A 121,738-nucleotide genomic window follows, 5' to 3' on the forward strand; every position below is an offset into this window, starting at 1 on the left:
GCTCTACGATATATGGTATATAGGGGTTTTTGGGGGCAAAAAATCGATCTAGCTAGGTGTTATCTCTGAGAAAACGCGCGTTTTCGAGTTTTTATATGTTTTCCGAGCAAAGCTCGGTCGCTCAGATAAGTATTATCTTTTATTTGACGTATCTTAAAGTTCCAATATGGCTGTAATCTCAGTTTGTTGTGGTTTGTTTAATATTTTAGTACCTATACTAGGCTACTAGGTAAACGGTTCTAACAGACGAAACTCGGGGAGGTTGGCTTGTTAAATTACCCGACAGAGCGACGCAAAGAAGGGTAATGTGTAGATTATTTCGGTCTTCATCATCAGAATAGTTTGATGATACACACAATGCATCGTAATTGAATTTACAGGTAGGTATGCTACATATAAAAAATAAGACAGACAAGGACAGGTTAACGTAAAAAGAAATAATCGGCCAAGAGCATGTCGGGCCATGCTCAGTGTAGGGTTTCATAGTTACTATTCTGACAATATAGGCCTAACGGGGGCTATTAGTAAATATCATGTACTTATATTACCTACAACTATTACAAGCATCGCTTTGTACAAGAAGATTTATTTCAATAACTAAAAAAGTACAGGACCGATCATGTTTGCTATAGTTTTCGTTGAAAGTATTTATGAAGATTTTGTTTCACGATTATTTTTCATATTTTGGACCCATGGTTCAAAAGTTAGAGGGGAGGTCCGCATTTTTCTTTTCTTTCGGAGCGATAAGTTTTTATTTTACCGTTCTGTCGCAATATATGATTTTTGTATCCATGCCAAATTGCAGCTTTCAAGCACTAACGGTCACGGAGCAAAGCCTCGGACAGACAGACAGACAGACGGACATGGCGAAACTATTAAGGGTTTCTAGATGACTACGAAACCCTAAGAAAACATGTAATTAAAAAAATCCGTGAGACCAAGACGTTATCAAATATGGCTCTCTGGCACAGTCACTTTGTCAGTAGAAAAAGGCGGCAAATTTAAAAAATGTAGGCACGAAGGGTTGATCACCATAGAAAATTGGAATTCCGCGCCTTTTTTCTACAGACAACTTGGTTGAGATTTTGTCAGTATATATCAGTATTTATTGAGAAATAAATGAATCTAAATCTATATTAAAACTGATCACTCACGGTTTTTATTTTATTCGCAACTACAGCTCTCCGCGTTTGCAGTTTTCAGTCTGCGTCGGTCAGCTAACGTGTGTGGCTCCAGTTAAAGCTACTCGTTATGGAGCGAAACATGTTGACTAAAACGTGAGTGACGCGTTTCAACAATTTATTAATACAGTGAAACCTGGATAAGTGAGACTTCAAGGGACGAGCAGATTTGTCTCACTTAAAGAGGTATTCCACTTACCCAGGTTCTCAGTTAGCCAGGTACAAATAAATTTCTGTCTCATTTACAGAGGGTCCCATTAATAGAGGTGAGAATAGAGGATATATTTCAGTTATAGAGGTGGTTAATAAGGTATTTTGTAATTATCTTTAAAAATAAATAAGGTAAAATAATCCTTGCCCCTAAATATTTTTTAAGTCTGTTAAAAATATTTATTTGAATTTATTTTGAATGATTCTCCAAAGGATAGATTTTTTTCAATTAAATTTGATACGGACTTCATTGCGTCTTAGAAATTTATTAAATGAATACATATATTTTGTTTATTCGTGTTACTTATCAAGATTTCAGCTTTCGTTTCGATAGTTTTAACTACATAAAGTAACTAAATGAAACTTGAAGTCGTTTAGACACAATTAAGCAAATGCGGAATTTGTGGATAGACTTAAGAGTTAGTAAGAATACGGAAATTGATCAATAAAGTCCAAGTTAGAGAGGTCATAGATTGACGTTATCTCAGATACAGAGGTCAATTCCTATAAAATTCTAAAAAAACAATTAGGAAAATGTAATCTTATAAATATAGTCTCAGTAAAAGAGGTAAAATACACTCTCAGTCTCAATTATAGAGGTAAATGTGACTATAAAATCACAACAACTAATCCCAGTTATAGAGGTTCGTTTTATCTCACTAACAGAGGTAAATCAGCGCTAAAGTGCCGGGACCGCACCATGAGTCCCAGCTATAGAGGTTTCTCACTTATCCAGGTCCCACTTAACCAGGTTTCACTGTATAACTATGTAACAATAACAATTGTCTTACCGATAACACCGTTGTTGCCACCCACCGACGGCCTGCCGAACGCGGGATCAATTCCTACGGAGAATTATTATTACGCTGCACAAACTTCTTCAATGATAATTTTAACTTGTAGTACGCGCTTTATCATGTAGCCTGTTCCATGAATGTTACAGAGAGGCAAAGCCAAAATTAAAAATATGTATCTGATTTATGAACGTAACTCCTACGTTGAACGGTTCCCGCGCTGTCAGCTGTCAAATGTCATTGTGTTTATTCATGTTAGCCTAGACCATTAGGGCTTAATAAAATATAACTTTTTTACAGAAAATAATAGTAAATATATATTAAATATGTGAAAAAATAAAATATTAGTGTACGACAGTCCGACCAATTACAAAATTGGAAGAAAATACAAGAAGATTGAAGAAGAAAATGCTACTTTCGCGACCAAGGTCAAAGGCGGCGTCGTTTCGTGGATAGCATGACTATCCACCCGGACATGTTGCATACCAAAATAAGAATCTAGCAGGCCATGGACGTAGGTACCTACTTTTTATTTTAGGTCTGCATCATCATCTCCATCTCCGCCAGCGGCGTAGAGAAAAAAGCGATTTTCGCGTGGCGTTTAAAAGCAATCTGTGCCCTCCTCGCTCGCCAGCGACCGAATGTTAATTCATATCTAAAATTCCGAAAGCGAAATAAACGCAAAGTAAGAAATACAGTGGACCAATATCAAGTGCTTATTTGTTCATGATTTTCGACGTTTGTGCTACCTCTATTCTAGCTAGGTGTATATCTGTCCGCTAACTGCACATGGTGACTGAGCTGTGCACTGCATTCTGGAGCACTATTCTAGGTGCATCTGTCTGCTAACTGCACACGGTGGTTGTGCTGTGCACTGTGCAATCTGGAGCACTATTCTAGGTGCATCTGTCTGCTAACCGCACACGGTGGTTGTGCTGTGCACTGTGCATTCTGGAGCACTATTCTAGGTGCATCTGTCTGCTAACTGTACACGGTGGTTGTGCTGTGCACTGTGCATTCTGGGCCACTATTATAGGTGTGTCTGTCTGCTAACTGCACATGGTGACTGAGCTGTGCACTGCATTCTGGAGCACTATTCTAGGTGCATCTGTTTGCAAAATGGCTATACTAAGCTTTTTGGAGTACTAACCTAGGTATCTCTGATGATATTTGGACTTGGCAATCTTTCACATACTAATACTAGGTGCATTCAATGCCAGTATATTTGGGACATTGTGGTGTTGTCACTTATTCCTTACTAACAGCACTGAGATATGGCTCATATCCTACCTGCCAATGGCCACTGCCACTGTGACTTAAGGCCACAAGTCTTGCTAGAACTGGGTTTTGTGGCCCCATGAGTTAATCAATGTGCACGGAGGCACCAGAAATTTGGATATGGAAAAATCCTAATAGGACAACCTCGTTGTTTGTTTTCAGATGTATAATTAAGAACATTACAAAACCAGTATGACCCAAACAAGATTATGCAAAAATAATCTGCGCTGTAAAATTTTATTGGTGCTTTGAAGATGAGCCCAGCGACTTGAACTGCGGCTGTTGAGATGCTTGTCGGTGAGGAACAAGGCTAAGTATTTGTTTGCTAACTGTGATGATTTAGCTCTCAATCAATTTTGTGCTGCAACCGGCTGTCGCTTTTAAGTGACTTGACTTTCTTTTGTGTGATTATTATCACTGAGAATCTTCGCTAAAGCAGCGGTCCTGTAAATACTAAAGCACAATAAATGGCATTAGAGATTACTTTACAACATGCTGTCGACAAGTGATATTATAAGAAAATCTAGCAGATAAACTAATGGCTTACGGCCTGGTACTTCAACTTCAAGGGCTCAATTATCAATCATATTTTCCAATGTATGTTTTGCTGTTACTTGTATTTGTTTCATATGATAAAGTATTCATTTAACATTACAACATACAAAAACCCTGGTCAAAAGCAGCGATAAGGAGGCGGAGCAACATTTTCCTCTCTGCAGTCAGTGGTCGCACTCAAGTGACATTACAACAGCCTGTGTTCATTTAGAACAAATTCTCAAAAGCTGTGGTTTATTTAAATACACTTCTTTAATTGCAGTGACATCATATTTACAAGGATTTTGTCATACAAAATTAAATTTTTTGTCTGTGCCAACAGATATTCCGAAATATGATCAACTCTGTGAAATTGATAGTCAAATACTAGAAAACTATATACTGTGTGTATATGCCTATGATGTTCTTATAAAATAATGTACACCTTATACAGTTTAATATTAACTTTAATATTTTTCTCTACCAAATCCTAAGAGAAATAAATACAGATACCTATATATTTAAGATGTAAATATATTGCAACTAAGCAGTTTAAGTCAACAGGGAATTGGAACTGTTATGAAACTAATTAAGTAATGACATAAGTCCTTTTATTAGACAATTAGACTAGGTGTCGATATGTGTTAGACCTTTCATGAAGTGTCTAAGATCTAGAGGTCACATAATGAGCAATTGTTTAGATTATATATCTATTGTTGAAGCTCATTATTAAAAATGTTTTTTATACTATGTAGGTGCATACATATACAAGATACACTTAATTAGTCTTGATACCATTACCTATATGGAGCTATAATCAAATGAAACTAGATCCTTAGTACTTACCTCAGAAAGCTGGGTAATACTAGAATTATTTCTTTAGCCAATAAGGACAAATACAAACTCAAACAACAGATAAAGTCCTTATTAGTTTTAATGAACTTTGCTCATATAAATGGGTTGTTGTACCTATAGCTACAAGTTTGGCTAATGAATATGGTTATGTGTGTATTTAAAGAGCTGAATAGATAAATGTACCTATACTGAATTTCGTATATTTTAAAGAAATACAATGCCAATATATCACCTAATGTGACATAATTTGGTGGCTAATTAAAATAAAGGGTTATAAATATATATTTTTTGCAGATATTTAAGTACTTACAGTAATACTTACACCCGTGTGGAAATTATTAAATGAGCCTAATAGAATGCATTAGGTACATTAATTTTGTTCAGGTTATTATGGTGGTCTTGTTTATATTTAAAGACCCTCTTTTCCGGTTTACCACACTGAGATACATCTGAGAGAAGACAACACAGCTATCGCAATTATTTATAAACCGGTAAATTGAAATACAGTATTTTTATGTCTAGGAACGTTAGCAGTGGTGTGAAAAGAGACATTACAATATTCTACTTAAATGCTATATGTGCTTTAAGTGTCATAAGCTGATTGAGAGAAAATAATGTAAGATCTCAGATTTAACGAAAATTAAATTTGGAATTTCTTACAACATTTTGGAAATCCATATACCTACCGAGTTATTGGTTATTATACAAACATCCTGGTGAAGTAACCCAGATGTTTTTTCTACATAAGTAGATGCTTTTGCAAAAAATATTTTATCTATGTTTTCCTTCCAACTGAAACGAAATCTAAGGTATTAAAATTTAGGGAAAGTAGAAGGCATCAAGGCTCGGTCATTGTAACTACTCAGTTTACAAAATATTTATATGCATATGTACATATAATTGTATGGATTTGCGCCCCAGCTCTCATTTATAAAACATATTTTATTAACTGGTTTCAAGTTTCAACAGCGTATTATCCTGGTTACCCCAGTGTTATCCAGGAAGTGCCACCAGCCATCACTGAGGGAGAAGAGGAAGAGGAAAAAGGAGTACAGTACGGTGTAATCCCTTGCGCCCAACACCGTCAAGCACACACACACTTTAAATTATGGTGTATGTTATGTAAAAATTAATTACATTAATTATTTTATGGGATCTGTTTCAGAAGTGCTTGCCGTTTTAATAGCATTACTTATGTAATGAGGGAGCTAGGTATAGATGTGTAAATAATTGTAAATCTGCTCTTGTGCTTTTATTGGGGAATAGGCTCTCCTCAAATGATAGCATTGAACACTTTATGAAGAACGTTTTTTCGATTACACCAAACTCAACCATAAAGTGTGTCCTAGTACCCTTAATCGGTCTTAAATTATTTATTAACAATGTCACCAACTAATGAAAATCATTCATTACAGGATTAAGAAAAAGTAAAAAATTACTTTAACACTTTTATTAGCTGTTGTGATTGTACACAACGTGCAAACCCTGTCCTTGATAAAATATCAAACTTTACTGTTATTCTGATTGATAAATTTCAGCAACCCTTGCTATCCATAGCATTAATTTTTCAGGGAAAACACTAATTTTAAATTGAATCAGGTGTAAAACATTGATTACCTGTATATAAATAACGAACAATAATATTCGTGATGGTAGTTATTAACTTGTTAGTGATTATTTATTGCCCTCAAAATCATGAAAAAATCACTTCCCAAACGATTTGTAGAGGGATTACTTAAGTCAACTCTTAAAGATTTGTATTGATATATTTTTATTTTCACCACCTATTTAACCTGTTATGTGTTGTGTCAACCGTAAATCGTTTAGGAGTTATTGGTGGAAGAAAAACATCAAGGTGGAGTGATTCTTGTAATGATTTTTCTCAATTTCATAATCATGGTTCCATCCAATAATTTTGGTAAATCCTTACTATGTTATATGAGAAAATAAGTGTTACTTAAAGGTGTAACCAGCAACACACTGCCAAGAGTTGCTTATAGTTGTTGTATTCGCCAATAATTGCATCTCATGCTATCCTTTGATTTCTTTGATATTCCTATAATAATTAGGTTTTATGTGGTATTTGGTGGTATAAATGAAAATACTTAAGTACCTATTAATAAATAATAATATAAAAAATAATAATTCAGCCTTTATACGTCCCACTGCTGGGCACAGGCCTCCTCTCATTCGCGAGAGGGCTCGGGCTATAATCCCCACGCTAGCCCAATGCGGATTGGGGACTTCACATACACCTTTGAATTTCTTCGCAGATGTGTGCTATTAATAAATAAGGATCAAATTATTTTTGTTTCAACTATCTATAGGTACTATACGATAGACAGTTTGATGAAATGATATCACTAGATCTCTAAATAATGTTGTAAACTAAATATACCTACATATATTCTGAAATCAGTTAATGATAACTAAAAAGGTACCTAATTTAAAATGAAATAATAAATCATTGTTAATCATTAATCAATGATTTCATTGTTCCCATACAAAGCCAAATCAAACTTTGAATACTTATCTCTAAACATCTACAAGTTAAAATTATCATTGAAGAAGTTTGTGCAGCGTAATAATAATTGGAAATTAAACGAACTTACCTGTAAGTGAAGTTCATTTCAATTATATTAGCTGCACAAACTTCGAAATGATAACCCATCCCACCCAGTACCCACGTTGTCCTGAGACAACCAGGGATTCGTGTACCTACCTATAATCCCTGTCAAAGTTATGGTAATATTGGCTTTGCTGAATTGGGGGCCAAGTTATTCCATCAATTGGCATATTCACTGCCAGCGTGAGCTACAAGCATAGCGGATACCATATGTTTTTTCCGCTTTGTAGCGATAAGTACCTAAGAATAGAGAACCCTAGCGGGCTACTGGCAGTGAAAGTGTTATGTCTTGGCTTGTTACTCTAAACTAAATGACATTTGACAGCTGACAGCGCGGGAACCGTTCAACGTAGGAGTTACGTTCATAAATCAGATACATATTTTTAATTTTGGCTTTGCCTCTCTGTAACATTCATGGAACAGGCTACATGATAAAGCGCGTACTACAAGTTAAAATTATCATTTCGAAGTTTGTGCAGCTAATATAATTGAAATGAACTTCACTTACAGGTAAGTTCGTTTAATTTCCAAAAATACTATAAAGTGCCCATTGCAAATTAATTTAGTGTGCACGTTTTAATTTTCACAACACTAACTCGTAAAGAAAATTGACGAGAAAGTTGCATTTTTTATAGATTATTTTAATATCTCCAATAGTGGCAAAGTAATTTGATGAAAATTTTGAGTTGTTTCGTGAGGCTGGATTGGCTGGTGGAGTTGACTTTTTAACCGACTTCCAAATCTAAAAGGAGGAGGTTATCAATTCGGTTGTATGTTTTTTTTAATTTATTTATTTTTTTTTATGTTTGTTACTCCATAACCGACTTCCAAATCTAAAAGGAGGAGGTTATCAATTCGGTTGTATGTTTTTTTTTTATTTTTATTTTTTTTTTATTTTTTTTATTTTGTTACTCCATATCTCCGTCATTACTGGACCGATTTTGAAATTTTTTTTTTGATTGTATGTATACAGATTGGTCCCGTTTTTGTCAAAACCCAGTTCTGATGATGGGATCCATGAGTAATCGAGGGAACTCCTCAAATCTTAAAGGCATACATATAGTGATTTTTGTGTTTTTATCAACAAATCAAGCATATACATTTAAAAAAGTGACATTTGATGAAGTGGAACTGCTGATGATGATCAGAACGGAACTCTTCAACGACGCATAGTACACGTTTGACGATTTGTCCTCTTCGTTATGTTTGTTAAGCAAGTTAAGTTTTTAAGCCACATTTTTGTCAAGCTCGAGTTCTGATGATGGGATCCATGAGGAATCGAGGGAACTCCTCAAATCTTAAAGGCATGCATATAGAGATTTTTGTATTTTCATCAAAAAATTAAGCATTTTCATTAAAAACTGTCGCATTTGATGCAGTGGAACTGCTGATGATGATCATAACGGAACTCTTCAACGACGCATAGCTCGCATTTGGCGATTTGTCCTTTTCGTTATGTTTGTTAAGCAAGTTAGGTTTTTAGGCACATTTATGTCAATCTCAAGTCCTGAACATGGGATCCATGAGGAATCGAGGGAACTCCTCAAATCTTAAAGGCATACGTATAGAATTTTATATATTTTCATCAGAAAATCAAGCATTTACATTACAAACTGTGGCATTTGATGAAGCGGAACTGCTGATGATGATCAGAACAGAACTCTTCAACGACGCATAGTACACGTTTTGTGATTCTGAATTTCGATTTTGACTTGGACTGGGCCCCGGACTCCGGACTCGGACCCGTACTCGGACTCGGACCCGGATCCGGACACGGACCCGGACCTTGATCCGGAAAACCACTATGATACCTAAACTAAACAAACCACTATGATTACCATAAAATGTATACATATTACCAAATAAAGTATAAGCGCCGTTAAGTGGGTCCAGGCTAGTAGTTAGAGAAGTCGGTTTTTTTCTATTAAAGATTATTAAGTGATGATTTTGAATGGATGTGCAGCATTGTTCCATTAAAGTGATCTGTTTACTGAATTTTAGCTGAAAGTATTAATTAGAGTTAATAACAGTTACATGAACATCAATTATTCAATATCAATTCCTTTAATTCGAGCAGGTAAGCTGCTGCAACGAAATTGCTACAATGAGTCAAAATAATAGGTGAATTTTAGGATTAAATATTATTAAGTACAAGTTACAAATCGGATGTACATTGAATGCACCCGGACAGATGGGCCAAAACAGCGAACGAATGGGCATACCACAGATCACCCGAGGCAGAGGCAGACCATGAGGAGTGGCGAAAGACAGGGGAGGCCTTTGCCCAGCAGTGGGACACAATATAGGCTATAAAAAAAAGTTACAAAAACACATATGAAAATTAAAACTCACCAGCACCACCTCGTTGAGCATAAGCCATGGCTACGACTACCAGAAGAAGAATCTGAAATGCACGGAAACATCGGAAAATTAAAAAACAATGAAAAGAAACCGATGAACCGATTTTGATAAAACATATGTAAGAAATACGGCTAGAAAGCGTGATTCAAATAAAAAATAACCGTATCCAAATCAGTTCACCCGTTTAAGAGCTACGGTGCCACATACACACACATACATGGAACAAATGATTCATGTTAAATTAGTTATCTTAGATAATAAAATTAAATCAACATCAATCTCATAAATATGATCCCAGTCTGGCAAAAATATTCAGAGAAGTGTAAAATACAGTTGAGTCCTTAGATCACGAGTAGGTATGTAAAGTCTATTTTTTTATTCCGTAGACTGAAATGACATTTCATAGTATGAGATGACACATGATGTTCATACTATGAAATGTCATTTCAGTCTACGGAATAAAAAAATAGACTTTAGGTAATTTGGCGGCACGGAAAAATCCGATTATTAGCTGCAAGCGTATTGTTTGGGTGCCACTTGAATCAGATGACGTCATCTCTGAAGTAACTTATACAGGTTATTTTAATTGTGGCTGAAAGTATTCTGCCTGGATTTTTTAGATCGCTCATTAGGTAGGTACAATATAATATAATAGTATACTTGAAATAGCGAAAGGAAAATATTGTCTTAGTATCAAAGATATAGTTATTTGTACAACAAGTGATCAAAGTTTGATATTTCTTCGAGTGCTTATTTTGAGTCCCGTGCAAGCGAAAGATTCTATAATAGATTCACGAGCGTAGCGAGTGAATCTAATTTAGAATCTTGAGCGTAGTAAGGGACTCAAAAGCGCACGAGATGTAAATAACTTTGATCTCGTGTAGTACACAACATTTTTCACCTCAGCGCAGTGAGAACATACCTATTAGACAACTTGAAAAATTTAATCCTTCTTCATCACTTAATACCTGCACTCATGTTTTCTTAAGATATACAAACAATTAAGTTTAATTACCGCAATGGAACACAAAAACAAAACGTAATAATAAATTCCAGTAAAATAATATAGAAATAACAAACTTTAACTGACACTTCAATCGCCAACTTTGACAACAAAAAAAATCTTTGTAAGATACGGTCCGAATTGCGGATACGTACTATTTGTCAACTATGGTAGAAATTCTTAAAAGTAAGATAATTAATTTTGCGTGATGATCTGTGTATTTTTTGAGTTCGTTATTTTAATTGTACAATAAAATACCTAAAATATAGTATTTTATCAGTTTTTATGAAATCTTAAACTTTATTTTTATTTATTAATTATTAAGAATTCATACTCGTACGTGGTTTGGAACGATTAGATGCGGTCTGAAGTTTTTCGGGGGTCTATTATAAACCGTGAATATACTGTTGAATGTCGTTTTAACTTTTTTTTGTCTGTTTCTTTTTGCTAACAGTGTGAAAGGGACAGAGATAATAGAACCCAAGTATTTCGAACTTTTATTAGACCCCGCATGTTGAAATGACATTTGACTATAAAGGTCACTTGAATGTCATTTTGTCTCACTCAGTGAGCAAAATCGCATTTTGCTCACTGTTTTTAAGAATCAAAGTACCCTTGTTCGAGCTGCTGAGGTGAAAATATAATTGTTAGTGTCTCGGACATATACATACCTACATACATATCATAATTTACAATTGTTTGGTTGAGTTAATTGTAATGCCTGCATAAGATGGAACATTTAATTATTCTATATGAAAAATTAAAATTTACGAAATGACAAAAACGAACTATGGAGGAGTAAGACAAAAAATTGTCCGTATTTTTGACTCCTCATGAAAAACCCTTTCAATTTTACCCAACCCACCTTACTCAAATGAAGTCGTGAGCATAATTATTTTTATTAATATTTAGGAAACTCACCGCAACAGCCTTCATGATGATTTCTTCACAATGTTGAAATAGTACAGTGGCACTACAACTAGCAGTACCTCTTTATATACCCACGGGTACCACCGAGCAGATCTAATATTGACAGCCCAAACATAATGTGTTTGCGAGCGTTTTTCCTGTTTGAATTCGTGTAATTCGCATGTTGATTAGATTATTTTTAAAGCAAATATCATCGAAATCGTTAGAGCCGTTTAGAACATATTTTGAGAAACGAGGAAAATATTACGAACTGGCATGATCATATATATCTATGGTTTTTTCCGTCATCCCATCGTCACCCTGATAAGTCAATGATGTGACAGACGTACACCAAAAAACAACAGAACATTAGTAATTAAAGTAAATATGCTCGGCAAAAGGCAAATACAACAGCTATCCGCCTTCGGTCCTAGTATCGCGACGTTCGGAGTAGCTTGGGCCACATTTGTCGTATACGTGACCGACTGGAAAGTACTCGTAACATTAATTCCATTCTACAATAGTAAATTCTCTTCCAAGGAGTAGCCGCTGCCGCTGTCACCGCTATTATACAACTTTAGACTAAAGCAGGTGCTATTTCATGTTTAAAAAATCACTGCGCACGCGTTTGCCTCGGGAGGACAAAGAAATCTTGAAAGAGAATGGAATAATGAGGTATATTTATCAGGTGTGGCCGGATTTGTTATAATGTCCTCGCACAGCCGGCGCGTGCAGCTGCCCTCCCGGCCCTCCCGAACTCTTTTGTCCATTGTAAATAAAAACTATATCATTGTAAATTTCATGGCTCGTTGTTAATTCTTTGGAGGTAATAAAATAATGTAAAATTAAACCGGATTTTTATTTTTGGACGATTTGCATTGATTTAATATACTTAGTAATGGAAAGGTTCATGTGGCACGTGAATGTAACATGGGGAGAAAACTTGCGTAATCTCTTTGGTAATATGTACCTATTTCGTTTTCGAGTAATAAAGTTCATAAAACCTAGATTAATCTTATTCCTTAGATAGTCCTTTAATGATAGGAACGCTTACAAGAATACTCGATAATTTTATCTATAGCACTAAAAACGCTTACAAAGTGTTTACGTAGTTACGGTACGGTGTATGCTGTCAAAGAAACCCTAATCTATCTTCTATCTATCTATCTATATATATAAATGCAAGTGTCCTGACTGACTGACTGACTGACTGACTGACTGACTGACTGACTGACTGACTGACTGACTGACTGACTGATTCATCAACGCAGAGCCGAAACTACAAAAGCTAGAAAGTTGAAATTTGCACACTAGGTTGAATTTATAAAGTGTACAAGAGATAAGAAGCGATTTTGAAAAATTCAACCCCTAAGGGGGTTAAAAAGGGGATGAAAGGTTGTATGGGGTGCAAGTTTTATTTTAAGCTAGGAATTTGAAACGTTGTAAAAATGTACTATATTAAAAAACAAGAAAACTAATTTCTGCGTTTTCGAAAATTCATCCCCCAAGGTGGTGAAAAAGGGGTTGAAAGTTTGTATGGAGATCAAATATTTTTGTGAATGTTGGACTTGAAACTTTGTATATGGGGATATTATTATAAGACAGGAAAAGTAATTTCAGCGTTTTTGAAAATTCATCCCCTAATAGGGTTAAAAAGGGGTTGAAAGTTTGAATCCATTACAAATGCTTTGAAACTTCTTAGAAAGGCATGATAGCCAATGACAAAAAAAAGTAATTGCGACGTTTTAGGTAATTCAACGCTTAAGGGGGTAAAAAGGGGATGAAACTTTGTCCTGGGGTGCAAATTTTATTTTAAGCTAGGACCTTGAAACTTCGTAAAAAGGTATTAAATTAAAAAAAAAGAAAACTGATTTCAGCGTTTTTGAAAATTAATCCCCCAAGGTGGTGAAAAAGGGGTTGAAAGTTTCTATGGAGATCAAATATTTTTGTGAGTGTGGGACTTGAAACTTTGTATATGGGGATATTATTATATGACAGGAAAAGTAATTTCAGCGTTTTTGAAAATTCATCCCCTAACAGGGTTAAATAGGGGTTGAAAGTTTGAATCCACTATAAATGCTTTGAAACTTCTTAGAAAGGCATAATAGCCGATTACAAAAAAAAGTAATTGCAACGTTTTTGGAAATTCAACCCCTAAGGGGGTTAAAAAGGGGATGAAATTTCGTCATGGGGCGCAAATTTTATTTTTATCTAGGAACTTGAAACTTTGCAAAAAGGTATTAAATTAAAATACAAGAAAACTAATTTCAGCGTTTTTGAAAATTCATCCCCTAAGGTGGTGAAGAAGGGGTTGAAAGTTTGTATGGCTATTAATTATTTTTTTCGAGCGCGGGACTTGAATCTTTGTAATTGGGGATATTATTAGAAGACAGGAAAAGTAATTTCAGCGTTTCGTAAAATTCATCCCCTAACAGGGTTAAAAAAGGGTTGAAAGTTCGTATAGGGTTCAAATTTTATTTTAAGCTAGGAACTTGAAACTTCGTAAAATGATATATTCTTAAAATACAAGAAAACTAATTTCAGCGTTTTTGGAAATTCATCCCATATAGTGGTGAAAAAGGGGTTGAAAGTTTGTATGGATATCAAACATTTTTTCGAGCGCGGGACTTGAATCTTTGTATTTGGGGATATTATTAGAAGACAGGAAAAGTAATTTCAGCATTTTGAAAAATTCATCCCCTAACAGGGTTAAAAAGGGGTTGAAAGTTCATATATAGTGCAAATTTTATTTTAAGCTAGGAACTTGAAACTTTGCAAAAAGATATTAAATTAAAATATAAGAAAACTGATTTCAGCGTTTTTGAAAATTCATCCCCTAAGGTGGTGAAAAAGGGGTTGAAAGTTTGTATGGATTTCAAACATTTTTACGAGAGCGGGACTTGAGTCTTTGGATTTGGGGATATTATTAGAAGACAGGAAAAGTCATTTCAGTGTTTTGTAAAATTCATCCCCTAACAGGGTTAAAAAGGGGTTGAAAGATTGTATGGAGATCAAACATTTTTGTGAGTTCGGGGCTTGAATTTTTGTACCGAGGCATTAATAATACAAGAAAACTTAAATCAGCGTTTTTGAAAATTCATCCCCTAAGGTGGTGAAAAAGGGGTTTAAGTTTTGTATGGATATCAAACATTTTTTCGAGCGCGGGACTTGAATCTTTGTATTTGGGGATATTATTAGAAGACAGGAAAAGGAATTTCAGTGTTTTGTAAAATTCATCCCCTAACAGGGTTAACAAGGGGTTGAAAGTTCGTATAGGATTCAAATTTTATTTTAAGCTAGGAACTTGAAACTTTGTAAAATGATATGAAATTAAAATACAAGAAAACTAATTTCAGCGTGTTTGAAAATTCATCCTCTAAGGTGGTGAAAAAGGGGTTGAAAGTTTGTATGGATATGAAACATTTTTTCGAGCGCGGGATTTGAATCAGTGGATTTGAGGATATTATTAGAAGACAGGAAAAGTAATTTTAGCGTTTTGAAAAATTCATCCCCTAACAGGGTTAAAAAGGGGTTGAAAGTTTGTATGGGGTTCAAATTTTATTTTAAGCTAGGAACTTGAGACTTCGTAAAAAGGTATTTTATTATAAGAGAAGAATACTTATTTCAGCGTTTTTGAAAATTCATCCCTCGAAAAGGGTAAAAAGTTTGTATGGAGATCAAACATTTTTGTGAGTGCGGGGCTTGAATCTTTGTAAAATGGCATATTATTAAAACACGAGAAAAGTAAATTCAGCGTTTTTAAAATTCATCTCTTAAAGGACTTAAAGGGTCGAAAGGGGGTTTAAAGTTTGTAAAGGGTTCAAATTTTATTTAAAGCTACAAACTTGAAACTTCTTAAAAAGGTATTTCATCAAAAGAGAAGAAAATTTATTTCAGAGTTTTTGATAGTTCATCCCCATGGTGGTGAAAAAGGGGTTGAAGATTTGTATGGAGTTCAAATGGAGTTGAAATGAAATGAAATGAAACGAAATGAAATTTTATTTAAAGCTAGGAAGTTCAAACTTCGTAAATAGGTAGTTAAGTAGTATGTTTTATTAAATAGAGGACATGAAAATCTTCTAGGGGGTTGAGAGGGAGTATACCGAGAACAATTTTATTCAGTTAGGGGCTTGAAACTTCGTAGGTTGTGAAAGACAAGTATCATGCGTTGTATAATATTAATAATTAACAAATGATTAACCGTCCTACTGCGATATTTTGCTGTATAATATAAAATAATGTTCTAAGCTAATGTAGAATATACACGATGATTTTTAATCGGTGATCAGGAGTTTAAAATTATTAATATCTAGCCCAAATTAAACTTATTAGGCTAGGTCTCACGCAATTATCTCATTGTTTAATTAACTAAAAGTTAAAACATAATTAAAACTAATAATCACTAAATACATGGTTATCCTACATGAAGTAACTACGATACGTCAAGTGCCATTGATATGGCGGGAAATTTGACGGATCTATGACTTTGTTTATGCATATAACAATGACAATGACAAGTTATTACTCATAAATTATCAATTGCCATTAACTTTGTAAAGAGGCTACAACTCATAGATACCGATTACTAGAGGGACAAAGATTTTAGGATAAAATTTATCTCAAAATTAAAATAATGATTAAAAAAAACAAGTTTATTTCCATGTAATTACGACTTCAACGTGATCTACATCAATTACTGAGTTACAAGAAAATGTTCCTGATCACCGATTAAAAATCATCGTGTATAACCAATGTACAAATCCACGCGTACGAAGTCGCGGGCAACAGCTAGTCTTTCTATATATATATATAAATGCAAGTGTCCTGACTGACTGACTGACTGACTGACTGATTCATCAACGCAGAGCCGAAACTACAAAAGATAGAAAGTTGAAATTTGCACACCAGGTTACAGTTGTAAAGTGTACAAGAGATAAGAAGCGATTTTGAGAAATTCAACCCCTAAGGGGGTTAAAAAGGGGATGGGAGGTTGTATGGGGTGCAAGTTTTATTTTATGCTCGGAATTTGAAACTTTGTAAAAAGGTAGAATATTAAAAAACAAGTAAACTAATTTCAGCGTTTGCGAAAATTCATCCCCTAAGGTGGTGAAAAGGGGGTGGAAAATTTGTATGGAAAACAATTTTTTTTTGAGTGCGGTACTTGAAACATTGTATATGGAGATATTATTAGAATACACGAAAAGTAATTTCAGCGTTTTTAAATTTTCATCCCCTAACAGGGTTAAAAAGGGGTTGAAAGTTTGAATCCGTTACAAATACTTTGAAACTTCTTAGAAAGACATAATAGCCGATTACAAAAAAAAGTAATTGCGACGCTTTAGGAAATTCAACCCCTAAGGGGGTTAAAAAGGGGATTAAAGTTTGTCTTGGGGTGCAAATTTTATTTTAAACTAAGAACTTGAAACTTTGCAAAAAGGTATTAAATTAAAATACAAGAAAACTAATTTCAGCGTTTTTGGAAATTCATCCCCTAAGGTGGTGAAAAAGGGGTTGAAAGTATGTATGGATATCAAACATTTTTTTGAGCGCGGGACTTTAATCTTTGTATATGGGGATATTATTAAAAGACAATAAAAGTAATTTCAGCGTTTTGTAAAGTTCATCCCCTAACAGGGTTAAAAAGGGGTTGAAAGTTTGTATGGGGTTAAAATTTTATTTTAAGCTAGGAACTTGAAACTTTGTAAACAGATATATTATTAAAATACAAGAAAACTAATTTCAGGGTTTTTGAAAATTCATACGCTAAGGTGGCGAAACAGGGGTTGAAAGTTTGTATGAATATTAAAAAAAAATCGAGCGCGGGACTTGCATCTGTGTATTTGGGGACATTATTAGAAGACAGGAAAAGTAATTTCAGCGTTTTGTAAAATTCATCCCCTAACAGGGTTAAAAAGGGGTTGAATGTTTGATTCCATTACAAATGCTTTGAAACTTCTTAGAAAGGCATAATAGCCGATTACAAAAAAAAGTAATTGGATCGTTTTTGGAAATTCAACTATTAAGGGGGTTAAAAAGGCGATGAAAGTTCGTCTTGGGGTGCAAATTTTATTTTAAGCTAGGAACTTGAAACTTTGCAAAAAGGTATTAAATTAAAATACAAGAAAACTAATTTCAACGTTTTTGAAAATTCATCCCCTAAGGTGGAGAAAAAGGGGTTGAAAGTTTGTATGGACATCAAACATTTTTACGAGCGCGGGACTTGAATCTTTGTATTTCGGGATATTATTAGAAGATAGGAAAAATAATTTCAGCGTTTTGTAAAATTCATCTCCTAACAGGGTTAAAAAGGGGTTGAAAGTTTGTATGAGGTTAAAATTTTATTTTAAGCTAGGAACTTGAAACTTCGTAAAAAGGTATTATTTTAAAATGGCAAAAAACTAATTTCAGCGTATTTGAAAATTCATATCTCAAGGTGGTGAAAAAGGGGTTGAAATTTTGTATGGAGATCAAACATTTTAGTGAGTGCGGGGCTTGAGTCTTTGTACAGAGGCATACTATTAGAATATAAGAAAAATAATTTCAGCGTTTTTAAAAATTCATCCTTTAAAAGGGTTAAAAAGGGGTTGAAAATGTGTATGGGGTTCAAATTTTATTTTAAGCTAGGAACTCGAGACTTAATAAGAAGGTATTTCTATTAAAAGAGAAGAAAACTGATTTCAGCGTTTTTGAAAATTCATCCCTCAAGGTGGTGAAAAAGGGTTAAAAGTTTGTATGGAGATCAAACATTTTTGTGAGTGCGGGGCTTGAATCTTTGTAAAATGGCATATTATTAAAATACGAGAAAAGTAATTTCAGCGTTTTTAAAAACTCATCTCTTAAAGGGTCGAAAGGGGGTTGAAAGTTTGTATAGGGTTCAAATTTTATTTAAAGCTACTAACTTGAAACTTCGTAAAAAGGTATTTTATCAAAAGAGAAGAAAACTAATTTCAGAGTTTGATAATTCATCCCCCGAGGTAGTGAAAAAAGGGTTAAAAATTTGTATGGAGGCCAAATTTTTTTTTGAGTGCGGGACTTGAATCGTTGTAGGTATATTATTAGAATACAAGAAAAATAATTTCAGCGTTTTTAAAAATGTACCCCCTAAAATGGTTAAAAAGGGGTTGAAAGTTTGTATAGGGTTCAAATTTTATTTAAAGCTAGGAATTTCAAACTTCGTAAATAGGTAGTTAGGTAGTTGGTTTTAATTAAATAGAGGACATGAAAATCTTCTAAGGGGGTTGAGAGGGATTAAATCGAGAACAATTTTATTCAGTTAGGGGCTTGAAACTTCGTAGGTTGTGAAAGACAAGTCTCATGCGTTGTATAATATTAATAATTAACGAATGATTAACCGTCCTAATGCAATATTTTGCTGCATAATGTTCTAAGCTAATGTAGAATATATAACCACCAATATACAAATCCACGCGTACGAAGTCGCGGGCAACAGCTAGTAATTATATACCTACGTAGTACTTACTTTGAAGTAAGTATTATACGAGTATTATTTGCTAACTTGTATTAATAACGTTGGCGGGTGCATAATGTTTTTGGCGATGAATCGCGATCTTAAAAGTTTACTCCATCCGTAAGTTACATATTTAGGGTAGGTAGTGGATTCCCAAAACTGTTAGTTATTTATGGTGGTAATGGTAAATAAAATATATTCCAAGAAAAGAAAGTTAATTCCTCTATTGATTGTAGATCAAAATTCGGAAAATAGCATAGTGTAGGACGCCTGTACCTAGTATTTAATACGAGCCATTTCGATGACCGTCATTTCTTAGGCCATACCTAATTTTTATCTTAAGCATTTTAAAGAATAATAAGTCAGTTACGTACTTACATATAACATTTTTGCTTAAGTTTTAGGGGTTGCAAAGAACTTGTACACGTCGCAGCAAGGGTGCTCTAGGGCGTATTCCTGTTTTGAACTGCGACTATGAGTTTTACTGAACAAACTTCTTTATCCTATGGCGGTGGCGAACAAGAATATGGATCATCTGATGGTAAACGATTACCTACCGTAGCCTATGGACGTCTGGGAATCACGAGTCACATGCATAAGATTCGTTAAGTAAATTAGGTACTTAGCGTCTGCCCGAGTAAAAGTCATGGGGCCGTATCTTCCATACTTTGTCCCTATTTCAGTTCTAAAGGGGGCACTTCCCTTCTCCCTATAAAGTTTACTTTTTTTAAAACCAAATAGATGATCATCCTTACACTTGTCTGAAAAACCTTTCTAAAAATAGGTAATATTTTTTTTTGTTATTGTAATGTCAAAACTAAGTATTTACCTTTTTTTAAATTTATTTACACATCATAAAAACATAATACAAAGAACTTAGAACTAAGATGCGCCACAGAAACTTATGAAAGTTTATGCGTGCAAATGCATCACTACGCTCAAACTGCATGTTGAATGTTTGTACACCTATGCTTTTTTTGTATATGGTACTTATATACTAGATACAATAAGGAACAAATAAGGTAGTAAGTAAACAGTTATCAGGTAACACCTGTCATCACACATTCCCATCCGTTATGTAATATTTCTTGAACGCGTTTTTACATTTGTAGGTAACTATAAAATTATACGGTTGGCTACCCTAAAAACACATTAATTTAACCGATTTGCAAGAGCGAAGTGAATGAAGTTTTGTACTTACGGAGCATTAAAAAAATCTCGTTTTAATACTCGTGGGCCCACACCGGAGCGCCCCTAGGGCAGACCCTTGCATGCCGACACAACACAACAAACCCCACGAGGGCCACAACTCAGTCCGGCTTACACTCGCTTGTAAGTCGCACGCCGACCGCGCTCCGATTTTCGAGCGACTTTCTCCTAAACGTGCAGTGTGAAATCAGTGATGGATTTGTCCTGTGAAGAGAACATGCAGGTGTCTGCTGGAAGCACGGGTCGGGACATGTGCGTCGCAGGTCCCGACCGAGCGCTGGACCGGGACCCCAGGCTCCTGGGGAACCTGCTGGCGCTGGAGAGGTTCCACGCGCTCCACACGGACTATTTCCAGCATGTACAGATCGACATTCAGCCCTTCATGAGGAAGGTTGTCACCACTTGGATGCTCGAGGTGAGCTGCTGCTGGGTTTTTGATTTATGGCGGTATCTTTAAAAAATTATACCTAGCTATTGGCTTACGCTTATCTGTATATATATATGGCATCTAGGTTCCTAGGTTAAAAAAATGTTAAAGATACCTAATTATTTTATTTACATTTAAGTCAGCAGAATACCTACTTTACGAAAAAAGGAAGCAAAATATAGTTGTTTGTATTTATTTTAAATTTATTCGTTCCTATGATCTAATAACTTAAAATAAGTATCTCTTAATTGAATGTATAAATATAGGAACCTGGAACTGCGATTTATTGTTTAGAGTACGCATAACACTGGTATAAACAATTGAACATCATAAACCTTTATTTTAACGACAGCTTATCAGAAAGACAAAGTTCATTGACCTGTATTTTTAAATTACGCCATATGCTAAAGAGTATGTTGTATTGTTGTTTTTGTTCCTTAAGGAAGTAATTGGGTGGGTGTTAACACTTCGTTATAATAACCTGCGATAAATTAAGTGCACTTTAGTGAAATAACTATTAGTACGTACTGAATTATTTACAACTACCCTTCTTTATTTTATTGTGAAGTAGGTATATTACGCAATAGGTAGATAAAGTTATACCTACATAATATTCCTACTTGGTATTAAATAAAAATTATGTATTTAAAGAAGAAAAATCTATAAGAATTCGAATTATTACTCTCATTGCATAAAATCATATCTTCCTACATACTAATTTATGACTTGGCTAAATGTCTGTGTAGGTACTATTACATTGCAAATTAGATAAAAGTTGGTGTTCACATTTAAACGATGTTTAACCAGGTTACTTAAAAGGCTACTCGCTTTGTAAGTTAATTTATCCCTGATCCATATTTATGCAGAAGTTTACGTAACGTATGGAGTTAAGGCGCTAGACGCTGTTTTTGGCCGAAAACTCTAACATTCTAGAGTCTATATCTTCTTAACGGTTCAACAAAAAAATATGAAAAAAATATATATGATTTTACGTTTTATGTACAACATTTCTAATGTTTGACTTGTTCCCTATGACTTATAGTTTTTCCAAAAAAGGAACATTACGACAGGCCGTTTTGTGACTAACTTTGCCTATTTCTAGTAAACGGTTTATTCGATTAAAGTTATTTTTAGACTAGAATAATTGTTTTAACAGATACTACAAATGCAACGTAGAATAATGTTAATAAATTTTTTTTTTTTAAGAAATCGAATATTTTTCAACATTTTGTGCGTATGTAGCTCGAAAAAGGTGTGGCCGGCAGTCGTGTGCTAGCTTTGAGACGAGGAGGCTGTGTCGCTCGTCGCTCCGTGCCTTCCTTGTATTCTGCATGTTTGTTCTGAGCCGAGGTGCTATAAAATTGGAGTTATTGTGGCCAAAGATTAAATAACTGCAGAATGTTGATTTGGTTGTGACGCGCTTTAGCGCGCGCAACACGGTGTTTCGCAGTCTATTATTACGAACGTAATGACAATATTTCCACTTATGTTTGAGAAAGCTTCATTTGAAATATATAAAAAATGTTTTCGAACATGCGCTGACATATTGCCATTAAAATTTAACGTTTTTAATAAAGTTCAATTTCTAAAAAAAATTGATCAACATTGGCAATTTATGTTGTAGGTATATACTATATAGTTTGATTCAGAAACCATTACATTTTAAGGATTGTTACCTTGGAGGATATAATCAAACGGAGACGCCATGTCTGTAATTTTCTGTACAAAACAGTCTGCCGATTTTTGCGGGGGAGGGGAACGTCAAATGTATGAGTAACGTAAAAATAGCCATGTCAGATAAACGTCAGTCCATACATTGTGTATGACCGTTGGCCGCCTATTTTCGACAGAGGGGAAAGCCTGTCAATGGCTACTCCGTTTAGTTGTATCCTCCAAGATTGTTACCCATTAAAATGATGTTAGTTTATTAAGTAAATCTGGGGGCACGGCAGTGCCCCTGCCAAGTCGAGCAAAAAAAGAGGCACGGCCGTACTATCCTTTTCTCGAAGCGATTCAGGCCATTTTCGACGTCCTGTAATTTTGTGCTGGCTGAAGCTAAAACCCTGAATTTTCAGTAATATATAGGGCTAAACATGCTTAAGATATATTCTCAAAAACATTCAATTTGAACTAGTAGTTATTAAAGTTATTATTAAAGTTAGTTCCTTATTTTCGACACTGACACACTCACTCACTCACTCACTCACCTACGATCATCATAATTCTAAGGTACTTCTAGTATATCCACAAGCTTTAAATTTTAAACATAAGTAGTTTTCAGCTTATCAAGCCATAGAAAATCTAATAATATTGCAATATCAGTCACGTTTTAAAGATCTAAGAACTGCATAAGTAAGTTTGTAATCCCATATAAATATTTGCTATTACAAAGTTACTGTTGCAGTTCCTACAAATAGTAGGTAGTAAAGTAAAGGTACACTACGATGTACGATGTGAGTATGAATGAAGACGTGTTTCTTTATGATATGTGTATACATAGTATGAGTACCCGAAAAGAAGAACTGCCTACAAAAAGAGATGAGATCCCATCAAAAACATTACATGTAAAAAGATGCAAGTTTCGCAACGCTTCTACTACAAAAGAGTTTTGAGATGTAATGTGAAACCAAGTCGGTTATTTTAATCAGTGCCAGGGGGTGTTAAAACTGTATCAAATATATATATTTAATTTGTAATACATATAATGACTTGGCAATCGCGCATAATGCTTTACTCGTACCGTACTCGTAAAATGTTGGCTGACGGCGTATTGCATAAAGTATCATTCTATGGAACTAACTATGTCAACAAAAGTCACTAGTAAATTCATTCATCAAGTTTGATTACTTACATAGTTAGCAAGTTCCATCGAATGACACTCTACCAATTCAATACGACGGTTATGTCAATTACACAAACGTGCAGCATGGTGCGTAATAGGATGGGTAAGTAATATATAATAATAATATAATTTTATACGGCGTTTTAAACAGGACGCGAGTCGTATTAACCGTGAAATGTAATTTACGACCTCCACTAAATGCATTATCTACTCATACTCAAACAACAAAATATCTGCAAACAAAAGGTATACGAGTATAGCGCCAACTGCACGCCTCTGGGCTGTATCTTATTCTTTGAACCTCGTGACGGTGCAGCGATACAAAATTCACGTACGATCGCAGCGAGCGGGGTAAGCGGGTGGTGCGGGTACAGAGCGCTTAGCTCCGCCCAGACGCTCAAGGACATTGGGCCTTCCAATCGTCTTAATAACAAGCCATAGAGCTTATTCTGCTTATTGCACTTTTGGTTAGCCGTTCGAAAATAACTTTTAACGCTTTGACTTAAGGTTTACGGCTTTGATTTGCGGAGTACAGTATGCATTGAGCCCTTACTAATGCCTACCAACGGAAACTTTTTTATTAGCTTTTTTGAGCTTAACTCTTCAATGAGCACGGCATCTTTATAACCGTCGGTAAGCTCAGGTAAAAAGTGTAAAAACTTTGCTATCCTTTGATATTATGCAAGAAAAAATACTATTCAAACATAAAAAATGGAATCGTCTTTCATCCCTCTTTTAACCTTTACATTGTTACGCGAAACACAGCACCCGTAATGAATGATTCGCGGTTGACATGGTCGAGTTTGGCGCACTTCGTGTTTGTTTGTGAACATGTTTTCGCAGCCTGTTCTTTATACGCTTCACATTCTGTGCATCTACTTCATCTCGGGGACATTTAAGTACCTACCTATACTTACGAACAATTAGAACTAGCCAAAAAAAGAATTTCTTACGAAAGGCTGCAAGGCTAATAGCCCGGGAAGTAGTGTCATAAGGTGCAAATTTTGGTATCGGATGAATTCACTTAGCACAGCTGTAACATATGTAAAACTAAGGTAATTGAGCCCGGTAGCCATCCGCCACCCCCTGGCAGGTAGGAAGGGGGGGGGGGGGCAGTCACAGTAATTTGTAATGGATTCAAACTTTCAACTCCTTTTACACCCTGTTAACTAGTCCCTCTCTATTTTAAATACAACGCAAAAGGACAGCTCCTTAGTCCCTCTAAAGATTGAGAAGTTTATCATCTTATTTCGCCGCCAGGTTTGCGAAGAGCAACAATGTGAAGAGCAAGTGTTCCCGCTGGCAGTGAGCTACATGGACCGATTCCTGGCGCAGCGCGCCATCTCGCGGCAGCAGCTACAGCTGCTGGCCGCCACCGCAATGCTGCTCGCCTCCAAGTTCCGCCAGTGCCACCCGCTCTCGGTGGACCTGCTCTGTGCTTACACTGACAACTCAGTTCAACCTCACGAAGTTCGGGTAAGTGTGAAAATAGTCTTCTTTTAAATATCCATCCACTGTCACTCCAATGCAAGATTTCAGCGATCCTGTTCGCTTGACGTATCCAGCATCAGCGATTTCGTCCAATCCAGATTTCGTTTTCTTTCCGTGGCTGTGATAATTGTAAACATCCTGCTCCGGAAACGAGTTACAACATACGAAAGCGGCAAGCGTGCTCCTCTAAATAATCACGTATAGCCTTCTTTAATTAAGCAACGTTATGATAGCATCTAATAAAGGCGCGTGATTCAGTGGTTCGTCACTCGCGAAAGGTCAAGTGGTTCTGACGCCGAACGCTCCACATCCTGCGGCGACCGCAACCTGCGCTTGCCCATTGTTTCGGCTCCACTGTGAACGAACTCGATTAACCAAGTCAAATGTCACCCCAAAGGTATGGCCCTTATATTACCCGTTTCCTTAAGTAACCCGTGTGGTTAGTTTCCGGTAATTACTTCTTCCGCGGCCGACACTTTCTTGAGGGAGGGAACTAAATATCATTGTGTCGCGGTCATTGTAAGTCGCAGCCTGTGACGGACTTGAGCACTGACTGGTTACTTACGGGCTTCCGACGGAAATGTGGGCTACACGATCTGATATCAAGATAAGGCTTATTATGTTCCCCATTACGATAAATTTAGGTAATGATATCTAGCACAGACACGTTCTAATGACTTAAGAATGTCATGTTACTTCAATGCTCTATCATTCCCATTGTTGAAGTTAACAATTAAACACGTTGCTGCAATATTGGAGAAAGTAACTACATTTGTATAGTGCACATGATTGTATTGTGCATAGCCAGACATACAGAATATTCCCACAGTTTTACAAAATATCATAATGCGTAATATCCAGGTCGAGGCAGGTGTGACTCGATCAATTAGAGCGGTCGCTGTGCGTTGACTTTGTCACTAGATTCACACGCATGCGGCAACGTAATTCAGTCTGGTGTCAAAATAGTTATTTGTACAACAAGTGATCAAAGTTTGATATTTCTTCGAGTGCTTATTTTGAGTCCCGTGCAAGCGAAAGATTCTATAATAGATTCACGAGCGTAGCGAGTGAATCTAATTTAGAATCTTGAGCGTAGTAAGGGACTCAAAAGCGCACGAGATGTAAATAACTTTGATCTCGTGTAGTACACAACATTTTTCACCTCAGCGCAGTGAGAACATACCTATTAGACAACTTGAAAAATTTAATCCTTCTTCATCACTTAATACCTGCACTCATGTTTTCTTAAGATATACAAACAATTAAGTTTAATTACCGCAATGGAACACAAAAACAAAACGTAATAATAAATTCCAGTAAAATAATATAGAAATAACAAACTTTAACTGACACTTCAATCGCCAACTTTGACAACAAAAAAAATCTTTGTAAGATACGGTCCGAATTGCGGATACGTACTATTTGTCAACTATGGTAGAAATTCTTAAAAGTAAGATAATTAATTTTGCGTGATGATCTGTGTATTTTTTGAGTTCGTTATTTTAATTGTACAATAAAATACCTAAAATATAGTATTTTATCAGTTTTTATGAAATCTTAAACTTTATTTTTATTTATTAATTATTAAGAATTCATACTCGTACGTGGTTTGGAACGATTAGATGCGGTCTGAAGTTTTTCGGGGGTCTATTATAAACCGTGAATATACTGTTGAATGTCGTTTTAACTTTTTTTTGTCTGTTTCTTTTTGCTAACAGTGTGAAAGGGACAGAGATAATAGAACCCAAGTATTTCGAACTTTTATTAGACCCCGCATGTTGAAATGACATTTGACTATAAAGGTCACTTGAATGTCATTTTGTCTCACTCAGTGAGCAAAATCGCATTTTGCTCACTGTTTTTAAGAATCAAAGTACCCTTGTTCGAGCTGCTGAGGTGAAAAATGTATTTTCTACGTTCATGACTCGAAACATCCTTGGTTATTGAATACTAAACAGTAGACCAATTACGTATTCCGCATAACGGTTGTGGGAAAGAAGATATCACTTGATGTTTAGAAAGATAAAACTAAAAACCTATGTGGTCCCATAATTAACCACGAATTAAAATACCATATAACAGAGCGTGAGAAACGCATCGCATACTTCAAGGTGCCGTATGGCATCGTGGGACATACTTCCTTGCAATTAATTCGTGCGATGTCAACGATAAACCCATCGTACGCATACGCAATGAGGTCATATGGCGTAGGGGTCAATTTCACATTCCCATGCCTTACGAATTACGCAGCTCCTGCAGGCAACACATGCCTCTTCTTCATTTAAAGTCATAATTATTATATATTTTATCGTGCGACCATGTTTATCTCTTCTTTAATAAGTATAATGTTGTTTTGTTTTTGTTTACGTATAATTAGTCAAAATCATGCCTTTGACCTTTGCTGACATGTATTTCAATAACCGATAAGCTTTTAAATTATTATGGATGAATGAACCTTGTTAAGATAATGGAACATTTTAATTATATTACACGGATACTCTATTTCAGCGCTTTGTGAAGTTTAGTGGCTTCACATTGTCTTTGTTATTCTAATAGTCCACAGCTCCCCTTTTATAAACAATCCTTTCTTATCATATTTCTATTTTCACATGTGATGCGATTCGCTACTTTTTGCGGTTTCCGCCTGATTCACCGAGTATGACGGTTACGATTCAATTGCAAAGAATACGCATGTCCCTTCTTGAGTCCTCCTTAAATAAGTGGATGGTAATTGCATTGGGTGAAATTAAAAAGCGTAGTTTGTTGTAAGGGACGAGGTTCACATGGGGTTGCTCCCTTGGAAGATACAATGGCCGTGTGTTACGTACCCGCGAAGACCTAAATATTAATAGTGATGGTTTGTTGCAGCAATGGGAAATGTTGCTGCTGCAGCGGCTGAACTGGCAGCTGTCCATCGCGACCGCGTTTGACTTCATCGAGCCGTTCCTGGCGCGGGTGCCGTGGGGCCGCGCCAACCCTTTAGTGCGCACACATGCCCTAACACTCACATCCGTGTGCTATACTGGTAAGTTTCTGAAATTCGACAATACCTTTCACACCGTGACTGTTTCGGAGTCGAGAAATGACAGCGTCTTGGTTTAACAAGGTGTCGGTACGTGTATACATGTTATCCACTACCTATAGGTAGACATGATAGTATCATGTAGGTATCATGTGTGGGTTTTTTTGCGAGTTCATAAATTCGCTAACATATACGTACTGTGTAACATGCGGGCCCTGACTTCCTGTTTTACAATTAATGTACCTACCAATTAATCGGTAAACGCGAGTGCGAATCGGTTTTCTAGTTCATTTAGTGAATTCCGCTCCGCTGAAAGTACAAAAATTGCTTTTCGTTTAATTAGAAATCGTCCCTTTGTTTGTATCTGCCATAGTAATGCGTGCACATGTTGTGTAGAGTGGAGGCACGCAGGGACGCGTGTATCGGAACGCGCACATGCTCGGCTGTGATATCGCACACCTTGCGCCTGCGCCCCTCAGCCACTGACCCTCTCCTATTGTCAAATTATACATAAAAACTTTAATGGTACAGTTTTAGGGACGAAAGGAATATAATTAATTCTAATGTGGGATGACCGCTTAAACTATCCACGTGCTCGTGCAGGTGTAAGATGAAGCTTGTTTTCAAGATCTAAATTAATTTTCTATTAATGTACAAAATGCTTAAATATGAAGTAATAATTAGTTTATGCCTATCTATCGAGACGGTTCTTTCTTTCTTCAGGTTGTGACCACAAAAGTGTAGGTAAGATGCACGTAAGTGTATAACGATCTCAATGTCAAGATTTTAGTAAGTAGATTTGTTAATAAGGTTACCAATATAATATTTAAGGAATTTGTATTAAACCTAGGGTAAAATACATAAATATTGGAAACAAAGTCTTATATGAGGGACTCGCTAACTCAATCTACCTACAAATAACAAATGTATACTTTTGATAGACTTTATAACTAAGGTTTCAGTTATGGAATGCACTACGTCTCATGTATCATGTTTCCCAGTTGTATGATGCAGATTACGTCGGTTACACTAGGGCTTACGTGGTTATGTTATTATGGACCCTTGCTCGACGCTAACCGGTCATGCTATGTAATTGCCATTTGCCACTGACCAACAGTGACCCTACTCCAACCCCGAAGGGTTGAGCTTGCACGATCACTGAGCACGTCGTAAAAAATAAAATATTTATCATGCATGTTAATACTGCTAGTAGGTACTTGACATTTTAATTGTAGATAGCCGGCTGTAAACTGCGAACCGTAGCTTTACGGCATTTACTAGTTTTAGAAACACGTGCCATACTATCGCAAAAAGAATAGGTACTAGTTTGTTGTTGTCCATATTGTGGAGGCTAGCAGTGTTTCAGCTAAGTTAAGAGTCGCTCTTGTATATTATACTTGACATTTTGCATACCTATGAGGCCCTCAGGAAACATTAAAATCTAGGCAGGTTACACTTATCATTTTACTTTAGAAAAAGAAAAACCGTAAAAGAGGTTTTTTTAACCGACTTCCAAATCTAAAAGGAGGAGGTTATCAATTCGGTTGTATGTTTTTTTTTTTTTTATGTTTGTTACTCCATATCTCCGTCATTACTGGACCGATTTTGAAAATTATTTTTTTGATTGTATGTATATGCATACAGATTGGTCCCGTTTTTGTCAAAACCCAGTTCTGATGATGGGATCCATGAGGAATCGAGGGAACTCCTCAAATCTTAAAGGCACACATATAGTGATTTTTGTATTTTTATCAACAAATCAAGCATATATGTACATTCAAAAAAGTGACATTTGATGAAGTGGAACTGCTGATGATGATCAGAACGGAACTCTTCAACGATGCATACCACACGTCTGACGATTTGTCCTCTTCGTTATGTTTGTTAAGCAAGTTAAGTTTTTAAGCTACATTTTTGTCAAGCTCGAGTGCTGATGATGGGATCCATGAGGAATCGAGGGAACTCCTCAAATCTTAAAGGCATGCGTATAGAGATTTTTGTATTTTCATCAACAAATCAAGCATATACATAAAAAAAAGTGACATTTGATGAAGTGGAACTGCTGATGATGATCAGAACAGAACTCTTCAACGACGCATAGTTCACGTTTGGCGATTTGTCCTCTTCGTTATGTTTGTTAAGCAAGTTAAGTTTTTAAGCCACAATTTTGTCAAGCTTGAGTTCTGATGATGGGATCCACGAGGAATCGAGGGAACTCCTCCAATCTTAAAGGCATGCGTATAGAGATTTTTGTATTTTCATCAGAAAATCGAGCATTTTCATTAAAAACTGTCGCATTTGATGAAGTGGAACTGCTGATGATGATCATAACGGAACTCTTCAACGACGCATAGCTCGCATTTGGCGATTTGTCCTTTTCGTTATGTTTGTTAAGCAAGTTAGGTTTTTAGGCACATTTATGTCAATCTCAAGTCCTGAACATGGTATCCATGAGGAATCGAGGGAACTTCTCAAATCTTAAAGGCATCCGTATAGAATTTTATATATTTTCATCAGAAAATCAAGCATTTACATTAAAAACTGTGGCATTTGATGAAGTGGAACTGCTGATGATGATCAGAACAGAACTCCTCAACGACGCATAGTACACGTTTTGTGATTTTCAATTTCGATTTTGACTTGGATTGGGCCCCGGACTCCGGACTCGGGCCCGTACTCGGACTCGGACCCAGACCCGGACCTTGACCCGGAAAACCACTATGATACCTAAACTAAATCAACCACTATGATTACCATAAAATGTATACATATTACCAAATAAAGTATAAGCACCGTTAAGTGGGTTAGGCTAGTAGTTAGAGAAGTCGGTTTTTTTCTATTAAAGATTATTTTGTAATGGGTTGATTTAGAATCTCATGCTCCCTTAGAAGTTATTTTTAATCTTATACAAAGTTTTCTTCGGAGCACTAAAAACGAAACAGATATTTGTTTACTTTTTTATTCGTTACTAAAACTTCTCCAAATTCTAGAGAAATAGATTGTATCGGTACCTAATTGGTAATACAAAGTGAAAGTTGGAAGATATTTCGATAATTAACTACTCAAAGTTGTGTCGATGTTGAACACTGCTGCGTCCGATTAGGCCCGTATGGTCCATCGGAGTCTGATAACAGTTATTTATAGCTGACAGTTGCTTGATTACCCATGGTCCATAATATATATCTATCACATGTGTCGGAATTAAAGTTCCAGTAATGTTAATGGCTATTGAAAATAGGTACTGTGGGTCTAGCCAAGATGACAATCGTTGATCGACACTTTTTTAAAGAGCGAGTACCTACCTAAACCAAACAACACTTTGAAGGGAATTTAATTTGGGTAGTAGCTATAAAGTCTACTTCCAGTTCTCATACAAAAAATATTTAAGTATTTCAAGTAGGTAGTACATTTATAATCCATACTTTTTAGGCCCTGGCGTATTGAAACAATTGGCCTAGGTTTGTTTTGTGACAATCTCAAAAAGTTTCATGGAAATATATTGGATGGTTTAAGAGTTGATCTACATTTAAATGCACTTTTGTACTACATATTTAAATGATTACCTAAATACTTACTACGGAGCTTTGTCAAGGGTGACCGAGCGTTGGTGTCACATGTCACTGCGACCGACGGAAGTGTCACGTAATTGTTGGTGGTGGAACCTCACAGTAAGTACACACGAGGTGTGAAAGGGTAATAGCACGACTTGACCCCAAACTTCCTCTTTTTAATAACTGTGCTACGGCCCGTTATTAAAAGATATTGAGCGAGATCAGCCCCTTTTTCTTAAGCTATTATGCAAATATTCAATGTAATTGATCGCCAGATCGCCACTCGCGCCGTGACTGCCTCGACTTTATGATAAAATAAAAAAATCTTAAGATGACGGGTAGCTGCCAGGTAGCCGCCAATTAATATCGGTTAACTTATATAGAAATCGTGCCCAAATCCAGTTTAGGATGATAACATGATAGGTTAGGTTGAGTATGCAGCGCATACGATGTTCTAACCGTGTCACGGCCGCCGCTTGGGTGCTCGCGGGGCCTGCCTTGGGCAGCGCGACAGCTGACGCGACAATCGAAGACGTCCCGCGGGTATTGTGCTCTTACCTCTCCCCGACAAAAGCTCCGCGACAAAAGATCGTCTCGGCGCGCACCTGGCGTCCCGACCCTACTCAAACACTTAACACAACATCAACCCTAAGTCAAATTCTTAAGGCCTATATTCGACTAGCTAAGATAATAACTCGGTTTTAAGTTCGACGCTCGAGCGGCTCGAGTCGTCCTCACAAATCTCAACGTGTCTCTTCATAAATTCGGAACCTACAATCTCGCGTTTCCGTTTTGTTTCGGAGGTGGATGCGGATGTTCTCGTTTTTATTTTTTACATCACTTCTTATCTTTTTACCATGAACTGGTTTCTTCTTTAATCAATAACTCAATTGAAAAAAGCGTACAATGAATGATTTCAAGGTTGTTAATAACGACATTTAAATGTCAGTTGATTTTGTTATTAAGCACCTATGTACAGTTGCGATAAGTTTAAGTTACTTGCCTATTCACAAGCTGCCACTCCTAATTTATTATTCAAGCAAAAAACTACATTACGCATACGCACTACATATAACTAAAGAACTTGTTTTGCAAAATAAGACATAAAATCTAAACGGCGAACATAAAAATGATAACAACCAGTTCCGCACAATTAGACATTGACTATTTGCAACCCTTGCGATTTCGTAACGCATCTATTTGTGTTGGATTCGAGACGGGTTTGATAAACGGAACTTAACGGTCCTCGATGTCTGTTACTGTTGGGGTTATTAAGTGTAGGTACAATTAGAAGTGCAAGGGGCCAGGCCTGGTAAGACGCGGGGGTGTCTTGTGGCCCCTTGGCGTGTGCTTGGCCAGCAGATGTTGGTGCCAACTGACAGGCAACCTGTCGCGCAACGGATCGCGCCGGTCCGCTGCCCATGCTTGTTGAGATCTACTCTGATATGCACCGCGCAATCGTTGTCGACTGCGTAATGCGTTACCAAAACCCAAAACACTGTTTATGGACTTTAACTGTCATGGCTCAAAAACGTTCGGGAAAACCTGCGTCTTTTCTGTGGACATTAAAAAAGTTAGCGATTTGGATACATTTTTCGAAGACTTTCATCATACAAATTTAAAGAAGAGAAGGTTTTATTAACATGTATAGCGCGCCGTAGACCCGAAATTCAGTAAAATGCTGCAAATGGTGTTAAAGGTATGAAAATCGGTACGATTGATTTTTAGGACATTTGAAACAATTTGACCCGAAGCTCCAACAAATAAAAAGAAAACGAGCGGAGTTATGAGGTCATCTTTTTTTTGTATGGAATTTAAAAAAATATATATTTAGAAACCTATCATGTGTGGTATCAAACGAAAGGGCTTTCTAGGGCGATTTTAAAAATATATCACATCATTACATTACAGTCTTTTTTTATTTAATTATAATAAAAACAATTTTCAAAACATACCAAGTTTGGGCTTCTCCAGATACAATAAGGTTCAATATTTTTTTGTAAAATATATCTTAAATTATACCTAATATCTTCATATTTAATCTTAATAAAGCAATTTTGAAAATATTTATATATATTTTTTTTTTTTCAATTTTACAAAGTGTGATCTATAAATCTCTCAATTAAATATTTCAAAAGGAATCATAAAATTAATATATAACGGTTTTTTCAGAAAGCCGCTTATATCTTGGAATCTATAAGTCGTAGTAAAAATTGTCTATATAAGAAATAACTGAAAAAACTCGCCTTTAACGCCAACTTTAACTGATCAGAACTTAAAGCTTAGATATTACCAAAGGAACATGTAAACCAAGTTTCAATAGGGTTTTTAATATTTATTATTATTTTTTAGAGTTTAAATACTCTTATGTTACCCGAAATGACATTATACTCGTTTTGAGTAATTCGGCAGGGGTGTTATTACACTTTGTAAAATTGAAAACTTAAAAAAAAAACTAAATGTAAATATTTTCAAAATTGCTTTATTATGATTAGCAGGCCTCGGAGTTTTTTTAGCACGGTAAGACTAAGGAGAGCTATGGAGTCTTTGTTAACATTAAAATTAAGTTCATACTCATACTCATCCTCATTAATTAAGTACAAGTAAATTATGTACAGCTCTAGACCTAATAAATATCAGCGATCATCACAATAACGAAATACGTAACTATATATTCATGACATAATGTGACATCTGATTTACTCATACACATATTTAGGTAAATAGGTTTAATCATAAGTGGCCTATCACTTAAAAAAGTACTTAAGACATGCAACCTATGATTATAAACATTGGTAATACGTATTCGACATATTAAAACGATATTCCATAGATATTAAAACTGTTTGTTATTCATTAAGGTTGATATAGAGCTACAATATTTTAGAATAGTTATGCGTTACTCTTCCTTACGTCTACAAAACAGTTCGTTCACACATAATGGGCAGTATAAACGTCGTAAGTCGCATTCATGGGCATCATTTTCAAGACACCAATATCAATATCTTAACAGTAATTATAGTATGTAGGTACGTTAAGTACTTAAATAAAATATTGGAGCGATGACACTGCAATATGGGTAATATAATAATATTAACATACACATATACATATTATATTATTGGGCATCATTTTCAAGACACCAATATCCTTATCTTAACAGTAATTATAGTATGTAGGTACGTTAAGTACTTAAATAAAATATTGGAGCGATGACACTGCAATATGGGTAATATAATAATATTAACATACACATATACATATTATTACTTTTTTATAATATAACATTTAATTAAATATATGTAAACAGAATTAATTACATATAAGTAGTCTAAGTATTTATAAAACGATTCGGACGAACTTAATTAATGAGGATGAGTATGAGTATGAATTTAATTTTAATGTTAACAAAGACTCCATAGCTCTCCTTAGTCTTACCGTGCTAAAAAAACTCCGAGGCCTGATGATTAGATATGAAAATATTAGGTATAATTTGAGGTATATTTTACAAAAAAAAATTAACGGTATTGTATCTGGAGAAGGAACTTGGTATGTTTTGAAAATTATTTTTATTATAATTAAATAAAAATACTGAAATGTAATGATGTGATGAGCGTTTCTTATATTTTTTGCCATTTTTATATATTGTGACCTTTTTTGCCACTTTTGTGTTATTTCTAGTCAGGATCGCGAGCCCTTTTCATCCTTATAGGAGAAAAAAAGTGTCTTAAAATTTCCATACGTTTTTCAAACTTCCCTTTTTGTTACCGCCATACAAAGAATATGGGGAAATGGTAAGACAATAGGAAAAAAACTCTGGGACATTTTGTTATCCCATTAGGATCGAAAGAGCTCGTGATTCTAAGCAGAAATAACACAATACTTAGTGGCAAAAAAGGTCACAATATATAAAAAAGCGGCCAAGTGCGAGTCGGACTCGCCCATGAAGGGTTCCGTATTTAGGCGATTTATGACGTATAAAAAAAAAACTACTTACTAGATCTCGTTCAAACCAATTTTCGGTGGAAGTTTACATGGTAATGTACATCATATATTTTTTTTAGTTTTATCATTCTCTTATTAGAAGTTACAGGGGGGGACACACATTTTACCACTTTGGAAGTGTCTCTCGCGCAAACTATTCAGTTTAGAAAAAAATGATATTAGAAACCTCAATATCATTTTTGAAGACCTATCCATAGATACCCCACACGTATGAGTTTCAGTTCGAAGTATGGGGAACCCCAAAAATTTATTGTTTTTTTACTATTTTTGTGTGAAAATATTAATGCGGTTTACAGAATACATCTACTCACCAAGTTTCAACAGTATAGTTCTTATAGTTTCGGAGAAAAGTGGCTGTGACATACGGACGGACAGACAGACGGACAGACGGACAGACGGACAGACGGACAGACGGACAGACAGACAGACAGACAGACATGACGAATCTATAAGGGTTCCGTTTTTTGCCATTTGGCTACGGAACCCTAAAAATGGCAAGAAATAAAAGAAACGCTCTGATATATTTTAGAATTGGCTCAGGAAGCCCTTTCGTTTAATACCACACACGATAGGTCTCTGAACAAAAAATATATTTTCCATACAAAAAAAAGATGACGTCGTCATAATTTCTCTCGTTTTTTTTTATTTCTTGGTGCTTCGGGTCAAATGGTTTCAAATGACAAAGATCAATCGTACCGATTTTCATACCTTTAACATTATTTGCAGCGTTTTCTGGCGAAGCGCTAGCGCTATACGGAAGGTCCGTTTATTTTATGATGTCTATAGGAAAGATAGTACGTGTGTAAAAAGTTTTTGACCCTCATGTTACGTTTTTTTTTTAGCCAAAAGGCAACCTCAAATATGTACTCGTATGAACTCGCTTTAGTATCAATGACCTCTAGCTAGTTCGAACCTTTAATAAACCTACATAAATATACCTAGACTTAGGTCTAGGGCGCTTTTTCTGATTAAAATTAAAAGCAGACAGCGCTCGCGTGTGGCGATATGTTTTTTCAGGAGTAGATAGCGTGAAGAAAAGTGTCTAAGGGCATGGTCGAGCTAAGTACAGACGGGTGTAGGTGGGCAGTGACCCTACGAGCGCAGTTAGTAGAGGCAGAGCGGAAGGGTCGCGCCAGGTGGCGACACATCTGCCGTCTTGCCTGCGCGGGTAACTACGAACAGCGACTTACTACTTTAAATATCTTCAAACTTGTTTCTGCTTCAATACTGCTACCGTTAGGTCACCAAGCCGACTACGAGGGAACTTCAATAAAAACTTGTCTTGTAGATAAATTTATTTTTGTAATACGCACAGTAACTAAATCATATATTGTTTAGAACTTTGACATGCCTACCCTAATGCTACTTTTCATAATATTCAATAGAATATTTATTTAGGATCGTTATTGATTAGTCGTAGACTCGATCGTAATTTTCTTGGGTACAAATAATGGGGTCGCTCCTTCGATCGTGGCGAAATTGCAGCTGTGCCCTTAACTAGACGACTTAAGATGTAAATTACCATTATTCGATGCTATTGTCCCGCGGCGCACACAAAACGATGCAGACGGGGACCTAGTGCACAAATCTGGCAGCTGTTCAAGTTCGACTCCTTCCTTATTCTTCTAAACAACAATAGATTGCTCGGCATTGTGCAAAATGTAACACCGATTTTTTCTGCCGTCCTTTCCAGTCGACCGGGAATAACGCTTTCTTTAAACGTCAAACTTCGTCGAGGGAATAGCGCTTTGCAAAACGTTGTGCTTTGGTTGTAGAACTTGTAGATTGTAGAATATTTTCGGGTCGATCGGCGGTCAGTGGGTGTTTGTTTTTATTAAGATATCGTTGTATGCTAAGTTGCTCGCGGCGCAGGTAGATGCAAGGCCGCTGAGATGCAAGGTGTCCGTGCGAACCACCTGTTCCTATAATTGCCTCAACAGATGCGCGCCGATTCCGGTTAAGTACCTATATGAAAATGTATCTCGCTCGCAGCTTAAAAAACAGGAGACCATTTGTATCAGTTTAAACAAATACTCCATCTCGATGAAATAATAATAATTTCTATATTTCTAATTTCTTTATTGAAATATCACAGTTTTGATTTGTATGACTTAACTACCTATAGTGTAGGCTGTGGGTAATTTCGACCAATAAAATTTAATTAGCATTCCAGTTAAATATTATCGAACCGAGAAAAAATAGTCTAGACTTTATATTAACCTTTTTATTGGATAAAGTGGATTTACTAGTTCAGGTAGGTAAATCGATCGTTCGGTATCTTGAATTCACGAATTCACGAACGACTGACAAAACATATACACATTTACTGTATACTGTATAGATTTGTATAGTGTAGCTTCCTGTTTTATCGTCTGTCGTCATCGGTTTGCTGACACTATTTAGAAGGTAGGGCAGGGTAGTAAACAGAAACCATTTATTGATGTAAGTCTTTCTTTTCCTACAGAAACCGAGTTTCTCCTGGTGCCGCCCTCCCTGATCGCGGTGGCGTGCATCACGGCGGCAGCGCGTGGTCTTCGCGTGCGTGGGTCCGTCAGTGAGCTGTGCGCGCTCACGCACACGTCCGCCGCCGCCGCCGAGCTGGTGGCGCGCCACGTGGAGCGCGTGCTGGCGCGCGAGACCCAGCCGCAGGATCCCCGCCCGCGCCCTGCGCCGCTCGTCAAACAGCCCACCGACACCACCCAGCTGCCCAACACCCCCACAGATGTCCAGGACGTACATTTCTGACCTCCTGCCGCCAACTAGCGGGCTTAATCACAAAATCGGTCTCAGTTTCGCGGTTTACGAAACATTATTTCTGATCCCTTTACTAGTTCTAATACGAAGGTATATTTGAGGGTGCTGACAGTCAGCCTCGAGAGCTTCCAACGAATATCTAGATGTTGCTTATAGAGAAGTCGAGTTATGATCCAGAAGAGTTCTGGGAAGAGTGGAGACCAGGTTGTGAATCGCATAAACATCGCATAGCAGCAACTACCAAACTTAGCTTGCGTCGTGTCTATATCGGTTTTAAGCCGATAGACATGCATTATCTCGGAGTTTTAAGGAACTTGAGCAAGAGAATAGGTGTTTTAACGTTTTTGCTCAAATCGCAGTGATATTGCACAAATGTTTGAATCTCTAAAGTGGATAGAAGCGAGCTGTGCTCATTGTTCCGTCGAAGACACTTTGTGTTGCATTTGGGTGCAGGTAAACGAGGAATCGAATGAACGTTCTTGTGGCTGTTAAAAACGTGAAATGAACACCTGAGGAAATAATATTAGACAATTCTCCATTGATCTCAAGTTATTTATGCGAAATATTACTTTAAAGAAGATGTACCTTATTTATTAATTGTATACATGCTAATACAAAATCTGGATACCTAAATCAGTGTTTGAACGTACAACTGTTCCACATTCCTTCATAGAATTTGATACTTATACTGGTACGTGTTATAAGACTGAATCTAAAATTATTGTTTTTTTTTTTACATGTTTTACAATAAAATACTCATTGATTTTGTGCTTAATGTTAGTTTGCGCACATGCATTTAGGTTGTATGACCCTGGTTTAAATGATTCCTGTCATAAGAAATGATGCGATCATCGGCGAACACATCAAGCCTCAACGAGTTGTATTATGATTAGAAATAATTAAGAATAACGTAGTTTTGTACTGCTTGTATGTGTCGTCGAAAGAATATTCATACTTGTTTGATTATTGTTTTGTGTGTCATTGTTTAAGTTATAAGATCTCACTTCGTATTAAGTTCGGTATACAATATGCCTGTACAAAGGTGTGAGTATTTTAATTTTTACTAATTTCGAATGAAAATTCTTGAAAGTATGTAATATCTATTTATTTAGGTCGATGTTAAGTTTTAGTAAATTCTAGTCACATGTTTTACACATTCCTGTTTTCGACCAAACTTGATGTTTAAGGTTTATTCTAAATGTAGAAGTTTAAGTAAGTTTTAGGGTAGATTATTGCCACTTTGGATTTGAATTGTACAAAAAGGTTCATAGTTATGTAATCAAGTTGTAAAAAGTTTTTGTGATAATGTACCTAATTACGAGAGAAAAATGATCGTGTATTAAGATTATGGTTATGAAGTGAAGAATGGTACTCGTAGGTCGTAGGCGCGCCTGAGCATGGCGGCGGCGTTACGCGATGTTAATTAAACTAATTAGAATAAATTAAAGGCCGAGCTTTCAAGTTTCTCTCTTAATTCTATAACAACGCCACGTACATTTCACATAAGTAAATACACAAGCACCTCCATGCGGAGCCTAATATACCGTAGGACAACTCCGTATCATGTTGTACAATTTATACGTAAATCGGAGCTAAGATATTGGATTTGTTGATCAGGATATTTTAGTACATAGTATACACTACTTACTTGTACCTTATAGATTATTTATTTGTGTCCACCTGTATTACTTTGTTAATTTCTAATTAAATAGTTGAAATATACAACTAGAAAGGTCTTTATTAGTTTTATTACAACCTTGAACAGTCGGCTTCTTATAGATTTATGACGGCCAAAGTGGGCAAATATACATAGGTACATTATATACCTATAGTTGGGGAGCCGACAATGCTAAATGTTTACTTAGGTACTCGAGCGTCGTACAGACCTATTGGAATCGAAATATTAGATAAGAAGAAAAAAAAGTTATATAAAGTTTATTTTTCTAGCGAGCCGGAAAGTGTCAACAATTTTTTTTAAATTTCGGGCGGTTAGTGGAGGGTTAAAAAATCGTTAAGCAGTTTGTGGGTTTGGTCGTTTTTGTCCACGTTAATGCTATATTTTTTCTATAACTTAATATAACACTTATTTGTAGGCATTTTCTTAATCTGACGAACACAAGTTTGACGCATAATTTGGACATTAGTCCAAATTAACGCTATGACCAAATCCACAATCTACTTAACAATTTGTTGAACCCCCCACCAACCCCCGCCAACCAAGGGCTCAACATAGATGGCTAAAAGGGGTAAAGGTAGACTACACGGGGTAGCAAGATATCACTCATATCTTAATCTGACGCGCTCGAGTAAACACAAAAATCCCCTCTTGGGCTCCTCTACTACTACATACTTTTGTTACTTAGGCCGCAACTATCTATTTGATGTCGACTGACGTATATGTAGAGCTGTATAGAATGGAGCTAAACTATATTAACAAGTACTTATACTAGCAAAAAGCAGAGCTTTGTAAGGGCTCGCGGAGTTTTTCTACCTAAACGTACCGGACCGCGACTTTGATCCAGTCCGAGGCTTGTTCCATGTTCGATCGAGTGGGTACGTAATAAGTCAGTTAAGGACGCAGCTATAAGTGAGAGCAAGAAAGAAATATACCTACTAATTAGACCCCAGGATTGGAGGATTGGAATTGGTCAACGAGCCAATGTCCTTGAATTTATTTATGCGTCCACACCAGTTTTACGCTCAATTGTGTGCAATTGAGCGTAAAACTATCCCGTCTGGACACCTACTGGCGGTAATCATGCTGCTCCGCACATAAACTTACGTATAATTTGCTCTCTTAAGTGCTCATCAAGACGAGTGAGATGACCAAAACAGCGTGTGCCTATGTTGCACCAAACCTGAGTTCTACTAGGTACAGCCAGGGTTCAGAATCCGCTCTATCTGGGGTACTGCTCTCCCAAGTGCTCATCAAGACGTGTTAAATGACTAAAACAGCGTGTGCCTATGTTGCACCAAACCTGAGTTCCGCTAGGTACAGCCAGGGTTCAGCATCAACTCTATCGTACTGCTCTCCCAAGTGCTCATCAAGACGTGTCGAATTACTAAAACAGCGTGTGCCTATGTTGCACGAAACCTAAGTTTCAATAGGTACTGCCAGGGTTCAGCATCAGCTCTATCTTGGGTACTGCTCTCCCAAGTGCTCATTCTGACGAGTCGGATGACCAAAACAGCGTGTATCTATGTTGCACCAAACCTGAGTTCTACTAGGTACAGCCAGGGTTTAGCATCAGCTCATCAGCTCTATCTTGGGTAGTGCTCTCCCAAATTCCCATCAAGACGTGTCGAATGACTGAAACAGCGTGTGGCTATGTTGCACCGAACCTGAGTTCTACTAGGTACAGCCAGGGTTCAGCATCAGCTCTATCTTGGGTACTACTCTCCTAAGTGCTCATCAAGCCGAGTCGGATGACCAAAACAGCGTGTGCATATGTTGTATTAAACCCGAGCTCCACTAGGTACTGCCAGGGTTCAGCATCAGCTATCTTGGGTCAGTACCCAGCACCAAGTGATCATCATTTATTTTTTATTTTTTTTTATTTTTTTTATTTCAAAACAAGTTATACAGCATAACAGTATAAATACCAAACCACTGCTAACTTACACAGAATATTATAAGAAGAAGAAAACAGTATACAATTAATCACAAATTACACAATATTAACACACGATAATGTACCATTTTAAACTGTAGAAGGCACGGATTTAGAGTTAATAAACTGGATCGTGTACATTGACCAAAAAGTGTGTCCACATGAGAAGTCAAACTAGAGCCCTGCATCTCGTTCTAATTAGGGTGACCATAAGACATCTGTATGTGGGATATTAGGATAACATAACATGGAATATATCAGTAGGGTGTGTCATTTTGTAAATAAAGTGAAATTTTAAGTAGTCAGGGTTTTTTTTCATTTGTAGTCGGCCTCTTTCGCACTCACTCATGGTATGTTCATAAAGGTAGGCTTCCCTTTTGTCCACTTCAGCTTTTTGAAGTGAAAACTTCTTTAGCGGCACTGGGCACTTTTTGAGGTGAGGAAAAAATGATAAACTCGAGACAGCGTAAGGCGATCACGTGACCGGAAGCCCCGTAAGGTGGCCACTCATAATTTAAATTGCATTTAAATCAATAAAGAAAAACTCAATGTTATTTGACATTTATGTTGCGGACTCCTTTTCAAGACTTTTTACCTATGTTCAAATAATTTGACGTTGTCACGGCAGTATGTAAATAAACATGTCAATGAAAAAGTGTGATCTTATTTGAGAATGATAATAATATATAATAAATAAATAGAATACCTCCGCTAAACGTATGTATCGTTTTACCGGGCGTCGGTAACATAGTGAGGTGAGTTTTCATTTCTATCGGCACTCCCGGAGTGCAACCGTTGTTGCTTGTTTTAAGTGTAAGCGTCATTGAAGATCTGTTTAGCAAATATGACATTTTTTTAAAGTTGGTGCCTTTTTTCTATTGACGGAAATGTATCCTATCTATAAAGAATCGATTGCATATATTATATTAATTATATAAACAATTTGACACACCTTTTCCGTAACAAAATATTATGTATAAATGAGAGTCTGTAATATTTAAGGAGTTATGCACTTTGGTTTTAAATTTTGGCAATGTATTCTATAACAAATCTTAAATTAAACATGCCGAAATAAAGACATAATACCTATTAAGTTAAACTTACTTTTACATTACCTACGTTAATAATAAGAATTCTGTGAGACCGATTCACAACGTGCCGACATCATAGTCACCCTAATGAGTTTGACAATGTTGTCTTGTATTTTTATAGTAAAATGTAATCATTGTGGCTTTCTTGTGAAACAATATTCCACAATTAGCAATTATTTCACTCCAACAACCTTTAACACAACATTTCTTCACAATTTTTAAGAAATTTCGCATTCACGTGTTTTGAAGAAATGTTATCAAGTTGGGGATACCAATTAATATTTAAAGTTACTACAAATTCTACCATACTAAAATTTAGGTTTTTTTTGCTGTGTATGCGCTTGGTTTAATCAGTTAATAATATTGGCATCATAATTATTTACAAATTACTTAAAAGATATCAGAACTGTAATCTGAATAAAGCACTAAAATTGTATAAGAAGGTAATTAAATTCAGTAGTTTATTGATATAATTTCTACCACTATGGTATCTTTTTAACATTGGCAACATGTGCGAGTGAGACACAGGGCTCGGGTTTTTCTATCTCAAGTGGACCGTTTTCTCTAGTCTGGTACGAACAACTTTCTGTCTCGGTGATAAGGTTCAAATTAGTATGGCAAAAAAAGTGACAACTCGCTCCAGTTTAAAAAATATAACTTCATGGTAGAAGGACGTGCATCCATCTTCTCACAAAACCTCAAACATTCATCACGCACAACCACCTGTCTGCCTGCAAACAAATCACACTGAGAGGCTGATGCAAGGAGCGCATTCAAAAGGAGCAAAGAACGAACCAGAGGGGAATTCCTACGTGCTACAGTACGCGAAGATGGGACTGCCAGGAGACAACGGTCACGAGGTCTGAACTCGATTCTGGTCCGTGAGGGAACGTACAGACGTACTAGTTGCCCCGCCAGCTCAATGCAGTCCGACTCTCCGCGCAGGATACCGCAAGCAGTAGTGAGAAGTCCAAAATTACGTCTTACCTCCAGAGAGTTGAAACCCAGTATTCCTAGCAAAAATTTGGTTGGGTATAGGAACGGATAGTACCCATACATTTTTTTATAGAGGAACCGTAAGAATACCTTTTGCACTCTCTCCAGAAGCAAGACATAAGATGCCTCATAAGGATTCCAAACAACGGAGGCGGACTCGAGTTTGCTTCTTACTAGGGCACTGTACAGGAGCTTTATAGTACCAGTGTCATGAAAATCCCTAGAATTCCTGACTACAAACCCTAACCTCTTGTAGCAGTCACGCGCCAATGACAACATGTGGTCATGAAAGTTGAGGTGGGAGTCAAGGATAACGCCTAGATCCCGAACGGAATTAGCCCGGGATATAGTCTCCGAATCCAGGATGTACTCGTAGAAAAGTGGATTGCGAGCTCTACTAAATGTCATGACCGCACACTTTGTTGTATTAAAAGTCAACCTATTTTTGATACTCCACCGGTGAACTCTGTCTACGTCTTCTTGGAGAGATAAACAGTCTGATATGTCCTGGATACCGTAAATAATTTTGAGGTCATCGGCGTACAGCAAGCATCCAGCAGATCTAACAACAGATGGTAAGTCATCGATCATGATTCCAAACAGCAATGGCCCCAGAATGGAACTGACGAGTCGGATGTCCAGCCCAGGATGTGTCTATGTTGCACCAAACCTGAGTTCCGCTAGGTACAGCCAGGGTTCAGCATCAGCTCTATCGTACTGCTCTCCCAAGTGCTCATCAAGACGTGTCGAATTACTAAAACAGCGTATGCCTATGTTGCACCAAACCTGAGTTCCACTAGGTACTTGCTGCCAGGGTTCTGGATCATTTTGTTGAACTGCACGCCGACGTTGCAATTAGCGTGCAGTCGGCGTGCAGTTTCCATACAAGTTGCAGTCGGGTTGTAGGCCGATACAGACGGCCTAAAATATGCTTATCTTTATTTATAATTTTGGCAGTTCCAAGCAATAGTAACACTAAAACTTTCTCGAACTGAAAATATACCCGATTTAAGTTTGCTTTGCTAACATAACATGACTGATCTGAGGGCCAACCGCGAACCACGTTCGATGTATTGCCTCTCTGTCGCACTTGTAAATTACTACGTAAGTGTGACATGGAGACAACACGTCGAACATGGTTCCCGGTAGGCCCTCAGTTCATCGGCGTCACAGAACAGAACATACGAGTAAATTGACCTCCGCTGTGAATATACAGCAAGATTGAATGTTCCAGTATTCAGAGAAACTTAATTGCTAAATTTGTAATTTGACGAATAAACTAATTTATACACAAACAGAACAGATAGAATCAGAACAAGACAGATTAGACATATTATCACGTGTAAGAAGGAAAGACAGAGAGTCGACAAATATATCATGTTGATTGCTAAATTGGGAATCAAACCGAGCGAAGCGAGATGGGTCAGAATCCCAAATGTTAACCCTTTTTTGTATTCATCGTTGTTAGCACATAGTACATTAGCACGAATTTTAATTCATAATTTTTCTAACAGATGTCGCTAGTAGTAATACAAAGTGTTATTCCTTTATTTTATTTTTTTAGGTTTATAAAATGATATTTTTATGTTTGATAACACATCTAGACATGAATTTAAATTACTATGTTAAATTTCAAACCTATAAGTGCGATAGTTTTTCCGTAAAGTGTACCACAAGAATGCATAGTTTGTCGAATAGTGATAGGGCTCGCTTCGCTCGCCCTAATAATAATCAATAATATATCAAAGCCGGTTCTGAGCCTTTATTCTTATTACAATACACTTCTTATCCTTATTCAAAATGGTTATTTTCTTAATAAGTATTTTTTATTACATTATTAAAATGATATTAACTACGTTACTATACGTTATTAAAATGATATTAAACTTGGTCAACCCGATCTTGACAGTAGAAAAAGGCGGCAAATTTGAAATATGTAGGCGCGAAGGGATATCGTCCCATAGAAAATTTGAATTTCGCGCCTTTTTTTACTGACAAGATTTGGTTGACCAGCTTTAACTACGTTATTAGGTACGTTATTAAAATTATGTTGACTACATATTATCCTACTAATAAAACCGTGTTCCGGTGAATTTGAAAATATCTAAAACGCACATTATGGCCATAATTATGCAAGCTGCTTGTAGCGCCACATTATCAGGTCCAAATAGAATGTTGTCAGGATTTAAATGACATTGTTGAACTGTAGAGCGATGACAGTAGATGATATTATAACAGAAAAACAAGCGGGTACAAGAGTCATATTGAAACTGAGGGCACCGAAACTCTTAACGTATAATGGTCGAGTTGAAACCACTTTCAACAGTTGTTTTAGTTTCTTTTCATCCGTGTTATCTGAAAAATATAGAAAATTAATATTGCATACTGATACTACAATCAAGGCAATATTTTAAGTGATTTGGGTTTAATTTAAATTTAGTTAGTATTCAATTGTTTCAATCGCTTTAATCTTATACCTTTATTGTTAAACGAGCAATTCTTGTAATGATAATAAGACAAGGCGGAAATGTTGGAACTATTTCAGGTTAGCAGACGTTCTTTAGGTTCGGGTCATTCCGCTTTATTCTTTCTCTTTAATCGTACTCGAGTCGTAGTTCGAGTAACACTAAATTAATTAACCCATTTAATTTTTTACAATCAGAAACGTCTGCGACCGATGCTATTAAGCTTATAATAAATTTAAAAGTGGAAAAATTACTGTCTTCGGTGAGACTTGTACTCGTGATCCAGAGGCCGTGAGTTCAAGTTTCACCCAAGACAGTAATTTTTCCACTTTTAAATTTATTCTAAGCTTAATTAACCCATATTTACAGATCTGCAAAAGTTGCACAAAATTTTCAAAAAGTTGAAAAACTTTCAAGCAAATTTAAGGAAAATTTTACAAGAAAGGAGGAACACTTTCATTAGGAAAATAGAAAATTTCGATTCCCAACAAAAAATATGAGAAGAATCCGATTTTTTTTTGTGAAATTTCGCAAAGTATTACTTACCTGTACGAAAGTACATTTGTACAAGTAGTCGTTGCAAGCCGCGGGTCAACTTGTTGGCGTTATTTTGTAGGTTTTGCGCCGCCCTAGTACTCATAATCACAAATGTCACGGAATATAAAGTCATTACATAAACAATTGTAACACCGACCCAATCCGAACTTGTGGTGATACCCTGAAAAAGGTCATATAAAAGTAAAATGTATTTCCCGAAATGAAATAAGTACTTAGAATTCAATTCAATAGGGAATTGTATTTACTGAAATGTTTTACCGCCAGAATCAGAATGCAGCAGCACTAGCATAAACCATAGAGTAACTTATACCTACATACTACCATCCTATATTTTATACTACTCTTTGCATACTACTAGGTAAACAGTTTTTGAGATTATGTTATCATACACAATCTACCGTTATTTTCGTTATTTTTAATCTAATGATACAGTCTGGCTAGCCAAAAATTGTTGACAGATTTTCCTTGTTGTATCACCAATTGTCTGATTAAAAAAAAAGTTAAAAGTCAGTTGTCAATTTATGTCATTCATTCAAATTGTTTGCGGTTTATACAAACCCCGTAAAATAATATTAATAATGTCTATACCGAGTGAGGTCCGCAAACTATTATTTAAGCTTGTAAATTATTACGACAATGTGCGTAGTCAACGTGTAGCGTTGTATAACGAAAAACTGCATTGTTTACGAGTTGTACACAAATGTAAACAAATTAGGAGGTTGGTGCTCTTTAAATATTTTGATACTTAGCATTTAGCATATTTCGTATAGAACTTATGTACTTTTTTTTTGGCGATAGATTAATATTACGATTTTATCGAGCTAGGTCTTATTTACACTACATTTCATTTTTCGCCTTGTTACAATGGTATATGGTGAGAAAGTGTAAACATATGTGTTTATCGTTGATTGTACTTTACATCGTGGTAGAAATGATGTGAGCTGACTTTGAGTGCACGTTAACGTATATTTATCTTATTTACTTAGGTACCTTACGTGTTCACAGAAATTCAAAAAATATTTTCTAGTATCAAAACTATAATTCCTATTACACAAAGTATGACCAGCCCAAGATTTTTGTGTAAGCCCAAAAAATTTGTGTAATATTTCAGTAGCCAGACTCTAGTACCTAGTAGTTATTAGTTAGTAAATCACTTTGTTGTACAAAAATAGGTTCACATGAAAGTCTACACAAAAATATATTTAGGTACAAAGGCGACCTTATCCCTATAAGGAATCTCTTCCAACTAACCTTAGAGTTAATGAGTGGAAAATTCGAATTAGACATACTACGGACGTACAATAATATCTACTTATTTGTAAATAAAATAAAATAAAAACTAGTATACATAAAGATAATACACCAAATAAAAAAATATTATCATTGGAAAACCAAAGCTTCTTCAGATTAACTTTGAGTGATGCTATACAGGCCGGAACTGTTTGAGCGACAGGGGCAACTCGCTCCAACAACTTCACATGACTCAATGTGTGTGGGTATTTTTTAAGGTTTGTCCCTATTCACCCCAGCGCCCAGCCATCCCTATTGTCCCCGATTGACGGTAAGAAATTAAAAATAAAATGTGGAAAAATTATTTTAATATTAGGCACACATTTAATTTTATTACCTTATTGACTCCTATGACAACCATTTTGTAGAATATCTCAACGTAATGCGTAACGAATAAGAATATACTCAGATCTATCTGTAAAATAAAAAAATAAAACTTAGATATATTATATCATACATTATTATGAATTGTAATCTTAATGCCCAAATTAAATTAATAAGTACCTGCATGCCGTAAATTTTATTAAAAGTATGACAACATTTTTTAATTTTTAAATAGTCTAGCCGCCATTCTTCGAATATGTTTGTCAAATTGTTAATTCCGTTTACGTTCACAGTTGTATTTTTCACAGAACGTTCCATGCACTGTAGTAGTTCAGACAAAGTGTAGAGTGTGATGTAGAAAATTACGCACTCGAGGTTAAACCGAAGATTGATAAGACTATTATTTATTACTACTAAAGGAACTGAACTGTACACGTTACCTTTAAAATAAAACAACGACATAACGAATCCGCAAACTAATAGCAAATACCCGTACCACATATACGTGCACCGCTTTAAAATCTTGTTCAAACGATCGATATATAAGATACCAACTTTGAATTTTATGTGGAAAATACTTATAATGTCGACGAACGTCAGATACTGTTTAGAGTAGTGCAAAGACAACAACATGGACCAAATCATTAGTATATTCGACAAAATAGACTGTATAATAATGCCTGTGCTCTTTATTTGATGTAAAGAATACAATACTAAAGCGATTTCTACCAATATTCGAATTAAAATAAACACTTTTACACGAACACTTAAAATGACAAAATGTCTGCTAAAACCGAGAAAGCTTTCAAATTTTAACAATATTCTCAACCATTTTAATTCGTTATTCATGTTTAACTAATTCCGCGCTAGACTAAGGGCACTATTCTTTCTCCGCTGTGCCCACGCAATGGTCATCAATGTACGTAGGTACATAACCGTATTTTTTGTCAATTAATTATACTTTAACGAAATTGAAAGATATCTTTGATTGACTCGATAACAATAGCCGCCATTTCCGTAAATTAAGTAATTGGTCCCTACTAATGTACATTGACAAGATGACTAAGTACCTACGTAAAGTAATTTTGTCAATGTACATTAGGTGTACGTATCTTTGCCTGGGCTCCCTATTTTCGCCTACTTTGACAAAAGTTGCCATTAACAAAATGTTTCTAATGTAAGCCTTACATAAAACTACTAAATACAAAGTATTTTTTACGGGTGTCAACATTCTTCGAACAATCTGCGGCTAACTTCACACAGTTTACGTTCAGTGAGGTTTTTTCGCGACGCCGACCACACGTTTTTTTAAGCCAGTGTTTGAACTTCGGTTTTTAACAGTGATACAGACCAGGTAATGTTAAACTCTTTACATGATTATATACTATAACTATTTCTTTTTCATATGAAACTATTATTTAATGGCTAGCTTACGTTTAGAAGTCACAATTGGATAAAACATTGGTGAAGGTACTTTGCGTCCATCTTGTTGCCAAATTTCGCCTACCCCTAGGGTTGTCAAATTTGTTTTACCACATTAATAGGGTATTTGACTGTAAGTATTTCAAATAAGTAAATTATTTTACACCATGCATGAAATAAAGCATCATAAGGTTAATAGAGAAACGTAGACAGCAGTTATTTTTTAGACACAATTTATATTTTAAAACCGGTATAAAACTATAAACAATAGGTAACTTGATTGTGACGTCACATGCTAATGTTACATAATAAACCCCATAGTAGCAAAATCGTTTTGACAGTTCGAAAAAAGAAACTGATTTGACTAGTAGTCAAATACCCTATTGGTGGTGGATGGCATTACTTGTTTCCAAATTTAAATATTTTTGTACAGTCAGCAACAGAAGTTGCTCAGCGAGCCAGGTTTAAATATTAAATATTTTTGTTAAAAATTATAATTTTTTTACTTATAAACCATTACTCCCCTTTATTTGGCATGTTGGTTAATTTTTGGCAGCCCTAGCTTCGTTATAGAAAATGTATGAAACCAACTTCAGACTGTTACCAAACTTCGCCTAATACACCGTTTTTTTAAAATATGGCTAGTCTGGTGTAATTAAGGTTCATAGTATAGTAGCACATTCCAAATAGATACGACTTAACATGTGTTAGTCACAGAAAAGTGTATTATTAGCGGTAAAGCATGCCGTAGGCGAAGATTGGGAAAAATACCCATACATCGCCTATTGCCTTTGAGGCCATTTTTTACCAACTTAACCAATGAAATTCAAAGTTTCAATTGTGAATATTGATAGTTAGGAACACTAAAAAACGTTTTTTCGCCTTAACGGATTAAAATGCTTTCAAATTTGAGAGATTTTTTAGGAAAAGTGTCAAAACCCAGGTGAAGTTAGGAAACTCTACGGTATTAGAACAAATTAAATTATTTTCAGAAAATATTTTAATTTGTTTTTATATCATGTACCTGCCGAGATAGCAGAGGACGCTGGTTCGATTCCAGCCTGGGGCACTGGAGGCCTTGGTCACTTTTTCTTAGTATATGACATTTATTTAAAGTGTACATTAGGTATTTCAATTAGGTACTTAACAGGCCTTTTAGTGCCAAGGGACAGGGACCGGACGTTTGGTTGCAATTATTGACGTTTCCCATTTATCCAGGTCCCAAATAACCAGATTTCACTGTAAATGGGTATTTAAAAGTAAATAGATTTTAACATAAAAAGTTTACAAACATAGTTACATTAGCAACATTAAATTCTTAGCGCCATCTATTAGAAATATGTGTAAGCTCTTGGGACCCCGTCGAGAGTGTGAGCTTACGCTGGCGGGAGCGCGACCAAAGAGTAAAGTTGAGCGCGACTTCGTTACTCAGGCGATGTACCGGACTTTAAACGTTAACGTTTTCACGATAGATGGCGTTCGTAGCTGAAATCCGAAGATAAACAAAAAGCCAGAATAGCGAAAATTTTTGTATCGCGGCACAGAATAAATAATAGTACTAGGTACAGAAGACTCACTCTCTAACAAAACGCGTCTGTTACAATCAGCACAGATATGGCCGCTAGGTGGCGACAGCGCCACGCGCGGCTTATGGCTTTCCCCAAAATTGGGGTGGAACCATAGAGAAATATAGTAAGACAAGAGTGCTCACTCCATACATCGATTCAGACTATTAATTTCAGTGTCTAAATCTAGCATCGAGTAGCGGAACTATCAGTACTACTACTTGACAATAAATGTAGCACCGACCGGAAAGTCTTATCTCAACAGCATAAGACTTTCCGGTCGGTGCTACATCTATTGTCAAGTAGCAGTACTGATAGTTCCGCTACTCGATGCTAGATGCTAATAGTCTTTTTGGTACTAAAACTGATGTATGGAGTGAGCACTCTATGTATTTTTTTCTCTATGGTGGAACGGATGTACTTTTAGCTACTTGTAGCAAAGCGACGAAATCGCGGAGTGAGCCACGCCTGATCGCGGATAGTTTTAAAGATTCCGTAGCCAAAAACCCTTATAGTTTGAAGTCCGTCTATCCGTCCGCCTGTATATATGTCATGTCCATATAGCCATTTTACTCAAAAACATTTATAGGTTAATTAAATGAGAAATAATAGTGGAATTTTGTAGATATGTACCTACATACATTTTCTCCTTATTTATTGCTCTCGTCTTCCTTTATGTGTATCCAAAATTCTCATATTGCTATTTGTCCATATTCGCATTTTCTCAAAGGTTAACTGGAAGAGATTCCTTTTAGGGATAAGTTCGCCTTTGTACATAAAAAAAACGAGAGGAGTAATGACGTCATCTTTTTTTTGTATAGAAAAAAATTGTTTAGAAACCTATCGTGTGTGGTATTAAACGAAAGGGCTTTCTGAGCCGATTCCAAAAATATATCACATCATTACATTTCAGTCATTTTTTTTAAATTATGATAAAAATAATTTTCCAAACATACTAAGTTTAAACTTCTCCAGATACAAAACCGTTCAATATTTTTTTGTAAAATATACCTCAAATTATACCTAATATCCTCATATCTAACCCTAATAAAGCAATTAGATTAGACTTCTTGTACCTTAATATCCGTCGAAAAATGCCGTCCTGCCAAGTGTTTTTTTAGGTTCAGGAAAAGATGATACTCAGAAGGGGCCAAGTCAAGCGAATTGGGTGGATGCGGCAACAATTCAAACCCACAGTTATGTATTTGTGCGTAAGATTTCGCTGCTGTATAGACAGGAGCTAGGTCTTGGTGGAACAACACTTTTTTGGATATCATACCAGGTATTTTTATTTTAATTTCTTCGTGCAGACGTTGTAACAGGGTGCAATAGTAATCAGCATTTATGGTTTTACCCTTTTCAAGATAATCAATAGACCCTGTACGCTAGGAATATAGAGTTAACCCCTTACTCATGTCATAAATAAAAAGTATTTGTTTAAAAATGAACTTTAATAGTTGCCATATAGGGCTGCGCATGCGGTGAAGGGTTAAGTAGATACCTAATAAGTTTAAGTTACCTATCAACTACCTAGCTTGCATAAACATAAAGGAGCCTCGTCTGCCAAGAAGAATATATGTACTTAAGTAATTAGTTGTAAGCAAGATTTCTGAATAAAACGTTTTATTTATTTTTTATTTTTATTAATTACACCTCAGCCGTTATAGGAATTCCTAACCGTTATAGGAATATGGAATATTACGCGAAACTCTGCGTAGGGGGCGCCACTCCCACAATAAGGCACAATCTTCGAGCGATAAAGATGCAGTTAGCCGAGTTTCGATTTCGCGTTTCCCGGTAGGCCCATTGTAAACAAACCGCCTTGATGTATCAATGTCATATTTGATTGTCTGTAAAAACTTGTCAAAAAACAGTTTAAGGTACAGTACAGGGTGCTTCCTGTAACAGGAGCAATAAATTAAACTAAAGGCTGTACTCCTCAAACTGACCAACATTTGTTCAGCAACTTTTAAAAATTATGAATCCTTTAGACTTCCTCTTTTTTATACAAAATAAATATTGCCTTCAATGTACGCTGACATCAGTGTGTTTGACGTTGCTTGTCACGCTTTAAACATAACAAAATTTGCAATACATTGCGTCTTAGAATAAACTTTAAAGTGTAATAAAAATCAAAACATGAGTTATTTTCAAAAGTTGCTGAACAAATGTTGGTCAGTTTGAGTAGTACAGCATACAGTTTAATTTATTGCTCCTGTTACAGGAGGCACCCTGTATATAAGTTACTCTATGGTTTAGGCACTAGTGCTGCACTCTGGCGCCAAAATATTGCAGTAATACTCCATATTCCTAACGTTTTTGCTTCTCGCGATCGTTTAAAACACTCTGCTCGCAATTCCCTATTTCCTGGCTTTTGCAATAATGTAGCTATACTGGTCTTGACTCTTCACTCGGTATCGAGGCATACCTACTTATATTTAATTTTTGAATTTGTCCGGGCATGTCTGATACGCCAACACAGTGAACACACCGAGAGGCGAGCAAACAACGCCGAGTGGTGGCCGATGGGTTCGAATTCGTGCAAAGTTGCATACAACCACTGGCGTAAGTTCCATGTCTATTCTCAATTCGCCTGAAAATCTACTGTAACACACACTATTAAAACAAAGTTTTGTACGGAACACTAAAAAAGCAGCCGTCTGTTGGCGCCAGTCCGGTAAAATTTAATTTGAAAACGCCAATCATAACTTAAATAAGGTATGAAAATAGTCACGTGGATTTTCGTATCATCTGTCATCCCGATATTTTTTTTCTTTTCGTTTGGCGTTTGTCGATGTACGATTGTCATCTTATGTCTTAGCAAGGCCTCCGCCTAGCCAACTGACAATCGTTTAAGATAACGCTAATCGTAACTGGAGTTATGTCTTATCCATGATATAAATGATATTTACGAATTGTCAATTAACCGTGTGGATGGTGGTAGGTATACATTTTTTTCTCGGTTTCAACTTCATGTCAAATACGTCCAATCACCTACGTCCTTCTGGCGTGGCAGTAGAATCTAGCTCCAGTGGCTCGGGGCGCCGGGGGCAAACACGCCGTCTCCTGGGAGCCGCTCATTAGTTGTCCAAACAGCCGGCGGCCGCTTTGACAAGCGACGCGGACCGGACGATCTTCCCCTTCGAACTTTGGGAAGGAGCTGCTGGCAAATAGCGCGGTTTGCTTGCCTTATTTACTCGGAGTCACTACTCGTCGTCGCACTACATAGGACACATAGGTGTGTCTATAAGGTGCATAAATTCAGGTACATGGGTCGAAAACGTTCCGGAAAACGAGCATATTTCCTGTCGACAGTATAAAAGTTAATGATTTGGATACATTTTATAAGGATTTCATCATACAGCTTTTAAGAAGTAGAAGGCTTGAACATGCCTATAAAGGTCCAGCAAGATAATTAGGCTTTAAAGCCAATTTATTTTATGATGTCCACAGATGATGATGGATGGATGAAGTCATAATAAAAAGTATTTGACCCATAATTGTCACCCGTATACCTTGTATAATATTATTAGGTATATATATATTTATATATTTCAGGGATATCGGAAACGGTTCTAACGATTTAGATTAAATTTGCTACATGGGGTTTTCGGTTGCGCAAAATAGATCTAGCTAGATCTTATCTCTGGGAAAACGCGAATTTCTGAGTTTTTAAATGGTTTTCGAGCAAAGCTCAGTCTCCAAGATAATTGTTTTTAGTTTGTGCTAATAGTTATCTATTAATTGTAGACGACTTGTAAATTTAAAGTAAAATATGTGCTTCATGACAGCTGACATACCAGGATCTCTAAAAGAGTGTCGTAACTCTGTGGTCGTAGCTATGCATAATTATTAGACCGCAGCGCGCAGTTTGATTGTTTGTTCTAGGTTCTAGAGCTGTATAAAAGTATAGTAAAGTGTATGTAAGAAAGTGTTTTTTTTTAGTTGAACAAAAAACAATGTTATATAGGTATTGATAGGTACTTTCAAGTCTTGTATTTTATAATCATTTCAATGTAAATAAAATTGTTTAAATTTATTAACATTTAATTATGAACAATGCCTCAGGCCAATTTAGGTTTAGATTTATGATCTTTTGTTACTTATGTTTTAATTTTAAAAAATCATTATGATGGATAGCTAATTTCCTATTAAAATAATCTCTGTGTTAGATAGGTAATGTTGAACGCGAACTGTAGAGAATGTATCTCGGTGTGTCTGTTCGAGTGCTGTAGTTTTTGGCGCGTTGTTTTATCCTACACTATTGTAGCTAACTGTACATGTAGTTTCTAATTTATCCGCTATCATACAATCGTTATAAGTTTTTTACTTTCTCTAAAAACGACGTGTTGAAATTACATGCAACTTGGCATGTCATTAAACTGCGTAACATTATGTTTGGTTGATTTTTGTTGCTAGGTAAAAATTTTAATACAAAGAAAATATAGGTCTATTTCCCTCATGCGGTCGCTAAGTTCTTGCGATTTTGACTATTACATTTCATAATAATCAACTACTGACTTCAACGTAACCAATCATGATTGCTGTAAGAATCATAACATCACCCACTAATGGCTCGTCAGCTCGCAATCATGGCGATGGCTGCGAACTCATCAATCACGGACCCAGGTGTAGCTCCCTCCCCCCCACTCCACCCCCACTCCCCCGCTATCTGATACTTCTCTGGACAACATGTAAACTCGAAAAGGCACACTACAAGTTGAGGAGTCAATTTTTAAGGGACTATCGGTTTTGATGATGGATTGCATCGATGACTGTACCGGTAGGGTAGATGTATATTGTAATGCATCGCCATATGTACATATCTTTATTATAAGTTCTTGTTTAGGTACTTTAGTGGTTGTTCCTGGTTCAATATGATCTGTAACTACAAATATAACAAGTTAAACCGGACCAAGTTTTGCTGTTCATGAGTTTTGCTGATAACTTGTATAAGTACCTATATTACTCGTACCTATCTATTAACTGATTCCTTATGTAGGTATTTTTAGTATTCATATATCATGTTTTTCGTGTCGTTATTTAGTTTTGATGTTGATTGATTTGGCTAGTCTGGGTAATAAATAAGTTCAAATATAATAAATATTATGGGTACAAGTATACGTATATACCTACTAAAGTGGTAAACAAAGATGCCTATGTTATGTGGGACCTCAAACTGATCAAAATTTGTTTAGCTACTTTTAAAAATAACTTGTGTTTTGATTTTTAGTACCTACACTTTAAAGTTTATTCTAATATGCAATGTATTGCAAATTTTGAGGCGTGACCAGTGTCAATTACAAATTACAATGATGTAGGCGTACACTGGAGATTGGAGATAATATTTAATTTGTATGAAAATAAGAAAGTCTAAAGACTTCATCATTTTTTTTTAAGTTATTGAACAAAAGTGTCACCGTTTGAGGAGTACAATCTATGTTTTAATTATTGGCTCTTGTTAAGGGCCTACTCGGTATGGTATATCCACTCAAGCCAAGCAACTCAATCAAAGCACTTAAAAAGTTAAAACAATTTCTCAAGCCTCTGCGAAACCTTCTTGAAGTAAATAAGTTCGTCTCCAACCGCGTTCGTTAATTAAAAACAGAGCGTCGTTGCAGCGGCATGTGGCCGAGGGGGAGAGGGGGGAGAAGGGCGCAAATCGAATTACCGCGACTGGGGCACGCACGCCATAACCGACGCATTATCAAATTAGATCGCGGGGCACAACTATGCACTTGTTTGTTTTTTTAAACGGTAATTGTTTTGTTGGGATCAAGGTCAAGGATTATATCTTATTGCTTATAAACAATTACACAGCATAGCATCATAACTAGTGAAACTTTGCCTTTAGGATTACTTTAATATTCGTAATAGCTGTAGTTAAAACTCAAAGTCAAACGACGCGATCGTGCGAAAATAATATGGATCTTATTTTCGCACGATCGCGTCGTTTCGGTGACACGATTATTTTTATTTCTAAACACGTTTGCTTTGTTTGGGATCAAGCTCAAATATTAAATTTTTAGGGCTTTGTTTTTTATTAGAAATTGACAAGGAACAACATTCTAACTTTAAAAATCTTCTAAGTACCTAGTAAAAGTTCATATGAATATACCTACTTACAGGATGAATTTTATCGTTTTATGGGGAAGTGAGGGCAATTACCAGCGCAAACGATTTAAGTACATCTTAGCTAGGCACCCAGATCCCGTCAGCTACGCCAAAATGCTCTTAGAAGACCCCTAACTTTTTTTAGACATTTACAGATTTTGTGAAAAAAATACAGTCGGCGACAAAATCCTCAATTATTACAAAACATTTTTGGACGCCAGTCGATCTCATTTCCATCCAAGATCAAAAGCTTTTTACGTTACCTAGGTTAGGGGGTACCCTAGTAGGTATACTAGAAAAGCAATAAATAAAAATTCACTGTTTCATATAACTAGTATGAAAGAAAGTTGATTTTTTTACGCCAGTCATTCCTATTACCAAAATCTGTAAATGTTCATAAACGGTAATTAAAAAGTTCTGGATGGTCCTTCCTAAGACCATTTTGTTGGCGTAGCAGCACGGGATCTAATAGCTGCCCTTAGTGCTCCATTTAAAAAATCCACATGTATAGGTCGGTGGGCCCGATTCGGATTTTGTAATAGACATCTAGTAGACATCGCCAAGATACGATAACGATATGTTTAAGATCTAACCTGTCAAATTTGACATTTTCGCGATTCTGGAGATACTCTTGAACGATTTCCACAAGATATTACTTAGAGATCTAATTCACATCTAATAGATATCTAACACGATCTATCGTAAAAGTGACATTGGTTGCCCGAATTGCACTGCAAAAGAGAACTAGTTGAAATCTAAACTATAACGTATCTAGAATGGATCTAGTACGTGTCGTCTCTTGTGAATATCTTGAAGTTCGAATACGGCAGGTAGTCGGTAGGTACATCAATTGTTTGGTACGATCGAATTATGTCCTAAATTAATTTCATAGCAGTTTTTCGTGTAGCAAACACTCTTCGTAGCACTTTGCGTAGCATAAACGTTTAGGTATATGTAAATCAGAGTCGCTAATTAGAGTTATACAAAATAACAAGTAACTAAATATTAAATTGTAATGGCAATAAGCTTCTTTGCCCATTAGGTTTGGCGGTTTAGGAACACGTACAATATCGAGTGTTGCTCTGCCGGCATTCTTGTCCTCAATCCATAGCACGTCTGATCTCGCAGGTAAAATCCTTAAAACAACAAACTGCGAGATCGCGTGCTTGGATGAGGCCAAGAATGCCTGGCTAGCTAAACTGCCAGATGTTCCACCTAGACCCGAGATGCAAAGGGCCTGGGACAACTTAGCTTGCACCGCCGTTATGAAATCCCTAGTTGACACTTCGTCGGGAAGGGACCGCGCAAAGCTCTTAGCTGTGTCCAGACCAGAGTCTGGACAATGGCTACACGCCTACCCATCACCCAATACCGGCACTTTCATCGAGCCAAACACTTTAAGAATTGCTATTGGACTCCGGGTCGGAGCCGATGTATGTGTAGACCACAGCTGCGCCTCTTGTGGGGCCCCTGTTGATCGCCTTGGCCACCACGGACTCGCCTGCTTCTGGGGCGGCGCCGGCCGCCTATCCCGTCATGCCGCCCTCAACGACATCCTGAGGAGAGCGCTCGTCAGCGCCGAAGTCCCTGCGGCTCTGGAGCCCCAGATCGCAAGGGATGACGGCAAGCGCCCCGACGGGATGTCGTTGATCCCCTGGCGGATGGGCCGCGCGCTGGTGTGGGACGCCACCTGCGCAGATACGCTGGCGGCGTCCTACATTTCAGCCACCAGCAAACAGGCCGGGGCGGCGGCTGACGCCCGAGAACGCTTCAAGGCGAATAAATATAGTTGTCTCGGCTCACACTACGAATTTGTAGCCTTTGGCGTCGAGACACTAGGTCCGTGGGGAAGGGGGGCTCGGGGGCTCCACAAGGCGCTCAGCAAACGCCTAAGACAGGCCACAGGTGACCCTCGCGCAGGCGGCTTTCTCGCGCAAAGATTGGCCATAGCAATCCAGCGCGGGAACGCTGCCTGCGTGATGGGCACCTTACCAAAGGCGCAAAATTTTGATAGGTATTTTTAATTTTTTAGCTTTAGTATTAATTGTACTTAATTCTAGTTTTATATTCATTTTATAATACTTAGGATATTATTAGAATGTTTTCAGTCTAACTAGGAAACTATTTTATTAATTTTAGTACTTATAATTGTAATTTTGTATAGGTAAGTAACTCTAATTTGCGACTCCGATCACATAATAATATACACGTTTATGCTACGCGAAGGGCTACGAAGAGTTTTTATGTTAATGTCTTTACAACGGCTTTATATCAAAATCTAATAAGGCAAGATGACTAGACTTAGTGCCAAGGAAAAGAACATGAAGACGACACATCAAGACCATGTCACCACGACATTAAAATAATCTGGCAGTCGTCTTCTACACACCCGACTTTTATTCTTCGATGGGTAATATTAATATAAGAAAGTGAAATTGGCCAAAAGCTTAGATCTCGGTTTGTACTCAGTACCTATTTTTGGATCTAGACAAGCCAGTGATACGAGTAGGTTTCCGTCCTACCTAACTATAAAAGCACTACGAAAAAACCAGCTGAAAACAACAACATAACAATATTGAATGCAGGAAGAAAGTCACAATTTCGGAGAAAGTGAAAAACTACGTGGCAGTTGTTGTTATTTGATTGCAGGTTGCTAAGTGATCACATATTTTACGCGGGACTTTTTGTTTTTCATCTGAGAGTCGTACAAACAAATTGACCAATAGTACACTTTATTATGTAGGTGTAAGGTTTAGTCGAGTGTGTTACCTACTGTAAGTTTAGTACGCAGTTTAAGTCACAGTGAGAATAGGCACAGACCGTTCAACATTTACTAGTAGGACTCTCCTTGCATCTAGACCTCATTTTTTCGTTTGTGACAACGTTTATAAAACGGAAAGCCCTAGGCTTTATAAAAGTTATCACAAACGAAAAAAGGATGGTTTTGCTTATTATAATATTCAATGTGAAAGTAATGTGATTAAATATAGATAAATGAAAATATGAATAAAAATTGACTCAATTAAACTGATGATATATATTTTTTTTATATTCAGGCATTGTTTTCTGGATAAAGTAGACACATAAGTGAAATGGAGTAAAACTAGAAAAAATATAGGCAATTTTATTTCATAATGTAATAACGATACCAATCATGAGGATTTGTGGTTTACGTTTCATTGTTGGTGCCACGACCATTATAGGGGTGTTTTGTTTACCATACGCAAGGTCAAGTGTGTGTATACCAAAGTGTTAAACAGTTCACTTTCGGATCAAGTGGCCGGTTTAAAAGAAAAATGCTATTTGGCTTTAAACCGAGTTTGACTACGTTCACTTTTTGCCTGATTAAATCATAACATTATTTTAGGTGTGACTCACAATGATCCGTAAAAAGTACAAGATAATTAAAATAAATAATAAATATTGTCATGGAGCGCGCTTCGTCCCTCGAGAGTCATAGCATGCGTCCTAGCCCCATGAGCCTCGACTGCATGCTCCCACCTACAAATGTACTTGAAATTTGAGCCTTAATACGTTGAAATGTGGTTTAAATTAGTATGAACTGTTCAATGATTTGGTTTTAAGTCACATTACAATGTGAGCGTTCGCGTTTTCTCACGTGAGTCCCTTCTATCTCTCCCTAGACGTCCTGCTGTTTTAATGTCCTCAAACTTGGTTAACGGCCGAAAATAAAATGTGTTCTGAAATTGAAAATGTTGTCTGCTTAGTAAACTTTTTTTTCGTGTATTTGGTTCCATACAACTTATTTCTAAGGTAAAATCCGCTCAGGCGATTTTTTAATTCAAAGTATATATACCTACTTATGGCGTTACTAATAAACGCCTTGACAGGCAGTCTAACAAACCCACAGAACAAGTCACCTCTTTAATAATGTTCTGTGAACAAACCCTTATTAATTGTTTGTCCTTATCAGTGATTTTGACCCCGTGTTTGTTAGAAAGAAACAGAATTTAACGGAGGCTTATACGATGTTGCTAATTTTTATATATAGATGGTCAAGCAAATCTTGTCAGTAGAAAAAGGCGCGAAATTCAAATTTTCTATGGGGCGATATCCCTTCGCGCCTACATTTTTCAAATTTGCCGCCTTTTTCCACTGACAAGATCTGCTTGACCATCAGATCTATAAGTATTTATAAACTTCACAAATTTATCTACACACACACACACACACATATTTTTTTGCTTGACTATATCAAACGCAATAGTACCTATTAGGTACTTAGGTACCTATATATGTATATAATAATATTAATAGAGTCTGTGCGGAAAGAGAAGAGTCGTGGAACTCTAAGTAGTTACAGTCGAGTTTACAAATATCTTTACAACCTATTATTGCTATTAAAGTTCCAAAATATATAATACACGCTTCTGTTTACACACTATAATTTTGTCACAATATAATTTTGGAACGTTTGCTTGTAAATTGGACCTTTGTGAACTCGACCGTACTTATCATATACATTTTGAAAATTCATGAAGTGCCCGAACGCTGCTGCGACTGCACGACGCAACAGCAGCAGTCGCCGCCGCTATCGCCGCTGCAGTAATGTCGCACCAGTAACGCCGCAGCGGTAGTGCAGCTGCAGTTGGAAATGGACTGTCACCTTAAGTCAAGTTAGACCACAGTGTCGGGGAGTTCTGACTTGGGCAGCGTCTCGAGAGGGGGGTAATGAAATGCAACCTTGTTTACATTGTACTTTTAGCGCACAGAGGTAGGGGAGGGATGCCTAAAGCGGATAGATGCTGTTTTATTGCGAAATAAAGTAGGTATGTGTCAACGCGCAATATGCGCCTGAAATAAACGATTTTTTTTAATGAAATTTTGTACTTGACAAGCGATAAAAAAATCGACCGTGCTAACGCCGCAGAGTTATGATTAAATTAACTACCGAGATGCAAAATAAATTGAAGAATTTGTTAAAACTACGAAAGGAATGTGAATTCAAAAAGTACCTAGTCCTAGTAGGTACTATCATAATGTTTGATTAAACTATATTGAGACAAATAATTTTAAATACCTAAATAATTATTAGGTAGGTACAAATAACATAATATTTTTGTATTTTATTAAAGTGCGATAACTACGAGTATTCTGTCGAATAGAATGAAATACGTTCGTACAATGAAAGAAAAACTTAAACTTTCAGGCCTTCTCCCCGCATACCCGTATACCCGTTTTGTTTTATGCCTCCATCCCCAAAGTATACCTAATTTTAGCAGGTAGCTATTACAAACGTGAAAGTTTTTATGTTCGCATGTTTGTTCCACCATCACGCAGAAACGAATTAGGTACTTGCTACTATAAAATTGGCATTTTGGAAATTTTATCCAGAATTCATTTCCTAAGGGGGTAGGTTTCAGAGGGGTGGGCAGTTTACCGACCTTCACCTACGCGGCCGAAGTCGCGGGCAGAGGCCAGTTTACAATAAAACCCATAACACTTTTAAAGTGTTTAAGTATCTTAGTAAACCATTAAAAAAAACTTATTAAATAAATTATGATTAGTATGTCATCAAAACACAATGCTATTCTTAAAAATTTTTTTGCAAAAAAGGTTTACAACTAAACCACCAAGTTTTCCATGTTTATAGAAGCGCTTCCCCGATACAAAAATTGGTCTGCACACATGTTCGGGAAAACAATTAAAAACCTTCGGGCGCGACAAGGACGCAGCATCACAACTTTTGTTTGATATTTTTCATTTTTACCTCTATCAGAATAGGCTGACTGCCATAAAGCAAGTTTAAAGTTTACAGAAACTTACGAAGAAGCCCAGCAAATTTAAATACCTAAAACCATTCATTAAGTACCTGGATCGTTAATTACAACTTTTTTATTTTCCTCAATGACAAAGGAACAGTCGGCGAAAAGAAAAGTAGACAAGTGTCGTGACACGCACCCCTCGAGGAGCGAAGAGCGGGGGTGTGCGGCCAGCCTATGGCGGCGCGGAACGGAGCCTTCGCCGGCGCCCATTGGCTCGCCCGCAGGGGGTGCGCGCCCCGCCCCGTCCTCGAAGCTCGCCCTTATTGAATTAGGCTTATCATTCGATTTCGAGTGGGGCGAGAGCGCGGTCCTGCGCTGGCAAAAACTAACGTTGCGATCCGATACCATCTGTAATCGGCATAATTCGATATACTCGCAACTCATCCAATTATGTGGTTGTGAGCCTTCGCGCTTTCTGACAGAAGACGCACGCGCCCCGCGCGGCGCGGCGCTCTGCCGCCGGTCTTTGGTCCATGTGAAGATCAGATCAGAGTGAGCATGGAGTACGGGTACTTGAGCGGTGCTGGTGGCGGGTTCGAAGGCGGCTGCCTGGGCTCGGGCGGCGGTGAGCTGTCGTGGGGCGAGTTGGCTTCGTGCGGGCAGATGTCGCAGGCCGCGTACCGGTACCAGGGCATGCGCTACCAGCCGCCGCCGCCGCAGTGCGCGCGCCCGCAGGATCAGGCCATGAGGAACCACCACATTTTCCCGCCGACTATGAACTTGCAACGTAAGTTTTTGAACACGTTATTGGTTGATTATGGGTTACTTGTCGACGCGTGTTTTTCAAACATGAAAATCAATAAAATTATATAGGTATTAACGGAATGAAACAAGTTTGTTTTTGAAATTAGGTAGCTACCAACCTACCTGCCCTATTTTTTATTGTTCAATTATTTTAAGAGTTAGGGTTAGCTTTTAAAAATTTGAATGGGAGTTTGTTTTTTGCTCCTAACCCTTATAATAATTATAAAATCCAAAAAATCTAATAAAAAAACCATAGCTGTAGTTAATATATATATGTAGGTATATAGGTAGGTAATTTCAACATCGAAAGAGGAAAATGGGGACTATGTTTGTATGGAGAAGCTGCCATCCGCTATTATGTTTTATTATTCTTTTTAAGATGCAGTATTTTTGAATCATCGCGGTACATTTTTAGCTCTCAATAGGGTGCGGGTGGCCAAAAATGTAATTATTTAGCAATTTTGACGCCTTTCACTTTAACTTCCCTTTAACTTCATCGATTCAAAAATTGATTTCGCTTTCACTTTTCGCTCGATAGAAAAAAAACCGGCTATTATCAGTACAACTTGTCAGTAGAAAAAGGCGCGATATTAAAATTTACCTAATTTCCTTGCCGCATACATTTTTTAATTTTGCCCCTTTTATCTACTAACGGAAATGGCTCGACAGATTATATAATTATGTAGATATTACAGGATTGCTGGCAATTCGAAAATTGTACTTATGTCATGCGTTAGTAAACAAATTTAAAAGGCTTTAAATCATGAATCTACTATAAAATACTATGTATCAGATAATAAATATCAATTATCCCCACCACTCATGAGTGGTGGGGATAACTGACCGAACGGGATAGTCTTATGTATCTTTCAGTAGGAGTAGCAGCGAAAGCGCTATTATTGTTTGTCCTTGTCACAGTCTCACATTTTTTTATTCCCTACCATAAATTAGTATGGATTATGGTGGGCAACAAATAAATTCGACCAATCACAGTGTCACAGTGCTTATGTTTTGTCCCTCACGGAGGCACGTGTAGACCACTTCTATAGGATCCTACCTTCTATGCTTTAAATAGATGTTATTTTTTTTCATGTCTTTAATAGGGTGGCAAATGTGGCAATGGAATTTAATGAAATCATAAGGTGCGTTATGAATAAAAAAATACAGGTTCTTTTTATTAAACTATAACGTACCTAACTGTTTTCAATTTTAATAAATAAAAATATTTTCTTAACGCGTACCTACCTGTAGGTATTTCTAAATGTAAACCACTAGTAAGGTAAACGTACTAGTGCTCGACATGCTAATGCCCAATAGATGACACCCTGCTGTCACCTCTATTGACAATGACTTAAGTTTCAAGATGACATGTAATGGGACCGCGTCGAGCACCGGTACGTTTACCTTACCTAGGTACTTTTACCGACGGCCGCGATTACAATTAAAGGATGACCCACGTTAGGCCCAAGATACACTTGTAAGTTTTACTTAAGAGCCCATCCACGTGCACACTAGCGCCACTGCTAAATAATCGTGATTATTTAAATTTAACGAAAGATATTTAAAAAAGCGGCCAAGTGCGAGTCGGACTCGCCCATGAAGGGTTCCGTATTTAGGCGATTTATGACGTATAAAAAAAAACTACTTACTAGATCTCGTTCAAACCAATTTTCGGTGGAAGTTTACATGGTAATGTACATCATATATTTTTTTTAGTTTTATCATTCTCTTATTTTAGAAGTTACAGGGGGGGGGGGGGACACACATTTTACCACTTTGGAAGTGTCTCTCGCGCAAACTATTCAGTTTAGAAAAAAATGATATTAGAAACCTCAATATCATTTTTGAAGACCTATCCATAGATACTCCACACGTATGGGTTTATGAAAAAAAATTTTTTGAGTTTCAGTTTGAAGTATGGGGAACCCCAAAAATTTATTGTTTTTTTTCTATTTTTGTGTGAAAATCTTAATGCGGTTCACAGAATACATCTACTTACCAAGTTTCAACAGTATAGTTCTTATAGTTTCGGAGAAAAGTGGCTGTGACATACGGACGGACAGACAGACGGACAGACAGACAGACAGACAGACAGACAGACAGACAGACCGACGACGAATCTATAAGGGTTCCGTTTTTTTTCCATTTGGCTACGGAACCTTAAAAAGGAGGCTGCTACGTACTGTATTGTGCATTTAAGTACCTTTTGAATGTATCAAACTAATTTTTATGTTATTGGATTCGTCAATCTATGCGTCCAAAGTTAAAACGGTCGTTTTTGTTTGAGTTCATAGATCGACGAATCCAGCAACATAAAAACTAGTTTGATGCAATCAAAACTTAATCAAAAGGTACTTAAATACACAATACAGTACGTAGCGGCCTCGTTTTTAAAATATCTTTCGTTAAATTTAAATAATCACGATTATTTAGCAGTGGCGGTAGTGTTTACGTTGATGGGCTCTTAAGTAAGTAGGGACACAGCTATACTACAGAATGAGAGATGAATATCATTATCTCATTCTAACAAATAGCTTTGTCCCTAAGCGTTTTTTTTGTACAATACACGGAAAAAAGATGCTTGGGTACAATGTGTCAAGTGTAAAATGATGCTATGGATGAGGGTGTACTGTTCGCTAACTAGCGAGTTCCATAGTTTTTTTAATACTTAAGGGACAAAATCGGGTAGGTATATAGGATTTGGTATAGCCGGTTTTGGACAACGCGGAAACCGGATAAAATAGAGATTTATAAGTTGATTATTTTGCCACGACTGATAAAGTAAATTGTGATTTCACTAATTAGTTAAAAATACCTTCTTTGTCACTAATTAAATATGTAATTAATTAAGTCAATCAAACATAGTACAATTCGTAGATTTTAATAAAACTAAGGTATTTTTTTTAACTTTTCACTTAACTTCACGGTTGTACCCCACTTTCGAGTACATAAATAATTATGCTTAGGTAGTATAGTAGGTACCTATATTTCTGCTCAAAAGTCTTTTGAGTTTACCTATAGTTACATGAGATATTTAAAAAGTACGGAACACTCGGTGCGCGAGTTAAACGAATTCGTACTTGTTTTGTTTGAAAGTAGAAGGTTCCAGGTCAGTTCTATTTTTATAAAAACCTAGTGGGACTGAATGAGGAATTGAGGGTAATCCTCTTGATGTCAGATTCATACCCTAAAAAAATATAGGTACCCGAAGAGCAAAACTGACAGCATTATATCTCTGAAATGGACAGCTTTTCTCTTTCTTATCGAACCGCATCAGGAGGCCTAGCCAAGATGACGATCGCTATCGCTTCGCCATCGAATCGCTTTGTGTCTCTCTATAACTCTTCCATATTAGTGCAACAGTGACAGTTGCGTTTCGATCGCTACGGAGCGTAAGCGATTGGCACGATGGCTACGCGGCCAGGGTTGACATTCGGTGCACTGTCGAACCGAATGTCAACCCTGATGATCTTCGACACATGTGTTGACGATTTTAAGATTTAAATTGGCACCGACTTCAAACATGTCAGTAGCTAGCGCATATAAAAGGGATACTAGTATGTATACTTTATCCTTTTTCAAGTCGGTATTTCTTTTTATTGCAAGCTTTTACCAACTTATTAACTTTTCATTGTATACATCATGTAACTATGTAGTATGTTTGTATACTGGTCAAATCTTGAAAGTTAAATTTGACCCACTTCCCGCTTTCCGCTTCATAGCTGAAAATTTGCATACACACGTATACTGTACACACACGTAACTGGTGACAATGCAATATTATGGTACCATGGAGCTGATCTGATAATGGAGACAGGAGGTGGCCATAGGAACTCTGTGATAAAACAACGCAACCCAATTTTGTGTTTGGGGTTTTTAGAATTGTCTCGATGAATATTAATTGTGTATGGAAAGAAAAGTACAGTCAGCGATAATGTATCAAAAATGAAATTTTTGCCAAAAGCTTATTTTCAGTTTTTGTTTAGCAAACATACTGATATTTAATATTTTGGTATAAAAAACAACATATTTAAACTTAAAGATAATATATTATTTAAACTGAAGAACCTATCTTATATTTTTATTTAAAATGTAAGTCTGGTGCAAAATCAGAATGCATCTTAAAAAATCCCCAGTTCGTTTAAAGTAAAATTTCATTAGGTACTTTTCTGTTAGGAATACAAATAGTTCTTGTAGTAACGAAACGGCCAAGCCACATATTTTGACTAAGGTGTAGGGCTTGTGGAGTGAGTGTAGAGTTAGACGCTTGGCTTGGCTAGGCTTGGCTTACATGAGATCTGATAACTATTTGACAGTGCCGAGCCATATGGTCTCGTCTTGGCAACATTTTACATGAAAATGTTTTTGGTGGGAATTTATACTTAAGAAAAACCAACATTCTTTTCCGACGAGGCCGCGTGCAAAAACTAATTGCGTTATGTTTTCCATGTTATAAAATTGTCAACATAAATAAATTAACAGGTAATTGTAAATTAATAAATAAATAAACTAACTTAACTAAATAAAACTAAATTAAAACTAAAAACGAATACTAAATAAAATTAAAATAAATCTAAAAAATTGGACCCCTTTGGCATGGTGCCGAAGACGCTGGCAGCATTTCCCCGCTGTATAGCGAGGCTAATACGCTGCGCGAGAAAGCTGCCAGCTCTTCGGTCACCAGTGAGGTCGATCAGTCTTTTATAAAATGTTATAAAATAGTTCCATCGATTTCAATTTGATCGCCTTGTCAGATATTTCAGGAATTCAAGATTTCAAGTTGCATCTAAAATAAAAACTTTCAGTCGAACTGAGAAAATTTACCTATTCTACGTAGATGTTATACTTATATTTCACAAGCTTGGTGTCACATCTCCTATAGTAAATGACAAAAAATATAAACGCCATATATATTGGTGACTTACGAGTCTGTGCGGAAAGAGAAGAATCGTGAAATGTATGGGATCCAATACATTCTACGACTATTCTCTTTCCGCACAGACTCTATCTTTAAATTATTCAAATTCCAAGTTTCAGAAGTTACTCGACCATGACGGTATTGCTATCATGGTCGAGTAATTTGGGAAACTTTCTGTACTGATCAAAAGTCCTAAAAACTCAAGGGTAAATACGTCGAAGAGTTTTGGTAGGCAACTCTTCTTTTAAAAATTGATACGTGCCACTAAGTGATCGGGGATCGTTCGGTGAAAGTATACGATGTACCTAGAAGAAATCGTCTTAATTTGGTGAAGTTGCGACGGTCACGACACAAAGAGTGGTGCTGGGCGGGGCGGGCGGCCGCGGGGGTGCGCGGCGCGCCGGGGGGAGCATTCTCGCCGCGTGAGCGATTGCGCCCCTAATTGGCAGCGGCGTCCGCGAGAATCTTGAGGGGAGGACAGCAAAGCTCGAGCGAGCCTTCTCTACCGTCTTGTATGACCCTGCCTCCGCTTCCGCGAACTCGAGCGCTGCCTCACCCCCGCCGGCGCCCTGAAGCACGATAACTCACAGCGGGCGCGCACGTAATCTCGAGTAAGCTCGGATTATGCCCGTTAATCATGCGGAAATTAATTACAAGTTTGCGTATTAATTGTAGTACAATTACAAGAATTACGGTTAAGATTAAGATGATTCTTGTTTGGATGTTGCGGCTATTGTTATAGAATTGTATTTTTAAAATTAAACAATCACTTAATGTTACGTAGGTAAGTACTTATTACATTGTCTCCCTTTTCCAACAAAGCGAGCTACGTATGTAGATGTTTACATAATAAACAGGGAGAACGTTTCGGAATCGGTAAGAATAACCCGATATTGTCATTTCTATTCTCATGTCGCCTTTGTATGCAAGTGGACGGGTTAATTCGATTTGGTGCGAACACCGAGGGCAATATTTTATCGCATCATGTGATCTATTCTGTCCCAGTATAGTATAGTAGAGTGGGCCATAAAAAAGGCAATATCTCACAGTTGAGCTGCGCCGGGAGCCGCGATCGTAACTTCTACAATGTTACTGCGGTACAGTCGCGACGAAAGAACACACTTTTATTTTAGAAAAGGAATTGTTTTCCTTTACCACAGATCATATAATACTAGTACAGATACCCAATCCCATACTAAAAACGCGCACCGTCCTAAGTAGCAAATACTTGTAGGCAATTTTTTAGTTCACAGTAACAAACTAGATGGCGCACGGAGCCCCTCGGAGCTAATAAAACTCTTACGACAAACATGCGTTGAAATGGCGTCAAAACACCTCTCGCGCGACATCTGTTGTAGCTTTCACGGACTAAACCTACACATCACATTCATTTTTAAGGTCAATCATTACTAGATGGCGTCTCAGCCATCGGCGGCAAAATTGAAATTTATTTACATATCATAATTTACGATTATGAAATCAATTTGACTTTTTAATTTTTTTGTTAATTTTTTTGTATTGTAAATAGAAGTTTGAATGGGTACCTACTTTAGTATAGGCGAAGGCGTCAAAGTTTCGTTACAAATCACAGGTCGTATTCTTATCGCTTACCTTGCTTCGGCAAATCAGCACGACAAGCGTTCGGGTAAACCAGCATAACTGTGACTTTGAGATACACAATAATAATGCATAATCAAAGAGGACTCTTATGCTGGTTTGAAGGTATCTAGTAGGTACCTATGCTTCACATTAGGGCAGAAAGAACACGGCATTGCGGTATGGTCTGTTTTAATAAAATAATTCTTGGAGCTAAGCGTTGCATTGCCGCGTGCCGTCCACATGGCCTTGAGAGGCCCAAAGCCCAAGGTCGCGCCGACGAAACAATCTATTTTTAACGTCCGTTAAATAAAATCGAAAGTAATAACTTGAAAAAATATGCGCATATTAAAATCTAAATATATATGTGACGTTATCTATGAAAATGGATCTTATTGTCGATGGCGCTTACGCCATTATTGACGATGTTCAGATATAAATAAAAGGCCACGCGACGCCGTGCGGCGTAAGCGCCATCGACAATAAGGTCCCTTTTCATAGATAATGCCCCATATTAGTACCTAGAGATATAGATATAATACTACGCGGTATTTTCTTAGATTTATTATGAAATAAAAAACCGGCCAAGTGCGAGTCGGACTCGCGCACGGAGGGTTCCGCACCATAAACAAATATCGAGTCGAGCCAAAACAAGCAAAAAAACGGTCACCCATCCAAGTACTGACCCCGCCCGACGTTGCTTAACTTCGGTCAAAAATCACGTTTGTTGTATGGGAGCCCCACTTAAATCTTTATTTTATTCTATTTTTAGTATTTGTTGTTATAGCGGCAACAGAAATACATCATCTGTGAAAATTTCAACTGTCTAGCTATCACGGTTCGTGAGATATAGCCTGGTGACAGACAGACGGACGGACGGACGGACAGCGGAGTCTTAGTAATAGGGTCCCGTTTTTACCCTTTGGGTACGGAACCCTAAAAAGACCATGTATATAGGAAAGGAAGGAGTAGGTATTTTGTAAGGATCACAGATCATATGTGACGTTATCCATGAAAAGGGACCTTATTGTCGATGGCGCCTACATCGTTATCAACGATGCTCCGGTATAAATACAATGCCGCGCCACGCCGTGCGTCGTAAGCGCCATCGACAATAAGGTCCCTTTTCATAGATAATGCCCCATAAAATACTAGTACTTACATAGTACATGCAGATACCCAATCCGCCAATCCCATACTAAAAAAGCGCACCGTCCTAAGTAGCATATGTGACGTTATCTATGAAAAGGGACCTTATTGTCGATGGCGCTTACGCCGTTATTAACGATGCTCTGATATAAATACAATGCTGCGCGACGCTGTGCGGCGTAATCGCCATCGACAATAAGGTCCCTTTTCATAGATAATGCCCCATATATGTACGTTGCTTTGCGTGTTTTACATTCTATTTCGTAATATTGCAATAAAAAATGTGTGTAACGTTTTTTTTGCCATGCTTTTAAATTAATAAATAAACTAATTGTATTTCCGATTTATTCATTTTTTTATTTAACTACTAAAAGTTTTGTAGCTTATTCGCTACGGCTATCATGAGTTGGCATTTGACGTTTAGGTACGCTAGCGACTGCATGAAGTCGATCGCAGTCTATCTCGCTCGCACTCGCATTGATGTATTGGTGCGATCGAGTTCACGCAGTCGGTGGCGTAAAAGTCAAATGTCAATTAATGGTAGCCGTACTTGTCCTATCATGTACAGTCAGCAGCAATAGTTGCTAAGCGGGCGAGGTGTTCAAAATAATCTTGACGCGACTTTATTGTTAAGTGAATAAGAGCGCGTCAAGGTAATTATGAACGCCTCGCCCGCTTAGCAACTTCTGCTGCTGACTGTACCTAAGAAAATATATATACAAAACGGATTAGTTATTAAAAATGTTACTCGAGCGCGCCAGCTATTGATAGTGTCAGTCGCGCACCAAGTCTCAGAAATAAAAAAGAGGAGGGAAAATAATAAGGGTATGCCGGTTTCCATGGTCAGGGTGTTTAACCCGTAAGTAGCAGGTCCACAACGTTACAAAAAAAGTTACCTTGAATTACCTACTCGATCGATTTTTTTATATTGAAAATAAAGTGTTATTTATTTATATAATGAGACAGATATTTGTTCTTGAGTTATGGATATTTTCTGTGTATTTAAGTATTAATTGTATATTACACATTTGTATCGTTAGTCAATTTGTGTAAGAATGTCCCTATAATATTTATTTATTTATTAAACATTTATTTCATGTTAAAAATTTACATTCTCGTACAAACGGCAGTAACACGATTTATTTTGTAGTATTTTAAAATACAAAAAGGAAATATTTGCACTAAAAACAAATATTTACAGCCGGGCTAGCCCATGATAGGCACGACAGTATCTCGCGGCGAGATATATTGCCCGTCCCTCTTTTATTAACATGGTTAGAACTGTTAGAAGTTTCAAACCGTGCATGCTGTCCCTGTCGCTCCTATTAGAAAGAAGAAGAGGACGGCACGAATGACTGTGGCGTTCAGCGTTCACGCCTATGTACCTAGTTGTATGGTAGTTTTCGTAAGCACACAGACGCACCTTACAATTAGTACTTAATCCGAGTGTGCGTGTGCACGTCGCTGTGCGGCCTTGAGACGCTGGAGCGATTGAGGACATAAGTACTCGTATTAAATTAAAAATAAATACAAACCTATAGATATAACACACCGTATTGTCAATTCAAGTTTGCAAACGCGCACTGTGTTCAGTTTAGAAGCGAAACATCGACTTTTGACCAGTCATGGCGGTCATGACCTTGCATTGGAAATACGAACACCTAGGTAGCATTTTTTTCAAGGATAACTCACATGTCACACCGTGGCCAGTCCATGACCAAATCATGACCACCCCCATACTTCCCGTCGTAGTCATGAGTGCAGTCATTGTCGGAGTTTGTCCGTCAACAAAAATTCGACTAGGCAGGCCCCGCGACCCGCGAACACCGAATATTGCAAATTTTGGGCTCTTTTACTCACATTAAGTTGTAATTCGAGTGACAGAGATAGTTGCATGAGTCATACCAAGCATATTTTATTAGTGTTATTTTAAACATCAAACTTCTATTAGATTATGTAATTAAAAGAACACTTGCATAGTCTGTGTTATCAAAATCGCTGTCAATTTAGTTTGTTCTACCTCATGAAGTTTACAAACTTCGATTTTCGCGGTTTAAGCCGATCATCGTTTACAACAAGGAAATTAATAAACTGTAGACCTCGCGAGCATAGCTTAAAACTGAATAAAAAATATATGGGTACGCCGTTTAGAATTATTTAGAAAAACTAAATTAACAAAAAGTTTATAAAAGATTGGAAAAATGAAACGAATACGTTTAACCCGTGCTTTGCACAAATAATAATACATAATACAATAATATAAGTGTAAAAATTTACAAAAAGTTAGCAGCGCACTTTACTGGGGTTCGAACTTGGAACCTCCATGCATCAAAGCAACTGTTTGCAAACTGCGCCATGATAGCACTTAGCCAATTTGACGAAATTTGGCTACTTATATTCGAGTAAAAACCTACATACATATCTAAATACCGCCTATACAACATTTCTACATTTTTGCCAAGCACTGTAAATATATCTGAAAAAGAAAAGAAATGCTCTTATAATATTGATACGACTACATATTTGTTTCCGCAATTTTGAAATAATCACATTAAAAAAAAAACTATTTTATCCTAGAATCTGGTCACAAAATTTGATGAGAATCGGTTGAGAATTAAACCGAGGAGAACGTTCTCCTCAAACGAAATTTGGCGCGAGTTAAAACGGAGACCTTCGCAAACGCGTCGGTCAATAAAGGAGTAAAATGTGCGTTTGACTTGGACATCAAGCGAAATAAAAACTTGCATTGTGTTTAAAAACAAAGCATTCATTTCTTTTGAAAAACATCGGCTTACGAGTTTTTTTAATTTATATTTTAACGTCAGGCCTACTTTTAAAAAAATAGGTACTCATTTAGAGTAGGCCTGTTTATTGACCGATCTATTTTTTTTACATTATGTACTAAATTTCGTAATTCATAACTCAAATGTAATTATTCTAAATCAAACTCCACATATTAGAACCGTGGTGGCTCCATCTAGTGAGAATATTCAATATTACTTCGACAGCTCCACATAACTGTCCTGCGCTGTTGTTCATAACGTAGTCAGTCGCGATATAATTGTGATTTCAAATTTCGAAAATGAATGCATTGAATTCGTGTTGTTATTAATGTTTGTATTTCATTTATAATGTTTTTAATTTATGACACTTTAAATGTCTCTTAATACATCTTAATCTGTAAGATAAAAATTTCGTTATCGCCGATTGTGACATATAGCGCCATCTATGATATCGATTTAAAAAGAATTATACGGCCTTCGGAATGGGAGGGCATGCCTTTACAGAACATTGTACTCGTATATCGTGCGAGTAATGCTCGATGTGGCTTTTCCCGTCCGCGGCACATAAACTATTCCTCGATACGCTGACTTTTCAGTTTTCACAATACTACGATTTTATTCTGGAAAGGTATAGAATCAATGGATAATTTGATAGATGGGTAGTATAAATATGTAGATACCAGGTAACATAAATAAATTTCTTGTTATATAGGTGCCTACGTAAAGTTATAGTTAAGTATATGTAATTTATAAGAAAGTAAACGGGCGTACCGTTTTTTACTTAAATGTATGTACTGACTGACTTCTTTAATTAGGTAACTAACGTACTTGCTCATACTTACTTACTTACATGTTGCTTTGCCATTTGTTACTCATTGGTACATTTATCTACATCCTTGGTCATAGGAAGGCGAAAGTCTATTTGCACATATAAAAAGGATATAAACTCATGTCATGTGACAAAGCGCATTTTAGTTAAACTAATATGGTCTTACAGTGAATAAGATAAATTTAAAATTAATTGGACGCAGATCGATTTACACCTATTCTTTCTTATAAAGCACCGATGTATGACTATATAGGTACGTATATTTAATTTCACGAAAGATACTACCTACACAAAAAGTTATTAGACGTACCTACTTATTTGTTGTACATACCTTTCTGCAGAAGATAGAGTATTACCTACGTACGCTATGCTCTGTGGACGATGTCAAAACCAGATCATAATGAGAACAGTATGAGATCAATCATTAAAGTTCAAAATGTTAGGTAATTTTACAAATAAGTACCTAAACTGTATTTTCCAGTCTCAGCAACCGACAGATCTGCTACGATAAAAACGTTTTACAAGTAATGCAAGTAACGTCAGAGCCTATAAAAGCTTACAGCAATGAACAAGGGCAATATGTTTTATATTGCAAATAAACATATGGGTAAATTTACGTAATGGCTGCCGTAAAAACGTTTCCCGCGAGCGGGTCGTTGGCGAGTGGGTAATCGTAAAAATTATAGCCGCTGTTATTGTAATTCGGAACACTCGCACCAGCCCAACGCAGGTAACCATACTGCGTCGATGAACAATTTGAGCGTCCGTAAATAATAAAACCTAAAATGCAACGGTTAACTCCATGTAAGGTCAATGTGACTGATTCCGTCATAGGGACTATTCCGTCTACTAGCGTTTTTCTCGAACTGCGAACAAAGTTGATAATTTCAGCAACAAAGCAGCGATTGCTTTTAGTTTCAGGTTTCAGCAATCAAAAGCAGATGGTTTTTTTTCCTACGATTGAAAAGCAAAGAAATATATGCTCGTGGACGGAATAGTCCCTATGACGGAATTAGCCACATTGACCTTACTATTGCAATTACGGTGACATGTTACATACTGTATCCGAAAATTATAAAATATGCTTCAGTTTCGCAGCGCTAAGTCGTAGCATGACATGATTTTGTGTCGAAATATATTATGACGTGTATATTTTATGCATACATTATCTTATTAGTTGCATTTACCTTTTGTGGAACGTGGAAATGCGGCTTGTATTATGAAACTTACACTGGAAGCGGCAAGTCAAAGGGCATTTGTTTTCACCGATTATTAATATTTCTGAAAAAAAAAACTCACAAAATAAATTTTCCTTCACGCTTATATGTATCGGTACCGGTTAAGGAAACCTTGTGATCCCTACTCAATCTAGTTCCGCTTAAAAACCACTGACGGCCTCGCAATATTCAGCAAACTTGAGTCGGAGTCAACAACCAGGCGTGATATATGAAGGCGACGATGCGGCAATAAGGTTTCTCAGTGCCTTCATTAATCTACGTGTAGGTAACCCTTTCCGCGGAGCGGGGCACTATCGGAAACTTCCAGAAACCACACACATTCTCTACAAATATATTGCAAATTTAAGCCCTATTTTGGACCCACTAAGATTGCTTTTTCCTCATCGCGAATACTTGAGATAGGAAGTTGCGATAGTTGTAGTAATATGCCGCGATGACGCGCCGACGTTGTGCATTATGGATGCTCGCGAAGTTCGTGACGCGAGAAAAATGAACCACGGCCCGGCTAGATGGATGGCGATACAATTTACTGCGTGGATTTTTACGCATGAAGGCGCGATGCTTAAGGTTATGTTTCCTTGCTTACCTACTAGCGGAAATCATACATCCAATTTAAAAAAATACGCGCGGGTCGTACATTTTGAACTGTCGAAACTTAGCCTTTATAAATGTTGTACGAATTAGAGCTCAAATAATATTAGTAGCAACCTATCACTCCGGTGTTGCGTGTAACCGTCAGGCGATTTGTTTGCAAGTCCTATATCATTAAAAAAACATGCTGGCGCCTTGGACTCATGATGATGATACTTATTAACACATGCACTTCCAGCGACAGGCGGAAATGTTTTTTTTTTAATTAAAAACAAATGAAGCCGCGCGGAAATAAGAAAAAATAATTAAAATTCAATTTATAATAATTTAGATACGTTTATTTAAAAATGTAGATATTATTGAATAGCTAACCTTACAGGGTATTCCAGCCTGTGTCCATACCAAAGTCATGTTTACAAAAGTTTTTCTTTACCCTTACCTCTAATTTCATGTACCTACAACGAAGCAGGTATTCCAGGCTTCCCTCGTATACGGGCCCGATTCTGATTTTGAAATAGACATCTATTAGATATCTTTTAGACATCACCAAGATACGATAACGATATGTTTAAGATCTAACCTGTCAAATTTGACATTTGCGCGATTCTGGAGATACTCTTGAACGATTTCCACAAGATATGACTTAGAGATCCAATTCACATCTAATAGATATCTAACTCTATCTAACGTAAAAGTGACATTAGTTGCCCGAATTGCGCTGCAAAAGAGAACTAGTTGAAATCTAAACTATAACGTATCTAGAATGGATCTAGTACGTGTCGTCTCTTGTGAATATCTCGAAGTTCGAATACGGCAGTACAGCAGCCCAGATAAGTCCTTAGCGCCCTTCAAGTCTCGCCGTCTGGTAATTAACGAAGGGGGTGGGGGCGGGAGGGGTGGTCTCGGATCATATCACCTGTGAATTAATTGGTAACTGACGATTAATTACGAACACGTGCGACTAACGTGTTGGTAAACACGGATTTGATGAAAGGCGGCAGCCAAAGGGTTTGCGTGTCGATTGATTGAAAATTTGGATTTATACAGGGTGCTTCCTGTAACAGGAGCAATAAATTAAACTGTAGGCTGTACTCCTCAAACTGACCAACATTTGTTCAGCAACTTTTGAAAATAACTCATGTATTGATTTTTATTACACTTTAAAGTTTATTCTAAGACGCAATGTACTGCAAATTTTGTTATGTTTAAAGCGTGACAAGCAACGTCAAAGACACTGATGTCAGCGTACATTGAAGGCAATATTTATTTTGTATGAAAAAAAGGAAGTCTAAAGGATTTATGATTTTTAAAAGTTGCTGAACAATTGTTGGTCAGTTTGAGGAGTACAGCCTTTAGTTTAATTTATTGCTCCTGTTACAGGAAGCACCCTGTATAGGTATACCTATAATTTGTAAATGTTGCGTGTTGTAATCAACGTGATGTAATTTTTTGCCGTATTGCTGATATTTTCATGCGTTTTGTAAAAATTATTCTCTCATCTAATTTTGGCAGTTAAGCGGAAAGTGGACGATGACTTATTTAACACGAACTTGACTTTCTTATTAACTTTTCGATATTGCTATTATAAAAGTTACATACCAGCTATTTAAAAACCAACGTCGTTTTGCGTTTAGGGTGTAAGTAACGTAAATGTTAGTTAATGGAAATTGACCAACAGGATGATTTTTTAAATGATATCTCTGGATACTATCACACGGCCTGCCTGATAGTAAGGGTACACTCCTTACAGCTGCAACTCCAGAGGTGTCACATGCGCGATTCCGACCCTTTATAAATCTGTAGTCTTTTCCTCTTTTCACTAATGACAATAATATATTTTTTGCTATTATAAGCAAAGGACATACAAATATTGGGTATTTTTTTTGTGCTGCACCTTTTATTTCACTTGTTGGTGCATTGAACACCAAATTTAATTTAATTTAATTTAATTTTATAAAGAAAATATATCCATCAATAAATTTCGGAAGTTGTAGGTGCATACATAGCTTTCTTCAATTAATTAACCCAAAAAACACGATAACTATACACATAATTACACATAAATGTATTCGGGTAATAATAAGAAACGAATATATCATATTTCAATAACATACCTACCATATTTCAATAAAATAATAACAGACGTATGGTGCTTATTTTAAAACCTTAAGGAACTCAATATTAAACCACAACTTGACGCTCTTCAAACCTGTCTCAAAAGTTAGAAGGGTCCCTCCTTGTAGGTACCAGGTATATTTATATATATAGATATAGAGTATACCTACATAGATAGAGAATCTTGCTATAAATATATATCCCCGTATTAGAACTTCAAGATATTCACAAGATACGACACGTACTAGATCCATTCTAGATAAGTTATAGTTTAGATTTCAACTAGTTCTCTTTGCAGCCCAATTCGGGCAACCAATGTCACTTTTACGTTAGATAGTGTTAGATATCTATTAGATGTGAATTGGATCTCTAAGTCATATCTTGTGGAAATCGTTCAAGAGTATCTCCAGAATCGCGCAAATGTCAAATTTGACAGGTTAGATCTTAAACATATCGTTATCGTATCTTGGTGATGTCTAAAAGATATCTAATAGATGTCTATTTCAAAATCAGAATCGGGCCCGTATACGAGGGAAGCCTGGAATACCTGCTTCGTTGTAGGTACATGAAATTAGAGGTAAGGGTAAAGAAAAGCTTTTGTAAACATGACTTTGGTATGGACACAGGCTGGAATACCCTGTAAGGTTAGCTATTCAATAATATCTACATTTTTAAATAAACGTATCTAAATTATTATAAATTGAATTTTAATTATTTTTTCTTATTTCCGCGCGGCTTCATTTCTTTTTAATTAAAAAACATATCGTTATCGTATCTTAGTGATGACTAAAAGATATCTTATAGATGTCTATTTCAAAATCCGAATCGGGCCCAGAGAATCTTGCTATAAATATATAGAGTGCGGTAGGAAAACTCGTAGCGCGGGTTGTCGCGTGGGAGCGTATCGATCGTAGCCTTCGCTTCTACGGCGTAGCGCGGAGCTACGCGGCATGCTACGATTTTTGCGAATTGTTTCATTGTTGCAACAAGTACATTTATAAAAAAAACTATTGACTTTAATTTTTTGTCACTGTGCTATAGATTATTTATCAGCCCGGACATGCATTTGTTAATACTTCTTTCAAATTATTAGAAACTATAAAGGTGGAAATCTAATTATAAATTAAGCTCTGATAAAAAAATATTCAATTGAAATCCTAACCTAACGGGTTAAAATGCCGAACCCACTAAATTCATGTAAGTAAAAATTAGGTACCTTCATTCAATATCAGAACGTTCGTGTTACCTAACGTAAATAGTATACAAAAAATATTATTTAACTATATTTAGTGTACAAATAACATGCCGTGCACTTATAAAATCCGAGTATCTTGCGTAGATAACCGTTACGTTCAAATTCCATCGACGTAGTCTGAAAAGATTCTAAACATATATTTATATGTAAATGTCTTCAGAACTTTAAATAAAGGCACTTCCTCTCGAAACTTGAGTCCCCTTGTAAACGTCAAATATTAATTAGCACAACAGGATCTTGTATTGCGTACATTCAGCGAAAAGGACGTGCGGGAAGCCGCAGACCGCTGGCTCACAACGACAATTACCTCAAATGAACCGGGATTAATCGAGCCTCGCTTCTTGGCCGAGCTGCGGTCTCATTTGCATTATTAATAGAACCTCCGGGGGCGGGAGTGGGGGGGATGTGTCACTCCCCCCCCCGCAACCTAATGAAGAGCATCTCGCCAAGATGTTTCCGTTCATAAGATGTTTAATTTGAGTTTGCGGATCGTGGGTCAGAACGCCCGCTTATTGTTATGGCGTGCGCGTTTTAAAATTTTACGTTTTGTGTTTTTGTGTTTCTGTTTATATTTGGTGTATTTCGAAGGATTTTTAGGATACCTACCTTTGTAGAACATGGAGCTAGGGACAAACTATTTACACTTGTAAGGTGCGTATGTGTATTATAGGCTTAAAACTTCCCAGAAAATGGATGTGAGTCTTTCAAAATCTGGCTGTTTTATTTGAACATTCCCCTAAATATTTAACTAAAATTAAAAACATGACTACTCCGTTAGCATAAACATGTTAACGTGAGCCTAAACTCAACATGTTTATGTTTCTCTATCGAAAAGTTCCTTTCGCTACCTTCAGACTGATCAGCTCATATTATTTAATTGTCATCGGAAATAAGGTACGGTTGGTACTTAAATGTGATGTATATTATTCGTTTCATCCTATATATGAATTATTTATAGTCATGCAACGGATACAATGTAGTTCAATATATTATTACATTCAATATACTATTTCGTATTTATCACTTGCGTCTAACTTCTATGAATTTATGACGTATAAATAACACTTGCACTTGCATGTGCTATCAAAATCGTTGCAGACTTACCTCTTTATTTTTTATACCATTGTGCAAAATACCTGATCAAAGAAACAAATAAAATAAACGACATAAGAGTTAGTAGAACATAATGAAACGAGCGGTAGGTGTTTACCCGCGCTCGAGCGCCGCGAGGGGTACTGGAGGGGAGCCGAAAATGGCCGCTTCCCTCGTACCTGTCTTTAATTGTTTTATATTCCGAGCGGAATTTATATCGTCGCTAATAAAAATCTTCTGGCCTTTTTGTGGAACTGAATGTGCAATAATGATTATAAAGTACAACGTATGAAATCGTGTGTAAGAAAACAATAGGTACCTACCTATACTGGTTGATGAAAAAAAAAACAGATCCTAGTAAGTAGTAAACCTGTAGTAGCAAATCCAAATTCAAAATTGTAGTATAACCATACCACATGCAAAATTTCCTTTGTTTCTTCGAAATGAGAAAAAAATAGATACTTTTTTCTCGTATAAGATTTGGAAGAGTTTATACAACGGTATATAAAGACGTTTTCACTTCTCATGCTCAAAAAGTGCACCTTTATGTCGTGCGTAGACGACATAAAATCGCATTTTATGCTCTAGAGCATAAAAGTAAAATTTTCTTCTAAGACTAAGGTAATCGGTCTCAATAGCCAAACAGTTAAAACATATTGCACAATTTTACTGAGCAATAAAATTGTGTAGATGACAAAACTTGTTATATTATTTTATTTTTGCTACAATTTATTAGAAATCCGTATTTTCTGTCATTAAATTTAGTAAATTTCATAAAATAGGAGTCGATTATCAAAATGCTCCGAAATGTTTGACTTGGCAGAAAACCAAGCGTCTGAAACTCTGATCAGATGTTGAAAATTAAAAAAAAAAAATTAAAAAGTTAGTTGGCGGGAATTGATTATGTATTCTGTTCTTTCGCTTTACGACAATTTCGTGGTGTAAATTGCCGTGAAAATGTGTTTTATTTTCCTCGCAATCGAAGTGAAAAGCAGAGTGTACAACAAGGGCATAAATGTCCATTTTTACCCTCGTCTACTAAAAAGTTGCCTCGGGTAAAAATGGGTCACTTTATGCCCTTGTTGTACAATCTACTTTTAACATTTACAGATTAAAATGTTTTATTTTTGCAAAGTACACAAAAAAAAGTTTGCACTTCTTTCTTATGTTAGCGCCATAAGATTCAGGTGCAAACTTAACTCAATCGAGTGTTGTGGCTACCCCCCTTTTAGGGGTTAAATTTTTATAGCCTGGCCGGGGATTTTCTCAAAGGATTAGTAAAGTTTGCATCAAAATCCGTTCAGCCGTTTTCACGTGATGCGCGTTCAAATAAACAGACAAACAGACAAAAATTCTAATAAAAACGGTTGGAACGTGTTCTGTTATCGATTCTAAATATCCCCAGCCAACTTTTTTTCGAATATCTTCCATGTACATGGACTTTCGACCCCCTTCAGCTTTATTATATGTATAGATAAACATTTTTTCTCTATCAACGACTGTCATCTTGGCTACGGCTCACCGTTCATTTAAATCTTTAGTTTCAACATAGTTTTGATTTAAAAACCCATACTAGAAATTACGTCTGCTATACCCATACAAATAGCAGACGCTACTGGAGATCGTAGAGCTGGCAGCTTCCTCGCACAAAGATTAAGTATTGCGATTCAGCGAGAAAATGCTGATGCTGCCAGCATTTACTGCACCATGCTGCAGGGGTATATTTAGTTTTTAGTTATTTATTTTAAGATTAGTTTTACTTATTTTTAAACTTCGTTTTTAAGTTTTATAGGTTAATGTTTTTGTATGTTTACTGAAAATAAATTACTATCTCATATAAAAAAAAAACATATTTACTTCATACGTTGCGCTTGTTCCAGCGGGTTTACCATACAAAGTATACGGCGGGCACGAAGGCTCCCTAACGGAGAAGAGGAAACAGCGGCGGATCAGGACGACCTTCACGTCCGCGCAGCTCAAGGAGCTCGAGCGCGCGTTCCAGGAGACGCACTACCCCGACATCTACACGCGGGAGGAGATCGCCATGAAGATAGACCTCACGGAGGCCAGGGTCCAGGTTAGTGCACACTTATACCTGTTTTCATACTTACATGTAAAGTCTCATCCAATAGAACTTGCTAACTATGTAAACAAACCGCCATACTAAAATTGACACTGAATGTCAATTTACTAGTAACTTTTGTTTACATAGTTAGCAAGTTCTATTGACTGACACTTTAATGCTTGCTAATGATTAAATTCAACAGATAAAAACGGTTATATGACAGTACCCAGTTATTTTAATTAAAACAGGCTTGATGCAATTTTGCAGACGCGGCGAAAATGGCGTTAAGTTTTATTGCAACTATTGATTAAATTAATTTTGTATTGAGCAAAAACGTCTGCGAACGATGCTATTAAGCTTCGATATAAATTAATAGTGGAAAAATGCACTGTCTTGGGTGGGACTTGAACCCACGACCACTGGATCACTAGTATAGTGCTCTGCCATCTGAGCTACCAACACCGTACCCAATTCAGCGAATATTTCCACCATATATGAGCCCTAGGGAGGCTCATAGCGACATCTACCGTAAGAGTCCTACACTTCTTAAACGGCTACCAGAGTTCCAAATCATATTGGAAATTCACCAGTAACGATGCGCTATCCCATACTAAATTAATTTTGTATTAAGCAGAAACTTCTGCGAATGATGCTATTAAGCTTCGAAATAAATTAAAAGTGGAAAAATTCACTATTGATTATTTATTTATTTTTTTCGCATTAAATTCCAACACGTCTGATCTGATGAATGTAACTTTTACTATTTTCCAACTCTTTTTTTTGGTACACTACACCAAGGGGGTTGATGTGATTAGGTATATTGAAGTTCAAAAGTGATCATGCATTGAAATTAGTTAAGGTAGTATTTGTGGCAAGATTTAACGATTAGTAACGATCAAACGTGTGGTTAGACACTTTATTAGCGATAATTGACGGCTGAACGCATAATAACACCATACATATACTTAACTTTACGGGGCGTACATTACCGATAGCAAAAAAACATTGCCGATATTATTGGGGTCTTCAAAGAGACATGCAGAGCACCGGCCTATTTTTGTGGCTAAAGATTTGCATAAGCCTGTTAAATAAATAATTGAATTCAGCAATTTTTATTCATCATTCCATCCATTATTGTATTTCTATTTATTAAACCTAAGTATACGCTGTGCTAAATAGCAAATATTTTTATCTCTACTCTCTACTCTTAAGCAGCATAACGAGATAAAACTACGACGATAAGAACGATTCCCATTGGGCAGTGTCAATTCGAAAAAAAAAACCGTAGCTTTCCCGCGGCGTCCGTCACATTTTCACAGTCCAATTAGTGTCCAGTAATTCGGCGGCGGCTGACGCTGACGGCGTGCCTTCGCAAAAAACGCGGTACAAACTCTAGCTAATTTCATAATAAGCGCTCATTTTTATGTGAGCGCGGGCGACGTGTGCTCCCTCTGAATGTTTAATGGAATCTGGAATCGGTGAGCGCGGCGTCGCCATGGTTATCTGATCACGTATAAAATGTACAGCCTCTGTTGCACGACAGTCATTTCGTATTCTGGGGGATGACGCTTGAGACGAAGCCGCCTCTTATTGTGCGGAACGTGTCGCCTTTTTATTTAATTATTTTTTATATGTCACCAATCTTTGCTATTCGCAGCTTACGATGCTGCTGCAAATTGTGCAATTAAAACAATCTTACATTAAGTTATAAATTGTCACTATATTTGTATTATACCTATACATATTTATAGTTAGCTAGCGTTAAACAGAATCATGTAATAAACCGTGCAATAGTAGTAAACATCTGATTTCAGAGGCAACGCAATGAATAAAATGCTTCATTACGTAGGTTTAATGCATAGCTAATCAGCGAATATCAAAGTAGGTAAGTATATATTACAAATTCGTATATGTCACATTAATTCTTCTTTGTCTCCCTCTGTTGTATACACATAAATCGTGCCTTTAAGTGTAATGAGAAAACAATTGTACATAAGCGGGTGGCACCCTCGCGCTCATTACGTTAAAAAGTGTATCGGAACGCGGGGCGTCATAAATATCGCGAGCGGTCGCGTAACTCAGCGTATCCCCGCGTAACCCCGCGTACCCCGATAATTAAAACTCGCTGGAAAATGCGAATACACTTCACATATAACAATGAAAATGCGAATATACTTTACGTGCAGCAATTAAAATTGTAAACGTAGCCCACGAACGCTTAAAACATTATTTACGTTAACTGTCGGCGGAAAGTTTTCGTAATGGCTAATTGTGTGCAATGCTAATGTGTTCCTGGTTAATGAGAAGTTGGGATGAAGCAGAGTACATACCTATGGAACGAAATTATATATTTAGGTACATGCTTACCATACAATTTAGTACACAAATTGGTTTTTATAAGAAGGTATTTTGGGCATCAATAGTTTGTTGAAAGTCTAAATCAATTTTTTTAAAGAATAAAACGATGAATTTAAATGTTTGAGCGGGAAGAGTTAACAAAAAATGTAAATTTCAAAAATAAATTGTAAACGGAACGGCGTAACCTAATTCAACACGCGAATCCTGCTCAAATTCATCAGGGGTGGAGCGCAAACAGCGGTCGCCGCGCAGGCGTTGAGCAAACGCACAATTTGTCCAAAACCGTCCGAATAAAACAAAAACCAGCCACCTGTTCCGCAGGAGCAAAAGGAATTGCTTGAAAAATGACCAGCTGTTTTTTAATATACGGCGTTTTTTCCATGCCCACGTTGTCATAGGGACAGGGCAATTTAATCCATCAAGCGGTGCACGCCACGGTCCGAGCCGATAAATTCTGTATTATCATGGGCTATTTTGGTTTTATTGTTATCCCCGCATGGCAAAAGAGATTAGAACGAGAAAATGCGACTATATGTTATAGTAGAGTAGCGGTGAATTCTGCGATTCGGGCAGGTTTATTTGATGTTTTAATAAATATTTGATATGGTTTGGAATTAAATTGACTCTTTATAATAATAGGCCTATAAAAATGTAATTCCTAATCACGTTTTGTTACGTAAAACTTCGTAGTTTATATACAATAACTTGTGCAAATTTTTTCCATAATGTCAATATACAGCGAGGAAAAGTCGTCTTGCTCCTCACGTCATTGAACATCAATCGTCGTCAAAAGTGTTTTATTTTGTGATAGAACCTAGAACGCAAGAGTCTGTGGTCATCTGACAAGTGACAGCGGGCAGCCGCCGTGAGAATGCAATAAGGATTGACGCTGCGGCGTCAGGGGCCGCAAAATGTCAATCCAGCGATCTCGATCTTAGGCCCGCCGCTGGGAATACCCCGTCTGCCCGGCTCGTGATGTAACCGCCTGAATCTTCCAGCACGTGTTATGATCGTTGCTAATTCATGAGGGCCTGCGGACTTGGCAGTATTCAGACTTATCTAGTACAATGGCTGCTGAAGATTAAATAAAATGAAATGGTTCTACAAAGCGCTGTTGAGGAGACTAGGTACTTAAATCATTTACAAGACGCGTAACTAACTGAAGGTAAATTACATACTACTTACATACTCGTATGAGTCACTGACTAAAGTTTTTAGTGACAGATATTATTTTAACATTTAGCTATGTATCCGCCTGCGTCGTCATACATCTATGTTATCGGATCGATATGATTTCTGATATTTCGGTACAGTTAGATACATCTTCATAGAGTTAAAATAAATACCTACCTCATTTTCAAAAGTATTTATAATGCAAATGTCCATGTTTGCTTGAAATCGTATACCTCAGTTGTTTGGTACATGTATGGTCTGTGGGCGGCGACCATCACTACTACACCCGCTAAGTGATTACCTAATCCACTCGCAGCTAAACGCCAGCAATCAACGCGATTAACTAAGGGTTAACTAAGCCTTTCCATTACCACCCCAATAGTTTCATTTCGACCTTGTTTAGGTTAGGACAGCCGAGATAATGGGGTAGTGTACAACCGCAAGTAGATAATGACATTTAATTTAAGTCACGAGAAAAAGATTTAACGATGACGTGCTCTGCCAGGATGTTCAGAATAAATTATTGTCTAAATGTATTTCTTTGTGTGTGATCTTATGTGTGGGTAAAATTATATTGTTAAAATCATAAACTTAAATGAATGTCTTATACGAACAAGAAAACACACCGTTCCATCTGTCAAAAAGTCGACTTCATTACAAGAAGTTCAATTTACAATAGTAGGTACCTAAGTATTTCAGCCTGTATTAAAGAAAAAAGCAACATCCACTTATCATATTCGTTTACTGTTTGACGTCAACGTTATCTTATTATTATTTCCCTTTCAAATTAAGCAATAACAATATTATGGATGCTCCATGTAGCACTGCAACTCAAACACCACAATAGACCTTTTATTCCGTACAGTTAGGAACAAACATTTGTGGCAAGTGCGTCTAATCAGACGAGAGTCGTGAGCGCGTGCGGGCCGCGTGGCGGCGCGTGCCCGGCACCTGCTGCGCCCGAGTCAGGGGTACTGCCATACTCGCATTTTGAACCCTATTATTTTGAACCGTACGGTGCAAAATAGAAACAATGACCGAGAGCCATGTAAAGTGAACACTCATAATTACACGCTATCACGCTTCTTCGACTAGATGAATCGGATACTTTTGGCAATTTGTGCACTTCAGAATATGACTGAGCTGCGCTCTTCCAACAAAGAGTTTAGCTTCTGAAATGTTGCGTAAGTACTCGTACATTTCATGCTATAATTTTGAAGCCGCTGAAAAGTCTTACATACCTACACGTCCAGAAATGATCCAAGGACAAACAAAGCAACAAATACAAATTAAACGCTACGAGTTTGCTTTGAAAAGCCCTGTTTTAATAAGTAACAATGGCACCAAGAAACGAATTATTTTACTTTATGTAGAAGATAATTTTATCCGACTCGTTCCTATTTAATCGACAAATTACTACTTACTCAAATTTAATGTTAAACGCACTATCCAATTAGTTGTATCTATAATCTAGTAAATCTTTGGAAGACGGCAATACACAATCAGTCACCGTAAGTTCTTTCAGCTGATATTGCGTTCACCATCACCAGATAATGAAGTGCACTATGGTTACTAAGATTTTTATTCCAAAAATATAGAAGTTGATATTTCCATGGGATTATCAGTAACGAAAAGCGTGACATGTCATTGGTGTCGGCGTGGGAAGCCTGTCGTTTCAGGGGCTTCAATTTGTCACAGATGAGACGTGCGATCAGATAAGACACAAGCGTGACATTTTTATTGTAATAGGAATTAAAACTAGGCCAAAATTACACCCAAATATTAAGTAACTGTATCCAGGGTAAAACGACGAGAGTCATTTTTAGGGTTCGTACCCAAAGGCCGTAATCGGAACGCTATAAAAACATTGTTTTTTGCTGACTTCAAACTTTTCGTAAATTGTTAATTTGTTAATCTAAAGGAATGGTAAGTAACTGTAGTTCAACTACATAACCAAAGAGGAAAATTATGGTAAATTTGTTAACAATTTGAAAAAATATTTAATTGAGCAATGTTTTTATTCCATACAAGATTATTTTGACTTATATAAATTTAAAAAATAATTGTATTACTTATTATTGTAAAGATTTTTTTTGCAATACCCTAACAGGGTCTCATGTTGCGCCATAATTTAGTAAGTTTTCACCTGTATTTATTTGTACCAACATGAACGCAATAAAGATATTATGATTATGGATTATGATTATTACCAGTATTGCGCTTATAATACACGAATGTCATCGTTGTCCTGAACAACTCTCGACATGTCTCCGACACCGTGGGAGCGCGCGCACGGGTCGCTGCGCCGGCGCACCGTGTCATCCCGCGGGACGCTGTCACAGATCCAGCGATAATTCGGCGCGAATCGATTCGCACGAGAGGAGATGTTCTCACGTTGATATTACGCATGTATTCTATGATGTAGAAATCAATGTAGTACAATTTCAAGTATTTGTGCTAATAATTTTTTCGACACAACGTTGCTATGGTTGCTTTCTCCTGGGACACTCTTCAAAACCTGGTTTTATGGCATTTAAATTAATCAAATATTATAAATTTTTGGTAGTTATAAGCCCTTTCTATAATGGGTTATTTTACAAAGAATGTTAGTAGAACGTCTGAAGAAGAACATTGCTACTAGTATTAGTAGTCCCCTGTCTGATGGGAAAAATTACCCGTCCCTCCCTCGTTATGACCGACACTAAACGCACCTTGGTCGTAAATCCAATACGTATGAAAATTTTATGATAATAAGTTTGAACAGTTGATCATTGTTGAAATGTTTTTACTTTGAAAAACCATTAATTGATGAGGTTGCATAGATCTATTGTAATAACCTTTGTAACGAATTGGTTTCGTACAATTTTCAAATAATACGTTTTTATTCTTTGACTTTTTAAATATACTTAGGCCTTGTTTAGTTTTACGAGTTATTTAAGTATAGTTAATTTTAATGTAATTTATTAATTGAAATAAAATATGTACCTTAGACCAAAAACTATAGCTTAACAAGAAATTAATACATACATTGCAGACAACAAATACTTACGATATCATCTTTGCCGATTTCACATTATTTTTCATAATAACCAATTCTTCTTCTTTAGATATTCACGATAAAGAAGTGCAAATCGTAGCAAGCACTTAAAGTGATTAAAAAATGGCGCGAGGATTCGTAGAGGGGCTACGCGTGTGTAGACGTCTACGAAGATTGCCGCCCCGCCTTTTGTTTTTCTGTAACTTTTCACATATTTAACAACAGGTACTTATTACCTACTGAATAGATATATGTATCTAAGATTGCTCACCATTTACGTTGATATGATATTTGAAGATTTGATTGATTAGGTCCTAATCTTTTTTTTTTGACGGAACCCGGCATCTCAATCTTTTTTTTTTGACGGAACCCTTTTGGAAAGCGAAATACTTGATGGAACCCTACAATACGGTGGCGGCATAGTAAAATTTTTCGAGGCGACTAAAGCATAGTGTTCTAAATTCTTGCGGAACCCTGGGGTTCCGCGGAACACACTTAGAGTATGGCTGGTCATTAGGATATTTGAAGAGTCTAGTTATAAAGATCATTTGAAGAGTCTAGTATATTCTAAAACATATGGAGATATCAGACTTTTACATTTCAAATGCCATAGTCTTAAGATTAGTATTCTTCGTTTATGTATATTGTCCCGTTTTGTTCTACAATGATGATATGTTTTTGTTGTTATTTTATTTCAATTGGACAACGTTACTATTTTATTTATTACTAGCTGTGCCCGCGGCTCCGCCCGCGTGGAATTCGGTCTGTGTCAGTAAGCTAATTCATCCCTAATTTCTCTTTCCCCTGGAGGCGGAACTTGAAGTAAAGTTGACAGATGGATACGATTAGGAGACTGAAGTCCAGATAAAATATTTTACAATTAATAGGTAGGTACTTACCACTAAACAAAACTACACTTCAAAACCAATAGTTTTTTTTCGCCCTTATTCCAATATTAGACGTGATTTAAACGACACAGAGTTATAGTAGGTGTATAACGGACAATACAGTACTACTTTTGTATTTTTACGTTCTTGACTGTACCTATCCAAATCATGTCCATGGCAAATATCATCCAATTCTGTCCTCCAGTCAAATCATTCTGAGCATGAAAAATTAAGAATTATACACATAGAAATCCATACTTCCTAACAAACTTTCGAATTTAGGTCTAATATTATATTAGTTAGAAGTAAGATTAGAGGAAAGGAGAATATTATAGATATCAAAAACTTGAGGCCGAGTATTTACACTTTATTTACAGTTGTTTATGTATGCATAACTAAATATCTACATATATGTATGTACCGGGGATTACTTTTAAGAGTGTAAAAAAATGTTTAATTATAAATTGGCCTAAGTTGTAGTCGCTTGGTAGGGTGCCCAGAATGCCACCTTTATCAAAGTAGGCTTAACTTTAAAAGTTAAAAACGCGAGCGTAGTGAGCGCGAATTTTTTTTTGATAAAAAAAAAATTGAGAGATGAGAGAAATGTTGTCAGGGACACAGCCGCAATGGTTTACGTGAAACGTTGGTGTGGATATCTAACGCGAAAGCCGAAGGCCGAGCTCCATGTAGGGCCGAAGGCCCGAAGTTTCCAGGCTGTCAGTGCTTAAGCACAGAACAATAGTATCAGTGTCTAAATGCGAAGGCCGAAGGCCGAACTCCGCGTAGGGCCAAAGGCCCGAAGCGTCCAGGATGTCAGTGCTTAAGTCGTAGTAGTAGTCGCTCGGTAGGGTGCCCAGAATGCCACCTTTATCAAATTAGACTTAACCTTTAAAATCGTATTAAAAACGCGAGCGTAGCGAGCGCGAATTTTTTTTGATAGAAAAAAAATTAGAGATGCTATGTCAGGGACATAGCCGCAGTGGTTTACGTGAAATTTTGGTGTGGATATCTAATGCGAAAGCTGAAGGCCGAGCTTCATGTAGGGTCGAAGGCCCGAAGCGTCCAGAATGTCAATGCTTAAGTCGTAGTAGTAGTCGCTCGGTAGGGTGCCCAGAATGCCACCTTTATCAAAGTGGGCTTAACCCTTAAAATCGTATTAAAAACGCGAGCGTAGCGAGCGCGAATTTTTTTTTTATACAAAAAAAAATTAGAGAGGCTATGTCATGGACATAGCCGCAGTGGTTTACGTGAAATTTTGGTGTGGATATCTAATGCGAAAGCCGAAGGCCGAGCTCCATGTAGGGCCGAAGGCCCGAAGCGTCCAGGATGTCAGTGCTTAATCACAGAACAATGGTATCAGTGTCTAAATGCGAAAGCCGAAGGCCGAGCTCCGCTTAGGGCCGAAGGCCCGAAGCGTCCGTCGTAGTAGTAGTCGCTCGGTAGGGTGCCCAGAATGCCACCTTTATCAAAGTAGGCTTAACTTTAAAAGTTAAAAACGCGAGCGTAGCGAGCGCGAATTTTTTTGATAGAAAAAATTGAGAGAGGCTATGTCAGGGACACCGCCGCAATGGTTGAATTTTGGTGTGGATATCTAATGCGAAAGCCGAAGGCCGAGCTCCTCGTAGGGCCGAAGGCCCGAAGCGTCCTGGATGTCAGTGCTTAATCACAGAACAATAGTATAAGTGTCTAAGTGCGAAGGCCGAAGGCCGAGCTCCGCGTAGGGCGGAAGGCCGAAGCGTCCAGGCTGTCAGTGCTTAAACACAGAACAATAGTATTAATGTAGGTTAATGTGTGTGCTGGGCTCTCCAGTATCCGCTGATGCACCACAGTACTTACCGTCGAGCGCGTCTGTCGTGCGAATCCGCTGAGCGGTCAACCGCTCTTCGCACTGCGTGAACGTCTCCGATTCTTCCTCAGATTCCTGAGACCGTGCTACCTTGTAACCTCAATACGTTGCGAGAATTTCGCGAAAAATTCGTTTTTTTTCGGAAAGGTATGGTAACGCGTTTAAAATGCAAGTCCCAAATTGTTTGACATTTACAAAGACTTAATACCTATTTAAAATTTAAAAACTTTCGCGTTTCGAACACATATTAACTCACATTTATAGACGGGCCTATCTCGAAATTTATTTTATTACCTTTATTTACCGACGTTTCGACACAGGTTTCACTGGTCATGGTCGCGGCTAACTGATGTCCCAACAAAATGTCAAAACAGAGATTTGTGCAACTACCCGACGAAAAGTGTATGAAAAAGTTTGGGGTAGACATCATATTTTAAACCACCCACTTCACATAATGTTAATTATTGTCAATAAACCCGCGATAGACCCGTCTATAAATGTGATTTAATATGTATTTGCAAAGACGTTTGACATTGACTAAGAAAAATGTTGTTTTTTTACAAAGTACATACCTACACAAAAAAAAAGTTTACACCACTTTATTAAGTTAGCGCCATAAGATTCAGGTGCAAACATAACTTAATTGAGTGTAGTGGCCACCCCCCTTTTAGGGGTTGAATTTTTCTAGCCTAAAATAGGGCCAGGGAGTTTCTTGACAGATTAGTAAAGTTTGCATCAAAATCCGTTCAGCCGTTTTCACGTGATGCGCGGTCAAATAAACAGATAAACAGATAAACAGATAAACAGACAAACAGACAAACAGACAAAAATTCTAAAAACTGTTGGAACGTGTTCTGTTATCGATTCTAAGTATCCCCAACCAACTTTTTTTCGAATATCTTCCATGTACAGACTTTCGACCCTCTTCAGCTTTATTATATGTATAGATAATTCGTTTGCAACATAATGATAGTTAATAGTGTTAATACACTGATAGGCAAAAAAATAATTAAACGAGGATAAACACCATGGTTTTCATAATTGTACGTTAGCGAAAAATCACCTAAACCTAGAAGTTAGGCAAGGATTGAGAAAATATGCAAGATACCTACCTGTAATTTATTTCAAAATAATGCCCGGAACGCGGCCAATGTCCTGGGTACAATGCCCCAGGCAAGTTTAGGGCTAGATTTTTGAAGTAATCATTTTGTTATTCAAAGTTACCATGTAAAATATTGTACAATAAATAACCATAGAATGGTACTGCTTAATATACTTATGTACGTGTTTATGATATCATACGTTATTCAGGCGTCCTTGCTGAGTGCTACGACGCATCCCATCCGAGGAGATCAACCGAACGATGCCGAGGAAGTCGTCTCAAACTACCAAGCGGTCGTCAGCCCCGCCTTGCATGATCACTTGCTAAGAAATCCAGTTATGAATATACAGAATCTAAACACAGCCTGCAATCGTACTGTAGACTGCATGATGCAGGTTATGGTAAATTCTCATCAGCGCTTGTACAAATAATGCCCTCGTGGTAATAACACTTTTGCACAATTCCCCTAAAACGGTACAGCGTGTGAACCTGAAACTTTCCTAGTTTCTCACATTAGCAGGTCCCAGAGGCCTCGGTGCCACTATCTATTACATACTCATTCTTAACATTCGCTGTTGGAATTAGATTGGTGTTAAATCTGTCCCTTTCACGCTAGGGTGATTTCAATATTGGCGTCACCCTTCTATGGCGCGATTATTTTTCATTTAGCCCGCGACTTGTTGTTTGGTCCCCGGAGACGCGGGGCAAGTGCCGATCCTCTAGGGGCTAAGTACCAGCGGTAACTAAAGTTCGTGTGAGAACACTGTTAATTGTAATTCACACTGTAGGAGGAATTTGTTCACATGGTTTATTTAGAGCAGCGGTCGGCAACCTTTTAGCAGCCAAGGGCCACATAGTAGTTAACGAAGTTGACGCGGGCCGCACGTTGTTAATATTTATGACTTTATCAGACATTGTCGTTTGTCAATATTACATACAAAATAGCCAGGGAGGCGGTCGGGCCGCAAGTGACAGGTTAATTTTTTTTTTAGTATTGCTTTTCGTACACTGCCTCTTCAAGGTCTCGCAGCTTACTCTACTTCAACAGCCAATCCTCGATATAAATCTCTGAAGTAGAGTAACACAAAGTGACAGGTTCACGGGCCACATGCGGCCCGCGGGCCGCGGGTTGCCGACCGCTGATTTAGAGGTACAGTTTTTTGTTAAACTTTATTGTATTACAGCGAGCGTCCATAGCATTTGGTTGGCGTTGAAGAAGTTAATCCTACAGATCTATTAAAAAGAAATGTAAGATAAATTTGCCCCAGTCAACGGAAAGCGTATGTTTGACGCCACTTTTTTGTTACTTTCCTCTATTTGTGTTGTTGAATATTACATATATTTTTACATGTTTAATTTTTTGTTTACTTTAATAATTTATTAAAGATCACATCACAATATTTTAATCTACTTAGTTCATTTTTCTTTATTATTTTCTTTATTAATTTCATGCTTCATTATTAAATGTTTTAAAATGATCGTAACTAAACTAACTAATCCAATAAAAAAATATCACTTAAGATATGACTTATCTTTTGACACAGAATAAGTAATAGTATTATCATACTTTTGGTTAAGATTATAATAACACCTTTTTACACGACTGCCTAAAAAAGGGGTATTTCTAATAGTGATGATAATTTGTTTGTACCTAGTATTTTCAAACTAGTAAAGTCGTGGACTGCATCAATCAGACAGGATATGATACAAGTGACACGGGCGACTTGTATTGTTTGATTTGTTTAGCTATTGTTATCGGCGAAGTTCATTTTTCCCCCATCACGGGGGCAGCATAGGCGCGCTGTCGCGGCGCATGAGGCGGCACATATCATACCATAACTGCGTCCTCGCCGAGCGTCCGCATCAATTTACTCTGATTTACTGCGCATTTTGCTAAATTCATCTATTTCTATGTGGAGAATTTTGTAAGTTATTTTTTACAGTAATAAATGATCTAGTAATATACCTTAGTTATACCGTTATACTATTTATTTCGATTTTTCTTAACTTGTTGTATTATGTACATACCTACCTCAAAATGGAGAACCATTTATTCATTTTGTTCAATAGAAGAAAATAACCTTTAAATTGATGTCTGTTCGGCGGCTGCTGCAATTAATATTAAGTATATAAATATGTATAGGCGTGGAACGTCGACATAAAACAAATATTTCGCCTTTGTTTGCCTTTGTCGACACCGGTCGGCCAGATAAAAAAAAACTTTTATACTAAATTTCACTGAACTTAACTGAAGAAATACTAGAAAAAATACGCGATGATCGAATGCTGCGTGCTACGAGTAAATATGTACCTACAGTGATGGATTTGAGAGACAATTCTTTTTGCCGGAATTCGGTTAAAAATAACATATTATTTTTTACAAAATATATCTTAATTTACATTTGATTTTACATTGTAACCTGTTTTGTTTCTTTCTTCGACGCAAAACACAAGCTAAATCTTTTCAGCAGCCAGTGACACGCCGCCCCACATTTCGTCCACATACACACGTCGCTTACGAACCATTTACCATAAGCACGAGGGACAAGTGCCATTATTGTCTGAACATTAACTGTACTTTATTTTATATCATCCTCCCCGCTCGCCACATTTATCATGCGGCTGATCGTCTCGTTTCGAACCCGTTTTATTGACTCGGACTGTGGACAATATTTTTAGTGGCGTACTCGTACATGAATAATATTAAACAAATGAGGGCTTCTGCTCACTTTTGACTCCTGCATATGATAGGCACTTTGAATGTTTGTTTGTACTTAATGCTTTCTTTATTAATTTGATGCTTTCTGTCTTTAGGTGTGCTAGGAATTTGTAATTGAGAAACTCTTATTCCAAACTTGGTTTAAATACCCATCTCAAATACAAAAATGACAGTTCTGGCGAATAAATTCGTCCAACTCATTTGTCGTTTTGGTACTAAATTAAATTGGACAAACGAGAATCGAATCAAAGCTTAGGATTAGGACATATAAGATTAGAAGGAAATACATATGCTTAGATTGGTAACATGAATGGCTTGTAGGTACATTACATGATTTTTCGGTAACAAAGCATTGTAGCTTTGTTACAGAAAAATTACATATGTATTTATGTTTTCAATTTCAACTATTTATTCTAAACTAAGGCAGCTTGTGATTTAGCGGTTCGTTTCCATAAACAAAATTGGCCAATTAAGATTGTCACAGTATTACCTACCTATTATTTGTAATGTTCTGTAACTTTGCTACTATCTTGATTTCTAGTCAAATGACAAAATCGCCATTTAGCTAAGTGGACAATGCTCCCGCCTGGCTTTCGATTCGATTGAAACATCTGCCGATCGCTATCACTTATTTGTCGAGTCGCGTGTCGCAGCGGTCGTCTGATTGCGACATTGTCGGATGTCGCTAATCACGGTGATGCGTCACATCGATTCAAATCCGACCCATTTTTAATTGAAAAGGCCTCAACGAGGAAGCGGCAGACGTATCGGTCATGGGTGATTAATTGTTGCGATTTTAGGTCGGATTGTTATTTACGAGCTTATTGTTTTGGTATTGTAGGTTATCGATAAGTTTTATTGGTTAGCTCACGGTTGGTTTGGTAGTTTTATTGGTTAGTGCCAATTCCTTGGATTAGTTGCCAAGCCGACCCCATGATTCTTACGCCGGGGCAAAATGCCGGGAAAACGCGAGGAAGATGATGGTTAGCTATCTGACATTATGCTGTAAGTTGTAGGTAGGTAGGTACTTATAAGTAAGAATAATAATTACTTATAAAAAAATACTTTTGTTAAAGTTATACCTACTGATACTGAATCTAAATTATAAAGGTAACTAATAGGTAGTGCGAATCCTCCTCCTCCTCCTCTTATAAGAGTTGTTAGTAGATTTGTTAAATATAAAGTTATAAGTAGGTAAGTACTTGTCAATAAAAATGTTCACCTTTACGTACCTATCTCTGATGTTCTATAGGAGTAAATTATTGTTCTAGCGTGTATTATTATTCTTATTTGGAGCCTGTCGTGTCCCACTGCTGGGCAAAGGCCTCCCCCCAATTTCTCCACAGATCCCTGTCCAGTGCTATGTCTGGCCACTCCTTTAAAAAGAAGTCCAGTTCATCCCGCCATCGCCGGCAGGGTCTGCCAGATCCCCGGTTTGAGTTTTCGGGCTCCCACTCTGACGTGATTTTGCCTCACAACTCACTCGGCATTCGGCAGACGTGACCAGCCCAGTCCCATTCTAGCTTGCCCGCCTTCCGAGCCACATCGACGATTTGGGTCTTGGAGCGTAGCGTGGTGTTCCGGACACGATCCACCAATATATTTGACACCTAATATGCTACGCTCCATTGCTCGTTGGCAAACCCCGAGTCTGGACTTCTGAAATATATACCGTGAAATATATAGCGTGTACCCTGAAATATATACCCCATTATTATTAAAAAATTAAGAGCCTCAATTAGTTAATTTATGTTTTATCCCTTTCTCACAAATATATAAGTGAAAATATAAATGATTAATTAAGGCTCGTATCTTGTAGCGCGTTTATGAAAAACGCCAATAATGATTATTTGGAAACTCTGTTAAAAAAGTATTCCTATTAGGCTTTTAATCAAAGATAATTTGGTGACGAAAAGTATTTTACTTTTAGTTGTTAATGGAAATTATTATCATCTAACCATATTGCAATTTTTATGCTTTGTGATAGTTACCCTCTTTATAATATTGTTTAAATTATTTGAAAATAATAGTGAGGCTCAAAATGTGCAGTGTATTACTAAGTAATTTATGAGATTCATCATTAGTTTAGCTCAACTGGTGTTTATTTATGGAAGTGGGGGGTGGCGGGGTAATGGCGCGTGAGCGCGCGCGCATCTGTCGAGGGTGCTCCGCGCGGTGGCCACTTGCTCTACTCTCACTATTATATTCATTGACGCTCAAAAAATATACATCATAAATAATTTCTGGTTGAAAATATACAGGTTGACAGATGGAGTTGACTGTGACTAGAACGTTTAGCGTTACTCCAGACTAAATTACTTAATTAGCAGCATTAATTATATGAGTAATATAGGTGACAAACCAAAGCGCTGGTGGCCTAGAGCATAGAGAAAAAAATACATAGATTGCTCACTCCATACATCAGTTTTAGTACCAAAAAGACTATTAGCATCTAGCATCGAGTAGCGGAACTATCAGTACTGCTACTTGACAATAGATGTAGCTCCGACCGGAAACTCCGGCGGAAAGTCTTATGCTGTTGAGATAAGACTTTCGTGTCGGTGCTACATCTATTGTCAAGTAGCAGTACTGATAGTTCCGCTACTCGATGCTAGATGTAGAGACTGAAATTAATAGTCTAACTGATGTATGGAGTGAACACTCTTGTCTTACTATATTTCTCTATGCCTAGAGGTAAGAGCGTGCGACTTGCAATCCAGAGGTCGCGGGTTCAAACCCCGGCTCGTACGAATGAGTTTTTCGAAACTTATGCACGAAATATCATTTGATATTTACCACTCGCTTTTCGGTGAAGGAAAACTTCGTGAGAAAACCGGCCTAATCCGTCAGATGTCAGTCGCTTTCGTAAAAACTAGTGCCCACTCCAATTCCTGGGATTATTTGCCAAGCGGACCCTAGGCTCCCATAAGCCGTAGCAAAAAATGCCGGGACAACGCGAGGAAGATGATGATGATGATAGGTGACAACCAAATGTGGAACTAGAATATAAAACATTTGAACGTTTACTTTTACATAAAGCATAAAATAAATAATAAATTCAAATAAATAATGAATAATTCAAACACAAAGTGTAGCAAAGAAAATAATATTCATATGTACCTACTAAAAAGTATATTTCATTTCTGTTAATAAATAAGTAACCAGATGATCCTTGTTTATTAATAAACAAAACTCAATTAAAGTAGATGAGTTGCGCCAACGCACCTGTCGCTAAACGCCGTCGAATAGCCGCCATACGGGCTGAATAAACGCGCATTCATCTCTTTCTTATGATGTGTTAATCCTGGATTATCGGCAAATGTTAACACATGTTACCAGTTAGTAAAAAAAGCCAAGCGACATCGGAACGACTTAAGTCTAACCGATGATACAAGCTAAAGTGAGCTGTAGCGTTGCGTAAATAGGGTTCGTTTAACAATGTGAATTTAAGGTGGTGGAATTGGATGGATTATCGAGGGTAGCTAATATTATTCCGGGGCGTTCGGTGTTGCCTTTTCATCCGCTAAGTATAAACAGGGGGGTGTGTTCGTGTTTGAGCGCTCGACCGCTGCGCGATTGATTTACTTTTGGATAGGTGTCCATGAACATCGGGTAATTCGGTTACTGTAGGTGAGTTTGACGGAAAATTGTAGGAAATAGAAACGTTTATATTTTGATCAATTTAGGTATAATCTGATTGACGCGATGTCTCTATGATCTTTGTTTTATAAATCTGCAGAAATATATCAAACTGCTCATGGACTATTTGTTAACTGTTCTACTTGCTTTTCGGCGACTAATCTTAAGTTACTTATTGAAAATATTAAAATGTTAAATAAAACGAAACATGTTATATAATAAATAAAATAAATAATATATAAAGTTATCGGTATTAATTACACATCTTTCCATAGCCAGCTTCACCAATTTAAATACATAGTAACTCATAAAATATTATGTACTATTATTAAGACTTGCTTATCACTGCTCGTCGGAAACCTATCTCCTAAACTAAACTAGATGAGTATTAATACCTACCTAGGTACACGATAAAAATATTTACAATACATAGGTATGGTGCTACTTTACCAAACTAGTGCGATAATTAGCACATTACGTAACTATGTCGAAAATTACTAGGGCCATATTTAATATAAAACGTTGTACCTACGATACATGTCCGAATAGATAATTCGCAACTCGTGTAGATCTAAAACACTCCCTTCGATCGTGTTTTAATTTTTCGCCACTCTTTGCGAATTTCCTATTTTTCTCACTCGTGTCGTAATTATAATGTACTATTAAAACATACTCCGGTTCCAATTTAAAATTATACCGAAAGGTATCAGAAAAAGAAAAATACATCAATATCTATTTTATGTGTTAAAAATCCAATGCCAGCGCGAGCTACGCGCTACGATCGTAGCCGAAATCACTTGTTTTCTGCTTTGTAGCGAAAAGTGTCAACGGACAGAGACCCCCCTAGCTGGTCGCTGTCAATTAATATGTTAAACCTACTATAAATAACATTTTCGAAAATAATAACGTTTTACCATTCGCATTTGTGTGATATAATATTTTCTGTGGCACAGAGGCCGGGCCCGGGGCTTCAGTCAATATTTGCGAGCCCGGGCCGGGCTAATGAATACAATTAGATCATTCCGCGCGGCCTCCCGGCCTCCGAGCGCCCCCAACGTGTCAAGACGAGCCTCTGCATATAGCGCTAGTTGGCATCGCAAACATCGCCAACCTGTTACGCGGCGTATGGTGGAAAATTCTAGTGTTATCTAATTAGAGCACCCTGGCGTGACGGACAGTCGGGATTTTCAGTAAATTAATTCCGTCTGTAAATTTGACAAAGTTAATTTAAAGACTAATTATCATTACCACTCCTAAAACATTGTTATGTATTTAAGCGAGCTTTTAACGATTATCAAATTGAAATCAAACTTTCACAGTAGATTTTATACCGATATCCGAAATTTTCGAGCAGGCAATTTTGCCGGGTGGCCTAATGTTTGCTTTCCAAGCTTTGGCTAACACTTTCCTTTGATGTTTCGGTCCATTTCTCATCTAGTCAAGTATTTTCTCGACTGCCAACACTTTGTAGTCGCTACATATGCTTGCCGATATATAAGAAACTTTTATCTACCCTCTAAATAAATTATCTACTCTATTATGTATATTCAGAGGTGAAATATGACAAGCAACTATCCTAATGTCTGATCATGTAAATACGACCATGACGCTTCAAGTAATGTCGTCCCTGATTGTTTCCGCTGCGTTTGGTACACTCGAAGCATTTTTTACATCCACGACCCAAATAGTATGCCGAATACATGACGCTCCCCTGCTCGCCTAATTCAATGAAATGACAAATGATCTGCGAGAAATGATTTTCCAATTTTATTATTCGGCGTATGTAGGAATATTTGGGGTAGTTTGCTGAAAGATAAATAAGGTGGGGACGTCGCGAGCACACTGGATGTTTTAGTTTTAGAACATTTATTAGAAAATCAAAGATGAAGTTGTCAGTGTAAGTTTGCGAGTGGCCTGGCCGCGGCCCTGGCGGAGCAAAGCCGAGCTGCTGAATATATTAGCTGTTGTTTGGTGTTTGCTCGCCACGACAGCGCCACATGGCGCAGGACCGTGTTTATTTTAATACTCAGCCATTGTCGCTCGTCTGTTTGCCGAGGGAACTGTATTAAACTACCCCTTGCGGGTTTGTGAGGTGGTTGTTGCTAGATAAACGGTACGAGCGTAGATCTTTCATTTGTTTTTGCGAAAATATTCTACTGTTTTTCGGGGAAAAATTACAATGTCATAACACTTCAGTTGTCCATAACACTTATTGTTAAATTTCACTTCTGACCTTAATTTGATTAGGTAATTGTTTTGGGTTAATTCGGGCATCATTTATTCGGTTATAACATAACTTAAATTTTACCATTTGTAATATGTATATAATGCAGGTAACCCAATATAAATGATAGCATTGATTTTCGCAGTTAGAAAAACGCTTGAAATATAATATCTGAATACATATTTAATTTAATGCTTCATGTGTTGAATTGGGCACTCGACTCGGCTTTATCTCTATCAAATATAGCCACTTGAATACCACGCTATGGGCTCAAGTGCATGGGACAATAAGAGTCCATCATAACACTTTAATCATAATGTGATGGGCCTTATCAGTTAATGTGCAGTGAGACGGCATCTGCAGGCGTGTGCATCTCGCGTTTAATTACATTACTCGTCGCCCCGCACCACCGTGCACCGCGCCCTGCGCCGCGCTGCTCGGTTCATTTGCAAAGTGCATTTCGATGCTCCGCTCGATTGTTCCGACCCGCGCTTAATTGCCCACCCGTTATTTATTATTGACATTTGCTTGTATATTTACTCGTATTTATTGGTCGCCATTCATTTACGTATTTTACTACTCCACTAAAATAAATCGTTAATCAATAATAGTTACAGTATTGGTGAACATTTTAGCAAATGAAATGCACGCGTAGATTTTTTTTTATGTGGATGGAATTAGGGAAAACATCAATGAAATACGCAATAAATATTTATTCAAGGAGCACGCATCGTATTCGATAAACATCTCGGTAAACAAACACATCGGCGGACGTGTATTTGCCCCGGGCCGCGCTCGGCTTGACTCCTTGGCATTCCGACTGCCATCGTATCGGTACTCATTTGTATTGGCGGTAGCTCCTGTATTATTTGTTTGTTTGCGGATGGCACATGGGTAGCGAGAGCTTTGATTTTTTCCAATTCGGAAATAATGTCGGGGCGCCCGGGGCGATCGGCCGGCATGCAGGATCGGGGCCAATCAGGCGCGGTATGTTCGTTAGCCGCGCGGCGACTCGTTTGTTAACCCTGGCACGTACGTGGGACCTTTCCACTTCGTAACACTGATTTTCTCTTAGACGGATTCGACGATATAATCAACCTGGACCATCTTCGAGTTCATTTGCTGAACAAATGTTCTGCAAATATTTTTCAGCGGTATTGACTTACAACTGCAGTATTGCGGTTTTCTATAATTGTATTACACCAGACACAACAACAACACAGACACACAACAGAAAACCACCGTATCGCCGAAATAAAATATTTTTTAGTTTGTAAGATTTTTATGTAAGTATGTAGAGTTTGTAAGGTATGTATCTATGGGCCTTAGTTGCCTGATAATAAATGATATTTGATTTAATTTGATTTTGATTATCTGACGACAATATATTGTTAAAGTGTAGAAATGAGTCTAATCCTTAAGTACTAAATGAGTCTCATTATAATGATTACACAATGCGTATAAATCATTTCGCTTATTACACTAATATCGGAAGAGACATATTCTATTGGGCCAGCGTCAAATTGCAGTCATAATTATAGTACCTATCATAATCTAGAGTAGCGCGAGAGGCGTAGTGCAGTGCCCTTCAGCGGTGCTGGGTCGTCAGAAAAGCTTAAGAACATTGGTGACACAAACATTCATTAGCTACTTCAGAAAAGTGCCATAGAACTTGATCTAGCGCGTCTCCAGATGTTGCATCTGTCTGTCAGACTGACGTGGCACTGGCACGGAACCTAATCTGGACCAATAACTCTTATAATTCCATTAATTAGTATGATTCATTGTTAATGCTTCACTTCATAGAATAAGGTATATTTCTCTATGCTTCACTTCCGTGTTTCGCAAGGGCACGGTCTACCCATGTAGCTAACTATACTCCGACTGACCCCCGAAATCGCAAAAAATATATAATTAGACATTACAACTGATTGAATCGTAATATTTTTATGAGAGAGTCATTATTTATAGCAATTTCTGGGTTTACTCGAAGTATTTCAGGAGACCAGAGTACCAAAGTTACCTACCAGTGCCAGATGAAAAAACCGACGAAGGTATTTATTCATCATCAGATCTGTTTACCATTACAAATATGTAACAACCTTGACTGCTAGCTGTAAGTTTTACAAACCTACAGTACATATATATATATATATACATACATATATATATATATAAGATAGTGTGTAAGTGGTTTCTAGAATGTATCCGAGTAGGTCATTAACGTTGTCGCGATCACTGCCAAGGGCAACACGTCAGGCAAGTGGGTCGTTTATGAAGTATCCGGTAATATTTCATTCCTTTTGATCTTTAACGACACCTAATATAAATAATGTGCAAAACTAAAGTCTATTTTTTTATTCGGTAGAATGAAATGACAGTTCATAGTATGAACATAAAACGTCATTTCATACTAGAAATGTCATTTTAGTCTACCGAATAAAAAAATAGACTTTATGCGATACAATTTTCATTATTGACACTATTAAGTAGACAATACAATGAACAATACATTTTTGAAAGGGATCTTCTCTTAAACGGAGTGTTGATTAAGTCTAAGAAAATATTCTTAATTAATTAATATTATAAATGTCAATGTTAGGAGATTTGTATGTTTTGTTGATCAAAACAGTTTAACGAATTTGGGTGAAATTGGATAAACTTGAAGCGGCAGTTTAAAGAAACTAAAGGCATCTGCTAAAACAACGAGTTTTATTGAGACAGTACTAAATGTACTAAAGGATAAACAGCTCTGTATTTCTGCACATTTTAGACCGACGTTAAATGAAGAAATGAGTATAAAGGCGAGCAAACATCATCAGCACGGAGATGAACAAATAGGGCGCGTATGATTGTGCTCGCTCGGCGCCCAGTTTTTATGACGGCCCAATCAGCGCCCGTGGCAGTTGCAATTATCTCTGGCACCAAATCGAATTATGATCAATTCGGATTGGCTCGAATTCGAACGAATATAAAACGGTTTGCATTAAAATTTGGCGCGCGATGCATGGGATGCGTTCCCATTAGTCGGGTCGAGTTTGTTTGTTTATCGGAACCCACGTACCTACGTTCCGGACGTTTTCGTTACTTTTTTTATTCCCCGTTTTGTTTATGTTTCTTTTGCGTCATCGACGTTCAGTCAGGTAATCAACATGTTTGAGAACAATCAATTACTAATCGATACGTGCCGGCTTTGGCTTCACTGAGGGCTAATTTACACATTTGTACGGGGCAATAGATTTGATATTATTTTATTTAAATATGTACCTAATAGGTACACAGTTACGGTTTTTAAACATAAGGATATGAATGACATGATAAGTACTATATCTCTCTATTTACTAGTGTACCTACCTAAACTAGGTATGTATTACTATTTGGGTTAATACCGGAACTACCTATTTGACATTATTTTCTAGTCATTCGATTTGAAACCGTAATTCTTAAGGTGACAGTCCATTTCCAACCGCAGCTGCACTACTGTTCATTTTACTATGGAAATTGACAGTAACAGCGACGCGTTCAGTACCAGTAGTGCAGCTGCGGTCAGAAATGGAATGTTACCCTTAATGTAGAGATGCGTTTTTGTTTTAAGTAGGTATGATGGAAAGGATGTTGCCACTGTGGACATAAGTCTAACTATATTTAGTCATAAATGATTATAACCATTTTAGTAGCCGTGGTAAATCGATATAATTCAAGATGGTTAACGGTTTCGCTAGCTCTTAGAAAAGTACATTAGCTTAGGTAGGCTAGGTTAACTTGTGATCTTCCACAAAAAAAATCGTACAAGTGCTAGGTAATAACATATGAAATTCCAAAAATTGCATTATAATTGGTATATAACTAAGTCATGTCACATAAATATATACTGGGTCAACCAAATCTTGTCAGTAAATAGGAACAAAAAAAAAGCGGCCAAGTGCGAGTCGGACTCGCCCATAAAGGGTTCCGTATTTAGGCGATTTATGACGTATAAAAAAAAACTACTTACTAGATCTCGTTCAAACCAATTTTCGGTGGAAGTTTACATGGTAATGTACATCATATATTTTTTTAGTTTTATCATTCTCTTATTTTAGAAGTTACAGGGGGGGGGGGGACACACACATTTTACCACTTTGGAAGTGTCTCTCGCGCAAACTATTCAGTTTAGAAAAAAATGATATTAGAAACCTCAATATCATTTTTGAAGACCTATCCATAGATACCCCACACGTATGGGTTTGATGAAAAACAAAATTTTGAGTTTCAGTTCGAAGTATGGGGAACCCCAAAAATTTATTGTTTTTTTTCTATTTTTGTGTGAAAATCTTAATGCGGTTTACAGAATACATCTACTTACCAAGTTTCAACAGTATAGTTCTTATAGTTTCGGAGAAAAGTGGCTGTGACATACGGACGGACAGACAGACGGACAGACGGACAGACAGACAGACAGACATGACGAATCTATAAGGGTTCCGTTTTTTGCCATTTGGCTACGGAACCCTAAAAACTGATTCTCTCTGATTCTCTCTGTCTATGTTTGAAATCCAAACCTGTATATGCATGACACGTGGCATAGATTTTATATGTATGTATTTTATATGTATGTAATACCAAATCTCATTATGTCAAGGGTATATTTTTGAAATGATATCAAATACTATGCACCCATTTTGGCTATGATTCTCAATTGTAACGTCTGTATCACATCACACACATATTTTTAAACGCTTTCACTGCCCACTGCCAAGCAACCCTATACAATGTACTACGCCGCGCGCCGTAGACCGTAGAAATGTTTTCCCGCTTTTTTGCTATTTGTCCGTAGATATGGGTTGTATATTTGAAACTAAACCTATCATCAAATCATAACCACACACACGAAACAAAAAACGTGAATATATCGAAGGTGACCAAGGTCAAACATATGGTATTTGTTCTTGCTTTGTAAATCGTTGGCATTCATGTCACACAAATAAATGCAAAACTCATCCAATCGTCTCCTGTAAAATAGGGTCAACTTCGTTTTCAGGTATGGTTCCAGAACCGGCGAGCGAAGTTCCGCAAGCAGGAGCGGTTAGCGCAGCAGAAGGCGGGCGAGGCCCCAGTGAAGGCGGAGGGCAAGCGCGACAAGCCGGCGTCGCCGGCGGTGTCGCCTCACCCGCCGCCGGCGCCCGCGCCGCAGCCGGCACACCACGCCCTGCCGCACCTCTCCCCGCCCGACCTCAAGCCTATCACGTCAGCAGGTAAATATTTTTGTACGTGTCGAACAAATTACTTCATAATAATAAAACATAGTATTCAGTAAGCGTATATATAGGAGACTGCGTTAGTCTATACTTCTATAGTTTGTGCTGGGAACTTCTGAGCTCCCACAGGGGTATATGTAGGGTTGCCATAATTAGTCGGTACTGATAAGGGACAGTGGTATTCTAGAGCTGGGGTCTCCAAACTTTTTTACCTGAGGGCCATATTGCGCCTCAGAAACTTTCGTGCGGGGGGGGGGGGGGGTATGTATGGTTGCTACTGTTTGGAGCAGGGATGTTGCGATCATCCGCATCCGCATCCGCAACCGCGGATACAGGTACAGGAACGTCTTAGCGGCGGCGTAAGTGCTAGGTAATTTCGTCATTACCTATAACGAAATCTTCTAGATCCAGAAAAGTCGGCGAAGTTATATAACGCACCTATATTCTTGCTCAAATACTAAACGTTTCGTTTTTTTAAATAAAAAAATACTAAAAATGTAATATTTGACGTTTTCTAAGTACCTTATCTTGACATCCGCATCCGCATCCGCATCCGCGGATGTGAGCCTTTAAATATCCGCATCCGCATCCGCATCCGCGGATGTCAAAAAATCTGCATCCGCAACATCCCTGGTTTGGATCTGGGGTTTGGAGAGTCCTGTTCTAGAGCGCTATTAATTAATTAATTAATATTATAGGCAGGGTCAACAAAATACGGGACAAACTACGGGACCAGTAAAATTACGGGACGTGATACTTAAATACGGTGACAGTCCCGTATAAGTATACGGGACGTTTGGCAACCCTAGGTATATGCTGTAAATGTATATGCTGTAAAAACAAAACACTCCTATTTCTAGCAAGGAATGAATAGGAAAGAAGAGCTGGAAAGTCTATGACAGGAAAATACTGGATACGTCAGAACAACTTTTGCTTGTCAGAACAACTGCGGGAGGGCGGATGCTTGACGCGCTAAGAAATGTTGTAGGGCGGTCTTACGGTATATTGAAGGATTTCTAATCATGTAGAATGTAGAGCAATTTCGCAAACAGCTAAAATCACTTTAGTCCGATTTGTGAAAAGTATCTAGAGACTACTGTTTTCTACGTAAGTAATAGCTATTTGAGAATGATAGATACTTTTAACTAGCACTTACCTATTCTCATCCGCTTCTAGTGATGCTGACTACTGATTTACTTACTTATTTATCGGGTTTTGGTTGCTTAACAAAGGTCTAGGTGCCTAGGCATTTCAGACATTTACGCCAGCAACTCGGAACGTTCCAAGCACATAATGTGGTGATAGTTTAATGTGTTTATGTGGCCATATTGTGTACGTCATAGTGACCGAATATTTATTTTTACACGATAATCTTGGCGTTGGTGCGATGGGACGATGAAAAATGTGTATTTTTTAATATCGAAGCTTTTCGTAACACCACTCGCACGGAGAGACTTGCCAACAATAAATTGTTGTGAGCACGGCCCTAATTATAAACACTGTGAGCTAACTATACTTACCAACTTTAACTACATATATTTATTCTAGACGGTATTAAGAGTAGAAAATGTTATATCAACTGTAAGTCCGAATTTGCCATTTTGTAATTTCCAAATTAAATGAACTTACCTGTAAGGGCTGTAAGTGAAGTTCCATTTGAATTAAACGATATGCCTAGCCCGAGACACTCCATATCTTTATTTAATTTTAATTGTAACAACACCTTTCTCGTGTGGGTTTCGCGTGATATTCAGAGAGTTGGCCGTAAATAAAAACTTAAAACCCGGTGACATAGCTGACATCCTTATTCACTTTTTTCACGTGACATAGTGATAACCAAAATTATAGTGCGTCAAGCAAATCTTGTCAGTAGCAATGTACTGCAAATTAAAGTAGGGTAACACCATGTAACACTCAAAGAGCAGAATTGCACTAAGAAAAGCAGCAATGTACATCGAACCAAAACGTGTTTATTTTTCCGCCCTTCATACCTCAGTTTGAGTGAATTATCATAACCTCAAATTCTAGTAATGTTTACCGTCAACGAGTATGCATAATCTTGGTATTTAATGGTGACAGCAGAAATTTCTCTTGAAATAGAAACGATTCAGAATGTAAACAATAAGATGATGGCTGTCATTCACGATTCACATTCCACGGATAACACACAGATGACACGCGATTTTGGAATTATTCGAACACAATGTTGCTAACCCGCGATTTTTCAAATTTGCCGCCTTTTACTAATGACAAGATTTGGTTGATCCAGTATATAATGCAATGTAAATATGAGAGGGAGCTATTGCGGCTTGCAGGGAAAATTCAAAAACGCCGCCAATCTCCGTCCGTCGCCAACCTCGTCTCTCACCACCTCTCCACCCTACTCCAGCCATTTTCGTTCCTAAAATTTCCTGAACAATTTCGTTCATTAGCTTTTTGTAAACAACGTCTTACGTCGCGTTATGAGATCAGTATTTTTTGCTTGTTAATTTTTGAAAATATATCCATTATTTATTGCGAATTTATAATATACGTGTGATGGGTGGTTTGAATTTGTGATGTCTATACTTTCAACTTATCCGCGAACAAAACCAGCTAGTGCAACCTGCATCGAAACGTCGGGGTTAAAGGTAACAAAATAAATCCACCACCACCAGAATTTATGAATGAGGTTTGCCCTCCATGTATATATATAGATAGTTTTCGCTGAAATACTGGTGATTAATTATTATTTTTCTTCTGCGTAACCACTTAAATATAAATTGGTTTTTAAGAGCAGAAAATATATCCGTGCGCATTGCACCTTCTCCATGGATCCTTCCATTCATAATCAGAGCACCAGAAAAGCAAGTGAACAATCATTTAATTTGAACATTTATTACTTGCGAATAATATTATAAGACAAACAAGTAGAAGTAGGTACCTACCTAAAGTAGCGAAAGCTGAAAACGCTCGTTTAAACTCAGCTTCGTACGAATATCAGATGCCTTTGTCGTTAAACTTTAGAATTTCCTCATTAATTAGAGTCAAATAAAATTTAACTTACGGCATCCGGTCTATAAAAACGAATCTGTTGACATCTGTGTGTATTAAAATCGGCTCAGTAGTGTTGATGCTACAATGCAACATACAATACAAAAAAACCAAAGTACTTACACTCGTAGACTGCTAAAATCATAACTTATTCAATGGTTATTGGGAAATCATTCAATTATTATACATTTTATTGTTAACTAGCGACCCGCCCCGGCTTCGCACGGGTTAACAAATTATACATAAACCTTCCTCTTGACTCACTCTATCTATTAAAAAAACCGCATTAAAATCCGTTGCGTAGTTTTAAAGATCTAAGCATACATATAGACAGACAGACAGCGGGAAGCGACTTTGTTTTATACTATGTAGTGAAGAAAAGACGATGCCCAAATAATAGTTTTTCTTTAAACATAAAAATGCTACGAAAAATTATTTGCCTAAAATAAAATAGGACTTAGACTTTAAAACTATTATTAAACCAAAAGTATTTTGAACATTAACGACTTAACAATTTTATTCTAGAATTTAGAATTAATGTGAAACCTTCGAAATTTACGATGCAGCGACCGAATATACGGAGATATGACGAGAGTCACACGAACTTAGCCGCCGCCGCCATACAACCAAGGTTATAACGCTTTCATTTTAAAACACAGCTTTCTGAAATAACATGAAATTTGACATGAACATTCAAGTAAGTCTGGTACCGTAAACCGGGTTACTTTGATTTGCGGGTCGACTTTGATAACAACTTCCAATCGTTACTAAAGTGCTTGTTTTAACGAGTTGAAAAACGCCTTAGCAGTTATTTTTTCTTTATTGGCAACACTGATAGTTGCTTCACCGCATAATGACGGGATGTGCGTGTATTACTATTATATTGTTTAGAAAAAAAAAAACATAAAAATGAGTACGCTTTTCTTCCTGATTTTATTAGCTGAAAAACTTTAACTGTACTTGTGTCAATAATTATTACAATGTTATTTTATGGTATCTTAGGTTAATCAGTATTTATTCGTCAGGTTGAAAAAAAAATATCCAAAATTCGACAATCTATACATGCGCACTTAGTCGAGGAATCCATGGCTCGGGGTGCCTTTGATCACCTATATGTGGTGAAATTGATCAAAAAGAACTACTCAATGATGCACTCGCAGATATAATGGCGAGCACATATCTATTCCTGCTGCATCGCAAGCATATAAGGTTCCTTATAGAACATTATACAATAAGTATAAAGTAAAAGGCAACATAATATATCAAAAACCCGCGCACGGACCAAATTTACTGAAACTGAAAAGCTTGCAATTCGAAAATCTCTTGCTAACGGTGCGATTCGGGAAATGATTTAGAGATTCACTAGATATGAAATAGTAAAGATATGTGACGTTCCACGGCAAAAGGTACCATAGCCCCGGCTGAATATTGGAGCGGCGTTAATAATAGCTTAAGCGCCAGCCGCCATAAGGTACCTTTTGCCGTGGAACGTCACATACCTTTACTATTTCATATCTAGTGAATCTCTAATTCATTTCCCGAATCGCGCCGAAGTGCGATGATAAGTCAAGTTCTTACGTTATAATAAGTAAATAATCTAATAAAGCGCTTAAAATTATTAATTTGTAGCATTTGTATGTGATCAAAGTAGCCCCACACCTTAAAAAGATATATTACTTAAAAAGTACTTATACGATTTTTATTTTTTTATTTTTTACGGCCTTTTTAGCGGGTTTACTTTAGATTGTCAGTGAAAAAAGTACTGGTTTCAAAGTAACCCCATTCTTAATATAACTTTGGTCGCGTTGTTTTTATTTATTTTTGATGAAACTATAAGTCCTAATTTTTTTTTATTTGGCAGGCTGAGAGAAGAGAAAATACAGATTATTATATATTTTTTTCATATTTATACGCATATTAGGATCGTTGAAAAATGATGTCAAACTCAAAAATTGATCAAAGTACCCCGGTTTACGGTACTAGTTTTCATTTCTAGAAATTGTAATTATAGTGATTAGAAGTTTTATATACACTTTATATCGCTTCGCTTCGCATTAGTAGATTATAAGATGTAAGTACCTAAGTAGTTTCGTTTTATTAACGGTTATAATTTCTTACTTCTTAGGATTTTTAGTGATTGTTTTTTTCTGTATCAATTACGTGGTGTACCTAATAAATAAATATAAACATAGTAACCTAAGTAAAAATTATCTAATACCTTTAAACGAGCAATTCTTGTTTATTTATTTATTTATTTATTTATTTATATATATATATTTCGGGGATCTCGGAAACGGCTCTAACGATTTCGATGAAATTTGCTATATGGGGGTTTTCGGGGACGAAAAATCGATCTAGCTAGGTCTTATCTCTGGGAAAACGCGCATTTTCGAGTTTTTAAATATATGTTTTCCGAGCGAAGCTCAGTCACCCAGATATTGTTACTTAAATGTTCATGTCAAGTTTTATGTAATTTAATCATATCGGAATTTAGGGTTTGAATAATTTTATTACAGGGTTTTTTGCGATTTATTTAGTGTAAATAATGTAGTTACTAATAGTTAAAGTATAAACGCAGGTTAATTATTTTTGTTTTTTTTTTGGAGACATAATAATTATCCATCTAAATATATTTGTGTTTTATATATGTAGTTATTTCGATTTATTTATTACAATGGTATTTAGTCCCAGCTATGCCTTTCATTTGTAACTAAAATAATACACGAAGAATTATTTGATTCTAGTTGGATAATGTAGCTGTATGTGGGTGTGGTGTCCGAAACACGCAACATGCTAAGGATAAGACGGTATAAACATGCTGTTATTATTAGTTATTATTGGCCAGCGGCCCCATGTATTTCTGTACCAACAACTGAAATCTCTCAAATGTTGCATTGATCGAAATTATAGCATAGTGAGTCATTCTTACATTCCCGGCACGATCACGAAGTGTGCTATTTTGGGTAGTCGCAGGCTGCGTGGGCGGTCATAACAAGGCTGCTTTCGACAAATACACGCGTCATGTTTAATTCTAATAAGCGGCTTATAAATAGAATTATTACCCTGTTTTTATTGTGACAAAAGAATCTGGGTCAAGTGTGAAAATGCCCATGACCGGGCTTAACTCGATATCAGAATATGTTACTAGAGAAAATTGCACCATATTATCCTTTTACTCTATTATTTATTAATGACTAAAATATGTATGTACGTAATAAAAAAAACTGGAGCACGCATTATAAAAATATACCCACTATAAAATTAATAAAAACCTCTCGTTGTGGAATTTCTGTTTGACCAATAGATTGAGTCGTTGTTACGTTGTGAATGGAACGCACAAAACTTACTTTTAGGGCAGATTGTTTGCGTTTATCCTTTTTAGAACTTTTTCAATACATGCGGTCGCCACTAACTACTAACAAATACCTACCTTTTTACCAATTATACTATTAGGTAACAATTCAAGAACATTTAGCTATGATGATAAAATACTTATATTGAATTGTGCCCAGAATTGGCGGTGGTGGGATAAATCCCTAGGATTTTCAAGGTTTATTTATAACTTCAAAATATAATTCTCTGCCACTAAGTTAGGTACATAAATATTTTAAGTTGTGTTTAGCTACTGCGGCCGAGTGCATGGTTTTTGCGTGGCCACCGTATCAGGCTTTATGGACTGCTGGTGCCGCGCGGTAATGGCGGACTTGCGGCCACATTAATCACATTAGGGCCACCCACCGCACCGCCCGCGCCAGATTTTCACTTCGGCTCATTTGCGCTAATTGTGCGCGCGATTGTCACTCAGGCCTGAATAAACAACGGAGCCGCGCGCAAGGATTAGGTGATTAGTGCTTAATTGGGTTACCGCGATTATTTCATGTTCGCCCGACGGCTGCAGTCTGATTTCATATTCGAACAGATTTTGTATGAGTTCTGGCGTTTGTGATGTTGCGATTTGGATAAGTAATGCTGATGCGAGTACCGTTGCATTTGAAATTATGATTATGAATATTTAAAAGTTCTATAAATTTTATTGTCTTGATGCATATGTAGTAACTGAATATGTGGGATTAAAAATAGATTTAATTTAGAGCGGTACTTAAGACTCGCAACATAGCAAAAATAAGATACATATTTTATTAGGTTCAATACTGAATTATATATATACCTACCTACTTAGCTACACGTTCAATTTATTCAAAAGCGCCCATAAATTATGAGCTAAATATTACTTTCTTAGAAAATCAGAGAGTTGACATTAAATGTTCGCAGGCATTGATACCTATTTATTTACTACTAGCTGTGCCCGCGGCTCCGCCCGCGTGGAATTCGGTCTGTGTCAGTAAGCTAATTCATCCCTAATTTCTCTTTCTCTCCCCTGGAGGCGGAACTTGAAGTAAAGTTGACAGATCGATACGATTAGCGGACTGAAGCCAGATAAAATATTTTACAATTAGGTAGGCACTAAACAAAACTACACTCCAAAACCAATAGTTTTTTTCGCCCTTCCCCAGCTTCGCCCAGGCTGTAAGTGCCTAATCACAGAACAATAGTATAAGTGTCTAAGTGCGAAGGCCGAAGGCCGAGCTCCACGTAGGGCCAAACGTCCGAAGCGTCCAGGCGGTCAGTGCTTAAGTCGTAGTAGTAGTCGCTCGGTAGGGTGCCCAGAAAGCCACCTTAAGTAAATTAGGCTTATCCTTTAAAATCGTATTAAAAACGCGAGCGTAGCGAGCGCGAAAATTTTTTGATAAAAAAAAATGTAGAGAGGCTATGTCAGGGACACAGCCGCAATGGTTTACGTGAAATTTTGGTGTGGATATCTAATGCGAAAGCCGAAGGCCGAGCTCCATGTAAGGCCGAAGGCCCGAAGCGTCCAGGCTGTCAACGCTTAATCTCAGAACAATGGTATAAGTGTCTGATTGCGAAGGCCGAAGGCCGAGCTCCGCGTAGGGCCGAAGGCCCGAAGCGTCCAGGATGTCAGTGCTTAAGTCGTAGTAGTAGTCGCTCGGTAGGGTGCCCAGAATGCCACCTTTATCAAAGTAGGCTTAGCTTTAAAAGTTAAAAATGCGAGCGTAGCGAGCGCGAAGTTTTTTGATAGAAAAAAATTGAGAGAGGCTATGTCAGGGGCACAGCCGCAATGGTTTACGTGAAATTTTGGTGTGGATATGTAATGTGAAAGCCGAAGGCCGAGCTCCATGTAGGGCCGAAGCCCCGAAACGTCCAGGCTGTCAGTGCTTAAACACAGAACAATAGTATAGTGTCTAAATGCGAAGGCCGAAGGCCGAGCTTCGTGTAGGGCCGAAGGCCCGAAGCGTCCAGGATGTCAATGCTTAATCACAGAACAATGGTATAAGTGTCTGATTGCGAAGGCCGAAGGCCGAGCTCCGCGTAGGGCCGAAGGCCCGAAGCGTCCAGGATGTTAGAGTGCTTAAGTACTACTACTACAGTAGTCGCTCGGTAGGGTACCCAGAATGCCACCTTTATCAAAGTAGGCTTAACCTTAAAAGTGAAAAACGCGAGCGCAGCGAGCGCGAATTTTTCTGATAGAAAAAATTGAGAGAGGCTATGTCAGGGACACAGCCGCAATGTTTACGTGAAATTTTGGTGTGGATATCTAATGCGAAAGCCGAAGGCCGAGCTCCATGTAAGGCCGAAGGCCCGAAGCGTCCAGGCTGTCAACGCTTAATCTCAGAACAATGGTATAAGTGTCTGATTGCGAAGGCCGAAGGCCGAGCTCCGCGTAGGGCCGAAGGCCCGAAGCGTCCAGGATGTCAGTGCTTAAGTCGTAGTAGTAGTCGCTCGGTAGGGTGGCCAGAATGCCACCTTTATCAAAGTAGGCTTAGCTTTAAAAGTTAAAAACGCGAGCGTAGCGAGCGCGAATTTTTTTGATAGAAAAAAATTGAGAGAGGCTATGTCAGGGGCACAGCCGCAATGGTTTACGTGAAATTTTGGTGTGGATATCTAATGTGAAAGCCGAAGGCCGAGCTCCATGTAGGGCCGAAGGCCCGAAACGTCCAGGCTGTCAGTGCTTAAACACAGAACAATAGTATAGTGTCTAAATGCGAAGGCCGAAGGCCGAGCTTCGTGTAGGGCCGAAGGCCCGAAGCGTCCAGGATATCAATGCTTAATCACAGAACAATGGTATAAGTGTCTGATTGCGAAGGCCGAAGGCCGAGCTCCGCGTAGGGCCGAAGGCCCGAAGCGTCCAGGATGTTAGAGTGCTTAAGTACTACTACTACAGTAGTCGCTCGGTAGGGTACCCAGAATGCCACCTTTATCAAAAGTGAAAAACGCGAGCGCAGCGAGCGCGAATTTTTCTGATAGAAAAAATTGAGAGAGGCTATGTCAGGGACACAGCCGCAATGTTTACGTGAAATTTTGGTGTGGATATCTAATGCGAAAACCGAAGGCCGAGCTCCATGTAGGGCCGAAGGCCCGAAGCGTTCAGGCTGTCAGTGCTTAAACACAGAACAATAGTATAAGTGTCTAAATGCGAAGGCCGAAGGCCGATCTCCGCGTAGGGCCGAAGGCCCGAAGCGTCCAGGTTCAGTGCTTAAACACAGAACAATAGTATAAGTGTCTTAATGCGAAGGCCGAAGGCCGAGCTCCGCGTAGGGCCGAAGGCCCGAAGCTTCCTGGATGTCAGTGCTTAATCACAGAACAATAGTATAAGTGTCTAAGTGCGAAAGCCGAGCTCCGCGTAGGGCGTAAGGTCCGAAGCGTTCAGGCTGTCAGTGCTTTAACACAGAACAATAGTATTCATGTAGGTAAATGTGTGTGCTGGGAGCCCTGAAGCACTCAATGGGTTTAGGAACTCCAGAGGGTCTGTTGTGACGTTGCCTTCATCCAAGACAGTGTTAATGGATTTAGGTATATACTGCCTGTTCACCTTCGATTTCCGCCAATATCCGCGCATGTGTAGGTAAGTATAGACGTACGACTCTCTCCAGTATCCACTGATGTACCACAGTACTTACCGTCGAGCGCGTCTGTCGTGCGAATCCGCTGAGCGGTCAACCGTTCTTCGCACTGCGTGAACGTCTCCCAGGCACGGGATTCTTCCTCAGATTCCTGAGACCGTGCTACCTTATAACCTCAATACGTTGCGAGAATTTCGCGAAAAAATAGTTTTTTTTTCGGAAAGGTATGGTAACGCGTTTAAAATGCAAGTCCCAAATTGTTTGACATTTACAAAGATATATACATAATATTTAAAAACTTTCGCGTTTTGAACACATATTAACTCACATTTATAGACGGGCCTATCTTGAAACTTATTTTATTACCTTTATTTACCGACGTTTCGACACAGGTTTCACTGGTCGTGGTCGCAGCTAACTGATGTCCCAACAAAATGTCAAAATAGAGATTTGTGCAACTACCCGACGAAAAGTGTATGAAAAAGTTTGGGGTAGACATCATATTTTCAAACCACCCACTTCACAATAATGTTAATTATTGTCAATAAACCCGCGATAGACCCGTCTATAAATGTGATTTAATATGTATTTGCAAAACGTTTGACATTGACTACGAAATTTGTTGTTTTTTTTTACAAAGTACACAAAAAAAAGTTTACACCACTTTCTTAAGTTAGCGCCATAAGATTCAGATGCAAATATAACTTAATTGAGTGTAGTGGCCACCCCCCCTTTTAGGGGTTGAATTTTTCTAGCCTAAAATGTGGCCAGGGATTTTCTTGACAGATTAGTAAAGTTTGCATAAAAATCCGTTCAGCCGTTTTCACGTGATGCGCGGTCAAATAAACAGACAAACAGATAAACAGACAAACAGACAAACAGACAAACAGACAAAAATTCTAAAAACTGTTGGAACGTGTTCTGTTATCGATTCTAAGTATCCCCAGCCAAATTTTTTTCAAATATCTTCTATGTACAGACTTTCGACCCTCTTCAGCTTTATTATATGTATAGATATAAACGCTAATTTTATTTTGTCTTATATTGCCACAGATCGTCACATACTTGCCACTACTTTCGTCCACCTTTGACATGCATTGACAGTATTGACACTTATACTGGTACAATTGTTATAATGCATATTTCTGTATTACAGCAAACAAATTATGCGAAGAGCTGAACGGTATCGGAGGGGGCGGGGGCGGCGCGGCGGGGGGCGGCGGCAAGTGGTCCGGCGGCTGCGGGCTGCTGCGCCAGCCCTCGGGCTTCCCGCTGCTGAGCGTGGCACCGCCGAACTACCTGCTCTCCGACCACCTCGGCCCGCTAGCCAAAACGAACAATCATCTTTTCTAATGGCCGTAGCGTTGCCCCGGCGCCGCTCGCGACCTAGCCGCGCTGCACACTAACCCACATTCCTACTAACATATTCCACGTGATATGTATACGTATGACACTCCCAATATTAAAAGTGAAAATTAGAATCAAACGATTTGTGAATTGTGACGAAACTCGAAGTGAAAACAATTTCAAGTGCCAAAAGTTCGTGTCCATTAAATTGTATTGCAATAAACTTATAAAACGAATTTTAGATTTATTTATCGTAAGAAGGCAAGTATTGTTGCATGTATATATTACAGATTTAGACATGTAAGTAGCTAACGTTAGAATAATAAAATTGTATGTGATAATGACTGTAAATAAACATTCCAATCGCAAAACAATGTATACGTTTGTGAAGTATACCTTTTGTATTGTATAAGAGAAATTAAAGATTATTGATGTTGTGTTTTAATGTGATTTTTTGTTAAGTATGTACCTGTATTATCTATCCATTTGGTAAAAAAGTGCCAAAATAGACGTATAAGCATCGAGTTAGAGACGCAATTTTCAATCGCTCCTTCCTTGGTACTAAAAGTCCGATGTTAGAAGCAAAAGCATAGCGGTAGGAAAACATGGATTTATTTTGTAAAATATTCAATACCTATACCTACTGCAATTTAATTGTTTTATTCTAGTCACCGACAAATCTAGTCAGATCATCTTGAATTTGTAAACAAATGCACAAACCTATAAGTACTATCCGTTTTCCGTAATTTAAGTATATTTATTTTACACTCTATTGAAACGTACTTTTAAGAGCTGGAGTAAAGTGACAGTTAACGTTGGAAACACTTTGTTATACATGCTTTTTTGATATAAACCTGAATTAAAAATCTGAATTTCATATGAATTTAAATTGTAACAATGAAAATATATTTACAATTACAATACTAAGGCCCGCGAAGAAAATTTCCTCCAGCTAATAAAAACACTAGAGACAAATTGTGTAAAGTTGTGTCAGTAATAAGTTAATTATCAAAATTGTACCAATTTGCGGAAGTCGACTGTCGACTGCGGTCGATTTCCCTCTTTTAGCTGCGATCTCGAGTTCCTCACTCTCCTGGATGACCTTTGGAGGAATGTTTCGGTCTAGCCTGTTTTCCAACATAAAACGTTACATGACCGCTTTTCCATACAAACATAGTCCCCATTTTCCTTCTTCGTTTGACTTTATTCGATTTTTTATAATAATAAGAGTAAGAAGCTTTTTTTTATGGAATTTGTTTTTCGCCCCTAATTCTTTTAATAATTAAATAAATAAAAAAAAAGGTTAATTTACCTACAATAAATTGTGTAAAAATATTTTCCATAATGTAAATATCCAGGGAGGATAATAGGGACTATGTGTGTATGAAGAAGCGGTCGTTCATATACACAGTGTAGGTATGTTTCTGCGTCGGTAAATAACGATGATACATAGCGTCAATATTTACTTGTTGGACCAGCGATGTATCTATTTATCAGATCACCCGGTATATGAATAACTATGACCTCACAAGTTAATGACAGTTTTATATTGAACACGAAATGGGTAATTGATTTAAGAATATTTGCAATTTTGGTAATATTTTGTAGTTTTGGCTAGAATAGATGGGAATAAATTTCCTAGCCCAGGAGATCCAGGAGAGACATGAGACCTGATTAGGAAATCTGTAAAAATATTAAATTGACTGAAATGGTAAAACGAGGAGTATGTAAATATTGTTCTTAAATATAAGGATGGTGTAATAAAATGTGTAAATACAGAAAGTAACAAGAACCATTATGATTTAAAAATAAACAATTATTGTGTAATCATATGGATTGCCGGAGTGTATGTAATATTTGATGAATTTGTGGAGGGTGTTTTAATAAAGAGAGTCAAATTGGAAAATGTTATTTTATTATTTACAGTCATATTTTTATTTATTTGTCGGATTTTGATAAAAAAAATCTTAGGTTTGAAGAGCTTCTCATTCTGGTTGTAATAAACCCGAACCCTCAATTGGGGACAATAAAAATTGGGGGCAGGAAAAACTTGAATCACACAAGAAATACTTTTAAAAACATAATTATGCGGATACTGT

The 121,738-nt window shown here is 37.2% G+C and overlaps 3 protein-coding genes and 1 long non-coding RNA gene across 4 annotated transcripts; 2 read left to right on the forward strand and 2 right to left on the reverse strand.

Annotated features, from left to right (window-relative positions):
• Positions 1-2,178: 2,178 nt before the first annotated feature.
• LOC134662888 (uncharacterized) lies at positions 2,179-11,811 on the reverse strand. Its single transcript, XR_010098100.1, has 3 exons — positions 11,764-11,811; positions 9,831-9,882; positions 2,179-2,236 (listed from the first exon to the last, which is right to left on the reverse strand). It is a non-coding gene; the product is annotated as an uncharacterized LOC134662888 (long non-coding RNA).
• An 8,641-nt stretch (positions 11,812-20,452) lies between these two features.
• Positions 20,453-38,602, forward strand: LOC134662400 (G1/S-specific cyclin-D2-like). Its single transcript, XM_063518616.1, has 4 exons — positions 20,453-20,843; positions 24,958-25,173; positions 28,057-28,213; positions 38,231-38,602. Exons 1-4 carry the CDS (start codon positions 20,622-20,624, stop codon positions 38,509-38,511), a joined length of 876 nt encoding a protein of 291 aa, XP_063374686.1. The 5' UTR covers positions 20,453-20,621; the 3' UTR covers positions 38,512-38,602.
• Positions 38,603-46,403: 7,801 nt separating this feature from the next.
• LOC134662600 (uncharacterized) lies at positions 46,404-56,381 on the reverse strand. The gene is made up of 3 exons (XM_063518872.1): positions 56,364-56,381; positions 49,434-49,521; positions 46,404-46,573 (listed from the first exon to the last, which is right to left on the reverse strand). The coding sequence occupies exons 1-3, from the start codon at positions 56,379-56,381 to the stop codon at positions 46,404-46,406; spliced, it is 276 nt and encodes a 91-aa protein (XP_063374942.1).
• Positions 56,382-63,600: 7,219 nt separating this feature from the next.
• On the forward strand, positions 63,601-119,906 carry LOC134662409 (paired mesoderm homeobox protein 2A-like). Its single transcript, XM_063518624.1, has 4 exons — positions 63,601-64,469; positions 83,933-84,129; positions 108,123-108,336; positions 119,449-119,906. The coding sequence occupies exons 1-4, from the start codon at positions 64,241-64,243 to the stop codon at positions 119,643-119,645; spliced, it is 837 nt and encodes a 278-aa protein (XP_063374694.1). The 5' UTR covers positions 63,601-64,240; the 3' UTR covers positions 119,646-119,906.
• Positions 119,907-121,738: the final 1,832 nt, after the last annotated feature.

Source organism: Cydia amplana, chromosome 3 (genome assembly GCF_948474715.1).
Source record: "Cydia amplana chromosome 3, ilCydAmpl1.1, whole genome shotgun sequence".
Taxonomy (NCBI): domain Eukaryota; kingdom Metazoa; phylum Arthropoda; class Insecta; order Lepidoptera; family Tortricidae; genus Cydia; species Cydia amplana.

Coding starts and splice junctions, on each gene's coding strand:
- LOC134662400 (XM_063518616.1), top strand. CDS start 20,622: ATGGATTTGTCCTGTGAAGAGAACATGCAGGTGTCTGCTGGAAGCACG. Junction 20,844..24,957: donor TCACCACTTGGATGCTCGAG/GTGAGCTGCTGC, acceptor TTTCGCCGCCAG/GTTTGCGAAGAGCAACAATG. Junction 28,214..38,230: donor CACATCCGTGTGCTATACTG/GTAAGTTTCTGA, acceptor CTTTTCCTACAG/AAACCGAGTTTCTCCTGGTG.
- LOC134662600 (XM_063518872.1), bottom strand. Junction 46,574..49,433: donor GACGTTCGTCGACATTATAA/GTATTTTCCACA, acceptor TATATTTTTCAG/ATAACACGGATGAAAAGAAA.
- LOC134662409 (XM_063518624.1), top strand. CDS start 64,241: ATGGAGTACGGGTACTTGAGCGGTGCTGGTGGCGGGTTCGAAGGCGGC. Junction 64,470..83,932: donor GCCGACTATGAACTTGCAAC/GTAAGTTTTTGA, acceptor CGCTTGTTCCAG/CGGGTTTACCATACAAAGTA. Junction 84,130..108,122: donor TCACGGAGGCCAGGGTCCAG/GTTAGTGCACAC, acceptor CTTCGTTTTCAG/GTATGGTTCCAGAACCGGCG.